The 121,896-nt window shown below is 46.4% G+C and overlaps 1 protein-coding gene across 1 annotated transcript; it reads left to right on the top strand.

Moving 5' to 3' along the window:
* The first annotated feature begins 412 nt into the window (after positions 1 to 412).
* On the top strand, positions 413 to 65,348 carry LOC142301632 (uncharacterized). Its single transcript, XM_075342653.1, has 5 exons — positions 413 to 598; positions 46,216 to 46,357; positions 51,401 to 51,589; positions 53,114 to 53,284; positions 63,130 to 65,348. The coding sequence occupies exons 1-5, from the start codon at positions 452 to 454 to the stop codon at positions 63,597 to 63,599; spliced, it is 1,119 nt and encodes a 372-aa protein (XP_075198768.1). The 5' UTR covers positions 413 to 451; the 3' UTR covers positions 63,600 to 65,348.
* The last annotated feature ends 56,548 nt before the right edge of the window (positions 65,349 to 121,896 follow it).

Genomic DNA, 121,896 nt, shown 5'->3' with positions numbered 1-121,896 from the left:
GATGGCAGCCGAAAGGTGAGTGAGATCATCCTGTGACGCTGCGTATCATTAGCATATTAGCACACCCACAGGGGTGTACTAATTGGGCCGTTAGTTCCCTGGCCAAACGGCCAGAAGACTACTGCCCTCGCTCATTAGCATAAGATAAAAGATCTTTAGAAATACTTTTTCTAAAGATCTCTTTATCTATGCTACTGTATACATGGACGGTTAGACAGGGATTAGCAATATGCACCCACAACTGCTCGTGGTTCTGGGTGCAATTTGCACCTGACAGGTTCACTTTAAACTCCCCAACGTTTGGTTCTGTGAGTATCTCAGAACAGAAAGGGTTACTATAAAGAGCACTCCACCTATTTGCAGGTTTTTATTTTAGAACACTTCCTGCTCACATTCTTCTTTGTAGTATGACCTCAGTGTACTTGACAACAAATTGCAGCAACCTGGAAAAATGGATCCTGCTAAATTTGAGTGGACTTCAACCGAATTTAGTCTTCAAGGATATGTGACCACCTTCAAAAATGCGTTCCCCAATATCATCAAGATCACAGAGGGGTTCCTGGGAAAGCAGGAGATAGACAGTGTCAGCGCCAGCACGGTGAGAACTGTATAGCATTATATATAGGTGTTATAACCTGCTGGGTATAGCTATATGGTAAAGCTGTCTGGCTTTTCGAAACATTAGCTGAGCCATGCAAGGTTTTAATCTTCTGTTTCATTGTTGGTAAGATGTTCTTAATATTATTTTTAAGATTTGGGTGTAATGTTTTACATTTTTGTTTGCTGGCTGTAATGTGTTGTACTGCATAAAGTTACGTGTTAGAATCAGAGTTCCTCTAAGTCAGAGGTCCCCAACCATTGTGACCTTCAGAGCCACATCCAGCTATGAAAGAGGGTTGCGAGCCACACCTAGCTCCCATTACATTCACAGTAGTGACACTCAGAGCCCCCATTAACGATATAATGACAGCCAAAATTTTCCACTAAAATCACAAATCACACCAAGGCAGTATACCAAGATCCAGGCTACCCTATATTACCCCCATTCACATCTGGTCTTCTGTGCAGGGTTACCTACAAGTCACCATCTACAGATCTGCTCTTAATAGCTGTATTCCTGGTGCTAATGCACCAAGCTGGTTGACAGCAGTGAGTCACACATCACGGACCAGCGAGTCACACATAACAGATCCGCGATTCACACATCACAAATCCGCGAGTCACACGTCACGGGTCCGTGAGTCACATGTGGCTCTAGAGCTACAGTTTGGGGATCACTGCTGTAGGTTAATCAGGAATTGATGCTATTGTGCGGAGACAACATTAACAGACCAAAGCAGTTCTGAAGTCAGTAGAAGTCTGGAAAGCTCCATTATTATTAGTAGTATTTTTAGGAGTTGTTAAATCTTTCTTTTAGTAATCCCCTGTAATTCCCTGTTTTTTGTGTTGCTCAGTTTGCTGTTATTGTTCTATTTTTACATTTTTAAAAGAGGTTCTTCTTAAGGAGCATGGTTTTCTTATGCTCATTTTTCTCCAGAGGGTCCAGATACATATTAGATCTTCTTAAATTAATGTACTGTGTATTGACAGCTCTAAGGGAACTTGTCATTAAAGTTGAGGTTATAGCCCCGTGTTCATATGTCCAGATATTCAACTATTTGTTTCACACATTGATTTAGTTAAATGTGCAATTTAAAAAAAATATTTTTCATAATTTGATTTTTATCATGGAGGCCACTGCTGACATCTTCTAAAACATAGAAGAACTAGTAAACAGAATTGGCGGCAAAATAATCTTTTGTCGTTACGTTTTTGTCATAATGATTTATAACTCAGGTCTGTATTTGGTTACTATGGATGCAGCCAGGATATGCAGTGTACAGATCTGATGTCGATCTCTATACACCTGTATTACACCTGGGTCATATGTCTAGAAGTTATGTATTATGTGACAAATCAAGAGATCCTTGCATAGGTTGTAAACAGGCAACAAGTAAAGCACAAAATAACTTAGATGTTGAGTAATTACATGAAATTATATATATATAAAAAAAAATGGAATAATATCACTAGCACAAGGTGGACAGATTAAGATTAGACCGGCAGCTCAAACTATGTAGTGCCCAAGTCACTTGATGTATTAAGAAATGGGTCAACTGATAGGATAGGTTACATGTCACAGGTCATGAGCTGAACACGGTCACCTGTGAAATGTTTGAGAGGCAATAAACGCATACCTCTCAACTTTGGAAAAACAGAAAGAAGGACAAACTATGCTGCGAACTAGCGACAACCCAAGCCACACTCATTTGACATTTCTTTCCATCCTGGCAGGAGGAGATGTCAGGGGGGGTGGCATTGAGGGACAGCAGATGCTTAAGATAGCAGGGCATAGACCTAAATCCTGGACTGCCTGCTGTATCTATGACAGTTGGGACTAGAGATGAGCACATCGATTCACGGGACTCCGGTCCAGAGTCCAGGTCAGTAGTAGCTATTGTGTGGATGGGTAACTGCAAATCTCTTGCCTTCCAGCGTCACCGGGGCGGCTTTTGATTATCTAGAGCTGATGCAACGTCATCTGTGTGTCTTGCTCATCTCTAGTCAGTACCTTTGGATTTAATTTTTGTTCATTCATTCATTCATAGTTGTAGCAGCCAGAACTTTCTCATCTATATGTCACTTCACTATAAGACATGTAGCTTTTCGTGCCTATAAGGCCGTCTTCAGACGTTGCATAAACAATGTCTTTTTTGTTTTCTGCAGGTGCCTGCACCACACTACGCAATAATAACCTCCTCTTATTATTGCATTTTTGCGGCATGTTTTAGGCTTTTTTCCCCTGATGTGATGTGCTTTAGGTGCAGATTTGAAGTTGCATTTTTAAGGCTATGTGCGCACGTTGCGTATTTGCAAGCAGTTACGCTGCGATCTGCACCACAGCGTAACTGCATGCGTCCTGCGTCCCCAGCATAATATATGAAGATTATGCAGGAGACGTGCGCATGTGGCGTATTAGAGCGCAGCGCTTCAACTGCTGCCCGAAGCGCTGCGTTTTAAGAAGTGACATGTCACTTATTCCGTGCGCTCTGCATGCATCCCCCGCTCTGTCTATGCGAGGGGCTGCACTCAGAGCGCATGAAATCGGCCTTTTGTTTTTTTCATTACGGACTCTTTCTGCAGCGATTTGAAGCACACGTGTGCTGTTCAAATCGCAGCAGAAATTTCTGCAGGGACAGAACGCTACGTGCGCACATAGCCTAAGTGTTTTTTTATACATCGTGTGCAGAATTATTAGGCAAGTTGTGTTTTAGAGGATTTTTTTTATTATTGATCAGCAACTATGTTCTCAATCAACCCAAAAGACTCAGATATCAAAGCTTAATATTTTTCATCTCCCAATATAGCCACCTTTCTTTATGATGACAATCAACAGCCTAACATCCATAGATTCTGTCAGTTGCTTGATCTGTTTACGGTCAACATTTCATGCAGCAGCTACCACAGCCTCCCAGACACTGTTCCGAGAGGTGTACTGTTTTCCCTCCCTGTAGATCTTACATTTTATGAGGGACCACAGGTTCTCTATTGGGTTCAGATCAGGTGAACAAGGGGGCAATGTCATTATTTTTTCATCTTTTAGACCTTTACTGGCCAGCCACGCTGTGGAGTAGTTGGATGCATGAGATGGAGCATTGTCCTGCATGAAAATCATGTTTTCTTGTACGATACCGACTTCTTCCTGTACCACTGCTTAAAGAAGTTGTCTTCCAGAAACTGGCAGTAGGTATGGGAGTTTAGCTTCACTCCATCCTCAACCCGAAAAGGTCCCACAAGTTCATCTTTGATGATACCAGCCCATACCAGTACCCCACCTCCTCCTTGCTGCTGTCAGAGTGGAGCTCTCTGCCCTTTACTGATCCAGCCTTTGGCCCATCCCTCTGGCCCACCAAGAGTCACTCTCATTTCATCAGTCCATAGAACCTTGAAAAATCAGTCTTAAGATATTTCTTGGCCCAGTCTTGACGTTTTATCTTATATTTCTTGTTCAAAGGTGGTTGTTTTTCAGCCTTCCTTACCTTGGCCATGTCCCTGAGTGTGACACACCTTGTGCTTCTTGATACTCCAGTAATGTTGCAGCTCTGAAATATGGCCAAACTGGTGGAAAATGGCATCTTGGCAGCTTGGCAGCTTCACGCTTGATTTTCCTCAATTCATGGGCAGTTATTTTGCGCCTTTTTTGCCCAACACGCTTCTTGCGACCCTGTTTACTATTTGCCATGAAACGCTTGATTGTTCGATGATCACGCTTCAAAAGTTTGGCAATTTCAAGACGTCTCACAATTTTGGACTTTTCAGAGCCCGTCAAATCACTTTCCTGACCCATTTTTCCAAAGGAAAGGAAGTTGCCTAATAATTAGGCACACTTTATATAGGGGTGTTATGTCATTACACCACACCCCTCCTCACACCACACAGATGCACATCACCTGATTTACTTAATTGGTAGTTGGCTCTCAAGCCTATACAGCTTGGAGTAGGACATGTATAAAAAGTATCATGTGATCAAAATACTCATTTGCCTAATAATTCTGCACACAGTGTAGCACAGAAAAGCTTTGATTCTGCACTTAAAAAAGTAACTGCAGTTTTTTACATGCGTTTTATATCCACATAGAAGTCTGTAGAGATAAAAAAAAGCACAAAAAACGCAGCGTTCAGTGATGTCTTTAGACGCACAATGGGTGACATTTTTTTTTTAAACAACATCCACTTTGCTTCAACAGTTAAACAAAGCAAAATTTCTGTGTAAAAAAAAAAAAAAAAAAAAGGAACAGATGTACATGTGAACACAGACTAAATATCCAAGCAAAGTGGATGTGATTTCATAAAATCTACGCCCGCTGTATGTCTAAAGACGCTGCGGAACTGTGTGGTTTTGGTGTTTTATTCCTCTATGGGCTTCAATGTGGAGCTTGAAAAAAACACAGGGAAAAAATTAACTGTTTAAGCGCAAAATCTGTTCTATTAAAAAAGCATTAAAAACACGGATTCACATCTACACCAAAAATGCATCAAATAAGAAGGAAAACGCATAAAAGAAACACAGCAAATGTAATATTTAGAGAAGATTGTTTATTAATTTGTAGTAATTTTATAATAAGAAAAAAAATTTCTCTTTTATTCTCCCTCTAAAATACCAGACATAGAAATACACTGCTCTGTACAATGTATCTCTAGGTCAAAGTCTGCAATGCATCTTGAAGTAAATGTTCCACCTTGATAGCACCAGAGACTGTGGCTCAAAGGTTTAGCTGCTGCTTGCAGCTATAGAGGTTGTCGGTTCAAGTTGCAGGAACACTCACAAAAAAAAATCGTTGTATTTTAGTGATTAGAAAGAAATTGACATTTTTGCAATTTTTAAAATATTTTTTAATAATTTTATAGGAACAAAATCTGATTATTTCTTCACCTCTAAAATACAAGTACATATGTGGCGCCCCTGCGGCTTCAGGCGCCACAGGGTACTGCACCTCACCCGAGGTGCAGTATTCATCTCAGATACGGAGGAGGTCGTCACCGGTAATCACCACCAACACACTCATCCAACACATAAACACGGGAGCTCTTCCACTGGAACTGGGCTAGGGTAGGTGTTGGGGTGGCCATCATGAGGTATGGGAGCTCTTGCCCACAAGTTCAGTAACCTGGGAGTTAGGGCACCAACAGGGGTAGTAAGGAGCCATCTCACACAGCATTCAGTTAGCTCGAAGCGCAGCAAGTGCCAGGTCGGACGCAGAAACAGACAAGCAAAGACACAAACAGTTTGGGGACCATGATCTGAAGCTGGAGGCTCAACCCGGGTTCTTAGGAAAGAAAGGGAATCTCAAGGTTTGTGGGGCGTGTGGAAGGCACCCATGATCAGTTCCACGGCGCAGGAGCTGGGCTGGAGGGAAACTGTCGAAAGGTGATGTGCCGCCCCCGTACCAGCAGCCGGGCTGCTTGGATCCGGAACCGCGGTGGCTCGAGGGGTCTCCGGACTCGGGGGTCGTGTGGCCACTCAATCAAGGGGGAATATGTACAGGGGGATTAGAAGTTCGTGACGCCACCCACGGTGTGTGCTAAGGTGGTGTACCACTGCTGCTGTTGGTGGGGGAGCCCGGTGGCGGTGGTATGGCAGCAAGATGTTTATCCCCTCCGTGGGGAGGGGTTTTTTGCTGGTGATGGTGGTGAAGGGGAATCGTGGGCTGCAGGCCTGGAGACAGGGAGCAGAGAAACTTACAGTGGTTGTCATGGTGTTGGATGAGGCTGTGCTGATTTGTGAGGTCAATGAACACACAGGCAATGATTCAACCAAACGTCCTTCAGTACCGCTGCTGCTGAGGGGGAGCACGTCCAGGTGACCGTTCCCAGTGAAGTTACTAGTGTGCTTTGGTCTAGTCTGACACTCCAGGAGCCTCCACTTCCACAGCCCCTCACTCTCTGAGGCTGCTCTCTCACGCTGTCTGGGAGCTCCAACTCCCCAGCCTGCTCTCCTCGCTGAGAGCTACTTGAGAGCCCTCTGCTCTCTTTGCTCCCCTGCCGACGATTAACTAGCCACCTCCCACCCAGTCTACTTAACCCTTGGGTGGGCGGCCCTTTCCTCACTGGACCTAACCCCTGGTATGTGTGTGTGGGATTTGCATGCTGGTCTTAGCACATGACTGGGTGGCACCTGGAACGAAGGGGGAGAGAGATGGATGCTGCACAGAAAGGAAAATGATAGGCCATGGCGTCACAGTGACACACAGAAGGAAATGTCGTGGGCGGAGGAGGGGACGCCGCGCTCTCCCACTGCTCGGGTCCGGCTGCCGCTGTGGCTGCTGCGGCCTGCTGCTGCTGCTCGGTGGCTCGAGCGATGGGCCGGATCCCGGGGACTCGAGCGGCGCTCCTCGCCCGTGAGTGAATGGGGATTGGTTTTTGGGATAGTTTATTGTCCGTGATGCCGCCCATGGTTGTGGTGATTTGTTGACACCACCGCTGCTCTGTATGGGGATCCCGGGGACTGATGACAGGGAGCAGCAAAGTTGTTGGTTCTCCCCTCCGTGGGTAGGGGGTAGTTGTCCCGGGGCCCAGTGATGAGGTGGGTGATGAGGGATGGGGGGGCCGGTGCAGGGCTTGGTGGGATGCAGGGACGCGGGGGCAGCGCTGTGCCTTGCGGCACTGTGGTACTCACTCAGCCTGAGACAGGGACACAGTTCTCGGTAAAACACACGGCTGGAAAGACGGTTCCCACGGATGGCTGCACTTGCTGTTCCCCAGTAGTTGACGGTAACGGTCCCTTTTCCTGCACCTGAGATGATGATGGTAACGATGGGTTCCCACCGGTAACCCGCTCCCCGGCTTGGATATGGGCCGGAGGAGCCCTACTTTGCCCGCAGGCGCTGGCCCTGAGAAACTGGTGCCCTGGCGGTGGCGGTGTCTCTCTCCAACGGTTGGACTGTTGCCTTCAATCGGGACTTGGTTGTTGGGAGACCCAGAGGTCCCCTTCACTAACGGATTTGGCAAATTCACGGCGACTCCTAGCCTTGCCGGGATCCGAAAGGCCCCTGCCACTGGTGCTGACTGCTCTTCATATACCGCTCCGGTACCGCCGGGCCACCACCCGTCCGCGGTCCTTTAGGCAACCGCCAAGCAGCCTCTCCTGCAGACAGTCACCGCCGTCTGCTGACCTTGCTGTCTCAGTCCGGGGCACACACCCGGACCAACTTCAGGCTTTCTTAACTGTTCCTTTGCACTGTCTCTACTCTTACTGTCCTCCTTTACCACTTCCTTCTACTTCACTCCTCTAAACTGATCTGCTTCTCAGACTCTAGTCTGACTTCAACTCCTAAACTCCTCTCCTTCCACTTCCTCCTCCAAACTCTATCTGCCTGGTTCTCCCGCCTCCAGGGCTGTGAACTCCTCGGTGGGTGGAGCCAACCGCCTGGCCCACCCCCTGGTGTGGACATCAGCCCCTGGAGGAAGGCAACAAGGATTTTAGGTTAGCCTTGGTGTTCCTAACTGGGGTGTAGGGTGTGGTGGTGTTATGACCTGTGACCCCTGGCTTGCCCAGGGCGTCACATTCCCCCTTAGCAAATTCAGACCGTCCGCGGGCTGCCCGTCCAACACCGGTTTTATTTTCTGAAAAGATATAAAAAAGAATAACACACATACAAATAGAAAAACATCATCCCACATCAGGAGGTTCGGTACTTAAACGTTGCAAAACGGTAACATTAAAACGGTTGCGGCTGCCGCTCTCTCCCACCCAAGTAACCTGGCCCTGATGCTGCCCCTAAAGCCCAAGCAGCACCCCTTGACCCCAGTCCTGAACCAGTTACCCGAGCGGGATCTGTCCTTCCCCTCCAGAGGGTAGCCACCGGTTGCTGTGGTGGCTGGGCCCCAGCCTGCTCCACTGCGGGCCCTCCCTCCAACCTGCCTCTCCGGAGGCGGTAACGGTTAGCTGCAACAACAGATTTTTATTTACAACCCACTTAACGTTTGTGGTTGCCCTGCAAGTTCACGGACTTGTCCATAGGAGTTCCTATGCAAAACTTTTTTTTAAGGGTCCCCACGGGGACAACAGTGCCGGCAACGGCCGGTTCCCAATCACGGTAGACAATCAGTTTACTGTTCGGTAATCAATTTTTCATTTTTGCAAAACTTTTTAAACACACAGACTGGTGGTCCCAACAGGGACGGTGCAGCGACATTCCGCTGCCCTTGAAGCGGCTACCACCACAAAGGGTCGGTCCACTCAGGGACCGAACGGTACATGGGGTTCTCCCTCCATCGGCAGTTCAACCCCGAACCACTGACAGCCGTTAGGAACGGCGGCGAAGGCAGCACACTTGGGGCCTCTTCTTCCATCAACGGCATTCTCTCCGGACCCCCGGCAGCGGCGCTGACGTCCGTCTCCCACTCAATCAGGGCTGGTTCAGGGGTTTGGGTGGACTGATCGCGGCACGGCCGCAGCGGCCCCTTGCTCACGGGCCCCCACTACGGCAACCATTCTGCGCATCTCCGCCTTCCAATCCATCAACTGCTGCAGGCTTTGCGCCCTCACCTTCAAGCAGAACCGACCCAATTCCCGCTCCAGCCACTCAGCGGTCCTGGCGGGGAGCTCACCCGGGCCGCAATCTTCAAAGGCTACTCCTCCTCTTTTTCCCCAGAGCTTGGATGCCCCGGTAGCGGGTATGCCCGCGCTCCAATTCGAGGACGCCGCCATTCCTCCATCCGTGTCCCCCTTAGCCTCTTTCCGGCCCCTCCTCTATCGGGGCGGGGTCTTGGCCCTCGCGACTCCACTACTCGGGAAGACGCTCGAGCGGTAACTTTTCGCGCCAAAGATGGCGACGTCTGAAATTTTCTGGCCGGACACCTTCGGCGGTCACAAGGCGCACCTCTACCCAACGGCAGAGCGGTAAGATCCTGTTCGTGACGCCAAGTTGTCACGGGCGGAGGAGGGGACGTCGCGCTCTCCCACTACTCGGGTCCGGCTGCCGCTGCGGCTGCTGCGGCCTGCTGCTGCTGCTCGGTGGCTCGAGCGATGGGCCGGATCCTGGGGACTCGAGCGGCGCTCCTCGCCCGTGAGTGAATGGGGATTGGTTTTTGGGATAGTTTATTGTCCATGACGCCACCCACAGTTGTGGTGATTTGTTGACACCACCGCTGCTCTGTATGGGGATCCCGGGGACGATGACAGGGAGCAGCAAAGTTGTTGGTTCTCCCCTCCGTGGGTAGGGGGTAGTTGTCCCGGGGCCCAGTGATGTGGTGGGTGATGAGGGATGGCAGGGCCGGTGCAGGGCTTGGTGGGGTGCAGGGACGCGGGGGCAGCGCTGTGCCTTGCAGCACTGTGGTACTCACTCAGCCTGAGACAGGGAAACAGTTCTCGGTAAAACACACGGCTGGAAAGACGGTTCCCACGGATGGCTGCACTTGCTGTTCCCCAGTAGTTGACGGTAACGGTCCCTTTTCCTGCACCTGAGATGATGATGGTAACGATGGGTTCCCACCGGTAACCCGTTCCCCGGCTTGGATATGGGCCGGAGGAGCCCTACTTTGCCCGCAGGCGCTGGCCCTGAGAAACTGGTGCCCTGGCGGTGGCGGTGTCTCTCTCCAACGGTTGGACTGTTGCCTTCAATCGGGACTTGGTTGTTGGGAGACCCAGAGGTCCCCTTCACTAACGGATTTGGCAAATTCACGGCGACTCCTAGCCTTGCCGGGATCCGAAAGGCCCCTGCCACTGGTGCTGACTGCTCTTCGTATACCGCTCCGGTACCGCCGGGCCACCACCCGTCCGCGGTCCTTTCGGCAACCCCCAAGCAGCCTCTCCTGCAGACAGTCACCGCTGTCTGCTGACCTTGCTGTCTCAGTCCGGGGCACACACCCGGACCAACTTCAGGCTTTCTTAACTGTTCCTTTGCACTGTCTCTACTCTTACTGTCCTCCTTTACCACTTCCTTCTACTTCACTCCTCTAAACTGATCTGCTTCTCAGACTCTAGTCTGACTTCAACTCCTAAACTCCTCTCCTTCCACTTCCTCCTCCAAACTCTATCTGCCTGGTTCTCCCGCCTCCAGGGCTGTGAACTCCTCGGTGGGTGGAGCCAACCGCCTGGCCCACCCCCTAGTGTGGACATCAGCCCCTGGAGGAAGGCAACAAGGATTTTAGGTTAGCCTTGGTGTTCCTAACTGGGGTGTAGGGTGTGGTGGTGTTATGACCTGTGACCCCTGGCTTGCCCAGGGCGTCACAGAAACACTGGCCTCGACCTCTGAAGTATCTGGGATCGGCTGAAGCCAATCACAGCATAGCTTGGTACTCCAATGGCAGCATTTTTTTCAGTGAGTAAAAGAACTTGAAATGCACCCTCTGTGTCGTTCCATCACTGCCGGCGGTTGCACCTTCTCACCTCTCCGCCATAGGCAACTACTACCACCATCATCCTCCTTGGGGCCTGAGTTCTGCCTGTGGAGAGTTGTACCATCTGAGCTGCATTATTATCCGCTCCGGAGAAGAAGTCCCGCAGCGGCGGCAAATATTAGCCGCACACCAAAGGTGGCGTCACAAACAACTACTCTAATCTTCCCCATCCTGCAGCTTTTTTGACACCGCCGGGGTCACGGAATCTGGCAAGGCCACCGCGGCGACCCAGGAGAATAACCGCGGCCTTGTGACGGCTAACCCCACACCCCATGGGCGTCACATAAAAATACACTACTGTGTACAGATGTATCTCTATGTACCTGTATAATCTGCTTTTGGTTCTCTGCTTGCACTACAGGTCAAGAATATCAAATCCTCCTATCTCAGTCAGTCTGGGCTATGGCTCATTAGTAGAACGTCTGTGTCAGGTTTCCGGGTTTTCCAGTTCTCTTTTGAAAGAGCTTGCCCTCAGTTAACATGGAGTTTAATGTTCTGTTGCCCTACTTCCTGTCCAGCTGCTTAAAAGGCCGCCTCTAAGCCCAGTCCAGTGCCTGAGTATACTGCTTGCTGTGTGCTCCTGCTTTGCTGCTTCTACTTCCTGATTGCCTTTTGGATCTTCCTGAAAGACTACCGACCGACTCTGGACCATACCCGGTTTCTTCAAGCTGTGCCCGGACTCCGTCTGCCGTCTTTGATCAGCACGTCTGCCCGGTTCCTTCTGGTTCGTAACCACTCTGGACTATCATTCCGTACGGACACTCCTGGACTTTTACCACTTGCCCCTTGTGTCCCGGCTGCTGCGCATTTAGGCCTTCCGGGGTGATTGCCGGACAGTCCCTGTATAGGGGTTCGCTCTGGTGGTCTCCCTGGGGGAGTCCGGTGCGTGGCCCCGGGAATCCCCTTCGCTCCGTTTCGGGAAGGTATTTCGTGTGTGTGTTCTACTGTGTTTGTTCCGTTGTGTATCTACCGTGGTTACATGTTATAAACATCTTGTACCAAGAACTCGTCTCTGGTGGTCATTGCCCTAACGCTATCGAAATCCTCAGAACATACAATAGTATTACAGTCTGCATATGAGCATGCATCTCAGCAACTGTGTTCCTATCAAGGCCGGCGTCAGCCCCCGGCACACCCGGGCAAATTTAGGGGCCCTGGAGAGTTGGGGGGGGGCCCACTTGGCCTTATCAGTTCTGCTGCCCCCGGGCCGAGTTCCGGGGACCGCAGTCCTCAGCAGGAATCTGCGGCTGCCGTCCCTTTAAGGCGCGCAGACCACAGCGCAAACGGTCTGGCTTCTATCCAGCGCTGTGTGGGCCCTCTCTCTACTGTGACCTTAGCAGTATGTGCAACACCACTCCCCCTCCCCCCCACTCAATCTGTATGTGCCCTCCCCCCCTGATTTATGGGCCCCGGTGAGCTGTCTGGGCTTCTCCTCCCCGAGATGTATTCCCTGCCCCCCCACCCCCGGAGCCGCGTGTGTGGGCCCCGCAGAGCTGCGTGTGTGGGCCCCGCACAGCCACTTGTGTGGGCCCCCTAAAGCCGCGTGTGTGCCTGTCTGTATGTATGCAGCAGAGCAGTGTGTCTGTCTGTATGTATGTATGCATGCAGAAGAGCAGTGTATCTGTCTGTATGTATGTATGCAGCAGAGCAGTGTGTCTGTATGTATGCATGCAGCAGAGCAGTGTGTCTATGTATGTATGCATGCAGCAGAGCTGTGTCTGTATGTATGTATGCAGCAGAGCAGTGTGTCTGTCTGCATGTATGTATGCAGCAGAGCAGTGTCTGTATGTACGCAGCAGAGTAGTGTGTCTGTCTATATGTATGTATGCAGCAGAGCACTGTCTGTCTGTATGTATGAATGCATGCAGCAGAGCAGTGTGTCTGTCTGTATGTATGTAGCAGAGCAGTGTGTCTGTCTGTGTGTATGCAGCAGAGCAGTCTGTCTGTATGAATGCAGCAGAGCAGTCTGTCTGTATGTATGCAGCAGAGCAGTGTGTCTGTGTATCTGTATGCATGCAGCAGAGTTGTGTGTGTCTGTATGTATGTAGCAGAGCTGTGTATATATGTATGCAGCAGAGCAGTGTGTGTGTATGTATGCAGCAGAGCTGTGTCTGTCATTATGTATGCAGCAGAGCAGTCTGTCTTTATGTATGCAGCACAGCAGTCTGTCTGTATGCAGCAGAGCAGTGTGTGTCTGTCTGTATGCATGCAGCAAGTTGTGTGTGTCTGTATTCATGTAGCAGAGCTGTGTATGTATGTATGTATGTATGTATGCATGCATGCAGCAGAGCAGTGTGTCTGTCTGTATGCATGCAGCAGAGCAGTATGTGTTTGTCTGTATGTATGCAGCAGAGCAGTGTGTCTGTCTGTATGTATGCAGCAGAGCTGTGTGTCTGTCTGTATGTATGCAGCAGAGCTGTGTGTGTCTGTTTGTATGCAGCATAGCTGTGTGTCTGTCTGTCTATATGAAGCCAACAGAGTTGTGTATGTATGTAGCAGAGCTGTATATGTATGTATGCAGCAGAGCAGTGTGTGTGTCTGTATGTATGCAGCAGAGCAGTGTGTGTCTGTCTGTTTCCATGCAGCAGAGTTGTGTGTGTCTGTATTCATGTAGCAGAGCTGTGTATGTATGTATGTATGTATGTATGTTAGTATGTATGCAGCAGAGAAGTGTGTCTGTATGCATGCAGCAGAGCAGTATGTGTTTGTCTGTATGTATGCAGCAGAGCAGTGTGTCTGTCTGTATGCAGCAGAGCTGTGTGTCTGTCTGTATGCAGCAGAGCTGTGTGTGTCTGTTTGTATGCAGCATAGCTGTGTGTCTGTCTGTCTATATGAAGCCAGCAGAGTTGTGTGTGTCTGTCTGTATGCATGTATGATGTGTATTTATGTATGTCAGTGTATATGACTGTATAGATTTGTCTGTTTATATGTATTTTTGTGAGTTTGTCTTTAAATATGTACATGTACGTATCTGTGTATGTGTGTGTCTGCGTGTGGATGGAGCCCACTAGCACTCTTCAGCCCGGGGCCCACAAAAACCTGGAGCCGGCCCTGGTTCCTATCATGTAACCTAAATAGACCTCTGCATTGGTTTGTTTTATACTTTATTATATTGGTTTAGTTAAAAAGATGGGATTGACCATGGCAGTATGGAATAAACCAATGCAGTGCTCTGCCTTTGCTCCCTACTTGACACATGGCAGTAGACATTATGCACTGTCATGGATTGAAAAGCAAAGGATCACAGCATTTAATGTAGCATCCAGAGGGCAGGGGGTAGTCAGACGTGGGTCTCATACCTGCTTTACTCGTCACTGGGCTGGTGTGGTGGTCTGGGATGTCGCGGTGGCCTGCCCGCATTCGTGCCCCTGAGGTGTACACCAATAAGCAGGGAGGATGATGGGGGTTGTAGTAGGATGATTTTCGTGACGCCACCTGTGGTACGCGGCCAGACATTAACCGCCGCTGCTGTCGCTGTCCTCTGGAGCTTGCCCCGGGAAGGATGTTGAGTGAACTAGTGATGACAAAGGTCTTTGGAGCCGACGCGCGAGGCAGTGGCACCGGTAATAAGGGTCCGAGTCAAATGCTGCAGTTCCAGGTGTCTTTACTCACTCTTTGCGCCTCTCACCAGGGTAGTACTGGTCACCTGCTGTGATGTGTCCTGTCGACCTTGGATAAGTTAGAAGCAGTCACCGGTGTTGGAAAGAAGAAAGTCTTTTTTCAGAGTTGCCCTTCCAGCCGTGAGGAACCTGGGCTGAGCACTCTGCTTCAAGCCGCAGGCCCCTTGAAGAGGAGAAAGGGGTGATGGTGTTGTGTCCCAGAACTGGTGTCCCGGGTCAACTGTCTGAAGATTGTGTGAGTTGCTCCTACTTCTACCCCAAATGGAACCTGCCCCCCAGGTGGCTGGCTTCAGTGACTGGGGAAGTCTCATGCTTCGTGATGGCCACTCTTCTGAGAACACTGAGCCACCCCCCCCCCCCGTGAGAAGGCTCCTAAGCTGTATGTAAAGTGTGAATGTGGAACACCAGTGGTTAACCCCCTCCTTACCCAAGGCGAATATTGCTCCTTAAATAAGTTGTAATACTCTGTGGCGACTGGAGCCTCAGGGGCGCCATATTCCCCCACAGCAAATTGCAGCACTCCTGGGCTGCAACTAAACAAAATTAGTACACCACAATTTTTCAATATGAAATATAACAAATAACATTCTTCACTTTATGGGAGGCACCATCATCAGGTATCATCATGCAATTAATATCAACATTTGCATAAGAGAGAAAAACCCAGTTATTCTTTCTTGGCTGCTGGTGGTGCCAGAGGGCTGGTCCCAACCCCCTGGCTCTGCGCATTCAATGCACACACACGGCAAAGTGTCCAACTTTATTGCAGGGCTGGCAGAATGGCTGCCCCTCAGCATCATAACGATCAGTAACTTGTGACAGCGGGGCTCTCCCGCGTTGCCGCCTGGAGAGATCATCAGCACTATAAGCCAGTTCAATGGTTACAGGTGGCTGTGTCCCCTGGTTGGATTGCACTGCTTTGGTTAAAGTAGCCATACCTTAAATCAGTTCTAATATGCAGAGCCGCAGTTCATCACTAGAGTTTCCACCCGCAGTCTGTTCCTTGGCTCCGACTCGCACTGATGTAGTTGGCTGTAATCCTGGTTGCTTCAGCACAACACTGATGCGATTCAGTACACGCAGTGCTCGGATGGCCCAATCTTTGAACTCTGCGAAGCTGAGATCAGGGCTTTGCATGGATACAATGCACATCTGGGTCCGGTGGGCATGAGGCAGAAGCCCCTCGATGAATTGTTCAATCCGCAGGCGATTATCATCTTTCACCTCCTCCGGTTCCACTTGCTGAACTGTCTCATTGCCTACTGAAGATTTAAAGCATAGTCCCGAATACTTTCTTGTACCTTTTACTTACATCCGTAGAACCATATTTTTTATCTCAGCTGCTGTATGAGTAACAAAGGTTTCCTTGAGTTTTGTCAAAATGTCCTTTGCCACTCTTTTATCAGTCTCCGGCCAAGATTTGACTTCACGTCGGGCTGCCCCGGTCAATTGACCAATAATGACACTGGCCTTCTGGTCCTCCGTCAAAGGGTACACCCGGAATAAACTGTAAAGTCTCTCCTTGAAATCAGCCAGGGTATATGCCTCCCTGGAATACTGGGGCAGCCACGTTGCCCGGAAAGATATAGCATGGTAAATGGCAGCACCGGAGCTGGTGCCATTGCTGTGGGTCTGGTAACAGGGACGGTTTGGTCTCTTTCCTCCGTGGACATGTCTCTTCCAGTCTCGAGTTTCCTGTCAACTGCTGACAGCGGAGCTCGTTTTGGCGCACTCTTTGGGCTTTACCCACACTTTCGCGCTCTTTATGGATACCGCCCACGATGACATGCCCCTTTTTTTGCCGCGCAAAATGCCGCTCCTGGGGCAAAAAACCCCTACCCACGGAGGGGTTAAAATTCTTGCTGCCTTACCACCGCCACCAGAGGTCCCTAACAGCAGCGGTGGTACCCTACCTTACCATGCACCGTGGGTAGCGTCACAAACTTCTAACCCCCCTGTACATACTCCCCCCCCTTGATCGAGTGGCCGTGTGACCCCCGGGTTCGGAGACCCCTCCAGCCACCGCGGATCCGGATCTGAGCAGCAGCCCGGTTGCTGGCACGGGGGCGGCACACCTCGATTTCCTGGCGTCACGAAAAGGATTTCGAGCAGGACCCACTTACCTGGGTGACGTGCGCCTTGAATGCCGAAAACCGCGAGTCAAGAGTCCTTACCCCTCCAATTACACCATTTTCTTCCATCTTTTCGCGCCAAAACGCTGTTTTCGATGAGAAAGCACGCGAAGCCTAAGCCTCGCCCTTTGTCTTGCGTGTGAGGCCGGAACCGGTAGTTCCCAAAGGGCCACAGTGCGCGAAGGGGTGCTGCGAAAAGACCAAGGGAGCGTGCCGGAATGTAAGAGAGCGGAAGTGGAGCTGGGGCACCAGGACTCTGCGACAACGTTCCTGGAAGACGCAGTGGCAAGATGGCGGAGCGAGACTGGTCCCCAAAACGTGCTGTCCCTGGGACCGCGACATGGATAGAGGAAGAAACGGAGCAGCTGTGCAGGAGAATGCGGACGCAATTTCTGTTTATACTGAACCACTGGAGGGAAGAGATGAGGAGCCTGGCGGTGGCGGTGCGAGCCCGTGAGATCGAAATCCCATGTAAAGAGAGGGTAAGCGGTTACCCAGTCTCTACTGATTGCCCAAATCCGGCCACAGCGGCTGAGGGATCCGGACCGTTCCCGCTCGTGGTGAGCACTCCACCATCACCTACCCCGTCCTCGGCGAACGCTAAGCTGCCCACAGCAACCCCGGCAGCGGAACCTTCGGTGCATTTACAAAAAGTGCCAGCTGTGGAGTTCCCGATCACGTCCCTCTTTCCAGTCACGACAGCGGTCATCCAAACACCGACCAGACCCGGGCGCCTCACCGGGCCTGTCCTCAGAGGCGGAGCACCCGGACCCTGCAACCCCGGATGCGGAGCAGTCGGCTTGCCTACTAACAGCCATGGAAGCGGAGCCTGCAGAACCACCGGTTCCACTACCGCGCGGCATCCCGACGGCTGTTGGGGCCACAAGAGTCCAGATAAAGCCAGAACCAGCTAGGGAGCTGAGGCCGGATGCTGACGCCCCCTGCTGGGAACGACACAAGTACCAACGGCAGCAGGAGATCGTTGCCCGTACACAGAAAGAAAAGGAGAATCTGAGGAAAGCCACCTTTCGTGTTCGGGACCCTCTAAGAAGGGGCCTCGTACAGCGCTGTAACCCTGAGAAGGGATGGGGTTTCCTTTGGGAAGAGAATCTCTCTGAGGGGGTGTTTGTGGCTCGAAGAGATGTTGAGCAGCACCTCCCAAGGGACCACCCGGGTCTGAATCTGGAGCCGGGGGAGGTAGTCACTTATACACGGCACTGGGGTGAGCGGGGCTGGTACGCCCTTGATGTGAAATGGCTTGCTATGGTGAATGAGCGAGTTGTGCCAGCTGCCGCGGTCAACTACCTGCCTCCCACCGGCACCAGGAATGTTGAAAAATGTTATAATTCCAGTGGTTTTACGATGCCATAGAACTGTTAGGTATCGGAGTTTTCGTATATTGTTTTTCACAGTTTGTTATTTTTCATCTAGATATCAGTAAATGGAAGTTTGAGAGAATAATTGAAAATGAACGAAGAAGTTACCTGATTAACAGCCAAATTCCTCTTCAGTGTGTACACCGGTACATGGACTCCGTTATAGTCTATAGGTATATATAAGTAGATATGGACCATGGTCACACGACTGGAGTGACCAAAACAAACTTGTGTATTATAAATAGTTGCACCTCCTGTGCCAACCAGAGTCGTCTAAATACAACACTTGGGACCTTAACCTGGTCACGGACCCACCATAGGTTTCCAGGGGGAACAGGTTGTTTGGGTGGCGGGTTACTGGGATCCGGGACATTGGGACTGGACTGTCGCAGGAAGGGGCTGCAACGGAGTAGGTTGAGCCTCCGTTACCACTAAAACCAGTAGCATCCCCAGTTGGACGATGAGCTCTAAAGTTAAAGCAACGTTTAAGAGAAAATGCCTCCCTAATATGGGATGAACCTGTTAATAAATGTTACAATTTTTATTTCTTCCCTTTTTCTGCAGTTGAAACAAAATAAACCTCTGGTGTCCTGTAGCTCGGGGACGAGCTACGTTTAACCAAGGGGGAATGTGACGCCCTAGCCTATCAGGTCATCACAAGGTATTGTGCAATCTGCCCTTCTGCACGATATCCGCATCCTCCTTGGTTATGGATCCCTGTCTGTTGGTGTTGCTAAGAGCCAAGGCAGTCAAAATCCTAGGAACACTTTGCACCACATCCACCAGACACGCCATTGGGGGGCCTGAAGGGAGTAGGGCCACCCACTTGGGGGGTTGGTAGGGAAAAGTGAGAAGTGTTAGCGAGTGAAGTGTTGGAGTGTGAAGAGAGAGGAGGTCAGGAGCTGGGCTCCTTGTAGAATACTAGGTGGCAGACGTTGGTCTGGCCCTGATGGGAGCTGGAACCCCGGCCGCAGGGGGATCGTGTCAAGGGGCATGGATCTGCCGAGGAGGGCAGCCGGTGGCCTTGAGCCATCTCCGGGCAGGGGCCAGGGCAAGACGGGGTACGTGGACCCTAGGCCGGGAAGTAGCTTCACACAGCCCGGTAATTAACCTGACGTGGGTGAAGTCTTCAGGACTCACCCGCTCTAAAATCGGGGTACTGGCGCACCGATGGGAAGGGACTTTCCCAAATACAGTCCAGGAAATCCCGAGCGTGAACCCTGAGAGCAAGCTCACTCCATTAGCCATACGGGTGAGCGGGACCCGAATAGTTCGATACTACAGGATCCAAATAGTGAAGAAGGTGCCACGGAAAAGGTCACAGGCTAACAAGTAACACCAAGGGACACGGATCCACGTGTACTCCCTCCCTGCTGCAGAGGTGCTCAGAATTCTGGTTTACAAGCTGTCGGTGTCAGTATTCTTGGACTGAGTGAGTACACAGAAACCCTTTTCTCCCCAATGGCACCCCTTCACCACCATCACCGGGCTCTCAGGGCAAAAACCACCTACCCACGGAGGGATTAAACATCTTGCTGTCTTACCACCGCCACCGGGCGTCCCTAACAGCAGCGGTACCCAATCTTACCACGGACTGTGGGTGGCGTCACAAACTTCTAACCCCCTGTACATACCGTACTCCCCCCTTGATTGAGTAGCCGCGCGACCCCCGGGTCCGGAGACCCCTTGCACCACTGCGGATCCGGATCCGAGCAGCAGCCTGGCTGCTGGCACGGGGGCGGCACATTTACACACTAACAAGGGGGGGGCGCCATCCAACGGGTGTCCCCAACATTTAACAATAGGTAATACCATAATAATAATGCAGTACGTAATACAATATGTAACCCTGGGTAAGCCCGGTCCAGAAACCACCTTCTGTCGCGGGCGGAGGAGGGGATGCTGCGCTCTCCCACTGCTCGGGTCCGGCCGCTGCTGCTGCGGCTGCCGCTGCTCTGTGGTGGCTCGAGCGGTGGGCCGGATCCCGGGGACTCGAGCGGCATTCCTCGCCCGTGAGTGAAAGGGGGTTTGATTGGATGGTGGGGATTTGGTGATTGTCCGTGACGCCACCCACGGTTGTGGTGATATTGGTGACACCACCGCTGCTCTAGACGGGGATCCCGGGAGCAGAGACAGGGAGCAGACTTGTTGTTAGTTCTCCCCTCCGTGGGTAGGGGGTTAGTTGTCCCGGGGCCCGGTGATGGGGGTAGGGGTGGATGGCAGGCGGGTTACAGGGCCTGGTGAGGTGCAGGGTCGCGGGAACAGCGCTGTGCCGCACCACAGACGGCTGCGGTGTTGTTTCTCCCGGCAGGTTGATGGTGACTGCCTTTCCCTGCACCTATGTACGGTAGATGGTTCCAATGGGTTCCCACCGGTAACCCGCTCCCTGGCTTGGATATGGGCCGGAGGAGCCCCTTTTTCCCGCAGGCTCTTTGGCCCTGGGAAACGGTTGCCTTGGCGGTGGCGGTTTCTCCCTCTCTTGGTTGGACTGTTGCCTTCTGTCGAGACTTGGCTGTTGGGAAACCCAGGAGGTTCCCTTCACTAACGAATTCGGCAAATTCACGGCGACTCCTAGCCTTGCCGGGGTCCGTAAGCCCCTGCCAAATGGTGCTGGCTTCTCTTTGCGTACCGGTCCGGTACCGCCGGGCCACCGCCCGTCCACGGTCTTTACGGTAAGCTCTGATAGGCCACTCCTGCAGACGGTCACCACCGTCTGCCAACCTTGCTGATCTGTCTGGGCCACACACCCGGACCAACTTCAGGCTGATCTCTTACCACTTCACTCCTCTCACTTTCACTACCAAACCTAATCTGCCTTACTTTTCCCGCCTCCAGGACTGTGAACTCCTTGGTGGGCGGGACCAACTGCCTGGCCCACCCCCTGGTGTGAACATAAGCCCCTGGAGGAAGGCAACAAGGGTTTTGTGTCTGACTTTGGTGTGCCTGCTGGGAGTGTGGGGTGTGTTGGTGTTGTTCTCTGTGGCCCCTGGCTTGTCCAGGGCGCCACACTGCCACCACCAAAACATGATCCCTGGCCGCAACACACACCGGGTTGGAGATGAGGTATTAATCACCTGCGGATCAATACCCCCACCTTGCAGGACCCATGCCTGCAAGATCCCTGTAACCGGAGCCACTATATCCTACAAGTGACTCTCCAATCAAATAACATTATTCGTTAAACCGCCTCTGGACCAGACCTACCCCCACCACAGGACAGTCCACGTGACACCTTGCCTGAACCCCCACACACCCAAAGTTTGCTCCTCCAACCTGCAAGCCGAAACCAAGCTTTAAACCCGTCCATCCTTCAACTTAAACCCTGAGCATCCCATATATTCGCTAGGCAATGTTACCAGATTACCTTACTGCACCACACTCCCCTCATCCTTGGTGGCCGCACAAGCCACCCCAAATCCCTTGAACCTCCCCATGTCACAATGCATTTATTTATTTCAAAACTGCCCTTCAATACGGGTCACACTGGACAACACACCTTGACCACCACATAACACGGCCACCACCTTGGAACCAAAACGCGCTTGATACCATGATTCGGCTCCCAAGACAAACATTTCAAAAGCCACCTCCTTGCTTTCCACACCATCATACGTAGCCGGTGCCACCCCATAATATTAAACAACTGTAGGCAACCGTGTCTCCAGCTCGACAGGGACCCAGCCACGTCTCTGGCTCACTCTGCTCACTAGCTACCTCTGACAGCCACTGGTTCCCTCTGACGGCCTGACGGCCACTCAGGCACACTCAGCACACCATGCCACAAGCTCCCAACTATTCCTCAAATCAAAACCATGCCCCACTGGCATCAGTTAAACAAGTTAAATGCAGTATTGCCCGTACCATCGGCCTCCCCATTACCGACCAAAGAACCACTGTGCTGTCACCCTGCCCCTCTTCCTGTCTCCAGCTGGACTTAACCACAACTGGGGTTAAGATACAACAAACAGGATCACACTCACACTGCCTACTCGGTTAAGCAACTTCGCACCCTGTCGTCTAAGGAAACGGCTAAAATTTGACCCCCATTTGAAAATGACTGCAATCCATAGCCTTCAAATTTCCCCTAAAGCCGACCTTGCAGCCTAAACAAAAAGTAGGGTAGGGGAGGGTGCACCGTCCTTGCCCCCCCCTGCCTCAGACTCACTAACACATGCATTACACATACCTCTTCCCCAGAGCAAAATAACGCTACCGGTCTCCCCGGACCGTTTATTCCGCCATCACACAGTCTGACAACAACAGAGGTTCAAGCTGTCTTTCCCAGAAAATTCCCAAAATTCTGCCCACATACTCAACCACCACACTAACGGACCTTCTTCATCCGAATTCGGGCCCACTTAATTTTCCATTAAGCCCACACGGCCTAACGGAACGATGCCCCACACAAATGTTAACATGCCCCCAAAAACAGAACACAATCACAACCATCGCCCTGACCTCCAAAACGTAATTCACTGTCCGCTTCCCTCCGCAAACCGCACCAATGGCAAGTCCCCTGTACAACAATGCACCCCGGAAAATTGCAGCCACACCACTAGCCTCGATTGACTCCATATGCAACTATGGGCATCAGGAGTAGAGTTGAGCGCGGTTCGTGGTTCTCCAGTTCGCGGTTCGAGTGATTTTGGGGGGTGTTCTAGATCGAACTAGAACTCTAGCTTTTTGCTAAAAGTTCGTTAGCTCGAGTTACGTTCGAGAACTGTTCTATCAGCAAAAAGCCAAGCTAATTACTAGCTGGCTTTTCACTGTAATAGTGTAAGTCACTCTGTGACTCACACTATTATGAAATTTCAGCGTATAGTGTGCGGGGACTGCACGTTCAGATCACTGCTGCTGGGATAATAGCGATCGCCATTTTTTTTTTCTTTTCTTACTTCCCTAAGCACACGTGTAGTGGGGCGGACCAGCATGTCAGCCAATCCCAGACACACACACAGCTAAGTGGACTTTTTGTCTGAGAAGCAAGGGCATGTGTCATAGGCTGTCCATGTCACATGTCCTTGCATTATAAAAACGGACATTTTGTTCCAGCACGGCATTATCTGCCTTCTGCGTCTGGGTGTCAGTCACCTCTCACGCAGCTCCTGTCGCCGGTCCTGCTGTGTACGCTATACACACAGCGTTCTACAGATTAGGGACAGAATTTTATTTAAGCCCTTTTAAGGGCTAATTACAGCTGGCTCAGAGCCATAGGTGACAGTCAGGTCTGTGGAAACAGTTTTTAACAGCTACAGATAACAGCGTCTGTGTAGCTAAGCTCAGGGACTTCCTTGCTGCATTTCACCATTAGGAGGGATAGAAAGTGAGGCTTCCTTTCCTCTACACTGACCCACAACCCGGCCACTGTACCCTCCTGCCCTTTTTAGCAAAGCCATTTTAATTGCAGAGTGCTGCCAGTTAGTGCCATCCAAAGAGTGGCTGCTGTCCTCCATTATTGTGGCACTTGTGCCAAGCAAGTCCCACCACCTCTGCATTCTCCTCTCCTGCACATTTTTGCAAAGCCATTTTAATTGAAAAGAGTGCTGCCAGTTAGTGGCATCCAAAAAGTGCCTGTTGGACTCCATTAGTGTCCCACTGGTGCCAAGCAATTTCCAGCACCTCTGCATTGCACCCTCAAGCTCATTTGTACTCAGCCATTATAATAGCAAACACTGAGGAAACTTAGTGGCATCCAAAAAGTGGCTGTTGGACTTCATTAGTGTCCCACTGGTGCCAAGCTATTTCCAGTACCTCTGTATTGCATCCTCAAGCTTATTTTTACTAAGACATTATAATAGCAAACACTGAGGAAACTTAGTGGATCCAAAAAGTGGCTGTTGGACTTCATTAGTGTCCCACTGGTGCCAAGCTATTTCCAGCACATCTGCATGGCACCCTCAAGCTCATTTTTACTAAGCCATTATAATAGCAAACACTGAGGAAACTTAGTTGCATCCTAAAAGTGGCTGTTGGACTTCATTAGTGTCCCACTGGTGCCAAGCTATTTCCAGCATCTCTGCATTGCACCCTCAAGCTCATTTTTACTAAGCCATAATAAGAGCAAACACTGAGGAAAATTAGTGGCATCCAAAAAGTGTCTGTTGGACTTCATTAGTGTCCCACTGGTGCCAAGCTATTTCCAGCACTTCTGCATTGCACCCTCAAGCTCATTTTTACTAAGCCATTATAATAGCAAACACTGAGGAAACTTAGTGGCATCCAAAAAGTGGCTGTTGGACTTCATTAGTGTCCCACTGGTGCCAAGCAATTTCCAGCACCTTTGCATTGCACCCTCAGGCTCATTTTTACTAATCCATTATAATAGCAAACACTGAGGAAACTTAGTGGCATCCTAAAAGTGGCTATTGGACTTCATTAGTGTCCCACTGGTGCCAAGCTATTTCCAGCACCTCTGCATTGCACCCTCAAGCTCATTTCTACTAAGCCATTATAATAGCAAACACTGAGGAAACTTAGTGGCATCCAAAAAGTGGCTGTTGGACTTCATTAGTGTCCCACTGGTGCCAAGCAATCTCCAGCACCTCTGCATTGCACCCTCAAGCTCATTTTTACTAAGCCATTATAATAGCAAACACTGAGGAAACTTAGTGGCATCCAAAAAGTGGCTGTTGGACTTCATTAGTGTCCCACTGGTGCCAAGCAATCTCCAGCACCTCTGCATTGCACCCTCAAGCTCATTTTTACTAAGCCATTATAATAGCAAACACTGAGGAAACTTAGTGGCATCCAAAAAGTGGCTGTTGGACTTCATTAGTGTCCCACTGGTGCCATGCTATTTCCAGCACCTCTGCATTGCACTCTCAAGCTCATTTTTACTAAGCTATTATAATTGCAAACTGTGCTGCCAGTTTAAGGGCCATAGTTGCATTGTCATGGATAGTCTGTGTTGTTTCTTCTGCTGTCAATAAAGCTAGACCACCTCTGCAATCTACACCACCTCTCAATTTTTACTACCACATTTTAAGTGCACAATCTTGTCGTAATCAAATTGAGTGGCAAAATGACAGATGCTGGTGGAAAGGGGAACAGGCATGTTGGAAAAGGAAAAAAAGTTTGTGTCCGTGGGGAAGGTGGCAAAGCTCCATTAACATCTGCAGAAGATAGGCCATCTTCCAGCAAAAGTAAGATGTCTACTACTTTCCCTGGACAATCCGATGTGCTCCCATTTTTACGGACACGAACAACTGGAACAAAGGTAGATGATGCCCAAAAAAGAACATGCTTGAATGGATCTCAAGTGCTCCAACAAGTGCCCTCTCCTCCACTCAACTACCGCATCCAAAAAAAACAGTCCTCTGAGTTGTCATCCCAATCACACTTGCTTTCTCCCAGCTCTCAAGTCTCCATCCGCCCTGCGCAGTATGGTGGAACAGAGATGGCTGAGTCTGCAGAGCTGTTCAGTCACACTATAGTCTGGGAATCAGAGGTCTGCTCCCAAGCTACAGTGAGTACAGACCACGAAATGGTCTGCAGTGATGCCCAGAACCTTTGTGACTCAGATTCAGGCCGTGATGACCAAGTTTTTGAGCATAATGTTGACCCTTATTCACAAACTGTAACTCCTGTTGTTATAGACAATGAGGAACATACTGATGACGATGAGACGCAGATACCAGATTGGGATGACAACTTTAATATTCGGTCAGGGCAGGAAGAGGCTCGGTCTGAGGGTGAGGGGAGTGCAAACACAACGCTTGATGAGGAAGTTCTAAATCCCACCTACTGTCAACCCACAGTCAGGCACTCGAGGAGGTCAACAGAGGCGGTGGAGGAGGATGTAACGAAGTTACCTTACGCCTTCCTGGACAGAGGAGGAGTAATGGTAGCATGTCTACAACTGCATCCTCAGCCACCACTCTGCCTCTGAGCACTAGTCGGGGTGGCTCAGCAGGTCGCATGTCCTCTAAGCCTTGCCTAGCCTGGTCCTTTTTTGACCTTGCAAAGGATTACCCAAATCATGTGATCTGTAAAATTTGTCGGGAATCTGTTAGTAGAGGCAAAAACCTCAGCAGTTTGACAACTTCTTCCATGAATCGTCACATGAATAAATATCATATGTCCCAGTGGGAAGCTCACCGTGCTGCAATGCGGCCTAGCGGAGCGGACCATCCACCACCTGCCCCTTCCAGTGCATCCGCGTGCTCTTCATCTTCTAGGACTGTGGGGACAGCTGTCACACCTGGTTTTCCACACACAACTTCCACCACTGTAACCGCAACAGGCAGTTTGCTTGGTAGGTCGTCAATTGGTTTGGAAGGGGAAACAAGTGCGTGTTACGTCACCGCCGGAGTCTGCTCCAGCGACTTCTGTTCCGATCACCAGGCGATGCCGTGCTCCTGCCGTGGATAGTGCTGGTGATGGGAGAGAAGTCGATGCCAGCGGCACCAGTGGGCGCAGGCTCCGATCATCCACTGGGCTGGGTTAGCTTGGGATCTGCAGTACCGCTGGCTGACTGTGGGTGGCATGTGTCTTCCAGCTGAAGTTGCCAGCGTTCAGCTACAGCCAATGGGAAGACACCACACCCTTCTTATTTCCCCTCCTGTCACATGATTACTGCCAGATATAGTTCTGATTTTCCTGGCTCCTGTTACGTCTTATTCCGTTGGTGATTCCTGTGTGTTGACTTCTGCGTGTTTTTGACTACTCTTCTGCCTACTGTTTTTGTACCTTGCTGCCCGACCCGGATCTGACCTCTGCTACGTTTGCTGACTACGTCACTGCCTGCTGATTCTGTCCCTGTTCCGCAATTCCTGGTTTGACCCTGCCTGACTATTACTCTCATCGGACTGCAGCCTTCCACAGGTAGTGATCTCCAGTTCAGTGTGTAATTCAAAATCCCTGTATAGGGGTTAAAGGGTTTCAGGGTTTTGGGGGTCCTACTTGGTGAGTGGCTTCCCTCTAGCCTCCCCTTTACAGCCCATCTGAGTCTGTGGATCCAGGCAGGCGTTACAGTGCGTCTGTACACGTGTGAACGTTGGATGAAGGCAACATCATGTCTACGCCTGCACTTTTCTCACAAACCTGCATTTTTCCAGGGATACCCTACTCACCACCATCTACACACAGCAGCCAGATCTCTGTCCCTCAGATGTGGACAAATAAAAGGCCATTTCCTGCGACCCATGACAAAGCTAAGAGGTTGACTTTATCCCTTTGTAAGCTCTTGGCTACTGAAATGCTGCCTTTCCGCCTGGTGGACACACAGCATTCTAGAGACCTTATGTCTGTCACTGTGCCCCAGTACCAGATGCCCAGTTGCCACTACTTCTCTAAGAAAGGTGTGCCTGCGCTACACCAGCATGTCACACACAACATCACCGCTTCCTTGAGAAACTCTGTGTGTGAACGGGTGCATTTCACCACCGATACTTGGACCAGTAAGCATGAACAGGGACGTTACATGTCGCTGACTGGACACTGGGTAACTATGGTGATAGATGGTGAAGGGTCTGCTGCACAAGTCTTGCCGTCCCCACGACTTGTGTGTCAATCCTCTGTCTGTCCAAGTTCCTCCACTGCTTCTGCCTCCTCAACCTCGTCTGGGTCCTCCACCTCCGCCCCAAGCCTGCCTGGTCAGGCCACCAGCGTTGTAACTGCGCAGAAGGAATCAAGCACCCCTCATTACTATGCTGGCAGCAGAGCGCAACGGCATCAGGCGGTCTTTATCTTGAAATGTCTTGGAAATAAGAGTCACACAGTGGCTGAGTTGTGGGCAGCTCTGGAGACTGAGTTTGGTAAATGGTTGTCTCCACTCAACCTGCAGCCTAGTAGGGCCGTGTGCGACAATGCTGCAAACCTGGGTGCGGCCCTTCGCCTGGGCAAGGTGACACACGTGCCTTGTATGGCTCACGTGTTGAACCTTGTTGTCCAGCAATTTTTAACACACTATCCCGGCCTAGATGGCCTTCTGAACAGGGCACGAAAACTGTCTGCTCACTTCCGCCGTTCAACAGCGCATAAGAGCGACTTGCATCGCTCCAGAAGTCTTTCGGCCTGCCGGTTCATCGCCTGAAATGCGATGTGGCGACACGCTGGAATTCGACTCTCCACATGTTACAGCGACTGTGGCAGCACCGCCGAACCCTGGGGCAATACGTCATGACGTTTAGCCTGGGTCAACGAGATGCAGAGGTGGGGAAGATCACCCTGATGGAGTGGTCTCAGATCAAGGACCTATGCACCCTTCTGCACAGTTTCGACATGGCGACGAATATGTTGAGCACTCACAATGCCATTATCAGCATGACAATTCCAGTCATTTACATGCTGGAGCACACGCTAAACACTATTCGGAGTCAGGAGGTGGGACAACAGGAAGGGGATGAACTACAGGAGGATTAATATGCGCAAGGGACAATAACATCACCAAGGTCCAGACGTTCATCATCACCAAGGCGGCAGGCATGGGACCATGGGGGACAGGGATCAACAAGGGCGCATGGTAGCAGCCGAAATGTTGAGGAAGGTGCAGGAGAATATGAAGAAATGGAGGACGAACTGTCCATGGACATGGAAGACTCAGCGGATGAGGGAGACCTTGGTCAAATTTCAATTGAAAGAGGTTGGGGGGAGATGTCAGAGGAAGAAAGAATGGTTAGCACCTCTATGCCACAAACACAGTGTGGACTTGGTCCGCATGGCTGCACAAGACACATGAGCGTCTTCTTGCTGCACTACCTCCAACATGACCCTCGTATTGTCAAAATTAGCAGTGATGATGACTACTGGCTTGCGACACTATTAGATCCCCGGTACAAGTCCAAATTTTGTGACATAATTCCAGCCATAGAAAGGGACGCACGTATGCAGGAGTATCAGCAAAAGCTTTTACTCGATCTTAGCTCGGCTTTTCCACCAAACAACCGTGGTGCACGGAGTGAATCTCCCAGTTGTAACTTGACAAACATGGGACGGTCTCGTCATCTTCAACAGTCTACCCGTACCAGCAGCACCGTATCTGGTGCTGGTAACAGCAATTTTATTGAATCTTTTCATAATTTTTTTCGACCTTCCTTTGCAAGGCCACCAGAGACAACAAGTCTGACACATAGTCAACGGCTGGAGAGGATGATACAGGAGTATCTCCAAATGAACATCGATGCCATGACTTTGCAAATGGAGCCTTGCTCATTTTGGGCTTCAAATCTTGAAAAATGGCCAGAGCTCTCCACTTACGCCTTGGAGATCTTGTCGTGTCCAGCTGCCAGCGTTGTCTCTGAACGTGTCTTCAGTGCTGCTGGGTGTGTGCTGACAGATAAGCGCACGCGTCTGTCCAGTGACAATGTGGATAGACTAACGTTCATCAAAATGAACAAGTCATGGATCCACAAGGAATTTACTACCCCTGTGTCATCCTGGGGAGAGTAAATGCTTGTGGATTTGGAATGTGCTTGATGCAAATCTTCCTGTGAAGTGTACAACTGGAGCACAAGTGCTGCCACTGAAGGGGTGTCTGTGTGGCCCAATTTTTGGAAAAAAGTAGACTCTGCTTGGAGTAACCCTTGCTGTGTTTTTAAAAAAGGAGCCAAGATGAACAAGACATGGTTCAGCAAAGACTTTGCTACCTACCCCGGTGTCATCCTGGGGACGGTTAAGGATGGCGTATTTTTGAATGTGCTTGATGCAAATCTACCTGTGAAGTGTACAACTGGGGCACAAGTGCTGCCACTGAAAAGGTGTCTGTGTGGCCCAATGTTTGGAAAAAAAGGGAGACTCTGCTTGGAGTAACCCTTGCTGTGTTTTTAAAAAAGGAGCCAAGATGAACAAGACATGGTTCAGCAAAGACTTTGCTACCTACCCCGGGGTCATCCTGGGGACGGTTAAGGATGGCGTATTTTTTAATGTGCTTGATGCAAATCTACCTGTGAAGTGTACAACTGGGGCACAAGTGCTGCCACTGAAGGGGTGTCTGTGTGGCCCAATTTTGGGAAAAAAGGGAGACTCCGCTTGGAGTAACCCTTGCTTGCAGTGTTTCTGAAAGTGATCCAAGATGAACAGATCTGGGATCAGCAAAGACTTTGCTACCTACCCCGGTGTCATCCTGGGGATGGTTAAGGATGGCGTATTTTTGAATGTGCTTGATGCAAATCTACTTGTGAAGTGTACAACTGGGGCACAAGTGCTGCCACTGAAGGGGTGTCTGTGTGGCCCAATTTTTGGAAAAAAGGGAGACTCTGCTTGGAGTAACCCTTGCTGTGTTTTTTAAAAGGAGCCAAGATGAACAAGTCATGGTTCAGCAAAGACTTTGCTACCTACCCCGGTGTCATCCTGGGGACGGTTAAGTATGGCGTATTTTTAAATGTGCTTAATGCAAATCTACCTGTGAAGTGTACAACTGGGGCACAAGTGCTGCCACTGAAGAGGTGTCTGTGTGGCCCAATTTTTGGAAAAAAGGGAGACTCCGCTTTGAGTCACCTTGCGGTGTTTTACATCATTTTAGAAGGGCATGCCATGCCTATATCTGTGTCTCTTTTTCCTTGTCCAATTCTTTTGTTTTTGCATGAGTATATGTCCTTGTCACTTTCCCATGTGTTTGTGTTGTGAGTTGTTTGTCACCTTTTGGACACCTTTGAGGGTGTTTTCTAGGTGTTTTTATGTGTTTGTGATTGCCTCCCATTGTTTCCTATGGGTTCGAGTGGTTCACCGAACCGGTTCGCCGAACCAAACTCGAACTAGACCTCCGTTCGACGAACCAAGCTCGAGCCGAACCGCAACCGGTTTGCTCATCTCTAATCAGGAGACACAGACTTTACTAAACACCATGTCCGGGCCTTGTGTTCTTATAGGAAACCCTATATCACACAACCCCTTTTGAGCCCTCATATTACACCCCATGATAAATTAAAACCGTAGTCACACCGTAGTACCCGCTCAAAGCCGACCACCATAGGGTGTACCACTATTTTCCCATAACGCCCAACTGCACCCTCCAAACCAACTATCTTTCTGCCGTGAGACCGGAGCACCAAGCTCTCCAAGCAAACTTTTACCAAGATCCCCATACCTACCACCAAGCCAATCATTTTTTTTTTTTAAATTGTATATAAATATATAATCGAACTCCACCAGCCCAAAGATGCCATGAGCCCAACCATACGAAACACATAATAATACCATACGGCCCTAGGCCACACGACAAAAGCCTAGGTCACACGTAGCGATGCAGCAGCGATCACAACGACGATCTGACCTTATCAGGATCGCTGCTGCGTCGTTACATGGTCGCTGGTGAGCTGTCAAACAGGCAGATCTCACCAGCGACCAGTGACCAACCCCCAGCCAGCAGCGACGCGTGGAAGCGATGCTTCGCTTGGTAACTAAGGTAAATATCGGGTAACCAAGCAAAGTTCTTCACTTGGTTACCCGCACTCGTAGCTAGAGTACACATCGGGTTAATAAGCAAACCGCTTTGCTTATAGTTACCCGATGTGTACCTTGGCTACATGTGCAGATAACAGAGAACAATAGAGGAAAATAGGGTTTATTTGAGCCGCGCCAATGATCACTTCTCAGGTATTCAGATTAATGGATCTTTATTTTGCACAGGTCTACGCGTTTCTGGAGTCTCAGCTCCCTTCCTCAGGACCATCAGGCATAAGAACACATCAAATCTTATGCCTGATGGTCCTGAGGAAGGGAGCTGAGACTCCAGAAACGCGTAGACCTGTGCAAAATAAAGATCCATTAATCTGAATACCTGAGAAGTGATCATTGGCGCGGCTCAAATAAACCCTATTTTCCTCTATTGTTCTCTGTTATCTGCCGTCTGGGTTGCTGCTGCCTTGATCAAAACTTTCCATGCCTGCATAGTAGTTGTGACTTTCACAACTTCACTTGGTGAGTATTACTGCTCCCTGTCTCTACCCCGTGTGTTATTGGGGTAAAACCCTATTGCGCTTCTTCTCCACAGCTTTTTACTCATTGGCTACATGTGCAGGCAGCCGGCTTCAAGAAACTGCGGACGCTGGAAACCAAGATAAATATCGGGTAACCAAGCCTTTTCTTGGTTACCCGATATTTACCTTGGTTACCAGCGTCTGCAGAAGTCGTCTCCCTGCACATTCAGTTCGTTGCTCTCTCGCTGTCACACCACAGCAATGTGTGCTTCACAGCGGGAGAGCAACGACCAAAAAATGGTCCAGGACATTCAGCAACAACCGGCGACCTCACAGCAGGGGCCAGAATGTTGCTGGATGTCCCACACAGCAACATCGCTAGCAAGGTCGCTGCTACGTCACAGAAAATGGTGACATAGCAGCGACGTCGTCATCGCTGTCGTTGTGTGTGACATGATCATTTCACTCTATGCACCACGAGGACCCAATCCTGAAGTCCGAACCATAACTCGCATAGCCCCCCCCCTTCACCCGTAATCCACTGTTCCATCTGCAGCCCATCATTGCTGATTCACCGAGTTCACCCACAGCAGCCCAAAGCTGCCCACCACCTACAGTAACACCAATTCAGGCCCGATTGACTCATAATGCCTCCCAGCACCAAACTCCAAAATGGGATAACATGCTGACTACCCACGAATTAACTACCATGCTACCATAGATGCGGTGTCAAACCTACAAACCCATTACAGCAACCAACACCTCACTTTCTCCCACATTTCCGCTCTCCCTCTCCAATTATCCACAGCAACCCTTGCGCTATACTGAAGCCCCGCACCCACACTCATCACTCACGAAATCCCCGAAAAACTCCCAGCACACTCTGTATGGCGGGACCCCTCTCCCCCTTACCTTACCCATCCTAATTCAACCAATATGAACCACCATGCATTAGAAGATTCCCAATAAACACACCAGCGAACCTTTAACAAATGCTCCGTTTCCACCCGCTCACATGTGCCGCAATCATCAGCACCCGTAACCAAGTCTCCAATGACCTGAACTGCGGCGAATGCCAAACCTCGCCATCCCCCATCCTGAAACTGTGAGCACCGGACCTAACGCCACCCGCACCCTCACGGTCATGCCGCCATGACACCACCCTGTCCGTAACTCCAGAACATGAACCTACACAACCCCGGGAACCACGTCACCAACTGACCCCACGAACTGACCACATGCTACAACCCCCCAGCTGCTACTAGCGACTGTCCCCACCACTACAAAAGGCAAAAACTTAAATTGGTTAACTCGCCAGGCTGCCTTCAGAGGATGTCCTCAGATCAGCCGTCCCTCTCCTTTCTCGACGGTCGTCCATGTCCATTGTCGGTCCCGGGACAGTCCCTCAAGCTGCAGCCACCGAATGCCCGCTGGGCTCGCCCCCTGAGCCAGGAGCACCGCGTCCACATGCCCTGTTTGGGCCAATTGTCGCCGCCGCAATGCTGGGCTCTCCCCCATCCCGGGGGAAGCCGCTACTAATGGGAGCTGCACTGCTGACCCAATGCCTGCTCCAGGAAAGACCATGAAGCTCCCCCCCTGTCCTACCATCACACTCCACCCCCTAACCAATTACCTTCTTTTCCTCATTCCTATACTAACCATCACCGTTTAAACCTATCAACTCCCTGCCCTCCAGACTGTCATGTCAACCCTATACCCTATGGGTTCCATGGCTTTCTAAGCTTTTCTGTAAGATAAAAACGCTTAAAAACACATCTAAACCAAAAACACATGAAATGTAGAAGAGGTATCAAAAATAAAGCAAAAATCGAATAATCAGAGAAGATTGTGTAGTTTGGTGCAGACACCTGCAGAAAACAAAAAACACAGGATTTCTGCAATATGTGAATATGGCCTTACATGCACAAAAGGGAATATGTCACATAGTGAAGCTTATATAACTATGAGAAAGTTCTGGCTGCTATGAAGAAATGAACAGTCCGGAGCATCTGCTGAACGCCCCTTACTGCCAAATGGGTGTGGCTTGGGGGTGTGGCTAGGGGCGGGGTCAAAATTTGCACGATGCATACTTTGTCAATCTTTCTCTTCTTCAAAAGTTGGGAGGTATGCATACTGTGTCATCAGCCCTTGCAGAATCCAGCTATTGCCTTACAGCAAAGTCAACATCAGATCAGCACTACAGACATTCATAGCCACCAGGAGCAATGGCGGAGATTAAGTGCTGGACCTCGGAAGAATGAGTAAAGAAGTTTGTTTTTTTAACAAACTGCAGCCAGTGAGCAGGATTGGAAAACCCCTTTTAGTATCCAATGAAATATGGAAAATCTGCTGTTCCCCATGTGCATGCCATAAAATGATAAAATAAGGTAAATACTAGCACTATAATATGGAGCTGAAATATATGGACTTTCATCTCTAACCAGCTACAAGAGGACAATGTTGAAAAATAATTCTTTATTTGCAACAGCAATGTCAGGAAATTCCAAGCACTGATGTCATGCCTATATAGGTCACTAGTAAAAGTAAATAATTCATCCACTCTTTATAGTAAGCTGCCTTTTCCTATTAGGTTGTGCTTTTCCTATTACAATACATTATGCTATCATTCTCATACTGTTGAATAACAAGTATTATTTGTTCACTTACCGACTTACATTACTGGTAGCAGCACTACACTAAGGATCTTGCTACAAGGAATCCGAAAAGGATCTATAGTTTAATTCAGGATTTGTGTTACATTTTTTTTAATATTGATAATCGTTTTTTCACAATCTTTATAAAAAAAAATAGAAATTTAGCAATTTTCCCTCTGATCACTGACATTTTTTAGACTAACTTCTTCTTGTTTCAGGAATTCCACAGCTACATCAGCCACATTGAACAGACTTTGACCCTATCTTAAGTAGTGACGCATCTAATAAGCATGTGCAAAGTTCATTGTTAAGTGAGGGGGAAGAGGGTCACCTGTGACATGATCTATTTTGATTGGTGGCTCCTGTGTTATCAGCTGTAGAGGTGTTACCAAAAAATTAGAAAAGAAGGAAATACCTAAGGTATAACATTAACTCTAATAGCTTGGCACTTAAAATATGATGAATTTATCTAACAAAATACCCCTACCCATATAAACATATATACAGTGGGTACGGAAAGTATTCAGACCCCTTTACATTTTTAACTTTTTGATTTGTTGCAGACATTTGGTAAATTCAAAAAAAGTTATTTTTTTTTCTCATTAATGTACACTATGCACCCCATCGTGACAGAAAAAAACAGAAATGTAGAAATTTTTCCAAATATTTTAAACAAGAAAAACTGAAATATCACATGGTCATAAGTATTAAAGACCCTTTGCTCAGACACTCACATTTAAGTCACATGCTGTCCATTTCCTTGTCATCCTCCTTGAGATGGTTCTACTCCTTCATTAGAGTCCAGCTGTGTTTAAACGGATAGGACTTGATTTGGAAAGACACACACCTGTCTATATAAAACCTCACAGCTCACAGTGCATGTCACACCATATGGGAATCATGAGGTCAAAGGAACTGCCCAAGAAGCTCAGAGACAGAATTGTGGCAAGGCACAAATCTGGCCAAGGTTACAAAAGAATTTCTGCAGTACTCAAGGTCCCTAAGAGCACAATGGCCTCCATAATCATTAAATGGAAGTAGTTTGGGACCACCAGAACTCTTCCTTGACCTTGACATCCAGCTAAACTGAGCAATCGTGGGAAAAGAGCTTTGGTGAGAGAGGTAAAGAAGAACCCTAAGATCTCCAGAGATGCAGTAGGGAGATGGGAGAAAGTTGCACAAAGTCAACTATCACGGCAGCCCTCCACCAGCTGGGCCTTTATAGTAGAGTGGCCGACGGAAGCCTCTCCTCAGTGCAAGACATATAAAAGCAGGCATAGATAATTCTAAGTGGTATGTTTGGAGAAAACCAGGTACCTCATCACAGTGAAACATGGTGGTGGCAGCATCATGCCAGCGGAGTATTTTACAGCTATAGGGACAGGACAACTGGTAGCAATTGAAGGAAAGATGAATGCGGGCAAGTAGAGAGATATCCTGGAAGAAAACCTCTTCCAGAGTGCTCTAGACCTCAGACTTGGCCAAAGGTTCACCTTCCAACAAGACAATGACCCTAAGCACACAGCTAAAATACCAAAAGAGTGGCATCAGAACAACTCTGTGACCTTTCTTGGCCGGCCCAGCCAGAGCCCTGACCTAAACCCAATTGAGCATCTCTGGAGAGACCTGAAAATGGCTGTCCACCAACGTTCACCATCCAACCTGATAGAACTGGAGAGGATCTGCAAGGAAGAATGGCAGAGGATCCCCAAATCCAGGTGTGAAAAACTTGTTGCATCATTCCCAAGAAAAGTCATAGCGGTACTAGCTCAAAAGGATGCATCTACTCAATACTAAGCAAAGCGACTGAATACTTATGACCACGTAATATTTCAGTTTTTCTTTTTTTATACAATTTGCAAAAATTTATACATTTCTGTTTTTTTCTGTCAAGATGGGGTGCAGAATGTACATTAATGAGAAAAAAATGAAGTTTCTTAAATTTACCAAATGGCTGCAATGAAACAAAGAGTGAAAAATTTAAAGGGGTCTGAAAACTTTCTGTAGATGAAGTAAAGGAATAGATACAAATTATTTATTAAATATATATCCATAAATCTAAATAGCATCATGTACTTGTTTTCCTTCCTGCTGCTCCTCTGCCTCTACATATACTATGGTTTTAGAGAGGTTGTCCACTTCTTTAACACTGATGGTTTATCTGTAGGGTAGGTCATCAATGTCTGATTGACGGGGTGCGAAACCAAGCACCACGCAGATCAGTTGTTTCCGCTGTCGGCAGTGGCCAGCACTGCTCAGTTATGGAGCTGCACAACACTACTTTGTTAACTCTATAGTGGCTGCAGGCAGGTACTACACATACATCCTCTATTCTAATCTGTGGACAGAGCTGTGCAGCTCCGTAACTGAGTAGTTCTAGCTGCCGATGACATCAGGAACAGCTGATCGGTGGGGGTGCCAAATTAATGCCATTAATGTTATACTGGTGGACAACCTCTTTAATCGCATGTCTTTTTGTCATATATGTTTTCCACAATAATGGATAGTGTCTATAATAAACAATTTGTATAAATTCGTTTATTGGGTCTACATACATTACTTACAAAAAGTGATATTTGGCTTTCTTGTGAAATTTATAAAAAACTAAAAATGTTCATGCTACAGTGATATTTTATGATGATAGTAGGGCATTTCAGTAGAAGCTGTTACCTAATGATGTGACCTCGATGAGCTGGAGCATTATAGTCCCTGAAGATTAAATTGAGGCATGTATTGTTCATGTGGAGGCACAGTGACTGGATTAATGATGTTATTCAAGTATTTGGGTATGTGCCCACGATCAGGACTCACTGCGTCCTGGACACAGCGGGTCCTGACCTGCGGGCCGCGAGTCTCCTCTGCAGGAGAATGCAGGAGACTGCAGCTCCTCGTACCCACGATCAGGGTTCAGAGCGTTGCAGTCTCTCGCTTGTGTTCTCCCTATGGAGGTCGCATGTGTCGAGCCCCGGGGCAGCTGGGCTGCTCGGATCCAGCCAGTCTGTGGCTCAAGGGGTACTGGATCCGGGGGCACCGTCAACCAGTTTTAAATGAAAAATAAAAATAAAAAAAAATAAAATAAAAGTCCAACTACGCCACTCGCGGTTTGAGGCCAGGGTTGATAGGGCCGCCGCTGCAGGTTCCCACTGTGGATGATGGATGGGACAGCATGGATGGTGGAGCCCTCCGAGAGTAGGACTTTTTCCAGGGGGAGGTAAGGGGTTAACGTGGAGGAGCGCGGCAATAAGTCAGTCCAGACAGAGGAGGCAGTTTGCTGGTGTTTACTCACTGGTTCGGCTCCCTGAGACGTTTTGGATTCCAGGTGCGCTCGAGTCCTGATGGCTGTGCCTGTCAACCTGGTGCCACTCTCCACCCGTGCACTCCTGTGTATGTGGGTCCTCCTTGGTGTGGAGCACTTGGAGGTCCTCCTATGTTGGGTCCTGCTGCAGGCAGCTTGGACTATTTAATGGCATGTGTCCCGGTCCCACTTTGCTGCTGATGCCTCGGACATTAAAGGGTGCCATCTGGGTCCTGTAAACCCACCCGCCTGGCAGAGTTAACAGAGGGCCTGAAGTCCATGTCTGTTTTGGGGATCTACACCCCGCCGTCCAAAGTGCTGTGAGCCCTGGATGTCCACCCCACAGGGTCCCTCTGTCCTTGGAGCTTGCTCTCTCTCACTCTTCAGCTACTTTCTTCCTCTGAGTGGCTGTTCTTACTACTCAGGTCTTTGCAGTCTTTTTCCTTCCTTCTATGTGTCTCAAGAGTCTATGGTCTGTCTTGACACCCTTCCTCTTTTACTGTCTACTCCTAACTAACTACTACTTCCCGTCTTCTGCAGACTACCTACACTCCCCAGGTCACTTTCCTCCTCCCCCAGGTCTGGTCTCTTCTTCCCAGTTGGCTGCCTGTTATCTAACAGTGCACAGCCTTCTCATCTGGCTAGGTGAGGCTCCAAACCGGGTACAGCGAGTGTAAATGCCCTGGTGTGCTGGTGTTTGTGTAATGACTGGCACAGTCATGTAGGACCCGAACTGTTACCTTAATTGTTACCTTATTTTTGTGACACCTGGTTACTGCAGGGGCGTCACACATGCGAATCCGCAGCAAACAATAGACATGCTGCGGCTTGGAAAGCCGCACCGCAGATCAGTGTGTGCTGCGGATAAAATGAGCACAGTGGGCATGGGATTTCTAGAAATCCCATCCACTATGCTTGTACTGTATAACGCAGCGTTTTGGATGCAACGAAAACACACTGCATTCAAAATAGTGCAAACAAACCTGCTTGCACTACAACACCATCACAACCAAGGTGGTCTGGTAACAAAAGTGGCTTATGCATAGCGCTCTCCTTAATGTCGCCAACATCTTGGCGGCCATAATTTCTGCTAAGCCTTAATTGACTTTCATTAGTGGCCAGCACTGTGGCCCAATGGTGCCTCGTGCACCAAGATGTTGACACCTGTGTCTGGTGGTGTGATGAGGGATGAGGTACCCTTGCAGGTCATTTAGCACGCAGACCACACTAAGGTAAATGGTTTTGAATGCTCTGATGTGATTCTTGGGAGCCTCTCATCCCCCTTAAATGTGCCTGGAGTTATGTGGCATTCATCATCCAATTCCAAAGGGCATTGATCACAATTAAGTGGTCATCAGTGTGAAATGTGGCCAAAGGACATCCTCTTCTCTAACTTTTTGTGACTCTTGCTGTCTCGTTGTATCCCTTTTACAACCTGTTGATGACACTCTGTGACACTCTAAGCACACTGGCCACGTCCATCTAAGAACATCATGCTTGAAGATTTGCAATGGCGAGGTACTGTTGATCAATTGTTAGGTGTCGTCTTGGTGTCATTATGTCAAAATGAACAGCATAATGGGTAGGACTGTTTAAATACCAATTCTAATTGAACCCTGAAATTTATTGGGCGATTCATAGATAAAACACCTGTTGTGACTTTTGAGATTATTATTATTATTATTATTATTATTGTTTATTTATAGAGCACCATTGATTCCATGGTGCTGTACATGAGGGGGTTACATACAGAATACATATACAAGTTACAATAGACAGACTGGTACAGAGGGAAGAGGGTTAAGCTCTATGTTATAGAACAGCAAGTTGTTCAAAAAGTACTAAAACATTGAACAGTTGGATATTTGTGCATTCAGTAGTTTAGAGAAGGTCACATTAAATTCACCTGAAAAGGTTAGAGGACATTTTAGGATCATTCTGAAATTTTACCTGAAAACCAAATATCCCTAACTTTGTGAGTAAAGAATCAGTGAAGTAGTGTGGCAGTGGCAAGTGTTAAAATATCAAGATTACTTTTTCTTTTTTATTAAACATCATGATATCATAAGAAAAGCCATTGCCAAAAATGTAAACCTGAATTAAACAATATGTCAATTTTGCATTAAATATGCCATGTATAGGAACAATCTATGTTAAGCCAATAACTAATCTACAAAAGCCTGCTTCAAAGTACTTGCTCCTCATCAGTGTAGAACAGAATCTAGCTACATGAGTTAATTGTCTTTGAGGGTGTGTGGTGGAAGTATTGGTTCTACTCAACAACTCACCTACTGTATCCTCACCTTGTAGACTGTGAGCCCTCGCGGGCAGGGACCTCTGTCCTCCTGTACCTGTCTGTGTCTTGTATTGTTTATGATTATTGTACTTGCCCTATTATGTATACCCCTTTCACATGTAAAGCGCCATGGAACTGATGGCGCTATAATAATAAATAATAATAATAATAACAACTTCATGCCCAGATCATTTTTCATTTTCCCAATCTGTCTGGTATGATGTTGGCTACATTTCGGTGCGTTTTTTTTCCAGAAGATGCAGATTTAGTGCAGAAATGTCTGCAACCAAATGCTCAAGTGCGCACATCGCCTAATCCCATAATCCGGCATTGTGTTCAATGGCTTCACCTGAGGTGAGGTCACTGAGTTTACCTCAGGTCAGTTCACCTGAGGTCACAGCTGGGGTACCAGGGGAACCCTAGCTGTGAGGTCAGGTGAACTTAGTGATGTTACCGATCCCAGCTGCGGCTCCGTCAGTGTTCCTGACACCACAGTGTTTGGTCACATTTTGAAATGTGACCGTGCACTGTGACCTTAAGATGTTGCAGACCTCCAGGGGTATTTTAGGGGTTAATAAATTGGAGAAAGAGGGTTTTTTTGTTTTTAAATAAAGGATTTTGTCCCTATGTTTTGTATTTACTTTGACTTAGAGTTAGTAAAGGGGGTGTCTCAGAGACCCCCTCCCCATTACTAACCTTGGGCTTGATGACAGCTGCCATTTTTTAACAATTCACAGCTGTCATTAACCCCTCACACCAGGGCAATCCAAATGAGCCAGGCAACGCAACGGAATTGGCGCAACTAATGGATCTGCTATTTTTAGGCTGGGGAGGGCCCAATAACTATGTGCCTCCCCAGCCTGAGAATACCAGCCCCCAGCTGTCCGCTTTATCCATCTAATGGATGTGCCAATTTTGGGGAGGCTGCAGACTTCTATCTTTAGGCTGACGAGGGCCCAATAACTGTAGGCCACCCCATCCTAAGAATACCAGCCCTATGCTGTACACTTTATCTTGGCTGGGTATCAAAATTGGGGGGGACCTAACAATGTTTTTATAAAATTAGTTATTTAAATAATAATTAAAAAAAGCATGTGCTGCCTCGTAATTTGATACACAGCCAAGATAATGCACACAGCTGGAGACTGCAGCCTGTAGCTGTCTGCTTTATCTGCGCTCGGTATCAAAATACGAGAGACTCTGCACCATTTTTTCCAATTATTTATTTATTTTTACGCTATACTTTGGTCACCCAGAAAGCCAGTGTGAGGGCAACAAATCACAGACACTGCCACAGAGGGTGATCTGGGGATGCAGTGCATATTCATGAACTTTAATGTATGGACCAGGAAGCAGTGTGACAGCTGTGGGGGAACTCAGTAATTGTAATTCTCCTGCTTTAATCCCCATAATACTCTGACAGCATTAAAGGGCTTTGCTTAGTTACCCGATATTTACCCTGTCTACGTGTGCAAGGAGCCAACGCTAAGCGGTGTACGCTGGTAACCAAGGTAAATATCGGGTAACCAAGCAAAGCGCTTTGCTTAGTTACCTGATATTTACCCTGGCTATGTGTGCAAGGAGCCTAACTGAACAGCCCAAACTACAGGCCGACAGGACGATGCTCGACACTTCCCCGCTTGGCTTCGCCCCCCCTGCACTCCGCCCTCCGCATGTATACACTGAACACACACACACCCCTCTGGATAGTCACGTGTCCCCAGCCATGCAGTCCCCGGCACTGACATCCTCAGCGCCATGGGCCCGCTCGGCTCCACCCACCCCGCACTCCGCCCCCCGCACACATTAGGCTGCTTTCACACTTGCGTTGTGAGGCATCCATCACAGTGCGTTGTGTGACGCATGTAACGGATGCGTTGCAAATAGTGTGCTAATAAAGTAACGGATTCCTATAAAAGAACGTTTTGCGGGTTTTTTTGTTTTGTTTTTTTTTGTTTTCTCTTTAATGTTTCGCTGGGAAAAGGAGATTTGCGGTCGGGAGGAGAGAGAGAGGTGACCGCAAATCCCCTGAGTGACTGCAGTGAGCCGCGCGATCAGCTGTGCCGTCACTCAGGTGACCCGTGGCGACAGCTGCAGTCCTCCACCCGAGAGCTGTGTCCACGGTACACCTGAGTGAGGTCACAGCTGATCGCGCAACTCACTTCAGTTGTTGCGTGGAGCTGATAAAGCGGTCGTGTTCTACTGCCGCTCCTGTCAGCTTCATATAGCAGAGCTGAAAGCGTTGTGGGACCTCTGTGGATTACGTCGGACCTGGAGGGGTATTTGGGAGTTTAATAAAGTGGTGAAAGAGGGTTTTTTTTGTCTTTTATTCCAAATAAAGCATTTTTTTGAGTGTATGTGTTTATTTTCTTTAACTTACAGGTTTATCATGGAAGGTATCTCGGGGAGACACCTGCCATGATTAACCTAGGACTTAGCGGCAGCTATGAGCTGCTGCCATTAACTCCTTATTACCTCGATTGCCACCGCACCAGGGAAATTCGGGATGAGCCGGGTAGAGTCCCGGGACTGTCGCATCTAATGGATGCGGCAATTCCGGGTGGCTGCTGGCTGATATTGTTAGGCTAGGGGGCTCCCCATAACATGGAGCTCCCCATCCTGAGAATACCAGCCTTCAGCTATATGGCTTTACTCTTCCTGGTATACAAATTGGGGGGGACCGCACGTCGTTTTTTTTTTAAATTATTTATTTATTTTTTTAACTGCTCAATATAGACCTGCCCACCGGTGGCTTTGATTGGTTGCAGTGAGACAGCTGTCACTCAGCGTGGAGGCGGGTCTGACTGTAACCAATCATAGGCGCCGGTGGGCGGTGGAAGCAGGGAATACGAGATTGAATAATGAGCGGCCGGCATTTCAAAAGAGGAAAAGCTGCCGGAGCTTTGTGACAGCCGTGCAGCACCGCGCTTGTGATCGGTGAGTATGAGAGAGGGGGGGGAGAGGAGGTGGAGGGGGGAGAGAGACCAGGAGTGATTTTGATTTTAAACGATTTAGATAGATCGTTCTGCTGGACATGCTGAGCATGCTCAGTAGAATGTGACGGTATTTGTCAGCGGATTCTGCCGCTTAGCGCATAGTGGCGGAATCCGCCACCATAGACAATCCTTAGACACCTTGGCGGATTCCAACGGAATCTGTCAATGTGCGTTATTTTAACGACCCAAAAAACGCTACATGTAGCGTTCCCTCCGCCCGACGCGGCGTCAAAATAACGACTCTTGCATTACAGTACGTCGTCAATACAAGTCTATGGAAAATAGCGCAGTGCATTAACAGACAGCGCTATTTTCTATAGCGGCGGATTGCGATGAACGCAAGTGTGAAAGCGCTCTTACCCCGCAGGATGGGGGCATATGTCAGGATGGTGGCTGCACCACGATGGGGGCACATACCAGCATTGGGCCACATCACAGCATCAGTATATTTTTCCTGAACTTTACACTGTTCATGGCCTTCTTTCATTACAAGCCATGGACATCATTAAACATTAGACTCATCTATTAAAACTGTTCCTTCTGTTGTTTGTCATTTTCAAACCAATAAACAATTATAAAAATACTAAATTAAACCTAACCCATCCAGTCCATTCATTACCTTATTATTCAATCTGCTAACCTACATACACATTCTACAGTAGACTACCCGATACGTTAGAATCGGGCCACCTTCTAGTGTAGGCATAAGTGGAGTGTATGAGCTCTGCTGTGGTCACAGCACTTAATTTGTTACACATTTTTTACACAACATTATAATCTGCTGCACAATTACATAACGGCCCACATGAGTGTGACGTCCAGGCTGACATTTTTACAATATGTAAAGTACCGTATGTACTTTGACAAAATATAGGGTTATGCATTTTTATTTTATCATTCACTTTTCTGTCTATGTCAAAAGTGTGAAAATTGTTGTAGCAATGAAATGCACAGCTGGTTACGTAACGCAACTATTCAATTAATTCGACCAGCAACTATTTTTCCAACTCTATCATGAACTAAGCCAAGAATGCATGTTTATTAATGGGGAGAATGAAATAAGCATCTACCAGACACCCTTGACAGTGGTTTGTCTCCCACTGGAACAATGGATTGGGCACGTTAAAATAGAACATGCCTAATCCTTTCTTCCACCATCTGTCGTTAGAAGAGAGTTAAGAGATCCCCATGCACATTAGATAGTTGCCTATTTCCACACAAGTTGGCAAGTTTGGCTGACATTATCCAATAAATAAGTAAATACAGTTAGGTCCAGAAATATTTGGACAGTGACACAATTTTCGCGAGTTGGGCTCTGCATGCCACCACATTGGATTTGAAATGAAACCTCTACAACAGAATTCAAGTGCAGATTGTAACGTTTAATTTGAAGGTTTGAACAAAAATATCTGATAGAAATTGTAGGAATTATACACATTTCTTTACGAACACTCCACATTTTAGGAGGTCAAAAGTAATTGGACAAATAAACTAAACCCAAACAAAATATTTTTATTTTCAATATTTAGTTGCGAATCCTTTGGAGGCAATTACTGCCTTAAGTCTGGAACCCATGGACATCACCAAACGCTGGGTTTCCTCCTTCTTAATGCTTTGCCAGGCCTTTACAGCCGCAGCCTTCAGGTCTTGCTTGTTTGTGGGTCTTTCCGTCTTAAGTCTGGATTTGAGCAAGTGAAATGCATGCTCAATTGGGTTAAGATCTGGTGATTGACTTGGCCATTGCAGAATGTTCCACTTTTTTGCACACATGAACTCCTGGGTAGCTTTGGCTGTATGCGTGGGGTCATTGTCCATCTGTACTATGAAGCGCCGTCCACTCAACTTTGCGGCATTTGGCTGAATCTGGGCTGAAAGCATATCCCGGTACACTTCAGAATTCATCCGGCTACTCTTGTCTGCTGTTATGTCATCAATAAACACAAGTGACCCAGTGCCATTGAAAGCCATGCATGCCCATGCCATCACGTTGCCTCCACCATGTTTTACAGAGGATGTGGTGTGCCTTGGATCATGTGCCGTTCCCTTTCTTCTCCATACTTTTTTCTTCCCATCATTCTGGTACAGGTTGATCTTTGTCTCATCTGTCCATAGAATACTTTTCCAGAACTGAGCTGGCTTCATTAGGTGTTTTTCAGCAAATTTAACTCTGGCCTGTCTATTTTTGGAATTGATGAATGGTTTGCATCTAGATGTGAACCCTTTGTATTTACTTTCATGGAGTCTTCTCTTTACTGTTGACTTAGAGACAGATACACCTACTTCACTGAGAGTGTTCTGGACTTCAGTTGATGTTGTGAACGGGTTCTTCTTCACCAAAGAAAGTATGCGGCGATCATCCACCACTGTTGTCATCCGTGGACGCCCAGGCCTTTTTGAGTTCCCAAGCTCACCAGTCAATTCCTTTTTTCTCAGAATGTACCCGACTGTTGATTTTGCTACTCCAAGCATGTCTGCTATCTCTCTGATGGATTTTTTCTTTTTTTTCAGCCTCAGGATGTTCTGCTTCACCTGAATTGAGAGTTCCTTAAACCGCATGTTGTCTGGTCACAGCAACAGCTTCCAAATGCAAAACCACACACCTGTAATCAACCCCAGACCTTTTAACTACTTCATTGATTACAGGTTAACGAGGGAGACGCCTTCAGAGTTAATTGCAGCCTTTAGAGTCCCTTGTCCAATTACTTTTGGTCCCTTTATAAAGAGGAGGCTATGCATTACAGAGCTATGATTCCTAAACCCTTTCTCCGATTTGGATGTGAAAACTCTCATATTGCAGCTGGGAGTGTGCACTTTCAGCCCATATTATATATATATGTTTTTGTAAACAGCTAAAATAACAAAACTTGTGTCACTGTCCAAATATTTCTGGACCTAACTGTATATATATATATTATATATAGCTTTCCTGGGAATCAATTTGTGCCAAGTTTGGTACCGTAGGTTCATCCAATGTGCAGGCCACATGGTGAATTAATAAATACCTTCAGAGTTTTAGAATAATTCATAAACTGCTCTTTCCTCTTTACAGGTTATCAGAGTCCACTCTCATTGCTCACAGCAAAGAATAGCTGCTGAAACCAAGAATGGGAAGCTTTTTTCCTTACCCACTAAACTGAAGAGGCTGAAATTCATCGTTAGAGAAAACAATGGATCTGGTGGTTCTATAAAACGTAAGTGATACTGTCACAGCTGTTCTTTTAGTTGGAAATGATAAGACATTTTTCCTGTGACAAAGTAGAATTTACATCTTGCCGATCCGCTTATTCTACAGGAAATAAGATACCACCAGAGGAATTCGACAGCGCCTCTCTCATAAAGAACACAAACACTTGGCTGAGCATTCCTGTGTATGGTGGACTCAGGAGAGATGGCTGTTGGACAAACGGTTGCCCAAACAATCATTTAGCCAACAGCTGCCTATTGTGCAGGTGGAGCTTGGGGTCAGGTGTTTTATATGGGGACATCATATAGTGGTGATATCGTAGATGACAAGCACATTCTTGTCTTATTGGGATACCGTGCGGCTGTATGGGAGTATTCTATGGCTTCATTGTTTTTGGTGGCAATCTCTTGTCTGCTTTAGTATCCTTTTTGGAACGTCATATTTGTGACTTGGCTATCTTTGTCAGTCTCCTAGATAATAAATAAAGCAATGATGCGCGTGCATCATCATTTATCTCCCTTATGGTGTATTGCTTTAGTTTGCTCCTCATGCAGTCTTCTGTGTGATGGCTGCGCATCGGTCCTAGCTTGACAATGGGATAATGTAAGTTAATTCCCACACTACATAACTTTGAAGTGAGAGTCAGCATTATGTGTGCTCTGTATGGATGTTATGTGGATTGTTCCCACAATTAAGATTGCTCACCCTATTCCTGTGTTTACTGTGCATGTGTACGTTTGCGTGATGCTCTCCTTGAGGTTAGTTGGTCCGGACACTCCAATTTGATCTATAATGATTAAACATGTGCAGTGTGGACATGGAAAGAGGCTGTGTCTGGTGTCCCCCCATGTGTTTATGGAGTCGTCATTTAAAATACCTGTATATATAATGAATTCAGTTATGTAAAGTAAGATTTTTATATATTTATTCTTGATGATATGTACTATAAAATCATACCAATGCAAAGCATATGGTGTACTGTAACACTGACGCTTTTTAGGTGTGAATGATTCATCTGAATCCTGTATATTTATAAACGTGGATAATTAATGCAAATTGTTTGATGATGGATGCCTCTTTATAAGGGCTTGCTCACATGAGCGTATAAAATACCCGAGTGTTATCTGACTTTTCATTGGATAGCACTTGGACCAGTGTTATACTATGGGGCAGTGCAGATTTGCGATTTTTTTTCTTATGCCAATTCCCAAATCATGCGCACCCATACAAGCCTATTGGTGCATTTGAAACATCGGACTGCACTGATGTAATTCGAGTGTAAAAATAAATGAATAACTAAAAAAGATGCTGCAGGGTCCCCCGTATATAAATACCCAGCACAGATAAAGCAGACGGCTACAGGCAGCAACCCCCAGCTGTGCATGTTATCTTGGTAGTGTATCTAAATAAGAGGGACCCCATACATTTTTCTTTTAAATTATTTAAATCATTTAATTAAAAAAAAAGGGTGCGGTACCCCCCCAACTTTGATACCAAGACAAGATAAAGCTGACAGCTGAGGGCTGGTATTCTCAGGCTGGGGAGGCCCATGGTTATTGGAACCCCCAGCCTAAAAATATCAGCCCACAATTGTCGCATCCATTAGATGCGTCACTTGTGGAGCTTTACCCAGCTCATCCCAATTGCCCTGGTGTGGTGGCAATTGGTTTAATATAAGACTGTTACAGCTGTTGTTTGTCAAAAATCACAACTGCCACTAAGCCCTGGATTAGTAATGGGGAGGGATCTATGAGATCCCCCCCATTACTAATCCTTAAGTAAAAAGGTATAAACACAAAGAAAAATCCTTTATTAGGAAAAAACAAAACACCCTATTTCTGAAATGTATTAACCCCAAAAACACCAAGATCTGGCGTAATCCACACCACGATCCCGGCTCTGCTACGTACTAAAGTCACAGTGCGTGGGCGCATTAGCGAACATGATCACCCACTGTGGTTTCAGACAGACACTGACTGAGCTGCAGCTGTGAGTGGTGACGTCACTGAATTTACCTGCAATCACAGCTGAAGGTTTCAATGGTACCCACCTATGGCTGCAGGTAAACTCACCTCGGGTGAACTCATTGAACGCAATGAGACCTGCATCTCTTGGCAGAAAACTGTGTTTTTTTGGCCAATAGATGCAAGTTTGGTGCTGGAATTTATGCACCAAATTCCTGCACCAATACAACAGCTCCTGACAAAAAAAATGCATAAATATGTGGAGCGGTTTTGATGCATTTTTTGACAGAAAACGCAGAATTGATGCAAGAATTTGGTGTTTAAATTCCAGCACCAAATCTGCAAATCTGCATCTCCTGGCAGAAAATCTGCAGTTTTCATGCCATTTCCGTGCAGTTTTCTGCCATGAGATGCAAATTTGGTGCAGAAACATGCTGCAAACATTTCTGCACTTCCTGACAGAAAACCGCACCTAAACTGCATTTTTTTGACAGCAGATGCAGATTTGGTGCTAAAATTTGTACACCAATTTCCTGCACCAAATCTGCATCTCCTGGCAAATAACGCATGAAAAAATTATGTGATTTTTTTTTTGTGTGTTTTTTTTTTGTCAGGAGATGCAGATTTGGTACAGGAATTTGGTGTATAAATTCCATCACCTAATCTGTATCTCATGGCAGAAAACCACTTTTTCTGCCGGGGGATGAAAATTTGTTGCAGAAGCCTGGTGCACACATTTCTGCACCAAATCTGCATCTCCTGGCACAATACTGCTTTTTTTTGCCAGGAGACACAGATTTGGTGTGAGAATTTATGCACCAAATTTGCATCGTCTGGCAATAGAAAGCATGAAACCGAGTTGCAGTTTTCATGCATGTTTTTTGCCAGGAAATGCAGATTTGGTGCAGGAATTTGGTGTATAAGTTCCAGCACCAAATCTACATCTCTTGGCAAAACCCAAGTGGTTTTCTACCAGAAGATGCATGTATCATTGAACTCAATGAGTTTACCTGAGGTGAGGTCACTGAGTTCACCTCGGGAAGTGCACTTGGGGTACACACCTGGGGTACCGTGGGAACCCCAGCTGTGACCTCAGGTGAAGTCACTGAACTCAATGCCGAATTGCCAGATTAGGCAATGTATGCAGATTGAGTATTTGGGTGCAAAGATTTCTGCACCAAATCTGCATGTCCTGGCAAAAAGCCCACTCCGAAACCGCATGTGTTTTTAATGCAGTTTCAGTGTGTTTGTTTGACATGAGATGCAGATTTGTTGCATAAATGTCTGCAACAAATACACAGTTTGTGCACATTGCTCAACTGAGTTCACTGAGAGCCGTAGGGGAGCCCTTGAGTGTGAACTCTGGTGACCTGACTGCCGGATTGCCAGACTGTCAGATTACGGGACACAGTGGAACAGCAGTCCTACAGTCTGATAGCTGTGAAGCCTGAAAACCTTAAAGGAGCCTTTAAGAGAGCCTTTAAGTTTCTTGCAGTTCCCTACTGTTGGAGGCTGTGAACTGTGGTAACAGTTTACATATGTTCCAGCAGCTGGAAACTCAAAGAACATTAAAGGCGCTCTTAAAGGCTCTCTTAAAGGGTCCATTAAAGGGCACCAACCAGCAAGATTTTCATATATAAAGTAAAGTCAGTGCTATACTGGTGCTAGGTTGCTGAATCTAAGCATACCTTTTGTTCAGAGATTGGATGTTTAATTTCAGAAAAATGTTCAAGTAAAATTCCAGAAATGCACTGCTATTTGATTGACAGGTGCAACAGGAAGGGAATATATGGGTCGGGTCTTGCTATCTATTCCCGCCCCTGTCTGCCTGTCTGGCTTTCCTCCCCCTGTTGTCGTCATAGACATTAATTACAGCACAAACAAGCAGACAGGGGTTGGACTAGATAGCAACACTCAACCCACATACTGTATTCCCTTCCTGTTGCACCTGTCAATTAAATAGCAGTGGATTGTTGGACCTTTACTTGCCCATATTTCTGAAATTAAACGTCCAATCTCAGAACATAAGGTATGCTTACATTCAGCATCCTAGCACCAGTATAGCACTGGCTTTACTTTATAAATCTTGCTGGCTGGTTCACTTTAAAGTTACTGGGTTGACAGCTGCTGCGAGACCCTGTGGCTGTGAACTCTGGTATCCTAAAAGCTACCAGAACTCAAAGCCACCGGGTTGGCGGGGGAAGCAGTGAATAAACTGGAAACTCAGCAAGTCATTTTCATTTTTTTTTTCACTGCACCTCCTAGTCACAGCAAAGCCAGTAACAAAGATGACTACAGCATTACTGTGATTGGAAAGCAATCCCAGCATGTTTATTGGCTGAAAATCAGGCACCAAACATGCTGGGAGGTGTCTCAAATCGTACAATGTGAATACCAAAATACTCGACGAGAAACGAATATTGCGAATACCTTATTATGGTTCCAACCAAAGAATAGTGCAGAGCAGTGTCGGACTGGCTACCGGAGGAACCCCCAGTAATACCAGTCCTGGCTGCGGTTACCTGAATTGAACTCAGGAGCTCTCACCTGAGCTCTGGAGTTCAGCCCGGCCTGTCTGCAGCTGTGACATGAACTGAACCGCAATCACTGTGGAATCAGTCGGCACTCACGGTTCAGACCTGCAAACCCAGATTTCAGTCCAGGCTGCACTCCGGAGCTCAGGCGAGAGCTGCAGAGTTCAGTGCAGGTAACCGCAGCCAGGCCTGGTATTCCTCCGGTAGCCAGTACGATTCTGGTGCAGAGTATATTTGCTCATCACTAATATCTATCTTTTTGAAGAAAACTAACACAGAGGGATTCCACTCGTCATTTGATACTGTATGTGGTTATGGTTCTATGGCTACTAGGAATTGCTTATTGCTTCTTGCTTTACGTTATAAAACCTGAATATTTTCCAAAATACAATAAAAGGAAATTACATTATCTCTTCATAAGCGAAAATGAAAAAATACTGTATGTTCCTATTTTAATGTGTCTTGGATAAATCATATTAGGAAAACCTATCTGTGTTTACTTCTAGTGCAAGGACATAGTTATTTACTTGTGTACTTTGCTTTTCTCTACAGCTTTTAAGTTACCTTTGACTCTGGAAGACATATTGTCAAAATATTCCCTCCCCGTTACTGTCCGATCATCCTCTGCTTTATCCTATAAGCAAAAAGGAGACCTGAAGTCACAAGATGAACTACTTAGCGAGCTGACATTGCAAGACAAATATGAGGAAAATTTCCTGTTTGGACATCCTATTGACAAGGGTAACCGAATTCAACAAAGCATCATATAATGGGGTATTAGAAATGGTAAAATCCATTTGCCATGTGTGGCTCAATATATTTTGAAGAATTTTAAAAAATGCACTTACTGATAGTGTCCTTAATCCCGATCAGGTTCCATGAGGCTAAATATTCACATTGTCTGCGCATGTTGATACATTACCTTGACTTCTAGTATTGGCTTGTGACAGTGTAAAGTTGTATGCAGAATTAGTAGTCAATAGGGAAGGGCCATGAACACATATGATTAGCACAGGTATACAGGCAGTGTCAGGGTACCCCTTTTGAATAGTTCCCCATTAAATGAAGACCCCCAAAGACCAATATAATTCATGAGTTCAGCTTTTTATTAACACAGCTGCAAAATGCTTTTCAATTATTGACAATTAAGCTTGCTTTACACGTTGCAATTTCGCATAAGATATCGTATGCGATTTGCAACGCCCCCATCGTACATGCGGCACGTTCAATTTGTTGAATGTGCCGCACAAACGATTAACCCCCGTCACACATACTTACCCATCCATACGACCTCGATGTGGGCGGCGAACGTCCACTTCCTGGAGTGGGAGGGACGTTCGGCGTCACATCGACGTCACGCCGCAGCCGGCCAATAGATGCGGAGGGGTGGAGCTGAGCGGGACGTAAACATCCCGCCCACCTCCTTCCTTCTGCATTACCGGCCAGGAGCCACAGGACGCAGGTAAGATCTGTTCATCATTCCCGGGGAGTCACACACTGCGGTGTGTGCCACCCCGGGTACGATGAACAATCTTACGTTCAATCCATGAGGAATGAACGACGTGCGTGTGATGAACGTTTTAACGTTCAATCGCAATCGCACGTAGCTGTCATACACTGCAATGTACCTTACAATGCCGGATGTGCGTCACTTATGACGTGACCCCGCCGACACATCGTAAGATACATTGCAGCGTGTAAAGCTGGCTTTACCCATGTAAAGGCTTGCTTGCACCACTGTATAAAACGGACAATTGCTATCTGATGTTTTATCGGATAGCACTCGCTCCTATAGACCAGTGCCGATCAATGTTTTTCAGATCATACGCATCCATTCAGATATGTGGGTGTGTATGAAACATCAGACTGCACTCATGTCATCCAGTGCAGAGACAGGAAATGGAGAAGATGGAGAAATTAATTTCTCCATCTTCTCCGCACCAGTGATCTGATTCTCACATTCGAGAGAATCGGAGCACAGTACAATGACTCTGGTCTCACACTTGCAGCAGAGTTTGAGTCGAGTGTCATTATCATAGCCGATTCTCTCGCATCAGTACAGGTGTGGGTTAACCTTGCCAGCCACTGTGACTGTGAAAAGCACATTACTAAATATACCGACCCTCCTTCAAGTTATCAGATGGAGAGGAGTAACCAAACTTCTGGAACTTTTTTGGAAACTTGGACAAAATGGTAAAAAGTGTGACATTAGTTTTCTTAAAGACCATATAATAATTAAATTGTTGTTTCTGCTTATACTTAAAGGGAAAATATTTATTAATGAGCCAATAATCGTTCCAATGTACATGACGGAGCTGAAACTGGTGGTGGCTGTGGGATTCCAAAATGAAGACAACGGAAAATGGAATGATTTGTGTGACTCGTTCACCAAACAAGTGACAAGCCAAGAAAACAATGCAAATGTTACATGTGAAGGTAGGTTGGCTGAAATATTCACACACAGGTACATCATTTACTATTCTATGTTATTGAAGGAACGGACGCTGGGCAGTACAGGCACCACACTTCTTCACCAAAGAGACTCCATGTATGGGTGTGCCTGCGGGTGGGGTGCATGACACTTACTGGTTTCTTCAGGCTGGCGTCCATCACCCCAGTGCCGGTCATCGTCGTAGACAAAATAGCAACTCGTGCAACACCAGTGTTTCGTTGACAACTAAACTTGTTCAGTTTATTCTTCACATCATTATAACAGACATGGCCTCACTCCTTCTGTTTCTACTGTTTCTAGGGTACTCTTTCTCGACCTGTCCCCCGCTATCTTGGAACTTGTCCTCAAGCTGCCGGGACTGTGTCTCCATCCCCCCCTCATCTTTATACGTTTGTCTGCTTCTGGGCCCTGAAGGCTCTCTAGTTGCACAACTCTCTAAGCCCGCCTGGGTGAGACATAGGGTCTGGACCCATCAAGGTTACCTCAGGGCTCCCTGACTGGCCCTCAAACCATAGCCACGTCTTTTCTTACTTGAGTTCCATCCAGAACTAACACCCCACAAGGCCTGCACTGCTAGCCAAACCGGGCATTAAATATATAAACACTACAGCCTCTACAAGAGCAGACTGCAAATGTGTTGGTAGTTGAACTTCCACCAATATAATATTGATAGCTTATCCTAAGGAAAAGCTCTGGGTTTTTAAAGGCTTCATAACACCTTTAAAAGTTTCATTTATGTGTGCTGATAGCTGTTTTATCCTAACACAACAAACAGTGATACCTAAACTCATCAGTAGCATGCTAGGTGTGTTCCCTACATGGCAAGTTGAAGAAGGTGCTCTGGTTTGATGAGATCACAGTTTAACGTTTTGGGCTAAATGCAAAACGTTATGTGTGGTGGAAACCTAACACTGCACATCATACTGAAAACACCATCCTCACTGTCAAACATGATGGTGGCAGCATCATGCTGTGGGCATGCTTTTCTTCAGCAAAGGCAGGGAAGCTGGTTAGAGTTGATGGGAAGATGGATAGATGGATAGAGCTAAATACAGGGCAATCTTGGAGTACATTCACCTTGCAGCAGGATAACAGCCATAAACATACAGCCAGAGCTACAATGGAATGATTTAGATCAAAACATATTCATGTGTTTGAATGGACCAGTGAAAGTTAAGACCTAAATCCAACTGAGAATCTGTGACGAGCCTTGCAAATTGCTGTTCACAGATATTCTCCATCCAATCTCATTAAGCTAGACCTATTTTGTGTGACGCCCTGACAAAATCAGGTTGTCACAGGAGACTGCATTCATCTTCCAGATGCAGGACTCTCTCCTCCTTGGCCTTCCAACACAAACCCCACACAGGTACATACACCAGCCACAAAAGCCTAGTCACCCCCCCAGAACAATAGGGACACACCAGTGGGCGGGGCCAGGCAGATGGCGACGCCCACCTAGGGGTCCTGACGTATCAAGGGGAGGGAACACAGAGACAAGACGAGCAGTCTGGTGCTGACAGAGGAAGTCAGAGGAGTGAAGTGGTAGTCGGGGGTTGTAGCTCCCGGACTACCGGACTACCTGGGCTGACTAGGTGGCAGACGGCAGAGCAGGGCCACAGGCAATGGAGATCCGGTCGCGGGAGACCTTAAGTGGACCGGGGCAGGGTTGTAGCCCGCCGGTGCCGACAGCGGGAATCCGGTCCGGAGGCCATGCACAGTCGGGGCACCTGGACCCCAGGGCGAGGACATCTGCAAGCACCTTGTTGATTAGCCAGCAGGGGACAAGATACCAAGTCTTGATTCCAAGAGTGAGACGGAAGCCCAACGCGGGGATAGGGCATCTGCAAGTGCCTGCAAAAATCCCAAGGGTCAGATCTCGCGGGCCACAGCTCCCACAGCAAAGACACCGGGAGTGGACTTTTCCCGTTTCATGCGGACTAGTCAACACACGAGACACCAAACTAGAGTGCAGGAGGAAGGGCACCTGTTCTGTTCACCGGTGTGCGGGACCCGAGCACACCCCTCCAGAGGCTACCGGTATCTGGCACTTGGTTTACTATCTGGATTCTGTGTAATTTATTCAAAAACAGTGAGTACACCGGTATCATCTGGTCCAGCCTACAGACTGTGTCCCAGCATTCCACTCCACCTAAACATGGGTCCTGGGACAACACCTCCCCTGCCTGTGGAGGGGATACTATCCTGCTGCCCCGCTCCATCGTCCCCGGGTACCCTATACCAAGGCAGCGGCGGTGTCTCCAACTGTCACCGCAACCCACGGGTGGCGTCACTGACAAACTATCCCCTGTAAATAACCCCTTTATTGCGTTGTGGGCGATGGGCTGCTATATAATATACAACTATATATATATATATATATATATATATACATACACACATATATACACACATATATACACACATATATACACATACATGCATACATACATGCATACACACACACACACACACACACACACACATACACGCAGTGATGTATCATTGTGTTGCTTGCTGCAGTTTTGTTATCACTGTTTTATCTGCTGCAGATCGACCAGATCTCTGAATGCTGAGCTGTGTATTACCCCAACCATGCCACTGATTGTCAGCTTTCCATGTACACTATGCATAGCCAAAAACCTGCCAATCAGTGGTGTGGGTGGGGTTATTCAGAGCTCATGAGCATGAAGGATTATATGGCAGCAGGTATAGTAGTCTTTCAGCCATTATCTCCTGCTGACAAAACAGTGATTTTATCCAATCTACATTATGCTGCTCCCAGGTAAAGTGTATTAACTGTTAATACACATAAAAATCAGTAAGAATAGCAAATACACACACACACACACACACACACACACACACGCGCACGCACGCACACACACAGTGATGTGAAAAGTGTTTGTCCCCTTCCTGTTCTCTTATTCTTTTGCATGTTTGTCACACTTAGGGGTACTTTACACGCTGCGACATCGCTAGCATTGGCTAGCGACGTCCAGCGCGATATTACCCGCCCCCGTCGCACATGCGATATGTGTTGATTGCTGCCGTAGCGAACATTATCGCTACGGCAGCTTCACACGCACATGCCTGCTCTGCGACGTCGCTGTGACTGCCGAACTATCCCTCCTTCAAGGTGGAGGTGCGTTCGGCGTCACCGCGACGTCACTAATCGGCCGGCCAATAGAAGCGGAGGGGCGGAGATGAGCGGGACAAAACATCCCGCCCACCTTCTCCCTTCTGCATTGCCGTCGGGATGCAGGTAAGGAGATGTTTGTTACTCCTGCGGGTTTACACACAGCGATGTGTGGAGCTGCAGGAGCGACAAACAACATCGTACCTGCGGTCGATCCGACATTATGGAAATGAACGACGTTACACAGATCAGTGAGATTGTACGCTTCTGTGCTAATTCATTGTTCCATCTAGGATTTACACGTTGCAATGTCACTTCCGGCGCCGGATGTGCGTCACTAACGACGTGACCCCGACGATATAGTGGTAGTGATGTCGCAGCAACGTGTAAAGTACCCCTTAAATGTGTTTCAGATCACCAAACAAATGTAAATATTAAACAAAGATAACATGAGTAAAGCCAAAAGGTAGTTTATAATTGAAAGTCTATATTCTTAAAGGAAAAAGAAATAGAAACCTACAGTGACCTGTGGGGAAAAGTGATTACTACTATTGAAATCAAGCAATTGCGATAACCGGCACTTGAGAAATTTTGGCCCACTCATCTTTGCGTAACTCTTGTAATTCAGACACATTGAGGGTTTGCAAGCATGAACCACCTTTTCAATCGGATTAAGGCCAGAACTTTGACTAGGCCACTCCAAAGTCTTAGGCTATGTGCACACAGTGCGTTTTTCGCGGCGTTTTTGTGCATTTTTCGGGTGTGTTTTTGTTCAGAAAACTGCATGACTTTGCTTCACCAGCAATTCACTAGAAATTCATGGTGGCCATGTCTAATATTGGCGTGACACCATGAATTTCGGGCTTAGGGCCAGTTGATAATATACAGCTAGCCCTAACCCCATTATTACCCAGCGAGCCACCTGGCATCAGGGCAGCTGGAAGAGTTGGATACAGCGCCAAAAGATAGCGCTTCTATGAAAGCGCCATTTTCTGGGGTGGCTGCGGACTGCAATTTTCAGCGGGGGTGCCCAGAAAGCTTGGGCACCCTGCAGTGCGGATTCCAATCCCCAGCTGCCTAGTTGTACCTGGCTGGACTAAAAAATTGGGCAAAGCCCACTTAATTTGTTTTTTAATTATTTCATGAAATCCATGAAATAATTAAAAAAAAAAAAGGGCTAGCCTATATTTTTGGTTCCCAGCCGGGTACAAATAGGCAGCTGGGGATTGGGGGCAGCCCGTACCTGCCTGCTGTACCTGGCTAGCATACAAAAATATGGTGAAACCCACGTTATTTTTTGGGGGGCAAAAATCTCCTGCATACAGTCCTGGATGGAGGATGCTGAGCCTTGTAGTTCTGCAGCTGCTGTCTGCTCTCCTGCATATACTAGTGGATGGAGCCTGCTGAGCCTTGTAGTTCTGCACCTGCTGTCTGCTCTCCTGCATACACTAGTGGATGGAGCATGCTGAGCCTTGTAGTTCTGCAGCTGCTGTCTGCTCTCCTGCATACACTAGTGGATGGAGTATGCTGAGCCTTGTAGTTCTGCTCTCCCTGCCTCTCCCTCCAGCATACAGTCCTGGGTGGAGCATGCTGAGCATTGTAGTTCCGCAGCTTTCTGCTCTCCTGCATACACTAGTGGAGAATGAAGAACAAAACAACATTTTTTTTTCAACAATCTTTAATGGCATTGTTCACTCATAAAAAACGCATAAAAACGCAGTGCGCAAAAATGCAGAAAAATGCAGCAAAAAACGCACCAAAACGCGGTAAAAAGGCATGCATTTTTTGCCACGTTTTTTTACCGCGAGTACGTTTGTGCGTTTTTTTGCCGAAAAAAACGCACACAAACTCATTGTCAAAAAAACTCAGTGTCTGAACTTACCCTTAGTTTTGTTTGTCGTAAGCCATTCAAAGGTGTACTTGCTGGTGTGTTCCTGATCATTGTCCTTATCTAAGTGCGCTTCAGTTTGAGGTCATGAACAGATTGCCGGACATTCTCCTACAGGATTTTTTCGTACACCGCAGACTTCATGGCTCCATTTACCACATCAAGTCTTCAAGGTCCTGAAGCAACAAAACAGCCCCAGACCATCACACTACCACCGCCATATTGTACTGTTGGTACAATGTTCCTTTTCTGAAGTGCTGTGTTGTTTCAATACCAGATGTAATAGGACATACACCTTCCAAAAAGTTAAACTTTTGTCTTGTCAGTCCACAGAGTATTCTTCCAAAAATCTTGGGAATCATCAAGATGTTTTCTGTCAAAACGGAGACGAGCCTTTATGTTCTTTTTGCTCAACAGTGGTTTTTGTCTTGGAACTCTGCCATGCAGGCCATTTTTGCCTAGTCTTTTTCTTATAGTTTCAGAGTGTTTAAAGGGAAGGTGTCATTAAAAAAAAAAAATTTCAATAACTGAAAAAATGTAAAGTATTAATGGTTTAATTTTTTGTTTAAATATTATTATTTGTTTTTAATTGAGCAAAATATAAAAAAAAAAAAGTTTGATATTTTCCACTGTTAAACACAAGGCGGAGCAGCTACTGAAATCCTACAGAAATTCCACTGTAGAAATAGCCTGGATTACAGCTGCAGTAAAGTGGGCGGAGTCTTCTCTCCTGTGTGTGATATCACACCTCCCCCTCCCAATCTGGGTGTTTCCAAAGGATTCTTGTTTGATACGAGGGGCTGCTGATAAGTCTTTGGCTTTACCCAGAAAGAAACGAGATAGGATGACAAAACTTTACATTTATTCCACATATATATCTCAACAAGTCCACATGAAAGATAAGACTGCACCAAGTAAATCATAAATGCCGGAAAATCAATCATACATAGTGATTTAAAAAGGTGACCAAGTCCAAAAAGTATTCATATTATAAGATTTTTATTAAGTTAAAAAAAATAAATATTAAAAATAGATACAGCAAAGGTGTTTGAACAGATGGTGATAATATATTAGGGGGATCGACCAGGATGACAAAGCCAGTAAAGGGTTACATCACAAAAAAGGGGTTGCAAAAATATCAAATTGAGTCCCCCACCCTGACACGTGTTTCGCCCTCTGAGGACACTTTGGGTGAAACACATGTCGGGGTGGGGGACTTTGGACTTGGCATACAGGATTCTACCTATCTCCAGATATATCACTGATTTATATTGTGATGCTGATATGACTTGTCTCTCTGGCCACTGGGCCTGTATTTTTGCCCATATGATGCACATTTACATCCATCATGGTGGATTGCATATACTGCTCAGTTTTTGTGAGTGAAAAACCTTTCATGTTATGCCTTTGTGTTGGCGACACATATATTTTTTGAGGTACATATGTACCGCCCCGCGCTTGGCTGCAGCCAAGCCGCTTGGGTCCGGGCTCGTTGGTGGGTAGCTCGAGCGCCTCCGGACCCGAGGTCACTTCGCTCTGAAAGGGGATGCTGGCACTTTTAATGGGGGGTTAGGTGGGTGCACAGCCGGAGCCGCGCTTGAGTTGTGGTGAAGGTAAACACCACCACTGCAGTTACGGGGCACCCGGGAAAGATGGTAGTGCAGCAAGATGTTAACCCCTCCGTGGGCAGGGATGGTGGCCTCGGGCCCCATTGAGGATAGCTGGGCGGTGCAGGGCGGTGCACGGCTGGATGGCACTGTTGTACTCACTGTTATTGACTCACACAAGTCTCTGGTAAACCAAGTTGATGGTGGTCGGTGCCCGCAGCCGGCTGCGTCTGGTCCCCCACCCGGTTCAGTGGTCTTGGCCTTTCTCCTGCACCGTGTTGTGTACTTGGGCTGCCTGCGCTTCAGCAACGGGAGTCTGCTCCCCGGCTTTGTGAATGTCGGGAGAGCCGTTTTGCCCGTAGACACTGGCCCGTGGGATCTCTCTGCCTGTGCGGTGGCTTTCTATCCCCCTCGGTGGGCTGTTGTCTTCAGTCGGACTTGGGTGGGAAAGGACCTATAGTCCAGACTGCAATCAGTTAATTAACTCAGTCCAGCGGATTCTGGACCTCGTTTCAGGGTCTGAGTACCCCTCTGTGTGCTCCGGTTTCCGAGTCGGTTCTCCGGGCCGGTACCGGCGTGCCACTACCCTGTCCCGATCCACCACGGTTCCACCGAGCCATCTTCCCAGCTCCTGCAGGCTAAGGCCACCGTTTGCCTCCTAGCCAAAGGTGCCCAGGCTTCAACCCCGGCACCTGTCAGACTCCTCTCACTCCTCACTGACTACTCAACTCAACTCAACTCAACTGACTGTTTCCTGCCTCAGGCCCGCTTAACTCCTCGAGGGGTGTGGCCAACCGCCTGGCTCCGCCCCCTGGTGTGTTCATCAAGCACTGAGGGAGGTGACTAGGTTTTAATGGTTGGCTGATGACACCTTTTTGGGGGACAGGTGTAGTGAGGGGGTTTATCTGTGACTAACTGGCTAGTCCAGGGCGTCACACATAGATTTTAATATGACTCAATTTTATATTTTTACAACCCCTTTTAAGTGATGTAACCCTTTACTGGCTGTGTCATCCTGGTCGATCCTCTGTCCCCCTGGTATATTATTACCATCTCTTCAAATACCTTTGCTGTATCTATTTTTAATATTTATTTTTTTGAACTTAATAAAAATCTTATTATATGAATACTTTTTGGACTTGGTCACCTTTTTCAATCACGATGTATGATTGATTTTCTGGGGTTTATTTAATTCACATACTCTCCACTGATGTCAACACACTTCTTATATCAGTATTCCAAGTTCTGTAAGCCTAGCAAAAAGTAGAATTTCGGTTGTCTTGCAGGATCAAGATTCCTTTGGACAGCTTGCCATGCCTTTTGGTCGTTAGAGCTGCCTTCAATTGGTGCAAAAGTTCAATGTAACACCTTACATTGAGTCTGGAACCCTTTTGAAGGTAGTCCACTAGCAGCCCACCCTCCTTATCCAAATAACACAGACTCCATCACCCTGAACGTCTTTGGACAAGGAGAACCACTGTGCCTCCACTCTTTTGACTGCTCCTTGTTTTCAGGGTCATACAAATAAATCTAGGTGTCCTCCATAGTGACCAGTCCATCCAGGAAGTTCTTATCAGTCTGGAAACGCTGAGAAATGGACTAGGTAGTTTTCACTTGCGTGCTTCTCGGATCTGTTGTCAAACATTTGGGCACCCACTTTGCAAATAGCTTCCTCATGTCCAAATGTTCATGGATAATTACACAAACACATTCACAGGAAATCCCCATGATGTCTGCTATTGCTTTAGCTTAAATTCGTCAATTCTCCAGTATGAGGTTGTACACAGTATCGACGATCTCCAGAACAACAACAACTCTCGGTCGTCCAGGACGTTCCTCATCATTTGTGCTGAAGTGGCCCATTTTAAATTTGGCCACCCTGTTCTTAACTGTGGAATATGAAAGGCATTGATCCCCTAATGTCTGCGACATATCACCATGAATATCCTTCACGGACTTTCCTTGAAGAAACAAGAATTTGATCACTCCTCTGCTCTCAGTTGCTGTGAATATCGCATTAGACTCCACCATTTTGTTTTGCGTAGAACACTGTTGCCATAAGCAACAAACAAATTTTGAAAACATATATTAGACACATAAGGCTTTCATGTGATGTAACATTTGTTACCATAGAAACAAAAAATATCACAAAGATATGTGCAGCCCCTTGTATATTGACTATCCTCAGTCCTCCTCCCACGCCACCCGCAATTTCATTACTTAGTGCAGACAGTGACCTAGGCATATCTTCCCCTCCTGTAAAGTAATTGCCCTCTCCACAGTCACTAGTTTAAACACCCTTCTAGCCATTTTTTCCCCTCAGTACAGATGCACCCTCCCCATTGAGATGCAGCCCTTCCCTAGCGTAGAACTTGTAGCCAACAAAGAAGTTGCTACTTTTAAACCCTTAATTATGGTGGAGTCATGAACATTGACCTTAATTCATGCAAGTGAGGCCCACAGTTCTTTAGATGCTGTTGTGGGGTCTTTGTGACCTTTTTTATGAGTCGTCATTGCCCTTTTGGGGTAAATTTTGTTTGGCCAGTCACTCCTGGGAAGGTTCACTGCTGTTCAATGTTTTCACCATTTGTAGATGGGTCTCATTATGGTTTTCTATAATCCCAAAGCTTTAGAAAAGGCTTTATAACACTTCCCAGACTGATAAATCTCAATGACTTTGTTTCTCATTTGTTCTTGATTTTTTTTTTAGATCTCAGCATTATGTCTAGCTTTTGAGGATCTTTTGGTCTCAATCAAGAAATCACTTAGATAGGACCTGCCTGACAAAGTGAAGTATAACGAGTCTGAGAGTAATCAGGCCTGGGTGTGGCTAGGGAAATTGAACTCACCGTTCCAAAGATGTGATAAATTATATATTAACTGTAGGTTAAGTGGGAGGGAGGAAAATCACTTTTTCACACAGAGCCCTCTAGATTTGGATTTCTTTTTCCCTTAATAATAAAGTCCTAAATATATAAACTGTATTTTGTGTTTACTTGTGTTATCTTTGTCCAATATTTAAATGTTGATCTGAAACACTTAAGGGTGACAAACATGCAAATGAATAAGAAATCAGGAAGATGGCAAATACTTTTTCACACCATTATATATATATATATATACATATAGTATAGTCATCTACAGCATGATTTGATAATATATATACACTTTACTTTGTCATCTCTTTGTTCACAGAAATATTTATGCTTGATAAAAGGGATCTTTCTACCCAAGAGCCTTGCTATAGCGCTGTAGAGACAATATACATTGACATTAGCGAATTGAAGGAAAGTAAGAAAACACCTCTGGAGAACACAACAAAATGTAATGTTTACCAATTACACCCTGTACCATTGCCAAAGCCGGTGTTTAGAAATCTGTCACAAAAGAATGTAAATTCAGTGATTCCATCTGCAGAAAACTTCTCATCCATCAATGATATTCCAAAGGATTTGCGTAATCTGACTGTCAACCAGGTGTGCCAATGTCTGACATTACTGAACATGAATCAATATGTGGAAGCCTTTAAATCAGCACAGGTAGATGGTCAACTGGTGTACGACCTTAACCATGACATGATGACCAGCTGCTTGGGCATGAATGGACTTAATGTTGTAAAGTTTATAAAGTTTCGAGATGGATGGAGACCTAATGTGCAATACTAGCCATAGCCAATGCATCAGTTTGAAGGATATGCCCTAATGTGGAAAAGGAAAAACAAAACTTGATTAGAAATAAACCTACAAGTAAAGTGAAGATCTTGAAAATTATGTTTACATTCCTCTTCTGACCAATGTATCTTAATCATTTTTCCTGTTAAATTTAAGTTGATGATTTATATTATGATATATTATGCAACACTAAAATGAGGAACAGAAAATTGTAATCATACTCTAATACCGTATTGCTGATATATATTGTATTGCTGCCATTTTTCTAAATATTTTATTATATCTTTTCATGTCACAACACAGAAGATATGACAATGTGATACAATGTAAAGTAGTCAGTGTACAGCTTGTATAACAGTGTAAATTTGGTGTGATCTCTAGCTAACTCAACACACAGCCTTTAATGTGTAAACTCTTGGCAAAAGTGAGTACACCTCTATGTGAAAATGCCCAGATTGAGCCCAATTAGCTATTTTCCCTCCCCGGTGTCTAGTGACTCATTACTGTTATAAGATCTCAGATGTAAATGACGAGCAGGTATGTTAAATTTGGTGTTATTGCTCCTACATTCATGTCGTCCTGGTAACTGGAAGTTCAAGATAGCACCTCATGACAAAGAATTCTCTGAGGATCTGAAAAAAATAATTGTTACTCTACAAAAAGATGGCCTAGGCTATAAGAAGATTGCCAACACCCTGGAACTGAGCTGCAGCGCGATGGCTAAGACCATACAGTAGTTAACAAGACGGGTTCCACTCAGAACAGGCCTCGGCATAGTTGACAAAAGAAGTTGAGTGTATGTGCTGAGCATCATAACCAGTGGTTGTCTTTTCAAAATAGACACGAGTGCTGCCAGCATTGCTGTAGAGATTAAAGAGGTGGGGGGTGAGCCTGTCAGCACTCAAAGAATAGAGTGAACACTGCATCAAATTGTTTTGCATGGCTGTTGTCACAGAAGGAAGCCCCTTCTAAAGATGATACACAAGAAAGCTGAAGACATGAAGACAAAAGACATGGATTATTAGAACCATCCTCTGTGGCTGATGAGGCCAAGATAAATGTATTTGGTTCAGATGGTGTTGTGTGTGTGTGTGTGTGTGTGTGGTGGCAACCAGGTGAGGAACACAAAGACAAGTGTGTCTTGCCTAGAGTCAAACATGGTGGTGGAAGTGTCATGCTTTGTGGCTGCATGAGTGCTGCTGGCTATGGGGAGCTACAGCTCATTTAGGGAACCATGAATGCCAACATGTACTGTGACATATTGAAGCAGAGCATAATCCCCTCAATTAGGAAAGCCACATGGCAGTATTCCAACATGATAACGACTCCAAACACACCTCCAAGATGACCACTGCCTTACTAAAGAAACAGGGTAAAGGTGCTGGACAAGCCAAGCATGTCTTCAGACCTAAACTTTATTGAGCATCTGTGGGGCATCCTCACATGGATGTAGGAAGCGTTATAGGTCTCCAACATTTATCAGCTCTTTGATGTCATTATAGAGAAGTGAAAGAGTATTTCAGTGGCTCCTGTCCAGGTGTAGTGAATGTCATGCACAAGAGAGTTAAGGCAGTGCTTGAAAATAATAGTGGCCACAAAAAATATTAACACTTTTGGGCACAATTTGGCCATTTTTACATAGAGGTGTGCTCACTTTTGTTGCAAGCGGTTTAGACAATAATGGCTGTGTTTTTTAAAGGGCACGCCGAATTTACACTGTTATACAAGCTGTACACTGACTGCCTCACATTGGATTAAAGTGGGATATCTTCAATGTTGTCCCATGAAAAGGTATAATAAAATATAAACGTCCAGTGTACTCAGTTTGAGATATGCGATTTTATATATATATATATATATATAGATATATATATATATATATATATAATATGTGTGTTGATATATTTACCTTTAAAAAAAGCTTCATATATTTGTGTGTCAGTGTATTTACCAGTGGAGACAACCTACTGGCACATCCAATAAATAACTAACTATTGATCTTAATTGGCAAGAAACAGACGTAAAAGTGCTACCACAAACAAGCGGTGCAACACCTAAAATAGCATTATTTGTTCATTTAGAGGGTTATGGATTTATCTTTGATTTATCTTTTATTTTTATTTGCCTATTTAGACTATTTGGAGCTGCGTGGCTTCATTATAAGCTGTAGCTGGAATTTCTGCCTTATTAGTGCACTTTTAGGTGTTTTGACAATTATTTTTCAGGTATGTTGTTTACCAGTAGAGACTAATATAATTGTATGTATTGTATGTGCCAGAAGCGTTTATACTTGTGAATGTTTTCTGCTTTCTGTATATTGATTATGATGACACCAGTTTTTTCGCACTCCTTCTTCATTTATCAATGGTGCCTGCATGTGTCCTTTGGTTATTTTAATATATTTGTGATTTGGTGGTAAGATGTCTTTACTTTGTAGTTGCACAGTTTTGTCAATATTTTAGTGGAAATGCTTTGTATAGTTTAGTACATAGCTATAATAAACTATAATTCAATTGGAAACTGATACAATTCTTATTCCTGGTTTCATTCAGTTTACATATGGCAAAGGGGCACTGCTATGGTCTTAAAACTTCAAGGAACATTAATTACATAGATCTTTATAACACTGTTGGTGCTGTACAAGGACTAAATATTACCCACATACTGTTGCAAACAATACATACACGACAACAAGCACACACAACCATTATTATCAATAATCCCACAATATTAGCTGCAATACGACTGCCACAACATGACATTACATAGCACTAAATAATGGTACCGTTGTTTTTTACACTTGACAAAGACATCAGTTCGTCGTGGAAATGTAATAACCCCGTGTCTTTACATTATCGGATCAAGGATCTTCATTTCAGTTAGCCCAAAACCATGAATTGTCTTTTCCATCAAGCACCCATGTGGAGTTCACCCCTACAGCCACGGGGCAGAAGCACCCGTTATTGAGCTTTCACAGGAGGTGTGTCTTTCAAACTTGCTCAGGTGAGCAGATTACCTGGTTTATATCTTTTCATAAAGGTATCACTTACTGCCTGGTGCTCTCTGTTTCTGTCACACTGGGGCAAGGGAACACCTAGAGTGCGGCGTAACACAGAGGAAAAACCAGGGAAAATGTGGAGGAAGGCTATGGCGACAGGGAGAAGGGGTCACCACCTCACACTCACCTGTGACTGATCTCTGAGCTCCCTAACGTCCTTCCCCCATGCACCGTCACATCCCTAGGCCCTAGCTAACCCCGAGCTTACCATGATGAGAGGGTAGGTCAGCGAGACACTAGTCCGACTACTACAATAAAACAGAACAAGAAAGGTAAAAGAAACGGGTGGGTAAAAACACGACAAATAACACTCAAGTTTCTTCAACAGGAAACTTCACAGCTGCAACTCAAAAAACACCTCAGCTTCTCCAGAGACAGACTCCTTCAAAGTGGTCAGTATAGGAGCTCACCAGCATAGAGTAAAGCCAGAAGTGGGTAAATAAAGCGGAAGGACATGATGACAAGATGTTGCAGCTGTGATAAAGGTTATGAGTAATCTCAAAAAAGAGAGGAAAAAACACTGGCGCACAAGGAGACATGAAGAGTATTTGGACTCTAAAAGGGTGAAACTCAAAAAGAATGCAGATTGGTGGAACTGCAAGAAGGAAACAGATAACATTTGAATAAGTGCTAATTAATGGATAACCATATACTAACAACCAAGTGTACTACTGTACTGCCAAACATTTTGCGCTATAATAGCAACACAGAATACAGGATCAGGAGGAGGAGGGGCAGGTACCAAAGAGAACCCAAAAACACAGACAATTCTGTGGTGGTGAAGAAGAAGAGTGTATACAATAGTCATTATAAGGCTGAGTATATAACTGTAGAGGTATAGATGAAACATAGGCACTGGAAATAGAAAATGTATCCAAGGTTAATAAAATGTGTATTAAGTAAAACACTATATATACCTAGCTCTCTCTTTCTCTCTCTCTCTCTTTCTCTCTCTCTCTCTCTCTCTGTATATATATATATATATATATATATATATATATACAGTCATATGAAAAAAAAAGTTTGGGCACCCCTATTAATGTTAACCTTTTTTCTTTATAACAATTTGGGTTTTTGCAACAGCTATTTCAGCTTCATATATCTAATAACTGATGGACTGAGTAGTATTTCTGGGTTGAAATGAGGTTTATTGTACTAACAGGAAATGTGCAATCTGCATTTAAACAAAATTTGACCAGTGCAAAAGTATGGGCATCTCAACATAAAAGTGACATTAATATTTTGTAGATCCTCCTTTTGCAAAAATAACAGCCTCTAGTCGCTTCCTGTAGCTTTTAATGAGTTCCTGGATCCTGGATATAGGTATATTTGACCATTCCTGTTTACAAAACAATTCCAGTTCAGTTAAGTTTGATGGTCGCCGAGCATGGACAGCACGCTTCAAATCATCCCACAGATGTTCAATGATATTCAGGTCTGGGGACTGGGATGGCTATTCCAGAACATTGTAATTGTTCCTCTGCATGAATGCCTGAGTAGATTTGGAGCGGTGTTTTGGATCATTGTCTTGCTGAAATATCCATCCCCTGCATAACTTCAACTTCGTCACTGATTCTTGAACATTATTGTCAAGAATCTGCTGATACTGAGTTGAATCCATGCGACCCTCAACTTTAACAAGATTCCCGGTGCCGGCATTGGCCACACAGCCCCAAAGCATGATGGAACCCCCACCAAATTTTACTGTGGTTAGCAAGTGCTTTTCTTGGAATGCCATGTTTTTTGCCTCCATGCATAACGCCTTTTTGTATGACCAAACAACTCAATCTTTGTTTCATCAGTCCACAGGACCTTCTTCCAAAATGTAACTGTCTTGTCCAAATGTGCTTTTGCATAGCTCAGGCGACTCGGTTTATGGCGTGCTTGCAGAAACGGCTTCTTTCGCATCACTCTCCCATACAGCTTCTCCTTGTGCATTGTGCGCTGTATTGTTGACCGATGCACATTGACACCATCTGCAGCAAGATGATGCTGCAGGTATTTGGAGGTGGTCTGTGGATTGTCCTTGACTGTTCTCACCATTCTTCTTCTCTGCCTTTCTGATATTTTTCTTGGCCTGCCACTTCTGGGATTAACAAGAACTGTATAACTGGAGAAAAAGGAGATAAGGCAACAACTGTGTGTAAAAGATTCCATTTTATTAATTAAAATACATATTAATTAATACAAAATTGCATCGATTAGAAAAAGGTCAGACAAATAGGTGGAAAAAACAGTAGGGGAGGTGTGATCTGTGGGAGCGGGCCTTACCACACAGAACCAACCAATTACAAGGGAACTGTATTGCCCCCAGGTACATATAGATTTCTTATAATAAAACTGCAACAGGGTGACGGCCCAGAGGGGACACTGTGAAGGTACAAATTGTATTTGTGGGTGGGCAACACCATGTGTGAAAATCCCCTCAAGGACCCAACACAACCGCGGCACAATCCGGCTCCACCAGTGTGCAGAACCACAGGCGAGGACCAAGGAGTACTAGAACCTTACCAGCATCAGTGTGCACACAGTAAGTCCAAGCCTGGTGCCCGCGCAGCCAGGAGGAGCCAGAACGTGGCGCGGACAGAGGGTTCCTATAGTGGAACTACAACAGGAGGGTAACCAGGGGGGGGAGGCTGTATAATTTTGTACATACATATATACAAGTGGGTGTCCACAAGCCAGCAAAAGTTGTGTGTAAGATTCCCCACTGGGACCCACCCCAGCCACAGATCAGGGCTGGATCTGACACTGCACGGGGCCGCAGGGACAAACTGGAAGGAAAAATTGTATCCAGCATAAGTATGCTCCCAGTAGGTCACAACCTGGAGCGGTGTGCGGCCAGAAAAAACCCGCAAGTGGTGGGGGCAGAACAGGAAAACAATACCTGTGGTTGGTTCTGGGGGCAAGGAAACAGCCTCCTGACAGCTGTTTCGCAGCGTGCTTTTTCGAAGCTTTGAAATACATTTATTTATCATAGAAAATATAGTCCAGACATTGACTAGGGTAGAAATAATGATTTTTACTTGGAATAATAATTTTCTCCTTCAAACTTTGCTTTTGTCAATAAAATGCTCCCTTTGCAGCAATTCCAGCTTTGCAGACCTTTGGCATTTTAGCTGTTAATTTGATGAGGTAATGTGGAGATATTTCACCCGATGCTTCCAGAAGCCCCTCCCACAAGTTGGATTGGCTTGATGGGCACTTTTTGCGTATCATACGGTCAAGCTGCTCCCACAACAGCTCCATAGGGTTGAGATCTGGTGACTGGGCTGGCCACTCCATTACAGATAGAATACCAGCTGCCTGCTTCTTCCCTAAATAGTTCATGCATATTTTGGAGGTGTGCTTCGAGTCATTGTCCTGTTGTAGGATGAAATTAGCTCCAATTAAGCACTGACCACAGGGTATGGCATGGCGTTGCAAAATGGAGTGATAGCCTCCTTATTCAAAATCCCTTTTATCTTGTACAAATCTCCCACTTTACCAGCACCAAAGCAACCCCAGACCATCACATTACCTCCACCATGCTTGACAGATGGTGTCAGGCACTCTTCCAACATCTTTTCAGCTGTTCTGCATCTCACAAATATTCTTCTGTGTGATCCAAACACCTCAAACTTCGATTCGTCTATCCATAACACTTTTTCCAATCTTCCTCTGTCCAATGTTTGTGTTCTTTTGCCCATATTAATCTTTTCCTTTTATTAGCCAGTCTCAGATATGGCTTTTTCTTTGCCACTCTGCCCTGAAGGCCATCATTCCGGAGTCACCTTTTTACTGTAGACATTGATACTGGCATTTTGAGGGTACTACTTAATTAAGCTGCCAGTTGAGGACCTCTGAGGCGTCGATTTCTCAAACTAGAGACTCTAATGTACTTGTCTCATTGCTCAGTTGTGCAGCGGGGCCTCACACTTCTCTTTCTACTCTGATTAGAGCCTGTTTGTGCTCTCTTCTGAAGTGAGTAGTACACACCATAGTAAGAAATCTTCAGTTTCTTGGCAATTTCTCGCATATCCTTCATTTCTAAGAGAAAGAATTGACGAGTTTCACATGAAACTTCTCTTTTTCGGGCCATTTTGAGAGTTTAATGGAACCAAGAAATGTAATGCTCCAGATTCTCAACTAGCTCAAAGGAAGGTCAGTTTTGTAGCTTCTCTAATCAGCAAAACTGTTTTCAGCTGTGCTAACATACTTGCACAAGGGTTTTCAAGGTATTTAGAACATCCATTCGCTCTCTAACACTGTTAGCAAACACAATAAACACAATGCACCATTAGAACACTGGAGTGGTGGTTGTTGGAAATCAACCTCTATATACCCATGTAGATATTGCACTAAAAAACAAACTTTTGAAGCTAGAATAGTCATTTACCACAGTAACAATGTATAGAGTGTATTTCTGTTTAATTTAATGTTAGCTTCATTGAAACAAATTGGGGCTTTTCTTTCAAAAATAAGGAAATATCTAAGTAATCCTAAACTTTTGAACTGTAGTGTATGTGTGTGTATATACAGTATGTATATATATATATATATATATATATATATATATTTATATTAGATAGATAGATAGATGTATATGTAAAAGCTAACTGGCACTCACTAGTGGTCTCAGAGACAGTGAGTAAATGGGCAGACTAGAAACTCAGTAGCTACTATGGACAGCCAGGGTACACAGCAATGAAGGCAAAGTAGAAAGTAACCCTGCAAAAATGCAATGAAAAAATAGTGCTGCCTACTTGCTTGTGCTGGGCGTGCTGAATATGATGGCCCTGTGGATGGAAGTAACAGAGAGTATACAAATAGCACAGCATGGGATTGTATCTGATTATTTATGAGGGAAAGCATTTCCCTGCCTGTTTTTTAAAAATATTTTACTTCATAGAAAGAATAATTTGTGATCCCCTTCTGTAAGGTCTTTATTACATCCTCCCCGGCCCAGGAGATATGGTAGGATCAAACCATTTTCCTGTACGGAGTTTGGGAATCACTGGTGTATATGAAGCTGTTGAACTCAGGTCAGGAGTCCAGCGGCAGTCCATACATCATGGTTTGCACTCAAACAGGGAAACATGGATGTGATAAATGGGCTTTATAGTGATTTTTTTAGTTCTTCATGTAGTAATAGTGCCCCTGATATGCCTCCTAGACACTAGTAATGATCCTTGTGAATATTGCATATAAAGTGGAACCTCAATTTACGAGTAACCCGGTTTGCAAGCATTTTGCTATACGAACAAAGCTTGCTGTAAATTTGTAACTCTATTTATGAGCAAGCTTTGCTGTACGAGCAAATACTCACCGCACACACTTCTGGTTCCGTAGTTTAACCGCGCTCTGGAATTAGGAGAAAAGGAAAGTCCAGCGCAGTCCATAAGTTAATCATGGGAACATGATTAAGACCTAAGCGTCGAAACGCGTTGTTCTAACTAGACTACCATGATATGAGCTGCTATTTGCTGGAATTTTTTATTATTACCTTCAATAAACATGGATTTTTTAACTTATGCACTGCACTGGACTTCCCTTTTTCTCCTAATTCCTGGTGGCCAACCTTTCCATGCGCTAGACCTGTTTAACAGCAAGCAGCTTATCGGTGAGCTGGAAATTTTCTATTTACGTGTTAACCGCGCTCTGACCTGCTCTTGCAATCCACAGAAGCACACACAAACATACACAAACACACACAAACACACACAAACACAGAAACACGCACACACACATTTTATGCTCACCTTACCTTCCATTCCATCGCTGGCCTCATGGTTCTTGTAGTTCGCCTGTACAGGATGTGAATCGGGTAACCATTGTGACGATGGAGGAACTACCGCTGTCAGCAGCTACTCAAAGGCAGCACGCTGGCCAATCAGACGCAAGCGGCTCCTGCCTTTGATGTCAGCATTCTGGCAACGGAAGCTCCTCCATTGTTGCGATGGTTACCCGATTCACATCCTGTACTGGTGAACTACAAGAACCGGGAGGCCGGCGATGGAACGGAAGGTAAGGTGAGCATAATATGTGTGTGTGAGTGTTTGTGTGTGTATGTGTGTGTTTGTGTGTATTTGTGCATGTTTGTGAATGTGTGGAATGGCACAATAGGGGACCAGGATGGGATATTGAACAAGTTGTGGAACGAATTGTCTGAGCTTGCATTATTTCCTATGGGAAATTTTACTTTGCTAGACGAGTAACTTGGTTTACAAGCACACTCCCAGAACAGATTATGCTCGTAAACCAAGGTTCCACTGTAATATAATAATGCAGCTAATATACTCCCTAGAGGGTATACGGTACAAGGTGTGCATCCTAAAAAATTTAATTGTTTATTTTTTGCCCCAAAATTACCGACCAATGACGGATATAGCACATTATGATCTGGTATCAGTTCCCACAACATGACGTGCTATGTTATTAATTTATACTGTCACTGGGTGTAAACACACAGTGACAGCTCCGTGCTGACAGCAGTCACTGACAGCTGACCAGCAAGGCTAGATATTCGAGGACCCATTTCGGAGATCCATGCTATCAATCTGACTGACCAATAATAGCATGTGATCAGTGGGAGATACTAAGCAAAAAAAGCAAAAAAATTAGAAAAACATTGCAAAAATTATTTCAACTTCCCCCACAAAAAAACGTGCAGTAATGTTTCATTTTCACGGCCCAATATTATAAAAGAGTTATCAGGTTCAAGATGTTCACAACATCCTACATAAATTCCTCGAGGGGTGTAGTTTCCGAAATTAGGTCACTTGTGGGGGAATGATTCCGGACACCATGTCGCATTTGGAGACTCCCTAAGGTGCCTAAACAGTGGAGCTCCTCACTCCCCACAAGTCACCCCATTTTGGAAACTAGACCCCTCAAGGAATTTATCTAGATGTTTGGTGAGCACCATAAACTACCGGGTTGTGTGGACGTGGAAAATGTATTTTTTTAGGCATGGATCTTTGTAAAATTGCATAATGAGGCATACTCAACTTCTCTCACCTCCAGAATGGTCTGCATTGACTGGTGTTGCTAACTGCACTGTCAGGATGGTGTAGGGTTGCTGATCTCAGTGATTGTTTTAAAGGTTATCTGTCAGCAAGATATCACCCAAATTATGTATATGCGAATGTAACTCTTTCAAAGACAAGTCCAGCAATACCTTTACATGGCCATTCCGTTCCACCATTACTGAGAAATCAGTGTTTGAATTTCTATTGAAATGAGGCTACAGATCTGAAGCTTTTGTCACTCCAGCTCTATTCCCTACCCAGAATCACCTCCTCCTGCCTGGTGGACAGCCTCTATATTGTGTGACTTCATGCAAAGGACCAGAGGAGGATGTGCTAGGTGATCAATGGAGCTGCAGTGAAAAAGGCATTGTCCTTCAGCTTCATTTGCATATGATTTCCAAAGCTGATTTCTCTGAAATGGAAGAATGGACTGGACATTTAAAGATTTTGCTGGACTTGTCTTTGAAAGAGCTACATGCCTATATAAATAATTTGGAGGATGAAATCATGCTGACATATTCCGGTTAGATAGGCTTTCTAAATATGTGCAATAAATAGCTGTAATCAGTTGAAATGTTCTAATCTTACATGGCTGAAAAAACCCCCCATGCAATATTAACTAATGAACACAAGATGGCGGGCAAGTCTTGTGCTACAGGCAATAAGAAAGTTTTGTTCTTATGATAAATCATGGTATACACAGTAAGAGGTATAGGATGTTTTAGGCTATGTGCGCACGTTGCGTATTTGCATGCAGTTACGCTGTGATCTGCACCGCAGCGTAACTGCATGCGTCCTGCGTCCCCAGCATAATCTATGGAGATTATGCAGGAGCCGTGCGCACGTGGCGTATTAGAGCGCAGCGCTTCAGCTGCTGCCCGAAGCGCGCGTTCTAAGAAGTGACATGTCACTTCTTCCGTGCGCTTTGCCTGCAGGTCCCTCTCTGTCTATGGGAGGGGCTGCACTCAGAGCGCATGGAATCGGCTTTTTTTTTTTTTCATTACGGACTCTTTCTGCAGCGATTTGAAGCGCACGTGTGCTGTTCAAATCGCTGCAGAAATTTCTGCAGGGCAGAACGCTACGTGCGCACATAGCCTAAGAGGTAATGCTTCTTCTTATGGAGAGTATCAAGTTTGCGTAGGGAGACTTAATAAGGCCATGCAATGTTCCTCTGGGAATTTAAATATGCAAATAACTTTTTCAGAGAGGAAGAGGACTGAAACTGTAGTGCCACCTACTGGAAGTAGGAATCATAATTGTCAATATTAACCCTTTAACAAGTCCTCTTAACAGGGCTGGCGTTTGCACCAAGTGTACCCAGGCAAGTGCCGAGGTCCTGGACCGCTGAGACTGCCCACTCGCAATCGGCAGGAACAGTAATGTATTTTGCGGCCCCAGGACTGCAGTGCTCAGGTTGGCATCCACACTTTCCTGGCTGCCGGCCTTTTAAATCGGCACCTGTATGCAGCGTTCACTGCTGAGAGCTGTGTGCAGGGGCATTAAAGTTCATCTGTGGACGGAGATAGAGTGTAGTCTGCTCCTGTCCCACAGATGAAGAGAAAAAAGCCGAAGCGCTGCCAGCGTCCTGCCAGTGCCAAGCTGCATGTCCCCCCCCAGCCCAGTGCTGTATGCTCCCCCAGAGCTGTATGTCCCCTGCACCCCATTGCTGTATACTCTACAGAGCTGTATATCTCCCCCAAACCCCAGTTCTGTATAACCCCAAGAGCGGTATGTTCCCTCCACGCCAGTGCTGTATACTCTACAGAACTGAATTTATCTCCCCACTCCAGTGCTGTATACCCCCCAGAGCTGTATGTCCCCCCCAGCCCAGTGATGTATAACCCCAAGACCTGTATAATGACTTGTACATAAGGCAAATTTAAAAAGAGAAAAAAACTGCCTTCTCCACCCCTTAGGATATGTTCACACATAGCATTTTTGCTGTGTTTTTGCACACTCATTGCTCTCATTGGTGAAAAAACGCTGCAAAAACATTGAAAGAATTGACAGGCTCCTTCAGGCGTTTTTTGCTCATAATTTTACTCACCACAGACTTGAGCCAAATCAGAGTCTGAAATGCAGCATTCACAGATTCCTCCTTGCTTATGTTGATTCTATGGGCTTTAGTGCTACTGGGGGTATAATAACTGATAGTTGTATCCACGTGTCAACTGAAAATGCTGACAGGCAAACTGTTCTCAAAATGAACAAAGCTTGGATTCGTCCAAACTTTTCAACTCCAGAGGATGACAGCAGTGGAACATAAAGCCAATTCAAATGTTCTTTTTTTTCTGGTGTATTACCATGCACCCCTTCAAATCTAAAAAAGGATATGATTCATGGTTTATTATTTTTCTTGTCCTTCTCCTCCTCAGCCATATCCACAGAGTCATCATATGGCACTCACTCATAATTTTTAGAGTTCCAGCAGGTGACCTTAATTACATTTTTAGAGGGCCATCAGGTAGTCCTCACTCAATTTTTACAGGGCCATCAGGCAGCCCTCGCTCAGTTTTTAGAGGGCCATCAGTAGCTTTCACTGAATTTTGAAATTGCAAACAGAGGCAGTTGTTGGCCAGAGGCAGAAGGTGAGCAACTGTTCCCCAGGGCACCCACACGTGGCAAATTCCAAGGCCAAGGGTTAGTTGTTCGCCAATCTGGCTCTTTTTTTTAAAAAAAAATGGGGACAATAAAGGAATGGTCATGTGATAAATTTTGGGAGGCCATCAGGCAGCCCTCACTAACCAAATTTGGAGGGCCATCAGGCAGTCATCTCTCATAATTATTAGAGGGCCATCAGGCGACCCTCACTCATAATTATCAGAAGGCCATCCCATGGTACTCTGTTCCAAGCTGCCACTGTTTTTCTCTGTGTGCTATCCCCACCTAACATGTGCATGCTTCCCATAACATCACCCGTGCCCTCACCAACGCACTTACTGGGACGGTCCACTTAACGAGCAACACGTGGACGAGTGCTTCTGGCCAGGGAAATGAACGATACATTTCCCTCATGGCACACTGGGTGAATCTTGTAGAGGCTGGCACTGAGTCAGACCCTGGAATGGTACATGTGCTACAGACGCTGAGGATTACAGGCCCTAGTTCCATCAGGGTTTCTTCCACCTCCTACACCAGTTACTGCACCCTGTCCTCCTTTGTCTCTGAATTGAGACTGAGGAGAGGCTTCTGTTAAGACACTCTGCCATAAAGGCCTAACTGGTGGAGGACTGCAGTGATAATTGACTGTGTGGAACTTTCTCCCATCTCCTTACTGCATCTCTGGCGCCCAGCCACAGTGATGTTGGGGTTCTTCTTTATCTTTCTCACCAAGGCTCTTCTCCCACGATTGCTCAGTTTGGCTGGACGACCAGGTCTATGAAGAGTTCTGGTGGTCCCAAACTTCTTCCATTTAAGGATTATGGAGGCCACTGTGCTCTTGGGAACCTTGAGTATTGCAGAAATTATTTTGTAACCTTGGCCAGATCTGTGCCTTGCCACAATTCTGTCTCTGAGCTCCTTGGGCAGTTCCTTTGACCTCATGATTCTCATTTGGTCTGCCATGCACTGTGAGCTGTGAGGTCTTATATAGACAGGTGTGTGCCTTTCCAAATCAAGTCCTATCAGTTTAATGAAACACAGCTGGACTCCAATGAAGGAGTAGAAACATCTCAAGGAGGACCACAAGGAAATGAACAGTATGCGACTTAAATATGAGTGTCTGAGCAAAGGGTCTGAATACTTATGACCATGTGATATTTCAGTTTTTCTTGTTTAATAAATGTCAAAAATTTCTACATTTCTGTTTTTTTCTGTCAAGATGGGGTGCAGAGTGTACATTAATGAGAAAAAAATGAACTTTTTTGAATTTACCAAATGGCTGCAATGAAACAGAGTGAAAAATGTAAAGGGGTCTGAATACTTTCTGTACCCACTGTTTGTTGTTTAGAGTAGTGTAACTTACAAATATTAAATATACAATTGAATTAGGTCAGTAGCACAAGTCTTTAACTGTTTTGCATATAAAGAAAGACTCATTAATTATTGTTGCTGCTGGATGTAATTATTCTGTTAACCTAATAAACGTGCTGCTGTCATTAGGTCACTTTGGTCTGTTGTGAGACAGATGAGGATCAATGTGTTTCTGCTTCAAAGCTTCAGGATCAAAGCCTCATGACTCTCGGATGCTGGCGGAAGATCTGATCACGTCTGCTCTTCTATTCTCTCTGAACTCTGGGATGTGCTGTCTGACCTGACAGGGCCAACAGACACAGTGCACATTTATTTTGTGCTAGGGACAATGTCAAGTGACAGGTTCTGTCCCTGCAGACAGCGACAAATGGCTAGACAAAGTCCTAGATGTAAACATATAAGCCTGCTCCAGTGTCAATTCTGTGAAAGCAGAATACAAGGATAAAAAATACTAATTGTGAAATACATAAATATACGACCTCTTGTAGTGACCCTCCGGCTTATAACAAATTTTCAAGTACTGCATAATTCGTAGTTATGTACATTGTGCCCACCTTTCCAAATTTACTGACAAAATTTTTCCATTTCCAATCTCATTTTTTATTTTCTGTAAATTGGCTGAGGTCATGTATGTACATGGGAAATAGCACCAGATATATGATGATTAATTGACTTGTATCTTGGATTTTTCACCTATTTTCACCTTTGAAGGCTCCATCTGTAATTTTCAGTTCTCCCTGAGTTAGTGGATTGAGACTTGCTGCCATCTTTTCTCCTATACACAGGACACAAACAAAGAGATGGATTCCTGCTCTTCTTTCTCTTTTGCAAATAGATAGAAGAAGGACACTATAGAACAGTACAGTACTGAGCAGTATAGCTGTGAATCTGGCAATGAAGGGAAATAAATCTGCTAGAAGCTGCAACACAATCTGCCTGGTTTCTCAATGTGTCTTTCATTTTAGCTGGTGGAATTATTGTGGAATCAGAAGGGGTTAATTGCTTTTTGCACAAAATATCCTCCCACACTGCTCCGATCCATAATGCACCCCCCCCACACTTCCCCTTTCTATAATATCTCCCCCATACTATATCTCTGCATAAAGTTCCCCCCGCTCTTCATTATACTATGCCGCCTTTTACAATCCCCTTCCAACTTGCCTCATGATGTCCGATTTTGCTTCAGAATGTCCCTCACTGTCCCATAATGTCCTAAGTAATTTGCTCCCTAATGTCCCCATTATGTCCCAGTTTGCTTTATAATGTCCTTCGTTATCCCATAATGTTCCAAACAATTTGCTCCATAATGTCCATTTGCTTCATAATGCCCCCCACTGCCCCATAATGTTCCAAATTCTTCCATAATAATCCCCATAATGTTGCAATTTCCTCCATAATGTACCCCACTGGCCCATATTGTCCCAATTTGCTCCATAATGCCCCCCACTGCCCCATATTGTGTCAGTTTGCTCCATAATGTCCCCCACTGCTCCATAATGTCCTAATTTGCTTTATATTGTCCCTATTGCCCCATATTGTCCCAATTTGCTCTATAATGTACCCCATAAAGTCCCCCGATGACCCATAATCATGGCCCCAACCACCCATAATGTCCCATAGTAAGGTAATATCAATACTCCCCCACAATGGCCCCCTCCTCTAAATCAATCTACATGTCATCTTCGGCTCCTCCTGGAGCATTTACGTGTGGGTTCAGCCTAGAATGTATGGACTACTTCCAGGTTAGTGACCATGGCCAGCATGGTGGTGAGCATGGCCATGTTTTACTGGTGCCTGCACATCCTCTTCTATTCTGCAGCCCCAGTGGCAGTGTATTGACAGCATGTTGGCAGGCCGAGGAGCGCTTCTCCACCTCAGTCCTGTCGCTGCACTATTTAAGTGTATGCAAGTCTGAAACACGCAAATAAATTTGAATATAAAATAGGAGGCATCTCCAAGTCCTGTGCACCACATATTGTGCTCATAGCTTGATCTTACAGGTCGCCATAACGTGGGGTCATCATTGTGTGCCAGTCCATTTCATCCAATGGGGGCTCTTGCAACAGGAAGGTTTCGAGGATATGATTGCAGCTTTCACCAGTGCTCCACTCCTAGCTTATGCCCAGTTTGTACTCTACACTGATGGTAGCCTACACGGCTTGGGAGTGGTACTTTCGAAATTGCAAGATGGCCGGGAACAAATAATTGCATATAGGTGTTGATCCCTCAGGGAATCAGAATGCATTCCTTCAAACTACAGCTTGTTCTGGCTAGAACTCCTAGCTCTAGTCTGGGCTATGACCCAGCGCTTTCCAGAACACTTGACAGAGGTAACAGTGATGATGATGATGATCAACAACAACCCTCTGCTCCACCAGGAAACACTAAACTGGGGTCACTGGAGCAAAGGTGTATGGCTCATCTGTCAAAATTGAATTACCGTATAAGATTCTGCTCTGGATAAGAAAGGGGAAATGCTGCTGCATTGCTATGAGTTCCCCTGGGACCCCCAAACAAGAGGGTTGACAATGAACTTAAAGACACTGAGACCCCAACCTTGGTTGGTTGCTCATATTACGGAATGTGGTGCATTAAAGTTGGTCTCTGGCATACCCGCGGTACTTGGGAGAACTTTTGCTGACTGGGAGAAAACTCAGGACGGCAGCCAAAACATAAAGTGAGTGAAGTACTTAGTCCAGTATAAAATCTAGCCCCGACCACATAAGTGGGCAGGTTGTCCCCACAGGGCGAGAAGCTGCTGTGACAATGGAATAAATTGTGTGTGGAATGGAGTCTCTTGTATCGCAAGGTTTATCTACAGACCGGATATCGACACCAGTTTGTGATTCTCATAGCATTAGGTCCTGTAGCGGCCCATGAAAATGGAGCCCATTTTGGAAGTGACTGAGAAGACCTGTAAGGGGTTGCAGAGGATAACATACTGCCCAGAACTAGAAAAATGGTCAGCAAAGTTTGCCAGCAGTGTCGAGTTTTTGGGTTGAGTAAGTCCCTAGACAGTGGGTTCCTGTCCAGACCATCCATACTTCTGGCCCGCTGGATTATATTCAGATAGGGTACTCCAGCGCTGGGTACTCCTATTGCTTGCTGACGTCTGACCATTTCACCAAGTATGTGATTGCTGTACTGACTCAAGATCAGACCGCTGAGTTGGCCACTGAGGCGGTGTGTCAGCACTTCATTCAAGGGGTTTGGGTGCCCACAGAGAGTTCACTCAGCCCAGGAAGTATATTTTCAGGGCACCCTGATGAAGAAACTCTACTGGCTTTTTGGTATCAAACAGCCCAGGACAACGTCCTATCATCCGCAGGGCACGAACGCTTGTGAATGCTTCAAGCAACTCCTCCTTTAGATGCTGAGAACCTTGGAGAATGAGTAGAGGGCTCGATGCCAGAGAATTCACCTGAATTAATGTGGGCTTATACCGAGTACAAACTAGACGACCAGTGTGAAACCACACCTTACATGGTAAAAAGAAGGGCAGGGCCCAGCATTCCTGTGTATGAAGTTGAAGCATTTGGATCTGGGAGACACTCATAATCTCCACTGTAACATGTTACAGCGATGTCAGCTCAGAGACCCCACAGCTGCCGACGCCTGAGCTTGTACCAAGAAAGGGTCGTAAGGGTGGGTTGTGCCTGATCCCGCACCATCGGAAGGACCCCTTGTTAAGGTATTGTCCTTAGGAGTGATGTTTTTAGTCCAGTGTTTCCTTCTAGATATGATGTTCAGGTGGAGGCAGCTGTTCCAATTATAACCGCCCAGATCGTCGACACACAGGAGGAGGCTTCTATACTAGTTCAACCTGAAGCAGCTAATGGTAAAAAGCCTTGAGCAGAAGTGATTCTGCCAGTCCCCCGAAGGACCACCCGGGCCACAGTAGGAGTACCTTTCCAGTGTTACGCACAGGACAATTTCATCTGGGAAGGTGCGTAAGGGATGCTAACCTCAATTGTGTTGGCATGTAAGGTGGAGAGGGATATCCAGGCAGTGTCACCCTCCATCCACCAAGGGTCTCTATTAAGACTTGCCAGGAGACTCTTTGGTTGGCCTGGGAGGATGTGCAAAGTCATGGGGTGTGAGGTGATAACAGAGGACCAGGGCTCCTAGACTGGTCCTCAGGCTAGGGGGCTCTTGCTGTCCCTAATCCCAGAGATACTTCTAATAGTGAAGATGTCTGGCCCGCTTTCTTGCCCTGCTCCTAGCAAGCTCTGATCTTATACCCCCACTCCCCCACACCTGAAACAAGAGTGTTTGAAAACAAAGACATACACAAATGGGGAAACCAAAAACTCTATCACACGGCTAGCACACACAGAGATATAAGACAATACATGATAAGGAGGAAATAAAGAGCTGGGAGGAAATAACCAGACAATGAGAGGATTTCTAGAGCACACCAAGAAGCACACAATAAATCACCAGCAACTGGAACACAACAGCACACGGACTGGTTTAGTAAAAGCTATAGTCGGCATGGGCAGACAGGCTCCACCATCATAAAAAGGCGGGGAGTAAATGTGATAGGTCTCCCACAACATGTGATCTAATAGGTGAGGTAACCAGCAGGCTAGCAGAGAATAACTCCTGCAAGACTGATCACTAATATGCACACAGCTGGTCAACACCTGAGCCTGTTTGTGCAACTCAGAAGCACCAGAGAAGGCATAGTGTGGACTGTTAGATTCTGCAAGGTGAACATTGTCATATGCCACTGTGGCGCCCTGGACAAGCCAGGGGCCACAGAGAACAACACCCACACACCCCACACTCCCGGTCAGGCACACCGAAGTCAGACGAAAACCCTTGTTGCCTTCCTCCAGGGGCTGATGTCCACACCAGGGGGTGGGCCAGGTGGTTGGCCCCGCCCACCAAGGAGTTCACAGTCCTGGAGGTGGGAAAAGTAGACAGATCAGTTTGAGATGAGTTGAGGAGTGGAGAGAGATCAGTTTGAGAGTGAAAGTGGAAGGAAGGAAAGTGGCAAGTGAGCAGACTGAAGTTGGTCCGGGTGTGTGGCCCGGACGGATCAGCAAGGTTGGCAGACGGTGGTGACCATCTGCAGGAGTGGCCTATCGGAGTCTACCGTAAGGACCGTGGACGGGCGGTGGCCCGGTGGTACCGGACCGGTACACAAAGAGAAGTCAGCACCATCTGGCAGGGGCTTACGGACCCCGGCAAGGCTAGGAGTCGCTGTGAATTTACCAAATCCGTTAGCGAAGGGAACCTCCTGGGTTTCCCAGCAGCCAAGTCCCGACAGAAGGCAACAGTCCAACCGAGAGAGGGAAACACAGTCACCGCCAAGGCTAAAGTTCCCAGGGCCAGAGCCTGCGGGCAAAAGGGGCTCCTCCAGCCCATATCCAAGCTGCGGAGCGGGTTACCGGTGGGAACCCATTGGAACCGTTTACAGTACACAGGTGCAGGGAAAGGCAGTCACCATCAACCTGCCGGGAGAAACAACACCGCAGCCGTCTGTGGGACCCGTCCATCCAGCCGTGTGTTTTACCGAGAACTGTGTCCTCATCATTGGCTGAGTGAGTACCACCGTGCCGTGCGGCACAGCGCTGCCCCCGCGACCCTGCACCTCACCAGGCCCTGTAACCCGCCTGCCATCCAGCCTACCCCATCACCGGGCCCCGGGACAACCAACCCCTACCCACGGAGGGGAGAACTAACATCAAAGCTGCTCCCTGTCACCGCTCCCAGGATCCCCGTCCAGAGCAGCGGTGGTGTCAGCAATATCACCACAACCGTGGGTGGCGTCACGGACAATAATCAAATCCCCACCCTTTTCACTCACGGGCGAGGAGCGCCGCTCGAGTCCCCAGGATCCGGCCAACTGCTCGAGCCACCACCGAGCAGCCGCAGCAGCCGCGGCAGCAGCGGCTGGACCCGAGCAGTGGGAGAGCGCAGCGTCCCCTCCTCCGCCCGCGACACCACCATGACACTCGGTGAGTTTAAAGGCAAACACGGTGTGACAGGCAGTCTGCGTGAGACAAGGGAACCCTGAGGAATGTGTGAGAGAGCTCTCCTGTGCTTTCCTGAGAGATCTATGCAAAAGAGTGACAAGACTTTCCTCCATGGCAGTGTTGTGGAGAACCAGTGCAGCAGTGCAGCTAGATCTGTTTGAGAGACTGTCCTATATGCTGTATTCCTCTCCATCTTAGGCCTCCTTCAAACATCTGTGTCTCTGGTATGTGTGCTGTCAGTTTTCACATATACTGGAGACACATTTACATGGATTCTAATTAAAATCAATACTCATAGGTATACTCATACCTCTGTGTTTTCACATGGACCGTATGTCCATGTGAAACACCTACTTGACTGTGACTCACACTCAGACAAGTCAATTTTTCTTGTAGCACAGATCAAATATGGACATCACACAGATGGCATCCATGTGACAAGTACCGGAAATAAGAGAAGTACTAAAATGAATGTTGTTATGTGTAAAAGATGTACAAAGATAGATAAATGCTAGATTGATTAGTTATAGACAAATATATAGAGAGAGATACCGTAGCTACATAGGTAGCTTGACACTGCTATTTAGCAGAATTAATAAATAAAGGGAAAAAAATGAAGCAACACAGGTAAAGCAGCTGCTGAAGGCTGCAACCCTAAGCTGTCAGCTGTTCCTTGGTTGGTTATGAAAATAAAGGGGATTCCACGCTGTTTTTTTTAAAATATTATATAAATAATTAATAAAAAAATGTTTTGTGCCCCCCCATTTTTCATAACCAGCTGAGGTACAGGCGACAGCTGGGTGCTGGTATTATTAGGGTGGGAAGGTCCATGATTATTTGGCTGCTTCCAGCCTATAAATAGCAGCCTGCAGCTTCCCCAGGAGTGGCACATCCATTAAATGTTCCAATTCAGGTGCTGTAGCTGGCTCTTCACGATGTCCTGGTGCAGTGGTAGTCGAGGTAATGGTCCATGGGATTGATGCCAGCTGTGAATTGAGAGCTGGCATAAAGCCCTGGTGTACACTGAAAGAAAGAAAGAAAAAAAGAGTTCACCTATTCACAAAGTGCATGGGTCCAGAAAATTGCAAATAGTCCAACAAATCCAAAAAAGGAAGGATCCAGCATTTAAAACAATGTGTGTTTATTAATTCCTAGCAATGGTTCATGGGGTTGATGCCAGCTGTGAATTGACAGCTGGCATCAAGCCCTGGTCTTAGTAATGGGTGGGTGTCTATCAGACACCCTAATTATTAACCAAGTAAATGTTTGTAGAAAAAACACACAGAAAAAATATTTTATTTAAAAACACCCCCTGACTCTAGCCCTCATTCTCCAATTTATTAAACAATAAAAAAAATCCTTGAAGTTCCGCCACAATCCACATGGAGGTCTCATGATGTATCATAAAAGTGAACTTGAAAGACACAAAAAGAGAGAATTAAATAATAAACGACACACAGATGACACACAGGTACACACGGATGGTCACACTAATGGACAAAACAGACTGTGTAACACATGCGTGTTTTCCACGGAAGTGTGAAGGAGGCCTTACGCATATGTGGGACAGGTATGGAAAACTAAATAACTAGTCAGAGACTTATATAGATTTGTTAAGGCACCTTGTAAGAGAACCTTGTAAGGTAAAATAGATTTATCCTCTCCTTGCAGGAGCCAACTTTAGTTTTTGGGATTTTAGTTTTTTCCTCTCTTCTTCCAACAGCCATAACTTTCATTATTTTTCTTTCTACATAGAAGTATGAGAGGTTGTTTATGGCAGGATGTGTTGTTATTTTGAGCAACTCTTATCTAGTTTACTATGCAATATTCTCGATAATGGTAAAAAAATAATCCAAGTGGAGTGAAAATTGTAAAACAACTGCAATTTCACCAATATTTTGGGGGGTTTTGCTTTTTTGCTTTGATGGGATTCATTGTATGGTAAAAATGACCTGACACTTAAGCGAGCTTTACATACTACGATATCGCTAATGAATTATCGTCGGGGTCATGGTGTTTGTGACGCACATCCGGTGTCATTAACGATATCGCAGTGTGTGACACTTATCAGCGACCTTAAACGATCGCAAAAGCGGTCAAAGTCGTTTGCCGCGAAGAGGTCGTCCTGAATCAAAAAATCGTTTTCTGCTTATTAGCGGTGTTGTTCGTCGTTCCTGCGGCAGCACACATCGCTGTGTATGACACCGCAGGAGCGACGAACATCTCCTTACCTGCCTCCACCAGCAATGCGGAAGGAAGGAGGTGGGCGGGATGATACGTCCCACTCATCTCCGCCCCTCCGTTTCTATTGGACACCTGCCGTGTGACGTTGCTGTGACGCCGCACGAACCGCCCCCTTAGAAAGGAGGCGGTTCGCCGGCCAGAGCGACGTTGCAGAGCAGGTAAGTCCTTGTGACGGGGTTAAGTGAGGTTGTGCGGCACGGGCAGCTATTTGCCCGTGTCGCACAACCGACGGGGCGGGTACGATCGCTTGCGATCTTGCTAGCGAGATCGCAGCGTGTAAAGCCCGCTTAAGATTCTTCAGGTGACCATGCTATCAAACATATAAGATTTGGGCCCCTCCCAAAAGTAGCATAAAAGGTACATTCAACAGATTTCTTCAAAGTTCCTAGGTATATGTGCATGCCAAACTTGTTCCAGATGAACACCATCCTGTAACGCTAACAGCTGACTCATACAAGCATATAAATCGGACAAGTGCTATACAATTTTTTATCAGATAGCACTCGGACCAATGTTATTCAACTGGGCAGTCCTGATGACCAATTTTTTTTCACTGCCAGAATCTGTCCATGAAAAAAATCACAGCATGCTGCGATTTCAGTAGGCTGAGAAGGAAAAAGGCAGGGCACTACTCTATATAGTCAGGATCAGTTCACAACCAAGCATGTCACTGCTGTACACTCTGCCGGTAATGCGTTTAACTGTTTTCTTGCCAGGATAATCACAGCTCCGTGGTGCTCATATACAAAGTCCACAAAAGTTCAAGGCATAAAAGGTAAGAAAAAATATGAGCACTCACCGGTTATTTGCTGTGTGGAAAAACCTTTTATTCAGGCATCGGAGTTACATGCTGTGCAGAGAGGGGAGAGGGAAGGAACAGGCAGCACGTGTAGACGACGATCGTTTCGCACACCTGCGGTGCTTCGACGGGTCTGATTAATTGTGACATCACATACTGATATTTAAATTAGCAAGTCAAGCTGCCATCAAAAGGGGAGTGATTAAAACAATGTTAAAAACAAAACCTATACAGGTGATGTGACAAACTGAAGAGTGCAATGTATGGCAGGCAACGAGGCAAATAAAAATTCATTTAGCCTAAAAGACTACTAAGTCGTTTTTATCATTGAAGCCAATTTGGCTCATAGCCTTGTATCTCATGATATATTGAGCTTCTTTGCGGAGCAGTAGTTTGTGGGTATCACCGCCCCCTACTTGTGTTTCCACCAGTTCCAGTCCAGCAAAGGTTAATAAATTGCAGTCTGCATTATGTGTAGTTATCATATGATTGATCAATCGAGTAGCACCTATCCCCGTGGAGATGGAATTCCGATGTTCTCTGAACGTTATAAACAGTGGTCTAATTGTCTTCCCTATATAAAAGAAGCCGCAAGGGCAGAAGACGATATAGACCACCATTTTTGTTCGGCATGTAATTAGTTGTGTGCCATATATCGCCTACTCTAAAGGATTTTTCTGTTACGTGATATTGGCAAAAAGAGCAATTTCCACATCTGTGGTTACCCACTGGTCCTGTGCCATGGAACCATGTTTTGGGGGGAACGTACCATTTTTTAACCAAGACATCTCCAATATTTTTTGTACATCTATAGGAAATAAGAGGTCTGTTGCTGGCTATCTCTGATAATTCTTTTTCTTTTTCTATGATGTGCCAGTTCTTATTAATGATGGATCGAATGATCTTATCCATCGGACCGTATTCGAAATTAAACACAAACCGTTGTTGCGTTTTAGCTTGTGTTTCATTATTATTAGTCTGGGGGTGTCTTGGTTGATTTTTTCTATTCCCTATGGCATTTTTTTCCCAGGCTCGTTCCTGTGCCAATACAATCTCGGACCGTGGGTAACCACGTTCCAGAAATCTCAATGTCAGATCATCAATTTGTTTGGACAGCCTCACAGGGTCATTATTAATTCTATAACCTCGCAGGAACTGACTGTATGGTATCGATTGAAGGACATGTCTGGGATGTGCACTTTTATGGTGTAGTAATGTGTTTACTGCTGTGGGCTTTCTATACAGTTCGCGTGTAATTTTTCCCTCTATGACAGACAACCTTACATCCAGAAATTCAATGATTTGGTCACCAAATACGGATGTGAAAAACATGTTATATTTATTCACGTTTAGATAGCTCACAAATGCCTCCAAGTCCGCCTGGTCCCCATCCTATATAATCAGTACATCATCTACAAAACGTAGATATTTTCTGATGTGTTTTATATATGGGTTTCTAATATTATAGATAAGTTCTTCTTCCACTGTAGCCAGATATAAATTCGCAAACGTGCATGCTACAGGAGTTCCCATAGCTACTCCGCTATGTTGGAGGTACCAGGTATTGCCGAACTTGAAGGCATTATGTGATAGAATGAAGTCTAAAGATTCCTCTATAAATTTAATCTGCGCAGGACTTTCCCCTATCCTTTTCAGTCTATCAGTAATTACATTAACCCCAAGTTGTTGTGGTATGCGGGTAAATAAACTTTCGATGTCCAGGGAGACCCATTTAAAAGAGGGTTGCCACTCAAAATTTTCAAGTTGTTGGACTAAATCTCCTGTATCTCTAACAAAGGAAGGGATGCAAAAAAGCAATGGGTGCAGTAACCAATCCAAATATTTGGAAAGTGCTTCTGTTAGTGAACCTACCCCTGATACAATGGGTCTCCCTGGTGGTGCAGTTGTGGACTTATGAATTTTAGGGACCGCATACCAGTGTGGTTTATTTGGAAATAGAGGTAAAAGTTTTTCCGCTCTGTTTTTGGTAAATAGCCTGAAGCTACTTGTTTGTTTAATAGGGTACGGAGTTTTCCTTTGAACTTGATGGTGGGATCACTTTTCAGTGTTATATAAACTTCAACATTATCTAACTGGGAATGTGCTTCTTTTAGATAATAATCTGTGTTTAGCAGCACCGTAGTACCGCCTTTATCTGCTTTTCTTATTGTCAGATTTTTTAGCGATTGTATTTTTTTCAAGGCATGTTTTTCAGCACTGGACAGGTTGTCTGGCAGGGAGGGATACTTTACCGCTCGGATTTCACGGAGTACGATTTCCTGAAACAGATCTATATTATTTCCTTGTGTTACAGGAGGAAAAAAGGTAGATTTTATTCCATCAGTGAAAAATGAGGAATGATCCCTTTTATTATTAATATTTTGATCCGCATCGGTCTCTTCAGCTGTGAGATCGATATTTTCATCCGCAATGCTTAATAACAGCATTGCGTCAGATTTCACAGACGCAGATTCAGGATCACTGTAGCAGAACCCGATAGGGTCACTGCTACATTGTTTCTCTGCTGAAGAGGCCATCACTGGATTTCTCTGTGTGTTTTTAGTAGCAAAAAACTTTTTAAATGTAACTTGCGACAAGCTTTAAAATGGTCAGTCTCAAAGTCCACAATATCGAAGGGCTCCGGGACACAAAAATTGAGCCCCTTTTCCAGCACGGCTATCATTTCTGTGTCTAATACATGGTCAGTAAGATTGAATATTTTCTGTTTGGTCGGCTGGATTAGGCTCTCCATGCTACTTTCTTCCTTTTGCCTGTCAAAGCTGTACTTGTGTTTGCTTCGACCTCTCCTCGTGCGTCTTCTAAAGGGTTACTCAGTTGCTTGAATGTAGTATCCTCACTGAGCCTCCTTTTTGATGGTGGTGGATCATCCAAACCACTAGAGTCTGAATCAGTTGTCCATGCTGTTTTTCTGTAAGTGCCCTTATTAGCAGGTTTAACAAATCTTTTCTTTGATCTATTTTTTTTAAAAAAGGGTGTGTTGTCAGAATTTTTATTCCATTTAAAAATGTTGTTGTTGCTGTAACACCAGTAGGGGGCGGTGATACCCACAAACTACTGCTCCGCAAAGAAGCTCAATATATCATGAGATACAAGGCTATGAGCCAAATTGGCTTCAATGATAAAAAACGACTTAGTAGTCTTTTTAGGCTAAATGAATTTTTATTTGCCTCGTTGCCTGCCATACATTGCACTCTTCAGTTTGTCACATCACCTGTATAGGTTTTGTTTTTAACATTGTTTTAATCACTCCCCTTTTGATGACAGCTTGACTTGCTAATTTAAATATCAGTATGTGATGTCACAATTAATCAGACCCGTCGAAGCACCGCAGGTGTGCGAAACGATCGTCGTCTACACGTGCTGCCTGTTCCTTGCCTCTCCCCTCCCTGCACAGCATGTAACTCCGATGCCTGAATAAAAGGTTTTTCCACACAGCAAATAACCGGTGAGTGCTCATATTTTTTCTTACCTTTTATGCCTTGAACTTTTGTGGACTTTGTATATGAGCACCACGGAGCTGTGATTATCCTGGCAAAAAAACAGTTAAACGCATTACCGGCAGAGTGTACAGCAGTGACATGCTTGGTTGTGAACTGATCCTGACTATATAGAGTAGTGCCCTACCTTTTTCATTCTCAGCTTTCCCCATATGTTGAATCTATTACAAGTGCAGTGAGCACACTCTAGTCTGGACTTTATAAAACACAGTTCACTTTGGCCCCTTTTTTTATGCGTTTACTTTGCCATGGAGACTGAGCAGATGGAGGCAGCTGGCTCTGTGGAGCAAGATATTTTTTCGGGGAGAGAGGACGCCAGCACGTTCTTTTTAGAGTGCAATAATAAAGCAGACACTGATGTTATGAGCACAAAGTCTCTGGAACATAAAATAGCCAACCTAGCAGAAAAGGAAATCTCACTTTTTTGGTCAATTCAGTCTTTGCGCTCCTATAAGGAGTGTAACCGCGTACCCCGAGGTCTAAGGGTCACGAAAGCCATCTCGTTTTATCAAGAGGATATGGACTTCAAAAAACAATGGGAGCAAGTCCAGATGGAAAGTTCCTTGAAATTTTTGGACATAGTCTTACAAAAGAATGAACAAGAACATGAAGCAGTCACAGCTGAGCTAGTCAGGCTCAGGCAGGAGCTGGAGACTAGAATTCCAAAGGATCAATGGAAGCTATTTTTAAACAACTTGGATAAAAAATTAATCCCCTTCCAAATAGTGGTGAAGGAACGTAAAAAGGAAAAATTTCTATGGGACAAAACAGACTATGAAACAAACAACATTTTTAAATGGAATAAAAATTCTGACAACACACCATTTTTTAAAAAAAAATAGATCAAAGAAAAGATTTGTTAAACCTGCTAATAAGGGCACTTACAGAAAAACAGCATGGACAACTGATTCAGACTCTAGTGGTTTGGATGATCCACCACCATCAAAAAGGAGGCTCAGTGAGGATACTACATTCAAGCAACCGAGTAACCCTTTAGAAGACGCACGAGGAGAGGTCGAAGCAAACACAAGTACAGCTTTGACAGGCAAAAGGAAGAAAGTAGCGTGGAGAGCCTAATCCAGCCGACCAAACAGAAAATATTCAATCTTACTGACCATGTATTAGACACAGAAATGATAGCCGTGCTGGAAAAGGGGCTCAATTTTTGTGTCCCGGAGCCCTTCGATATTGTGGACTTTGAGACTGACCATTTTAAAGCTTGTCGCAAGTTACATTTAAAAAAGTTTTTTGCTACTAAAAACACACAGAGAAATCCAGTGATGGCCTCTTCAGCAGAGAAACAATGTAGCAGTGACCCTATCGGGTTCTGCTACAGTGATCCTGAATCTGCGTCTGTGAAATCTGACGCAATGCTGTTATTAAGCATTGCGGATGAAAATATCGATCTCACAGCTGAAGAGACTGATGCGGATCAAAATATTAATAATAAAAGGGATCATTCCTCATTTTTCACTGATGGAATAAAATCTACCTTTTTTCCTCCTGTAACACAAGGAAATAATATAGATCTGTTTCAGGAAATCGTACTCCGTGAAATCCGAGCGGTAAAGTATCCCTCCCTGCCAGACAACCTGTCCAGTGCTGAAAAACATGCCTTGAAAAAAATACAATCGCTAAAAAATCTGACAATAAGAAAAGCAGATAAAGGCGGTGCTACGGTGCTGCCAGGGGCGTAACGACCGCGGTCGCAGAGGTCGCCACGGCGACCGGGCCCGCAGGGTTATAGGGGCCCGGCAGCCGCTCTGCAGAGTCGCCTGCCGGGCCCCTATGTGTAGTGCCGCTGTGTAGTGGCCGACAATGCGACCGTCAGGGGAGCCCAGTGTCAGTAGAGGGGCCCCTGACCTGGAGAGGCCACCAGCCGTGTCTAAGCTGCAGCAGAGCAGAAGCGCTCCTGACCTGCACAGCATTCGGAATAATCCATCCTGCAGGACCTGCGATGATGTCACGCCCATGTGACTGTGTGGGAGGAGCCACAGGATGCCGGGCAGAAAGCAAAGATACTGAATCCTGAAAGAGATTTGGACACATGATTGGTAATAAGAAAAGAGGGGACATGAGGGTAAAGGGGGCTGCAGGGTGAGGGGCATATGAGGGCTGCAGAATGTGACAGAAGCATGTGAAGGGGTGCAGAGTGTTTGAGAGGGGTAAGTTGGGGTACAGGCGGGGTGAGATATGTGGGCAGGGTGTGTGGTTGTACAGGCTGTATGGGGAGCAGGGTGTGTGAGATATGGGGGTGTAGTGTGTGAGATATGGGGGTGTAGTGTGTGTGATATGGGGGTGTAGTGTGTGTGATATGGGGGTGCAGGCTGTATGGGGAGCAGGGTGTGTGAGATATGGGGGTGTAGTGTGTGTGTGATCTGGGGGGTGCAGGCTGTATGGGGAGCAGGGTGTGTGAGATATGGGGGTGTAGTGTGTGTGTGTGATCTGGGGGGTGCAGGCTGTATGGGGAGCAGGGTGTGTGAGATATGGGGGTGTAGTGTGTGTGATATGGGGGTGCAGGCTGTATGGGGAGCAGGGTGTGTGAGATATGGGGGTGTAGTGTGTGTGATATGGGGGTGCAGGCTGTATGGGGAGCAGGGTGTGTGAGATATGGGGGTGTAGTGTGTGATATGGGGGTGCAGGCTGTATGGGGAGCAGGGTGTGACATATGGGGGTGTAGTGTGTGTGATCTGGGGGGTGCAGGCTGTATGGGGAGCAGGGTGTGTGTGATATGGGGGTGCAGGCTGTATGGGGAACAGGGTGTGTGTGATATGGGGGTGTAGTGTGTGTGTGATATGGGGGTGCAGGCTGTATGGAGTTCAGGGTGTGTGAGATATGGGGGTGTAGTGTGTGTGATATGGGGGTGCAGGCTGTATGGGGAGCAGGGTGTGTAAGATATGGGGGTGTAGTGTGTGTGATATGGGGGTGCAAGGTATATGGGGAGCAGGGTGTGTGAGATATGGGGGTGTAGTGTGTGTGATATGGGGGTGCAGGGTGTGTGAGATATGGGGGTGTAGTGTGTGATATGGGGGTGCAGGCTGTATGGGGAGCAGGGTGTGACATATGGGGGTGTAGTGTGTGTGATCTGGGGGGTGCAGGCTGTATGGGGAGCAGAGTGTGTGAGATATGGGGGTGTAGTGTGTGTGATATGGGGGTGCAGGCTGTATGGGGAACAGGGTGTGTGTGATATGGGGGTGTAGTGTGTGTGTGATATGGGGGTGCAGGCTGTATGGAGTTCAGGGTGTATGAGATATGGGGGTGTAGTGTGTGTGATATGGGGGTGCAGGCTGTATGGGGAGCAGGGTGTGTAAGATATGGGGGTGTAGTGTGTGTGATATGGGGGTGCAAGGTATATGGGGAGCAGGGTGTGTGAGATATGGGGGTGTAGTGTGTGTGATATGGGGGTGCAGGGTGTGTGAGATATGGGGGTGTAGTGTGTGTGATATGGGGGTGCAGGCTGTATGGGCATCAGGGTGTGTGAGATATGGGGGTGTAGTGTGTGTGATATGGGGGTGCAGGCTGTATGGGGAACAGGGTGTGTGTGATATGGGGGTGTAGTGTGTGTGTGATATGGGGGTGCAGGCTGTATGGAGTTCAGGGTGTGTGAGATATGGGGGTGTAGTGTGTGTGATATGGGGGTGCAGGCTGTATGGGGAGCAGGGTGTGTAAGATATGGGGGTGTAGTGTGTGTGATATGGGGGTGCAAGGTATATGGGGAGCAGGGTGTGTGAGATATGGGGGTGTAGTGTGTGTGATATGGGGGTGCAGGCTGTATGGGCATCAGGGTGTGTGAGATATGGGGGTGTAGTGTGTGTGATATGGGGGGTGCAAGGTATATGGGGAGCAGGGTGTGTGAGATATGGGGGTGTAGTGTGTGTGTGATATGGGGGTGCAGGGTGTGTGAGATATGGGGGTGTAGTGTGTGATATGGGGGTGCAGGCTGTATGGGGAGCAGGGTGTGACATATGGGGGTGTAGTGTGTGTGATCTGGGGGGTGCAGGCTGTATGGGGAGCAGAGTGTGTGAGATATGGGGGTGTAGTGTGTGTGATATGGGGGTGCAGGCTGTATGGGGAACAGGGTGTGTGTGATATGGGGGTGTAGTGTGTGTGTGTGATATGGGGGTGCAGGCTGTATGGAGTTCAGGGTGTGTGAGATATGGGGGTGTAGTGTGTGTGATATGGGGGTGCAGGCTGTATGGGGAGCAGGGTGTGTAAGATATGGGGGTGTAGTGTGTGTGATATGGGGGTGCAAGGTATATGGGGAGCAGGGTGTGTGAGATATGGGGGTGTAGTGTGTGTGATATGGGGGTGCAGGGTGTGTGAGATATGGGGGTGTAGTGTGTGTGATATGGGGGTGCAGGCTGTATGGGCATCAGGGTGTGTGAGATATGGGGGTGTAGTGTGTGTGATATGGGGGGTGCAGGCTGTATGGGCATCAGGGTGTGTGAGATATGGGGGTGTAGTGTGTGTGATATGGGGGTGCAGGCTGTATGGGGATCAGGGTGTGTGAGATATGGGGGTGTAGTGTGTGTGATATGGGGGTGCAGGCTGTATGGGGAGCAGGGTGTGTGACCTATGGGGGCAGGGGCGTAACTACCGCGGTCTGAAGGGTCGGAAGGAGAAGAGAGGTACTTGTTTTTTTATTTTGCTGGCTGCATGATACATGGAGGTCTATGGGACTGCATAATAAACATGAAGGACTCCTTATACATGGACTAGGGGTGCATTATACATGGAGGAGTATGGGGCTGCATAATACAAAATGAAGGACACCTTATACATGGAATATAGGGGTGCATTATACATGGAGGAGTATGGGGCTGCATAAAGCAATATGATGATTTATGGCGCTGCATTATAAATACATATAGGACTATGGGGGCTACATTATAATATATGGAGAAATATGGAGGCTACCTTATACATGGACTATGGGTGTGTGTTATAAAACATGGAGGCCTATGTGGTGCAGTATAATATATGGAGGACTATGGGGTGAATTATAATACATGGAGAACTTTGGGGAAATGCATTGTAATACATGGAGAACTATAAGGGTGCATTATAATATATGACGGGTTATGTGGGACCCTTTATATATATTATACGGAAGGCTATGTGGGGGCCATTATAGTATTTGTAGATCTATATACAAGGGGGGTCAAAAATACAAGTATGGGATGGTAATGTTTTGAGCTGAGGGAAAAAGGCTCTTTCCCTCAGCACGCAGCTTTCCCATGCTCTGCTATACATCTCTCAGCACCCAGCTTTCCCATGCTCTGATATACATCTTCCCTCAGCACGCAGCTTTCCCATGCTCTGCTATACATCTCTCAGCTCCCAGCTTTCCCATGCTCTGCTATACAGCTTCTCTCATCACCCAGCTTTCCCATGCTCTGCTATACATCTCTCAGCTTTCCCATGCTCTGCTATACAGCTTCTCTCAGCACAGCTTTCCCATGCTGTGCTATACATCTCTCAGCACCCAGTTTTCCCATGCTCTGCTATACAGCTTCTTTCAGCACGCAGCTTTCCCATGCTCTGATATACATCTTCTCTCAGCACCCAGCTTTCCCATACTCTGATATACATCTTCCCTCAGCACGCAGCTTTCCCATGCTCTGCTATACATCTCTCAGCTCCCAGATTTCCCATGCTCTGATATACATCTTCTCTCAGCTCCCAGCTTTCCCATGCTCTGCTATACAGCTTCTCTCAGCTCCCAGCTTTCCCATGCTCTGCTATACAGCTTCTCTCAGCACCCAGCTTTCCCATGCTCTGATATACATCTTCTCTCAGCTCCCAGCTTTCCCATGCTCTGATATACATCTTCTCTCAGCACGCAGCTTTCCCATGCTCTGATATACATCTTCTCTCAGCACCCAGCTTTCCCATGCTCTGATATACATCTTCTCTCAGCACCCAGCTTTCCCATGCTCTGCTATACAGCTTCTCTCAGCACCCAGCTTTCCCATGCTCTGATATACATCTTCTCTCAGCACGCAGCTTTCCCATGCTCTGATATACATCTCTCAGCACCCAGCTTTCCCATGCTCTGATATACATCTTCTCTCAGCACCCAGCTTTCCCATGCTCTGCTATACATCTTCTCTCAGCACCCAGCTTTCCCATGCTCTGATATACATCTTCTCTCAGCACCCAGCTTTCCCATGCTCTGATATACATCTTCTCTCAGCACCCAGCTTTCCCATGCTCTGCTGTACATCTTCTCTCAGCACCCAGCTTTCCCATGCTCTGCTGTACATCTCTCAGCACCCAGCTTTCCCATGCTCTGATATACATCTTCTCTCAGCACGCAGCTTTCCCATGCTCTGATATACATCTTCTCTCAGCACCCAGCTTTCCCATGCTCTGATATACATCTTCTTTCAGCACGCAGCTTTCCCATGCTCTGATATACATCTTCTCTCAGCACGCAGCTTTCCCATGCTCTGATATACATCTTCTCTCAGCACCCAGCTTTCCCATGCTCTGCTATACATCTTCTCTCAGCACCCAGCTTTCCCATGCTCTGATATACATCTTCTCTCAGCACCCAGCTTTCCCATGCTCTGATATACATCTTCTCTCAACACCCAGCTTTCCCATGCTCTGATATACATCTTCTCTCAGCACCCAGCTTTCCCATGCTCTGATATGGGAAAGCTGGGTGCTGAGGGAAAGATGTATAGCAGAGCATGGGGAAGCTGGGTGCCGAGGACAAGATGGATATCAGAACATAGGAAAGCTGGGTGCTGATAGAGGGATTTTAGATCATGGGAAACCTGGGTGCGGAGGGTAAAAGCCAAGTGTCAGCGTCATTATCCTGTACCCTAAGCGTCGGTGTACGTAGAGGGGGGCCCCGGTCCAAATTTTACACCAGGGCCCATCAATCTCTAGTCACGCCACTGGGTGCTGCTAAACACAGATAATTATCTAAAAGAAGCACATTCCCAGTTAGATAATGTTGAAGTTTATATAACACTGAAAAGTGATCCCACCATCAAGTTCAAAGAAAAACTACGTACCCTATTAAACAAACAAGTAGCTTCAGGCTATTTAACCAAAAACAGAGCAGAAAAACTTTTACCTCTATTTCCAAATAAACCACACTGGTATGCGGTCCCTAAAATTCATAAGTCCACAACTGCACCACCAGGGAGACCCATTGTATCAGGGGTAGGTTCACTAAGGGGTACTTCACACACAGCGAGATCGCTACTGAAATCGCTGCTGAGTCACGTTTTTTGTGACCTCATTAGCGATCTCGCTGTGCATGACACTGAGCAGCGATCTGGCCCCTGCTGTGAGATCGCTGCTCGTTACACACAATGCTGGTTCGTTTTTTTTTATTGTTGCTCTCCCGCTGATAAGCACACATCGCTGTGTGTGACAGCGAGAGAGCAACAATCCTGAATGTGAAGGGAGCAGGAGCCGGCGTCTGACAGCCTGCGGTAAGCTGTAACTGTGACGCCCTGGGCAAGCCAGGGGTCACAGGTCATAACACCACCACACCCTACACCCCAGATAGGTACACCAAAGCTACACAAAAATCCTTGTTGCCTTCCTCCAGGGGCTGATGTTCACACCAGGGGGTGGGCCAGGCGGTTGGCTCCGCCCACCGAGGAGTTCACAGCCCTGGAGGCAGGAAAACCAGCAGATTAGGTTGGCAGTTGAAGGAGATAGAGAGAAGGAAGTGGTAGAGGAGCTAGTGAGAAGAGTAAGAGTGACAGAAAAGTGACAGTTAGAGAGCCTGAAGTCGGTCCGGGTGTGTGCCCCGGACTGAGACAGCAAGGTCAGCAGACGGCGGTGACTGTCTGCAGGAGAGGCTACTCGGAGGTTGCCGAAAGGACCGTGGACGGGTGGTGGCCCGGCGGTACCGGAGCGGTATACGAAGAGCAGTCAGCACCATTGGCAGGGGCCTTTCGGATCGCGGGAAGGCTAGGAGTCACTGTGAATTTGCCAAGTCCGTCAGTGAAGGGGACCTCTGGGTCTCCCAACAACCAAGTCCCGATTGAAGGTAACAGTCCAACCGTTAGAGAGAGACACCGCCACCGCCAAGGCACCATTTTCTCAGGGCCAGCGTCTGCGGGCAAAGAGGGGCTCCTCCGGCACATTTCCAAGCCGGGGAGCGGGTTACCGGTGGGAACGCATCGCTACCATCATCATCTTAGGTGCAGGAAAAGGGACCGTCACCGTCAACTACTGGGGAAAAGCAACTGCAGCCGTCCGTGGGAACCGTCTTTCCAGCCGTGTGTTTTACCGAGAACTGTGTCCCTGTCTCAGGCTGAGTGAGTACCACAGTGCCGTGAGGCACAGCGCTGCCCCCGCGTCCCTGCACCCCACCAAGCCCTGCACCGGCCCCGCCATCCCTCATCACCCATCTCATCACTTGGCCCCGGGACAACTTCCCCCTACCCACGGAGGGGAGAACCAACAACTTTGCTGCTCCCTGTCACCGCTCCCGGGATCCCCATACAGAGCAGCGGTGGTGTTGTTCACACAATCACCACAACCGTGGGTGGCGTCACGGACAATAAACAATCCCAAAAACCAATCCCCTTTCACTCACGGGCGAGGAGCGCCGCTCGAGTCCCCGGGATCCGGCCCATCGCTCGAGCCACCGAGCAGCAGCAGGCCGCAGCAGCAGCGGCAGCCGGACCCGAGCAGTGGGAGAGCGCTGCGTCCCCTCCTCCGCCCGCGACATAACCAAGGTAAACATCGGGTAACCAAGGTGGTTACCCGATATTTACCTTCGTTACCAGCCTCCGCAGCTCTCATGCTGCCAGTGCCGGCTCCTGCTCCCTGCACACGCTAAGTTAAGCGGTGTGAGCTGGTAACTAAGGTAAACATCGGGTAACCATACCCGATGTTTACCTTAGTTACCAATGTCCGCAGCTTCCAGACGCCGGCTCCGTGCAAGTGCAGCGTCGCTTGTACGTCGCTGCTGGCTGGGGGCTGGTCACTGGTCGCTGGTGAGATCTGCCTGTTTGACAGCTCACCAGCGACCATGTAGCGAAGCAGCAGCGATCCTGACCAGGTCAGATCGCTGGTCGGATAGCTGCTGCATCGCTAAAGTGTAAAGGTACCCTAACAGAAGCACTTTCCAAATATTTGGATTGGTTACTGCACCCATTGCTTTTTTGCATCCCTTCCTTTGTTAGAGATACAGGAGATTTAGTCCAACAACTTAAAAATTTTGAGTGGCAACCCTCTTTTAAATGGGTCTCCCTGGACATCGAAAGTTTATTTACCCGCATACCACAACAACTTGGGGTTAATGTAATTACTGATAGACTGAAAAGGATAGGGGAAAGTCCTGCGCAGATTAAATTTATAGAGGAATCTTTAGACTTCATTCTATCACATAATGCCTTCAAGTTCGGCAATACCTGGTACCTCCAACATAGCGGAGTAGCTATGGGAACTCCTGTAGCATGCACGTTTGCGAATTTATATCTGGCTACAGTGGAAGAAGAACTTATCTATAATATTAGAAACCCATATATAAAACACATCAGAAAATATCTACGTTTTGTAGATGATGTACTGATTATTTGGGATGGGGACCAGGCGGACTTGGAGGCATTTGTGAGCTATCTAAACGTGAATAAATATAACATGTTTTTCACATCCGTATTTGGTGACCAAATCATTGAATTTCTGGATGTAAGGTTGTCTGTCATAGAGGGAAAAATTACACGCGAACTGTATAGAAAGCCCACAGCAGTAAACACATTACTACACCATAAAAGTGCACATCCCAGACATGTCCTTCAATCGATACCATACAGTCAGTTCCTGCGAGGTTATAGAATTAATAATGACCCTGTGAGGCTGTCCAAACAAATTGACGATCTGACATTGAGATTTCTGGAACGTGGTTACCCACGGTCCGAGATTGTATTGGCACAGGAACGAGCCTGGGAAAAAAATGCCATAGGGAATAGAAAAAATCAACCAAGACACCCCCAGACTAATAATAATGAAACACAAGCTAAAATGCAACAACGGTTTGTGTTTAATTTCAAATACGGTCCGATGGATAAGATCATTTGATCCATCATTAATAAGAACTGGCACATCATAGAAAAAGAAAAAGAATTATCAGAGATAGCCAGTAACTGACCTCTTATTTCCTATAGACGTACAAAAAATATTGGAGATGTCTTGGTTAAAAAACGGTACATTCCCCCCAAAACATGGTTGCATGGCACAGGACCAGTGGGTAACCACAGATGTGGAAATTGCTCTTTTTGCCAATATCACGTAACAGAAAAATCCTTTAGAGTAGGCGATATATGGCACACAACGAAACAACTAATTACATGCCAAACGAAAATGGTGGTCTATATCGTCTTCTGCCCTTGCGGCTTCTTTTATATAGGGAAGACAATTAGACCACTGTTTATAAGGTTCAGAGAACATCGGAATTCCATCTCCACGGGGATAGGTGCTACTCGATTGATCAATCATATGATAACTACACATAATGCAGACTGCAATTTATTAACCTTTGCTGGACTGGAACTGGTGGAAACACCAGTAGGGGGCGGTGATACCCACAAACTACTGCTCCGCAAAGAAGCTCAATATATCATGAGATACAAGGCTATGAGCCAAATTGGCTTCAATGATAAAAACGACTTAGTAGTCTTTTTAGGCTAAATGAATTTTTATTTGCCTTGTTGCCTGCCATACATTGCACTCTTCAGTTTGTCACATCACCTGTATAGGTTTTGTTTTTAACATTGTTTTAATCACTCCCCTTTTGATGACAGCTTGACTTGCTAATTTAAATATCAGTATGTGATGTCACAATTAATCAGACCCGTCGAAGCACCGCAGGTGTGCGAAACGATCGTCGTCTACACGTGCTGCCTGTTCCTTGCCTCTCCCCTCCCTGCACAGCATGTAACTCCGATGCCTGAATAAAAGGTTTTTCCACACAGCAAATAACCGGTGAGTGCTCATATTTTTTCTTACCTTTTATGCAATTTCAGTAGGCAATTGTATAGGTGCGAGAGAAAAATCGAATGCCCTATGGAGCCACAGTATAGCATCTGATTTTTATGGATTCATTCCAAGTTTGTAGCATAGAAAACTGTACATGGTCTTGTAAAAGACTAATATCTGCCGAGTAAAAAAACGGATTGCATTCGGACAGCATACGGAAGAGAAGTAAGAAAAAAATTGCACCACTTTTCTGGAAGAAAATTGAAATTATTTTTTTTTACGCTTTTGTGACCCCAGTCTAATTGTGTCTGCTATTATCTTCCAACTGATGATGATGGATCATCACACCACTTTTAGCCCCAAAAAGCATGGCGAAAGAAAAAGCTTGAAAAGATATAAAATCTGAGCAAGTCATCGGGTAGACCTCAACAACGCTAATAAAACACAAGTCATTGCCGCCAAAGTGTGTAACTACTGTTGTTGGGTTCTGTACTGAATTTACCAACAGGAAGGATTTACATCCTTTGGTCCACATGCACATGTTGAGGATTTGCTGAGTTTTTCTTACATGAGTATTTGTAAGCCAAAAGCAAGAGTAGAATAGTCAGAGGAAAGGTATAATAGAAACACGTCACCACTTTTCTACTTTTCATTTTCTACCCCATTCTGGTTTTGGCTTAGAAATACTGAAGTAAAATACTGACCAAATACTAAACGTGTGAATGTGGCCTAACAGCCTCAGGAATAGCTGACGTAAGACAGGTGTCTCCCACACACCACTCTAACCATTTGGGCAGCTTGGTGCAGCCTTCCAAATGCTGCAATGCAAATCCAATTTTGTAATATCCAATCCACCAAAGACTGCTTCATCAATTAGAAAAAATCTTTATGTCCCAATCTACATGAGGGGATGAAAACAGCGCAATGTTTCGGCCAACGAAGGGCCTTTATCAAGTCATATCAAGTACATACAAGTACATACACCGTGTGCAGAATTATTAGGCAAATGAGTATTTTGATCACATGATACTTTTTATACATGTCCTACTCCAAGCTGTATAGGCTTGAGAGGCAACTACCAATTAAGTAAATCGGGTGGTGTGCATCTCTGTAAGGAGGAGAGGTGTGGTGTAATGACAACACCCTATATAAGGTGTGCTTAATTATTAGGCAACTTCCTTACCTTTGGCAAAATGGGTCAGAAGAGAGATTTGATGGGCTCTGAAAAATCCAAAATTGTGAGATGTCTTGCAGAGAGATGCAGCAGTCTTGAAATTGCCAAACGTTTAAAGCGTGTTCACCGAACAATCAAGCGCTTCATGACAAGTAGCCAACAGGGTCGCAAGAAGCATGTTGGGTAAAAAAAGCGCAAAATAACTGCTGATGAATTGAGGAAAATCGAGCGTGAAGCTGCCAAGCTGCCATTTGCCACCAGTTTGGCCATATTTCAGAGCTGTAACATTACTGGAGTATCAAAAAGCACAAGGTGTGCTATACTCAGGGACATAGCCAAAGTAAGGAAGGCTGAAAAATGACCACCTTTGAACAAGAAACATAAGATGAAACATAAAGACTGGGCCAAGAAATATCTTAAGACTGATTTTTCAAAGGTTTTATGGACTGATGAAATGAGAGTGACTCTTGATGGGCCAGATAAATGGGCCAGAGGCTGGATCAGTAAAGGGTAGAGAGCACCACTCTGACTCACACGCAAGCAAGGTGGAGGTGGGGTACTGGTATGGGCTGGTATCATCAAAGATGAACTTGTGGGACCTTTTCGGGTTGAGGATGGAGTGAAGCTCAACTCCCAGACCTACTGTCAGTTTCTGGAAGATAACTTCTTCAAGCAGTGGTACAGGAAGAAGTCGGTATCGTTCAAGAAAAACATGATTTTCATGCAGGACAATGCTCCATCACATGCATCCAACTACTCCACAGTGTGGCTGGCCAGTAAAGGTCTAAAAGATGAAAAAATAATGACATGGCCCCATTGTTCACCTGATCTGAACCCCATAGAGAACCTGTGGTCCCAATATGAGATCTACAGGGAGGGAAAACGGTACACCTCTCGGAACAGTGTCTGGGAGGCTGGGGTGGCTGCTGCACGCAATGTTAATTGTAAACAGATCAAGCAATTGACAGAATCTATGGATGGTAGGCTGTTGAGTGTCATCATAAAGAAAGGTGGCTATATTGGTTACTAATTTTTTGGATTTTGTTTTTGCATGTCAGAAATGTTTCTTTCTAAATTTAGTGCAGTTGTAATAGTTTACCTGGTGAAAAAAAACAAGTGAGATGGAAATATATTTAGTTTTTATTAAGTTGCCTAATAATTATGCACAGTAATAGTTACCTGCAAAAACAGATATCCTCCTAAGATAGCCAAATCTAAAAAAAAAAAACACTCCAACTTCCAAAAATATTAAGCTTTGATATTTATGAGTCTTTTGGGTTAATTGAGAACATAGTTGTTGATCAATAATAAAAAAAATCCTCTAAAATATAACTTGCCTAATAATAATTCTGCACACGGTGCATAAACGCAGGGCCTTTATTAAGTATACTTTTTTATGGCTTGGCAATTGTGCATTGGAACCAATAAAGATTTTGTTCTAATTGATGAAGCAGTCATCAGTGCCTTGGATATTACAAAATTGGAGCCAAAGGTATAGCTGAGCTCTGCCTTCAGCTGATAACCTTGCCCCTTAGGACCGAGCAGCATGAGATCAGCAGTCACACCCCATCAACAGAGATTAGCCGAGGAGAAGCTGCTGCTGCTCTGTCGATGTGATGTCAGCAGAAGCCACAGAAGCAGTGACATACCGTATTTTTCGCTTTATAAGACGCACCGGATTATAAGACGCACCCCAAATTTAGACATAAAAAAGGTAAAAAAATAAAAATGGGGTCCGTCTTATACTCCGTTGTTGCCTTACTGGAGGGAGGCAGCAGTGGTGGTGAAGTGGGGTCACAGGAGGCAGAGATTGTGCTGGCAGGCGCGGCGGGTCAGTGGCGGCGGGGTCCGTGGTGGCAGGTGCGGCGGGGTCTGTGGTAGCATGGGCGGCGGCGTCCGTGGTGGCAGGAGTGGCGGAGGCCGTGGTGGCAGCAGCAGCGGCAGCGAGTGAGTCGTGCAGCAGGCCGGTGCGGTGAGTGTCCCAGTGTCTGCGGTTCCGGTTCAAATGATGGCGCCTGGAGCGGCACATGCGCAGATGGAGCTCTCATCCAAGGGCTCCATCTGTGCATGCGCCCACTCCCAGCGCCATCATTTGAAGCTGGGACCACGGACAAACTGGGTAACCTGCTGCAAGTGCACAACCACCCGCACGCACAGAGTGGCAGCTAGCAGGCTGCCCGCCCACCCTGCGTGCAAGCGGCCAAGTACCTGTGCTTGCGTGCTGGCGACAGCGGATTTTAAGACGCACCCCTCATTTTCCTCCCAAATTTTTTGGAGGAAAAGTGCGTCTTATAATCCGAAAAATACGGTAACTACCCGGTGCAACATTTGGCCCTGGCCTTTCCCTTCCTGCATGCTGGTCAGTCATATGGACCCTTGTAGTGTTCTAAATCCTATTAGGACATATGAGTTGCCCCCCTCCTCCCTCATTATGTAGTAATGTCACCTCTCCTAGTCCCATCCTCGGATATATACTGGAGATCAAAATTAGAGAACAACACAAAATTTCCTAAAGGTTAAGGTCATTATGTCATTTGTGATTATATCCTAACATGAGTAAACTAGCAGTATTTTAAGCTTATTTCATAAATTGAATTTATTCCAAAAGCACATAATAAACATGTAAATGAGAGAAATGAAAAAGAACAGTGATCAAAATTCGAGAACAATTTCAGATACCTGCAAGTTATTGGTGTTAAGGGGGCTTTACACGCTACGATATCGTTAATGTTTTATCGTCGGGGTCACGTCGTTAGTGACACACATCCGGCGTCATTAACGATATCGCAGCGTGTAACACATACCAGCGACCTTATACGTCCTCCAAAGTGGTGAAAATCGTTCAGCATGGAGAGGTCATCCTAAAACCAAAAATTGTTAATGATTGTTTATAGTAGTTGTTCCTCGTTCCTGCGGCAACACACATCGCTATGTGTGACACCGCAGGAGCGAGGAACATCTCCTTACCTGCGTCCCGCCCGCAATGAGGAAGGAAGGAGGTGGGTGGGATGTTCGTCCCGCTCATCTCTGCCCCTCCGCTTTGATTGGCCAGCCGCTTAGTGACGTCGCAGTGACGTCGCAGTGATGCTGAACGCACCTCCCCCTTGAGGGAGGGATTGTTCAGCAGCCAGTCACAGCGACGACGACGACCAGGTAAGTGCGTGTGATGCTGCCGTAGCGATAATGTTCGCTGCGGCAGCGATCACACGATATCGCATGCACGACAGGGGCGGGTGCTTTTGCGTACGATATCGCTAGCAATTGCTAGAAATATCGTAGCGTGTAAAGCCCGCTTTAGTCTGGCACCTGGTGCTAATTTCCTTAATATCTGACAAACCCTATACAAGAATGATTTCTATATTGTAAATGATAACGCTATTGCATATATAGAAAATCTTGATATTCAAATTTGATTTTTATCCGTTTGATATTTTTCAATCACTGTCTATTGTCTGGTGTTTATTTTTATATGATGGTAAGGTATACATTCACATGATTAAATTAAAACCCTATATAACTGGCACACTAACTTTCCAGTTTGCACTGACTTTGCAAAAATGGTTCCAAAGTGACTGAAACCCTCCGGCAGCACATTGTCCAGATGAAGGGATGACCCTATCAGCCATAGCAAGAGAAGTTCCAAGTCTGTGATTTCAAGAATATTGCAGCCTTATACCGTCACAAAATCTTTCAAGTTCCCCAAGGTGGCTGGTTGCTCTCGAAAGACAAAAGAAAGAGAGGACAGAATAATGCGGAGAATCTCCATGGGTAATCGTTTCAACACTGCTGCTGGAATTTCTCGCCAATTCAGCACTGAACAGGGTAAGGATCTGTCTTGGTCATACTGTGTCACAACGTTTAAGAACATTTGGACTGAAAGCCCACTCTGCAGTGACCAAATCTCTCATTAGCAGAAAGAATTAAAAGGCTAGACTCAACTTTGGTGAGGAGCAGTTTGTACAGGCAGAGGAGAAATGGTCCACAGTTAATTTTAGTGATGAAAGAAAGTTTCATTTATTTGGGTCTGATGGCAAACATTATGTTCATCAACAAAATGGGGAAAAACTTATCCCAAAATGTGTTAAGAAGCCAATTAAAGTTGGTGGAGGAAGTGTCATGGTTGAAGGAATGTTTTCTGCAGCAAGAGTTGGACCTCTCATACAGCTACATGGCAGAGTGAATGCAAGTGTGTATCAGAATGTTCTTCAACAACACGCGGTTCCTTACCTGCGTTCATCACTCAATCAGCCATCAATTTTAATGCAGGATAATGTCCCCTGTCCCACAGCAAAACTGGTAAAGCAGTTACTTGAAACAGAAAACATTGAAAAAATGAAATGGCCAGCCCAGAGACTTGATGTAAACCCAAAAGAAAACCTCTGGAAAATCCTTGGTGACAAAGTTATGGCCAAGAAACCCACAAGAGTCAAAGAACTATGCAAGAGACTGGAAGAAGAGTAGACCAAAATCACACCAGAGCATTTTGAGAGACTAGTGATATCCTGTGGCCGCAGATGTGCTGAAGTCATTCAACCCAAAGGCCTGTACACGTCCTACTGACTGGTGACTGTTGTTACCTTCAGAAAATTTAATTATAATCATGCTCTGTGCTACAGTCATTGTTGTTCACCAATTATGATCATCACGTTTTGGGCAAACTAAAGCTTTTATGCTGCTAAACTTTGGATCTTTTGTAAAACACCGTTATAGTGGCATGGTGTACCCCTTACAAGCCTTACAAAAAAAACCATCAAATGTTGATCAATGTAAATTACATTAACACATAATTTCTGAAAAAAGCAAGTGATCTCCAGTGTATGTTCCCTATCCTGGTGTATATGTACCTCAACCCGGGTCCATCCTGATTATATATATATATATATATATATAAAAGGTGGCCCGATTCTAATGTATCGGGCAGTCTAGAATGTGTATGTAAGTTAGCAGATTGAATAATAATATAATCAGTAAGTCTTGAATAATGATGGTTCATTTTTTGCTCGTTGGTCTCCTGCTGTGCAGCACGCATCGGCGTGTTTGACAGTGAGAGACCAACAATATGAATGGGCAGGGAGCCGGGGTAACTTAGTAACCATGGTACACATCGGGTAACTATGCAAAGCGGTTTCCATAGTTACCCGATGTGTACGCTGGTTAACAGCGTACCCCGGCTCCGGAACTAAGCAAAGCGGTTTCTATAGTTACCCGATGTGTACCATGGTTACCAGCCTACGCTGGCTCCGGCACACGTGTGCCGGAAGCCGGGGTAAGCTAGTGGTTTCACACATCCGGCTTTTCTCCACTTTGCCGGATCCGGCGCGCTGCCGTAGGCTGGTTTCAGACGTCCGTGTTTTAGGTACGTGTGACATCCGTTTTTAACACGGATGTCACACGTACCCATGTTATTTTATGACGTGCCTCACACGTCCGTGTTTGCACGTGGACCATGTGACTTTTCATGACCCCGCACGCACACACGCAGGCATCTCCGGCAGCACGGATGTCACACAGATCGCACACTGATGTGATCCCTGTGACATCAGTGTAAAACATACCGGAGAAAATATGGGTCTTTTTAATAAAAGTATTTTCTATATTTACTTCTCTCCAGCGATGCTGTCTCCGGCTCTGCTGCCTCCCGCTCCTCCCGGGAAAAGCGCTGGGGACTTCAGTGCCGGGGACCGCATCGCTGGGTGTGTATACAGCAGAGTGTGTGTGTGTGTACATGCATGTGCGGTATGTGTGTATGCGCTCTGTGTATCCATGTGTGTCTGCTATGTGTGTATATGTGCTCAGTGTGTGTGTGTGTGTATACATGCATGTGCGCTATGTGTGTATGCGCTCGGTGTATCTATGTGTGTCTGCTATGTTTGTGTGTGTCTGTCTGCTATGTGTGTGTGTGTGCTCAGTGTGTGTGTGTGTGTGTGTGTTCTCAGTGTATGTGTGCTCAGTGTGTATATGTGCTCAGTGTGTGTGTGTACATGCATGTGCGCTATGTGTGTATGCGCTCGGTGTATCCATGTGTGTCTGCTATGTGTGTATATGTGCTCAGTGTGTGTGTGTGTGTGTATACATGCATGTGCGCTATGTGTGTATGCGCTTAGTGTAGTGTATCCATGTGTGTCTGCTATGTGTGTATATGTGCTCAGTGTGTGTGTGTGTGTGTGTGTGTGTGTGTGTGTATACATGCATGTGCGCTGTGTGTATGCGCTCGGTGTATCCATGTGTGTCTGCTATGTGTGTATATGTGCTCACTGTGTGTGTGCTCAGTGTGTGTGTGTGTGTGTGTATATGCATGTGCACTATGTGTGTATGCGCTCGGTGTATCCATGTGTGTCTGCTATGTGTGTATATGTGCTCAGTGTGTGTGTGTGTGTGTGTGTGTTGATAGGTGGTCAGGAGTGGGAGGCAGCGGAGCCGGAGAAAGGAGGTAAAAATGAAATATATTTTTATTTCACAGACCCGTGTTTTCTCCGGTACCTGTCACACACATGCAAACACGGATGTCACACGTATGACCATAACCATGCGTGTGACTGGTACCTGATTAAACACGGACGTCTGAAAGCAGCCATACACTGTGTACAGTACAGTGGCCGCGCCGCAACTCACTGGTCACATGCTCCGGTCACATGACAACACCTGATCGGAGCTTGTCGCACGGCCACTGTAGTGTACACAGTGCACGGGAGCGCGCCGGATCCGACAAAGTGGAGAAAAGGTAAGTAACTATTCAAAGCGTCAGTGCTGACGTGTGCCAGGAGCCGGGGTAAGCTAGTAACCATGTTACACATCGGGTAACTAAGGAAAGCGGTTTATATAGTTACCCGATGTGTACCATGATTACCAGCCTACGCCGGCTTCGTCACACGTGTGCTGGGAGCCGGGGTAAGCTAGTGGTTTCACACATCCGGCTTTTCTCCACTTTCTCTTGCTGGTGTGGGCTTCCGGGGGTGCAGCAGTCACCTGGGAGTCGGGGCTCCGTGTGGGTTTGGGGAATACGTGCGGGGGCGGGGTCAGGACGAGCGTCCAATGTGTGAGGGGGGCGGGGCCTGGCTGAGCGGCTAATGCGTGCAGGGGGCCGGGGCAAGCGGGCAATCCTTGCGGTGGGCGGAGCCTGGCCGAGCGGCCAAGCCGTGCGGGGGGGGCGGAGCCGAGGCGAGGCGAGCGGCCAATGCGACTGGTGGAAAGCATACCAAGACGCACGAAAGCTGTGATTAAAAATCATAGTTATTCCACAAAATATTGATTTCTGAACTCTTCCTGAGTTAAAACATTATTAGTATTGTTGTTTCTAAATGATTATGAACTTGTTTTCTTTGCATTATTTGAGGTCTGTAAGTAATGCATTGTTTTGTTATTTTGACCATTTCTCATTTTCAGAAAATAAATACAAAATGTATTGCTTGGAAATTCGGAGACATGTCAGTAGTTTATAGGATAAAAGAACAATTTATATTTTAATCATAAATATAAATATAAAGAGAAAAATCAGAAAAACTGAAAATTTTGCAGTGGTCTCTTAATTTTTGCCAGAGCTGTAAATGTTCCCCATCCTAAGCCCATCCTGGTATATATGTCCTCCATCATGGGCCCATCTTTGTATATATGAACCCCACCCTGGTGTATATGTCCCTCATCCTGAGCACATTCTGGTATGCATGTCCCCTATCCTGGAATATATGTGATCCATCCTGTGGCCTTCCTGGTATATACAGTCATGGCCAAAAGTGTTGGCACCCTTGAAATTGTTCCAGAAAATGATGTATTTCCCCCAGAAAATTATTTCAACTAAACATGTTTTATCATACACGTTTATTTTCTTTCTTTTTATTGAAGTAACACAAAAAGAAACAGAGAAAATAACACAAATTGAACATAATGTCACATAATACCCCAAAAATGGAATGGAAAACATTGTTGGCACTCTCAACTTAATATCTGGTTGCACATCCTTTGGAATAAATAACTACAATCAAAAGAAATGTTAACTCAGATGTAAACCTAGCCTTACATATAATGTACGTATATAATATATATATATTCTGTGAGGTAGCGTGGTCGGCTGCGCGGCAGAAGACACGGGATCCAGGCACCAATGGTCACAGCACACGGTTTATTGCACAAACAAAGTCCAAAACCGCACACAACACGTTCCGGAATGTCCTCCTCCTGGACCAACAAGCCAGGTTCCAGAAATGGCTCACATGTGCTTCTTTGGCAGAAACTCAGGGAGTTGTGTTCACTCCCTCACACTAGGGGCCCACGCCCATGTTCCTGTTTCCTTTTAACCCTCCTTTCAGACTGCAGGGAAACAGCATTAACCCTGGAGTGGAGTTGCTTTCTATACATGGAGGGAGCACAACCGGGGCGAGACGTACCGGCCGTCATAGACAACCCCGGTCACAGTCTCACATACCCCCCCCCTCAGTTCAAGCGTGCGGGGTTGAACTCCCACCATCAAACACAGGCCGCGGGACAAGGCATCGGCGTTGCCCTGCAACCTACTGGCCCGGTGTTCAACCGTAAACCAGAAGTTCTGTAGAGAAAGGAACCACCGGGTAACCCGGGCATTCCGTTCCTTGGTGGACCTCATCCAGACCAGCGGAGAGTGATCAGTCACCAAGCGAAACTGCCGTCCCAGCAGGTAATAGCGTAGGGACTCCAAGGCCCACTTGATCGCCAGGCACTCCTTCTCCACTACGCTATAATTCCGCTCGGGAGGGGTGAGCTTCCTACTTAAGAAGGTGACGGGGTGTTCCTCCCCCTGAACCACCTGAGACAGCACTGCCCCCAGGCCGACCTCAGAGGCGTCAGTCTGTACTACGAATTCCTTCCGGAAATCAGGGTTGACAAGAACGGGCTGTCCGCACAGGACCCCCTTCAGGGCCCGGAAGGAGTCCTCGGCCTGCGGAGTCCAGCGCACCATGACGGACTTCTTGCCTTTGAGAAGGTCCGTCAAGGGGGCTGATAGTCCCGCAAAATTTTTTACAAACCTCCTGTAGTACCCCACGATACCCAGGAAGGCCCTAACCTGCTTCTTGGTCAGGGGTCTAGGCCACTTCTGGATTGCCTCAACTTTGTTAATTTGGGGCTTAATCACTCCTTGGCCTATTACGTAGCCCAAGTAGCGGGCTTCCGTGAGCCCCAATGCACATTTCTTGGGATTGGCTGTCAATCCGGCTGTTCGGAGCGCGTTCACCACCGCTTGTACCTGTTCCAAGTGGGTCTGCCACTCGGAGCTGTGAATAATGATGTCATCAAGGTACGCTGATGCATACGCCTGGTGGGGTTCCAGCACCAAGTCCATCAACCTCTGGAACGTGGCCGGAGCGCCATGTAACCCAAAAGGCAAGACAACATAGTGGAAGAGACCCTCAGGCGTAACAAAAGCGGTTTTCTCCTTGCCGGACTCCGTCAGTGGCACCTGCCAGTACCCCTTGGTCAGGTCGAGCGTGGTGAAATATCGCGCCTGTCCCAGCCTATCAATCAGCTCATCCACCCGGGGCATGGGGTAGAGATCGAACTTGGATATTTCGTTCAATCTCCTAAAGTCATTGCAGAACCTTAAGGAGCCATCGGGTTTGGTATTAGGACAATGGGACTAGCCCATTCACTCCGGGATTTTTCGATGACCCCCAGGCGTAGCATTGTCTTCACTTCCTCTGATATGGCTTGTCTTCGAGCCTCCGGCACCCGGTATGGCTTCAGGCGTACCTTCAGGTGAGGCTCGGTGACAATGTCATGTCGTATCAGACTGGTCCTACCAGGCAGCTTGGAGAAGACATCGGGGTTCTGCTGAACCAGCCGTCTGGCCTCTCGCCTCTGTTGCTTGGTGAGGGCTTCTCCAATCCTTACTTCCGGTTCGTCCTCTCCGGAGGTCGCTGGAGCCGGGTTTGAACGACCCGAAGAGGAGGGAGATGGGGAAAAATCAACCATCAGGCTTTCCCGTTCCTGCCAAGGTTTTAACAGGTTGACATGGTATATTTGTTCAGGTTTCCGCCTAGCGGGCTGCAATACCTTATAGTTGACCACCCCAATTCTTTTCTTTATCTCGTAGGGGCCTTGCCACTGAGCCAGGAATTTACTCTCTGCTGTGGGGACCAATACCAACACCCGATCCCCGGGGTTAAAGGTCCGCACGGTGGCTTGTCTATTGTAGTGGCCGCTTTGCGCGGCCTGAGCCTCCTGTAAATGCTCCTTCACAATTGGCATGACCGCGCTTATGCGGTTCTGCATTCCTAAAATGTGTTCAATCACACTTTATGGGGGGTGGACTCCTTCTCCCATGTTTCCTTTGCCAGGTCCAACAATCCCCGGGGATGTCGCCCGTATAACAACTCAAAAGGCGAAAACCCCGTGGATGCCTGTGGCACCTCTCGGATGGCAAACATCAAATAGGGAAGCATCATATCCTAGTCTTTCCCGTCTTTGGAAATCACCCTTTTGAGCATGGTTTTCAGGGTTTTATTGAATCGCTCCACTAAACCGTCCGTTTGAGGATGATACACAAACGTACGCAACTGCTTGATCTGGAGTAGCCGGCATAGCTCTTTGGTCACTTTAGACATGAATGGGGTCCCCTGATCCATAAGGATCTCCTTGGGCAACCCCACCCGGCAGAACACAGCAAACAACTCCCGAGCTATAAGCTTCGCTGCAGTATGTCTGCGAGGTATCGCCTCTGGATACCGGGTGGCATAGTCAACGATCACTAGGATGTGTTGGTGCCCTCGAGCGGACTTTACGAGGGGCCCCACCAGATCCATCCCTATCCGTTCAAAAGGGACTTCTATAATGGGTAACGGTACCAACGGACTGCGAAAGTGGGCCAGGGGTGCGGTAAGCTGACACTCCGGGCAGGTTTCGCAGAACCGTTTTACCTCCCCAAAGACCCCGGGCCAATAGAACCTTTGCAATATTTGCTCCTGTGTTTTCTTGACCCCTAGGTGGCCACTCATCAGGTATTTATGAGCCAAGTCGAGGACCCGCCGGCGATACGGCTGGGGCACCACCAACTGCTCTACCCCCACGCCCCGTATTTCATCTACCCGGTAGAGTAAATCCTGCTTAAGAGTGAAATGGGGGTACCTTACCTGGGCACCGGGCAGCTGTGCCACCCCGTCAACCACTGTCACCCGACTCCGGGCATGTATTAATGTAGGGTCCTGGAGTTGGGCTGTCCCAAACGTATCCGGGGACGCCTCCATCTCCGGGATGGGCTCGACCATCTCAGCCTCTCCTGCCAATACCTCTAGGGGTGACCTATCGGGTTCACATTCTGTCCCTATCATGGGGACCCCTACGGCAGGTGTCCCGGATTCGGGATTGTCGGGCTCAGGTCCCGGACTGTCCAATACCTGAGGGGACTTAGGAGGCCCCTTCCATAGAGTCCAAAAATACGGCAGATCCCTTCCTAGGATCACGTCATAGGGAAGAGTGTTCATAAGTCCCACCTCATGTTGCACCTGACCGCAGGGTGCTGTGATGGTGACAACCCCCGTGGGATAGTCTCGGCGGTCCCCATGTATGCAAACCACCTCCACTGTACGTCCTGTGGCCTTTACTTCAGCCATTAGGGTTGATCGCACAAGGGTCACTAAGCTTCCGTAATCCAACAAGCATGTAACCGGACATCCATTCACCTGTATTTGGCACAAGTGGGGCTCAGTCTCCGGGGAGACAAGGTCTGCGGTACACACCGCCTGAGCATACATTGAACCCTGCCGGGTAACCCCACAATCCATGGGCTCCGTGGTGAGTGGACACTGGGCTTCCATATGTCCCACCCGCTGGCACCGCCAACATCTAATAGGGAAGGAAACCCCCTTGACGAGTTGTCGTTTAGGGTACATAGCCTTCCGGACCTCAGGGACAGCGGGCGCGGCCTCAGACGGGACGATAGCGGACTCCCGCACCGGTGTCAGCTGTGGGTCCTTGGCCCGAGGCTTGGAGGGGCCGGCCCGACGGGCGGCACGCAAAGTCTCAGTGTCCCGTATCAAGTCCTGCGTAGCCACATGCCGCTCCACCAGGCACACTAATTGGTCCAGGGTACTTGGGTCGCCCTGTCCTACCCACCGTTGAATAGTGACGGGTAAAGTGCGCACAAAGCGATCAACCACCACCCTCTCCACCATTTGCGCAGGGCTCAGAGTGTCAGGCTGCAACCACTTCTTTACCAGATGCAACAAGTCATAGGACTGGGAGCGTATGGGTTTGACTTCCTCATAGAACCACTGATTTACCCGCTGAGCCCGTACATAGGTATTCACCCCCAACCGAGCAAGTATTTCGGCTTTCAGGGTCTCATATTCTATGGCGTCCTCGGTACAGAGGTCCAGGTACGCTTTTTGGGGCTCCCCCGTCAGATAGGGCGACAATACCTCAGCCCACTGGGGGGTCCGGCAGCTTCTCCCGCTCGGCCACCCGCTCAAACGCCGCCAGGAACGCTTCCACATCATCCCGCGGGGTCATCTTTTGCAACGCTTGTCTCACCGCTTTCCGGACGCTGCCGTCGTCACCCGGTCCCGGGGTTGTTGCTGCCGGTCCGGCACGGATCGACTTGGCCAGGAGAACCATCTGTTCTTGGTGCCTTTGTTCCTGCAATTGCAAGGAGTGCTGGTGCTGTTGCTGCTGACGATCCAACGATCGGAGCAGGTGTGCATTGGTCTGTTGTTGCTGTGCATTAGCCTGAGCCAGCTGCTTTAGTATGTCCTCCATGGTGCCGCCGGGTTTGGGCTGTAGTATAGCCGCTCGAATCCAGGACATGCGCTACTTGGTCACCAGGGATGGATGCTACACCTCATCGGGCTGGCATGCCCGCATTCTCCACCATCTGTGAGGTAGCGTGGGCGGCTGCGTGGCAGAAGACACGGGATCCAGGCACCAATGGTCACAGCACACGGTTTATTGCACAAACAAAGTCCAAAACAGCACACAACACGTTCCGGAATGATCCTCCTCCTGGACCAACAAGCCAGGTTCCAGAAATGGCTCACATGTGCTTCTTTGGCAGAAACTCAGGGAGTTGTGTTCACTCCCTCACACTAGGGGCCCACGCCCATGTTCCTGTTTCCTTTTAACCCTCCTTTCAGCCTGCAAGGAAACAGCATTAACCCTGGAGTGGAGTTGCTTTCTATACATGGAGGGAGCACAACCGGGGCGAGACGTACCGGCCGTCATAGACAACCCCGGTCACAGTCTCACAATATATATATATACATATATATATATATATATATATATATATATATATATATATATATATATATATATATATAATATATATATATGAAGCTTTAATAAAAGTGCAATATTACATATTGACACAAGTAAACAGACCCAAGGATAACATAGTCCTTATTTATGCTAATATATTGTTTCTATAGGATATTATTGAACATACATCAGGAATAATTGTTTTACCTGTCCTGTGTGCAGAAATATTAGGCAATTTGCACAATTTGCATTTCTGATAATTCATTCTGTGCTGCCTGTAACAAAAGACGAGCATTTCTTCTGGTCTAAGCTGTGCAGCTCTGATAAAGAGAAATTAATGAGCTATCAGACTGTTGATTCTTATTGTCCCCTAGGGGGAATAGTAAAATAAAGAAAAGTTAAAAAAAAGTTTTAAAGAATTAAAAAATATAAAAATTCAAATCACCCCCCATTCGCCCCATTGAAAATTAAAGAAATAAAACATATACACACATTTGGTATTGTCGCGTTCAGAAATGCACGATCTATCAAAATATAAAATCAATTAACCTGATCGGTAAACGGCATAGAAGAAAAAAAATTCCAAATGCCAAAATTTTTGTCTGTTGCAAATTTTGCGCAAAATGCAATAAGAGGCGATCAAAACTTAGCATCTCTGCAAAAATGGTACCATTAAAAACATGAGTTCGAGTGGCGTAAAGTAAGCCATCACTGAGCCCAAGATTTTGAAAAATGAGAATGCTACAGGTCGCGGAAAATGGCACAAAAAGTGTGCCACTTTTTTTGGATAAAGTTCAGAATTTTTTTTAACCCCTAAGATAAAAGTAAACCTTTACATGTTTGGTGTCTACGAACTCATACCAACCTGAGGCATTAAACAACGACACATCAATTTTACCATAAAGTGAACATGGTGAATAAAATATCCCAAAAACAATCATGCAATTGCACTTTTGTTGCAAATTTTTCCGCACTTGGAATTTTTTTTGCTGTTTTGCAGTATACTATATGGTAATACTTATGGTTTAGTTTAAAAGTACAACTTGTCCTGCCAAAATCAAGCTCTTATATGTCAAGATTGATGGAAAAATAAAACGGTTATGGCCAGGGGTGGGATTCAAATTTTTAACAGGTTCTCTGTAAACCCTGCCCATTTGAAAACCCATGCCCCATTCTGTAACCACACCCATTTTGTTAGCCGCACCCATTTTTGTGCACGTTCCTCAACCACAAAATACAAGTAATTAATAATAAAAACTTTCCTCTTCCTATACCTTCACTTTCCTATCAAGTACCAGTTGTTTCAGTCACTGTCAGTCACTTATTTACTTGGCATATTGTATGAAAGAGTTTTTCTACAATGTTTGAAAATTATTACTAAAGGAACCCTGCTCAAATTGGAATGGACAACCTTTCCTATACAGATCCCATCCCATGCAGATTCCATGTGGCCTCCTCTCCCATGCAGTCTCCCACCCCATGTGGCCTCCACTCCCATGCAGGCTCCCACCCCATGTGGCCTCCACTCCCATGCAGGCTCCCACCGCATGTGGCCTCCACTCCCATGCAGGCTCCCACCACATGTGGCCTCCACTCCCATGCAGGCTCCCATCCCACGTGGCCTCCTCTTCCATGGAGATTCCATGTACCCTCCTCTCCCATGCAGGCTCCCATCCCACGTGGCCTCCTCTTCCATGGAGATTCCATGCACCCTCCTCTCCCATGCAGGCTCCCATCCCATGTGGCCTCCTCTTCCATGGAGATTCCTTGTACCCTCCTCTCCCATGCAGGCTCCCATCCCATGTGGCCTCCTCTTCCATGGAGATTCCATGCACCCTCCTCTCCCATGCAGGCTCCCATCCCATGTGTCCTCCTCTCCCATGCAGGCTCCCATTCCATGTGGCTTCCTCTCCCTTACAGGCTCCCATCCCATGTGGCCTCCTTTCCCATGTAGGCTCCCATCCCATGTGGCCTCCTCTCCCATGCAGGCTCCCATCCCATGTGACAAGAAAAAAACAAGGAGAAAAGTTTTGTTTGTTTGTTTTTTCTTGTCTAAAGGCTGCCATTTACATGCTTGGAACGTGCATGTTTACTGTTTGTTTGTTTTTTTGTTACAGCTCAGTTTTTTGGTGTTTTTTGTCTGCTATCTTGCTTTACTGCAAGTTGGGGGTGCAGCCCTCCTTATACTGAGGCTGAACAACCAATTGCTTCCCACTTTGTTGTTTATTTAATCTGGGACCCAGCTGACCACTTGTTACCATCCACATTGGAGTTTTGATAGACACAAGTCAGGTATATATAATGGTTTTAACTTTAGTTGGTTAGGGACCGTCCCAGATGGGTACACCGTGACGAGGTGGGACGGCTTCTTACCTTTTTGCAAAAATGTATATACTAAGTACCCTGTTATTAAGCACTTACATTTTATTCATTATTATTCAGGGTATTTTTAATACAATTTTTCTCCTTGTTTTTTTTATTGTCTAAAGGCTGCCATTTACATACTTGGAACGTGCATGTTTACTGTTTTTTTTTCCATCCCATGTGGCCTCCTCTTTCATGCAGATCCCTTGTATCCTCCTCTCCCATGCAGGCTCCCATCCCATGTGGCCTCCGCTTCCATGCAGGCTCCCATCCCATGTGGCCTCCGCTTCCATGCAGATTCTATGTATCCTCCACTCCCATGCAGGCTTCCATCCCATGTGGCCTCCTCTTCCATGCAGATTCCATGTATCCTCCTCTCCCATGTAGGCTCCCATCCCATGTGGCCTCCTCTCCCATGCAGGCTCCCATCCCATGTGGCCTCCGCTTCCATGCAGATTCTATGTACCCTCCTCTCCCATGCAGGCTTCCATCCCATGTGGCCTCCTCTTCCATGCAGATTCCATGTATCCTCCTCTCCCATGCAGGCTTCCATCCCATGTGGCCTCTTCTCCCATGCAGACTCTCATTCCTTGTGGCCTCCTCTCCCATGCAGTCTCCCATCCGATGTGGCCTCCTCTCCCATGCAGGCTCCCATCCCATGTGGCCTCCGCTTCCATGCAGATTCCATGTACCCTCCTCTCCTATGCAGACTGCCATCACATGTGGCCTCCTCTTCCATGCAGGCTCCCATCCCATGTGGCCTCCTCTCCCCTGCAGAGTCCATGTGGCCTCTTCCCCTGCAGAGTTGCATCTTCGGCTCACAGATCGCTTACCTGCTCTAAGTGCCGGTGGCCTCTCCTCCGTCCTCCTCTGTTGCACTCTGCATACTGATGCCGCTGACAGGTGGCAGCATGGTGACGTAATCTCACCACGCTGCCGTGACCTCTGCAGCATCATTACGCCGCCAGACGTCGGGTCAGAGAGTAAACTGGCACCACTGAACCCGGAAGTGTGGTGTTCACAGAGGTATGGGGATTCATTTGTATAGGCGTCTTAAAGACGCCGATACAAATGAATAGAGGGAACCAGGTTGCGACACTATTTTAACAACCGGTTCACCCAAACAGAAGTGGCTGAATCCCACCCCTGGTTACGGCTCTTAGAAGAACAGGAGCAAAAACAGAAAAATGGAAAATCGCCCGGGGCTGAAGGGGTTAAAGGTGAAAGAAGAACAACATGTTCCTCACTTGACCTAAACCCTATTGAGAATATGGGGGCACTCTTGAATAAGAGATGTACAGTGAAGGAAAACAGTACACCTCGCAGTGTCTGGGAGGCTGTGGTTGATGCTGCCCAAAAAGTTGATTGTCAACAGAGTAAAGGCTGCTTTACACGTATCAATTTATCGTGCGTTCGCATGTACGATCGCACCCGCCCCCATCGTTTGTGCGATACGGGCAATTTGTTGCCCATGTCGCACAAACTCAGTAACCCCCGTCACACGTACTTACCTCCCTAACGACGTCGCTGTGGGCGGTGAACATCCTCTTCCTGAAGGGTGAGGGACGTTCGGCGTCATAGCGACGTCACACAGCAGCCGGCCAATAGAAGCGGAGGGGCGGAGATGAGCGGGATGGAAACATCCCGCCCACCTCCTTCCTTCCGCATTGCCGGCGGACACAGGTAAGCTGCAGTTCATCATTCCCGGGGTGTCACACGGAGCGACGTGTGCTGCCTCGGGAACGATTGAACAACCGGAGCACAGAAGGACGTTCGATTTTTTTGAAAATGAGCGATGTGTCAACGAGCAACGATAAGGTGAGTATTTTTGCTCGTTCACAGTCGCTCATTTGTGTTACACGCTACGATATGTCAAACGAGGCCGGATGTGCGTCACTAACGACGTGACCCCAACGACATATCGTTAGATATATCGTAGCGTGTAAAGCGGCCTTAAGAAACTAACAGGTTCCATGGATGGAAGGCTTGTGACTGTTACTGAAAAGAAGGGGGGTTATATTGGTTATTGATATATTTTTTTAAATGACAGAAATGTATTTTTGTAAAGTTGAGTTGTTTGGTTATTATTCCCACTTTAACGAGTGAAAATAAATAATTGGGATGGGAAAATGTCCCTTTTTCATTTAGTTGCATTATACTTCTTCAGCTAATAGCTGCCCAATAATTCTGCACAAATAGATATTCTCCTAAGAAGATAATACTTCACTTTCCCTTTCTTTAATATTCAGGTTTCAGGTTTTTTAACTTTTTGGACTTCCTAACAGCAAAAATGAATCATCAAAAATGCAAATTACCTAATAATTCTGCACACAGGACAGGTAAAACAATTATTCCTATGTTCACTTATATCCTATAGAAACAATATATCGGTGTAAAGAAGGACTATGTTATCCTTGGGTCTGTTTACATGTGTCAACATTTTGTAATATTGCACTCACTCTCTTTATACTGTATATTTTATACCTATATGTAAGGCTAGGTTTACATCTGAGTTAACATTTCTGATATTCTATTCCATCATAAAGATTGAAAACTGTAAATGATGGAATGCCGAATCCATCACGAGAGACACTATCATCACCTGACAAACCCCATTGTCGGTAACCGTTGGGTTCCATCGGGGTGTTCATTATTTTAATGGGCAAAACGGAGGAACATGTTGCGCTATATTTTAGCGCAAAGATGAAGGAATTTGAGACACAGCCTAAGCTGTGCCACAGAAAAAAATATGGCACATCTGGTCAGAGAGTTAAATCTGCCAGGGTCATTTGTTTCCATGGCGGCTGATGAATAAGAAGGCGGTGGAGCAGGCACTATATAGCATGTGAATCAAAATACATTAACTTAATGTCTTTTTTGTAGATGGAGGAGTTTGAGAAATGGATAAGCTTCATTAGCTTAGTGTCATTAGAAAACCAAGAGTTCCTAATGGGTAAATCAGAGGCTTTAACCATTTCTGCTACGATTCCTGCTTTCATTACTTGTGCATCACAATTATAGTTCACATTCATTAAAGGTGAAAAACTTTTCCATCAGCAATCAAAGCTTAACTACTGAAAAATTTCTATAAAAAGGTTTTCAGAAAGTTTATAAAACTATAACATTTTTGAAAGACCATTAATACAAGGAAGAAATACCCTGATATGATCAAAAATATAAAAAGATCCAAGAAAATAGAATTTAACTCTACAATTATTTGCTGCATGAAGGCTTTTATTGAACAAGTGCAACTATTCCAATTAACTGACTTAATATGAAGAGATCAAATAAAAAGGGATGGGCAGTGTGGCTGAGGAAGGGTACAGATGGGACGATAGAGGCTTCCCCATGAGCGGAATGGAGGTAATATGTGGCCATATACCGATATTAGCACAACAAAAATCGACACAGTAGCCAAAGTTCAGCAATGTCTTTTTCTACTTACATAATGGAAAAAGTGACACGTGTAGTTATATCAGTTGCCAGTTTTGAATTAGCATTAGAAAAAAAGGTTGTTCCCCTTCATTAAAAGTCAATCCTCAGCTCCAGACTATTAAAAAGAAAGAAACCACAATGTACTCACCTTCTCCAAGTCTAAGGGTTAGTCTCACCGCTGCTCCTAGTGTCTGTTTGGCTGCAGCATTGATATCATATCTACAATATTACTTTAAGGCTGGCACCTTTACATCACAGGATTGTTCCAATGTTCGAGATCCTGGCTGTTTTCCCTGAATTTAAGGTACTAGTGTAACATATTGTGTGTTCCACATTATGCTACCACCTCATTTCCGATACGGGTGCCTCCTATGTTTGCAGTGGAACGTTGTATGTGTTCCACTGTTTCTGAGAATGTGATTTCTGGCGCACATTAGGTGACTATGCCATTTCCTGTGCATAGCACATGTGGAACGGGACTGGGGATCATCACGGATGGGGGGATAGTATTTCGAGCACCTGTGGCTCTCCTCCAAGGAGTTAATTAGGTTGGCGCCGT

This window comes from Anomaloglossus baeobatrachus, chromosome 4 (assembly GCF_048569485.1).
Source record: "Anomaloglossus baeobatrachus isolate aAnoBae1 chromosome 4, aAnoBae1.hap1, whole genome shotgun sequence".
Taxonomy (NCBI): domain Eukaryota; kingdom Metazoa; phylum Chordata; class Amphibia; order Anura; family Aromobatidae; genus Anomaloglossus; species Anomaloglossus baeobatrachus.
This window is presented reverse-complemented; position numbering and strand designations above follow the sequence as displayed.

Coding starts and splice junctions, on each gene's coding strand:
- LOC142301632 (XM_075342653.1), top strand. CDS start 452: ATGGATCCTGCTAAATTTGAGTGGACTTCAACCGAATTTAGTCTTCAA. Junction 599..46,215: donor ACAGTGTCAGCGCCAGCACG/GTGAGAACTGTA, acceptor TCCTCTTTACAG/GTTATCAGAGTCCACTCTCA. Junction 46,358..51,400: donor ATCTGGTGGTTCTATAAAAC/GTAAGTGATACT, acceptor TTTTCTCTACAG/CTTTTAAGTTACCTTTGACT.